This window comes from Canis lupus, chromosome 30, assembly GCF_048164855.1.
Source record: "Canis lupus baileyi chromosome 30, mCanLup2.hap1, whole genome shotgun sequence".
In the NCBI taxonomy this organism is placed as follows: domain Eukaryota; kingdom Metazoa; phylum Chordata; class Mammalia; order Carnivora; family Canidae; genus Canis; species Canis lupus.
The window spans coordinates 33,866,352-34,010,530 of NC_132867.1; the positions used below are offsets into that span (position 1 = coordinate 33,866,352).

The following is a 144,179-nucleotide window of genomic DNA, read 5'->3' on the forward strand; positions in this document are numbered from 1 at the left end:
AAGTGCCATTTGGATTTATAGTCTTCAAAATCGATAAAACCTCCCCTCCCCAAGTAAAAGGGAGAAGGATCTGGAATCACTTTATGAAATGTACCTAATAATAATATGACAACAACATGCCACGTTATCATAGCTCAAACTACGCCTGAGACAGCCTGGTCAGTACTTGGCTATCTTTGAAACAAAATCACATTCTTCAGGAAGTGGTATTGGTAACTCAATAAGCAGCAGCTGTTCCTGGGTCTTTGAAAAAAAAGTTTCATCATTTGACCAGTGTTCAGTATCCAGTGTTATGCCCCATTATAACTGAAGGCCAAAGTGGAAAAGTCTAGTTTTTATAATGATTGGAAAACCTCTGGGCAAATAAATAACATGAAAAAAATTTCTTTCTCTTAATCTGAGTATTCTATCTCAATTTAGATGTACTCTGTTCACATCAATTTCTCTGTAATGTTAATTTGCACTTATTACCCAGAAATTCCATACACATAAAATGATTGCTCCTTTCCTTCCAATCTTAATAATGAGTGCTCCATCCCTGCGCCATTTTAAAAGCTTTCTAAAGACCCTTTTAAAATGAAAGGTGATATCACTGAATGTAATGTTTATTTACAAGATATTATGATCCCAGGCTTCCAGAATGCTCAGTATAAATAACAACCCAGCAGCATGCACTGCATTTAATAGAAATTTGATCCCATCAATTTTACATGATCCTACCAAGGAAAGCGTTGAATGCTAATGATGCTAATGAGAATTTGATGTTGACAGAAGATTCATTTATAAATAAAAATGGCCAGAAAGATTATTAAATCAGATGATGGTTTGTCAATACCCATCTAACATTAGGTCTCACTATCAAGATGACCAACCACACTTTCAATAACAATAATAAATAACAATTATGATTCCTATGTTGTACTTATGTAGCACTTTTCATCAGTGGACCTAAAAAGATAGGTATTAAATTATCTTCAGGCTCCTTGACAGCCTGGACGTGAAGTATCTACTTCCAGCAGGAATCTAAATCAACATCTTGTTCATTATTGTACTGAAATGCCTTTGGTCATGCTTGTCCAACATCTGCAGATGTCATACTGTGTACACCCAGATGACCTGGACAAGAGGTCTTCTGGAAAGGAGGGAGGGTGGTGCAGTCTAGACCATGCTTCTCATTTGATTCTTTCTAATGCCTTGGTTCTCCCAAAGTGTCTATGGAACAGAGAGGTTCAGGGCTTGTACAATCCAAGCATGTTTCCTGAAATTTATGCAGTTTATTCCTTAATCAAAATCACTAGAGTTTTCTACCCATCTTTAAGGAAATGGGCAGAACAGCAAATTCTTAAAAAAAAATCTAACTTTGGCAGTAGACATACAAATGGAATGACAATTCATAAATGATTGTATATTCTTATTGATTTTGACAGATGATGACAGTCACAGACCCTATTGTTGAAATTTTGAGTCAGATGCCTCTGCCATTTACATGCCTGCTCCACCGGCATCTGATACCAGTGCCCCCTACACCAAGGATTGAAATGTTGAGTAATAGGTGAGGAAACTCACCCAGAGGGCTGCCCAGGTCTGATTTTCTTCATTCTCCCTTAAGAGACACAGACTACCTTGAACAGGCCTGTAAGACTACTAGTTATTATGGTAGGAATGAAAATGAGATGTATGAGAAATGACTGGGGGAAAAAAAGACAAAAGAAGGAAAAGGGGGCTCAAAGAAAACTTGACAAGTGCTTCCAGTATGTAGAGGGCTACATGCAGAAAAGGGTACCATCCTAAAGAGGAAGAGCCACCGGGATAAGGACATCAGCTTGGACCCATTTCAGTTCCGAGTGACCAAGCAAAAGGTCTGATAGCCAATGGAGCTGCCTGGATGGGAGTAAGAAGGGAGAGAAGCTACGGATGTCACAACTCCATATTCATTAATTCCATAAATTTTTGCTAGGCACTGACTCTACAATGGGCACTATGCAAGATGTGCCAGACGCAATGTGGAGAAACGATAGGCAAGGCATCTGCCATCTTGGATCTGGTGGAGGTGGCAGACAGGATTCTGATCAGCACACTCATGAATGGGGAACCACAGCTCCAGCAAGTCCTGTGGAGGGACAGTGTATGGACTGGACTGTGAGACTGACCTAATCTGGAGTCCAGAGAATCTTTCTTCCCTGAGCAAGAAACACTTGAGAAGACATCAGAGTAGGATGAGAAGTAAGCCAAGTGAAGAGACTAGGATGGAAAGGATCCCAGAGAATGACTAGTCAGAGCAAGAGAATGGAAGAATCAGGAAACAAATAAAGGCAGAATAGGAAAGTCTATTGGGTCATGTTCAGGAATTTGGACTTTATTAGGATCCATGGGAAATTAGAAGTGGACTGGTTTTGAGATGGACAAATGGTGATGTGGTCACATCTGAACTAGAAAGAGTCACTTGGGCTCTCGAAGGGAGAGTGGATTGCATGAGACCAGAATGTATCCAAGGAGAAAGAAAGGAGGCTGCCCAAATAGGACATCAGCTAGTAGACTCCTGCCCGATCCAGATTTTTAATGTTTTATGACCTCTGTATTTGGAGTTCGCGAACTTTGTTTCATTTATGTACTCAATTTAGTCAATATTCAATATGCTAAATGAGATTTTGGAAATAGAGATCAGATTTTATGTTGTTTTTATCAATCCTCCAACCTTCAATCACTGCTGTCACTGCCAATGAGATTTCCTTTTGACTTTTAGGAACATTATTCTGTATTCTAAGCTAGGTGAGGGTAATATAAGTGAACTCTGCAACAAATTGCCTACTCAATTATCAAAATAATCATCAGGAAAGACAGTATTTATTTATTCCTTTATTTATTTATACCAATGATTATCTTTAAAGAGCTGAATGCCAGATTTCACAAAATACAAAAAAAAAAAAAAAAAAAGAAAGAAAGAAAAGAAAAGAAAAAAAAAAAACTACCCTAAAAATGAACCATTTGGAAAACCTGTAATGCTTCTGAGGAATTTAAAATTTGTTGCCTCCACATTTACACCATTTCTCATGATGCCACGTACCTAATATGTGAATGAAGCTAGACTGCAGTAGCTTTCCCGTGGTCAGATTAAAAATAAATGCATTTATAAAGGATTTATGGACAGAGTTTGGAGAAGGAAATCAGTCTCCAGAATTCAAAGATATTCTTTCTAAGTGTCCAGAAAACACTGTCAATAATTTTCTGGGGACTGATTGTTAAATTGGTGTGAGCTAATTTTACTATTTATTGGTAGTGACATTTTTTTTTCCTGCAGAAGATATATGTACATAAAGCTATTAGTATTTATTCTTTTTTTTTTTTTTACAGTGGTTTATTTTGTGGTTTAACTCCCTCACTTACAACAAGCTAAACAATCTAAAGAGGGCTTTTTGTTTTCTATATGCACATGTGTTGATATGGACATTAAGCCTTTGGTGGGGTGGAGGGTGGGAGAAGAGAGTCAGAAACGTTAAAGGAATGAGATGAATCTCACAATCAGGAACAAGTGATAGATACTTTTAAAGAAAGACATGGTAAAACCAAACAATAAAATTCTACTCTCCTATTTTTACGGGAGCTTCCCCATGGTTTGAGTCTAGTTTGACATTTGACATTCTGACAGTCAAAAACAAAAACAAAACCAAAAAGCCAACAACAACAAAACCACATGCACACACCACTGGGATTATTCTGTTAGGAGTTAGAGCTGTCAGTTGTGCAATACGGATCGAGTCCTGAAGACCAGAGACACACAGCGCTTGGGCAAGGTTCCCACCTCCCATCCACACTGTGGGAACAGGCATCAACAAAAGCTGGGAGACTCTCCAATTGCAGGGAGAATCCTTGAAGTGAGGACACCCTCTTCCTTTGAGATCTGCTAATTATGCACTTAACATTCATTCACTCATTCATTCATCATTCAGTCAACAAATATATCTGTGCCAGCCACTGCTTGAGTAATTCCACCAAATTTCTGCGTGGAGAATGAAGCAAATGGCATTGTGCCCACGTCACGGCTACGGAGGGGACAGCGAAAGGCTGAGACACCTGTCTCATGAAGAAGCAACAAAGTCAAAACTAAGGGCAGGTTCCCAGATTTCTTTACCAACTTTTGTTTGGTTGGTTTTAGAGCAGTGGTTCTCCATCAGGGATGATTTTGGCCCCCGGAGATCAGTGGGCAATGTCTGGAGACATTTTCTGATTGCAATGACGAGGAGAAATGACTGCATCCAGCGGCGACCAGGGACTCTGCTCAGCGTCATCCAAAGCACTGGGCAGCCTACAGCAAGAATAATCAGGACCAAAATGTCAGTAGTGCTGTCGTTTAGTATTCCTTGGTTCACAGGGGTGCTTGGAAATATCACCTGATGACCCAGAATTTATTTTTGCCTCTCTGGATTACAGGAAAAATTAATACAAACAAAAGGTAGTTTCTTCTAAACCAAAGTTGTTTCTCTCATAAATGAGTCTAAATCCAACTTCTCTCTTTTTTTTTTTTTTTTTGAAAAAAAGAAGTGCTTACTTTGTAGACAGTTTTTTTTTTTTTTTTTTTTTAATTCCACAGTGTGGCTACCCACTGTCACCACAAGCAGTAGCACTTCTATCTGTCAGGGATGGCCCTTGGGTTTACAATTACAGAATGTACAGAACAGAAGGCTTTTCTCACTGTCCTGTTAGTACACTCCATCCACTTGTGGTTTCCCAAGTGAGACTGTATCCCTCCTGCCGTAGAAGTCACGCATTTAATGAAGTGCATAAATAGTATATTATTATTAAGAATCTGGTAGCTCAAGGATGCTGCATTTGGAGTAAAATCAACATCCACCTATTCAAGTAACCTCTTTCCCTTACTCAAGGAGATGTTTGTATGAAGAGCCAGCTGAAAATCGCAGTCACTGCATTGAAGATTTTAAAAGGTACAAGGAGGGACACCTCGGTGGCTCAATGGTTGGGTGTCTACCTTTGGCTCACAGCGTGATCCCAGGGTCCTGGGATCGAGTCCCCCATCGGGTCCCTACAGGGAGCCTGCTTCTCCCTCTGCCTATGTCTCTTCCTTTCTCTGTGTCTCTCATGAATAAATAAAATCTTTTAAAGAAGTATGGGGGAAATTCGTATTTACACTGCATCCTTAATTTCCAAATATTTGTATCCTAATACCCATGGGAGGTAAGTTGGGGCAAGACTTCACATCACTATTTACTAAACTGCACAGGACAAGGCAAGTGGCTTAATCTACAGATTTCTGGGCTGGGACAATATTGACTCTGTTATTTACCCCTCACTGTCAAAGGCACATTTACATCATTAGGTCATGATTGTAAGCAGCTCCCCAAGATGGATACTTACAGGTGCTATTGTTACATGATTTTAAAACTAAGTCAAATACATCCTTTTGCTCTTCAAATCTCTTTCATCATTTAAGTAAATGTCCCACTGAGGCATTGTATAAGCCTACTAAAAAATCCCATCCAAAAACAATTGTCTTATCAACCATCATGACATCACAAAATAATGTAAACAAGAATAACTTAATTTCTTTCAAATCATTCAGACTCATTTTCTCTAAATAACAGAATGGAAAAGCTTGGTCTTCAAGAACCACATAAACTTCCTTCAGGCTTTACACCAACACACTGGACTCTATTCTCTCTAGTGTCTGATTGGGTCTGGCAAATGTATTTATTTGGGGCAAAGAATGAGTGTGTTTGAATTTTTTTTGAGTGTGTTTGAATTTTTAAACATAGAGAATATGGTTCTCCCACAGAAGTGTGGATAGATGTATCTTTCCTTCCCAAAGCTAGACAGTTATATGCAATGTGCTCAAATATTCCCAGGTGCTTCAAGTACGGCGATATTATTTTATGAAACTTACAGAGGTATGTAGGGATGAGCAAGACTTTCTAAAAAAGTATGTGTGACAATGCAAGAGTGATAAAAAGTACAGCAGAAGCCACTTTGTTTGCACTGAAACAGCTCATATTTCAGTACTGTCTGTTACTCCATCATGTCTAGGTGGAATGGAACCTGGACCACATCAGGAGAACATGCAAGGCGATGTGTAGCCCAGGGATCCTGGAAGCAGGGAGTGCTAGCACCTACTGGAAAGCCCAAGGAAGGGTCTGGCTATACGTCCTTTATGACTAAAGAGCTGCTTTAGACCCTAGAAAGAAAGTAATGTGATGGGAGCATGGAAATAATATTGATATGAAATACAATTCCTTCAGCATGCATTGAGTACCTGCAAGCATTTGTAGAGCACCCAGTGTATACTAGCCCATACTAATCTTAGCAGATGGCATCTTTCCACATAGTAAGGATGCAGAGGTGAAAATGCACAGCCCTCTCCCAGGGGCTCACAGCTCACCAGGGAGACTGAGGGGTCAATAAATAAATCCACCACCATGGGAGCCACAGCAGTGGCCTGTGCACAAAGGTAGCTGCACAGCTGGGCAGCTACAAGCTCTACACAAGCAGAGTGATGTCCAATGTTCTCAGGGATGATAAAGAGCCCAGCATTTGGACAGGGAGGATGGCTTAGAGAGAGCAGAAAAAGGCACCTGAGCCAATTTCATTCTCAACGATTTATGAAGGATTCTCCAGGAAGAACTCTGTTCTGTAAGAAACAAATGAAGGGCTGTGCTGTCTGCAGGGAACCTTCCATGTCTTTCTTCAGAAGGCGTATATGTTTTTAATTCCTTGAGATTAACAGCATGTGAAATGTACACAAACTGCCTTTACTTTCAATGTATTGCCTTTAATCTTCTAGCACTCTACTAGATTTGGTTACAAATCCTGCAAAATAGGGAAGGAATCTCCTAAAAATGACAAACAATGATCCATGTGGATACATGGCCAAATGGTACGCAGAAGGGCAAGATAAAATTCAGTTAATAAGCACAGACATTGGAAAATAGCTCAATCTCACTAGAAATTTGAAATATATACTTAAAATGTAGTAACTTTCTGTTGATTTTATTACCATAGACTTGATGTCTTAACCTGGAAAGACCCTGGTGAGCCTATATGCTCACAATTGGACTATATGTCTCTCGATCCTCCATCTCCAAAGAAGGAGGGGGAACAGACTTCTACGCACAAAGATGTTCACTTCAGCATGATTTATAATAATAAAAATTATGGCTGCACGTTGAATTTCCAAAATTCATGGGAGAGTTAAGCCATGCTTCATTCTTAAGCTAGGTGACATATAACATTTGTAATTAATAATAAAATTTATAATTATGGAACCTCTGGCCACAAAGAAACACTTTCAATACAATGATTACTAAAAAGGGTTAGAAAATGTATGTTATGATTTTTAACCACATAAAATATTTATGTATATAAAGAAAAATCCAGGGGGGTCTGGGTGGTTCAGTTGGTTCAGTATCTGCCTTCAGCTCAGATCATGATTTGTGGGCCCTGGGGTTGAGCCTTGAATCAGGGCTTCTTGCTCACTGGGGAGTCTGTTTCTGCCTCTCCCTCTGCCCTCCCTCTTTTATAATCTCTCTTTCTTTCACTTTCTAGATGAAAAAAAAAAATCTTAAAAAAAAAGAAGAATCAGAAGGGAGTACATAAAAAATAACAGCTAGTATAATGTAATGGTTTTTGGTTATCTTGAGTCCTTGTGTTTTCTGTTAATTTTTTAGCAACACTTGTACACTGGTAGAATTTGGATCATTCCATAAACCTCACGGTCATGAGATGACATATACACACCACTTTAAAAAAAATCTTGGATAATTGTGGGACCACATATTAAGTTGAAAAATATACAAACATATGAAAATTTTAAAATTCTCATTTTAGCGGGGAGAGGGCAGATTCGTCCCAAATTCTGCCAACTAGATTTGTGAGTTGTCATTTCAATGACTCCTATCACTTATTAGTTTGGGCACAATGGGAGAACATGGGCATCTAAATTATCCGTTTATCTCATAACTGGAATTAAAAGCTCTTTGTTAGGGGGCTCAAAATGTCAAGAGACAGAGTCATGCTGCGGATTGATTCTGTAGATTAGAACATTTCCACCAAAGCATTTGGCCTGTGAGATGTCTAAGTAGATTAATTGAAGTAGAAATGCATTATTTATTATTTCACACTTAGTGAGAGCAATCAGTGAGCTAGGTTTAATAATGATTTCTTTTAGATACTCACCGATGATTAAGAATTAGGTAAACATAACCAAATCATTATTTGGAAGGTTTATCAAGTTTCAAAATCAGAAGTTTTTTTTTTTTTTTGAAGAGGCAGCTAGCATCACAATAGTTCCTTTGGACACTAGAAAATGTGAAGTCTGTGTTCCAAATGGAGGTTCTAAGGATCAGGCCTGTTTAGACAAGGAATGGGAGAGGGTTCTACAATGTCAAGTGAAGGCTTTTCTAGTCAATTGAGGCTTCTGATCCTAGATAAATCTAAGGAACAGATGACCATAACACATTAACTCACCTCAGAACTCCTGATGCTGGTGATTAGCGACTGCTAATTATTATAGAACTAGAGGAAGGCTTCCCCTCCTGTTATAGATGCCCAGGTTGCTGGGAAAACTAAATTCTACAAAATTGGATCCATATCCATGTAAGGGAAAACTGATCTGTCTGGGCAGTATTGCCACTTCCTGGGTACCTCCTCGTCTCTAGGCCTTTGCCTGCCCCCACACCCCTGTGAGTTGTGTCATATTTCTGACATCACTTTATTCAGTATAGACTAACCTAAGAGCCTTTTCTTTTCAGTGGGGGCAACCTTTGACTGAGGAACCACTAATCTGTGGCTTCTCGCTTTTAGAGATTGGGTAGGAGATGCACATGATGAATTTCATCTCTGTAGAGGACCTTATCATGGGCTCACTTCACAGGGAAGTCCAACACTTCCAGTTTTGTGATTTGGAGCAAAGTACTTAGCCTTTCTGGGGTTCACTTTCTTTACTGTAGATGGCATCTCTAATGGAGAGGTATTACTGGCATCTCCAGGGCTTGCTTGTACTTAATCAGCGCCCAATATATGGTGAACCCTCCATACCTCTTCTCCTTTTAAAAGTTTTATTGTGGTAAGATCACTTAACATGAGATCTACCCTCTTAACAAAGTTTCAGTGCACAATAGTTGTTACGTTGGGACTGTGCTGTACTGGGATCTCCAGAGCTTATTCACCTTGCATAAATGAAATTTTATACCATTTGAACAACTCCCATTTCCCCTCCCCCCCAAACCTTAGCAACCACCATTCTACTCTCCGCTTTTATGAGTTTCGGTATTCTAGATGCCTCATATAAATGGAATCATGTAATATCTGTTCTTCTGTGACTGGCTCATTTTGTTTAGCATAATGTCCCCAAGGTTCATCCATGTTGTTGCATGTGACAAGATTTCCTTCATTTTTAAGGCTGGATAATATTCCACTGCAAGTTAACCACTTTTTTTAATCCATTCATCCACTGATGGATATTTAGTTGTTTCCACATCTTGGCTACTGTGAATAATGCTGAACTGGACATAGAAGTACAGATGTCACTTAAATGCTTTGATTTCAGTTTTTTTGGATAAACACAGAAGTGGGATTGTTGAGTCATATAGTTGTTCTATCTTTATTTTTTCTCTTTACCCTACCATGGGCTTCTCCAACACTTGCTTCTAACTTCAAATTTCTTTACACATGGTGTAGATTTCAGCCCCCACCAACCCATTTCAATGCCACTCAGTTTCTGTATTTTTCCAACAACTTCTTTTCCGTGAATAAATATATTTTTTCTTCACTCATGGATGGAGTTAGAATTACTACGAAACTGCCAGCAGTGACTTCAATGTGAAAGATGACAGCTGAACCCTGAAAGGTTAACACCAAACTTCAGAGTGGTCGTAAAAGGAAAGTTATTTAAGAGACCGCATTTTATGAACCACAAATTTCCCAACAGAATCCCAGAACGACAAGGAGGTCAAGTTTGGGATTCCCGTGCTTTTAGTGTTTATTTATTTTATTGTTTTGGTTTATCATTATTGAATAATAAATAGAATTGAATAGTAACCATGTTCATTTTATATAGATTTCAATTTTTAATTTTATCAGAAATAAGATTTTTTTTAAATAAAAGCACAAGGTTTAGCACAATGCAACAAACTTACCTAAGTAATCCCACTGAAGGTCAGAAGGAATATTTACTTATGATTGTGATCAGTGGCTTAAACTGTAGTTGAGCTCCAAAAATATTAAATTTAAAGTATAATTCTATCATGTTGGATAGTTTGGCTCATGTGAAATTCACTCATTAATTCCTTAAAGGCCTTCTTGTGATTCTGTTTAATATGTCCTTAAAAGGGTCTCCCGCTCTGCAATGCACATCTATTATTCCTACTTTTTGATATTTTAAAAATGAATTAAACATTGATCTTGGCATTATTTACAAATGAGACGAAGCTCAGACATACAGCTCTAGAAATAGGAAACATGCAAACATTTCTGCAGAGCAAACAGTTCTGCAGAGCAAACAAAGACATGTTTGTCTTGTACATGGAACTGAAAAAGCAGCATCCCAGTTCTGGCACCTGGTCCCTTGCCCTCACCAGCCTGTTGTGTCACCTTAGCTAACAGTCCAACGCTCTGTTCCTCCTCTGAGATGCAGTGAGCAGCCCAAATGATCTCTGAGCTTCCTCTGTGTCTTTCTCATGGCCCTGGTGTCTCCTGTGATGTAAGGTGCTGCAATCATTACTACTCTGACAACTGATGCTTATAAGACACATATACAATCTTTGACAAAGAATTTCTCATTTTTATCTCACACAAAACCACTGAGTGAGGTTTGGAAATAAAGTGTTCATAAAGTATTTTGTGGTAGGCTGGTCCTGCCTTGCAGGGTGAAAACATTTGAGAGGTGTTAAGTGTGAAACACAGGGTCTGCCTAAGGAGCCATGAAAATGAAATTGAGAAGAACCTACACACTAATCATGGAGCTTCCTCTCATCACCGCCCAGTATCATACATATGAAAAGGTGATCAATTTATAGGATTCTTGCTACACATTTTCCCCATAGGCTGCTGGAACTCATGCACTTAGGACTCCAAATGCTGTGCTTTTACTCACATCCACTGAGTACAAATGTGGATGGTCTCTGCTGCCAGGTGGCCAAATATGGCTTTTGGAAGTCTTTCCTGGAAGGAAATGAAGGCAGGGCAGTGCAAGGGCTGGAGGCAGGTAAGTAAAAAGAAACAACAAAAGGCCAGAGCACTGATAGATATATAAGGTGATAACTTTTATTATTCTTTTTAAATTTAAGAAAGCTCTAGAATTTCTTCCAAAAGATCCCAGTTACTTAAAATTAGATTTTTGCTGTTGTTCAAATTGCCTTTTGTCTGCCCGAAGAATAAATGAATGAAAACACAAGAAAATCTTTGGCAGAGGGAAGCAGGGTATGAGCAGTTAAATCTCCATGAAAATTTTTGAAAGTTGCAATTGGTATAATGAAAGTCAGCTTAATTAAAGTGATATTATAGGAGCTGCTTGTCTAATATTAGCAACTGTATTATATGGCAGAGACTGAGTCCTAGGGACTCCTGGAATTTGCTCTGCAAAGAGTCCCTTACACTGTGGACACTGCTACACTGCTTTTTTTTTTTTTTTTTTTTTTTTTTTTTTTTTTGATATATTGCATGTGCTTGGGAGGGAGGGGATGAGAGAGAACAAGAGAGAGTCCATAGATGAAAAGGGATGACATCAAGTTAATTACAATGGGCAAGGAAAAACTCATCATGGAGACATAAGACCAGGGCAACACGTACCAGACACATCTATTGTCCTCGACCTTGTTTATTGTCCTTTACCGTGACCCTGAGCATAGAATGGAGTCATGCAGTAGACAAGGATCTGGGCTATCTAGCGACACACATTCCCTTACCTCTGTGGGCAGTTACCAGCCCGTCGGCACATAGTAGGACCTCTCCTTCAGGATAGGCATGACTCTTTGACTAGTACTGCAGCCCCTGGTCATTTTCCATAAGACTTTTAGGGCTCACAAAGAAGTGTTGAGAACCTGCTGAATCTTTTTAGTTGGACCCCAGTCTTTTTAATTTTTTTTTTTTTTTTTTTTATGATAGTCACAGAGAGAGAGAGAGAGGCAGAGACACAGGCAGAGGGAGAAGCAGGCTCCATGCACCGGGGGCCTGATGTGGGACTCGATCCCGGGTCTCCAGGATCGCGCCCTGGGCCAAAGGCAGGTGCCAAACCGCTGCGCCACCCAGGGATCCCCGGACCCCAGTCTTTTGATGAAAAGCCAATCCCTGATGATTCTTGTACCCAGAGGAGACCCAGGTGAAGACCACCATCTCACAGTCACTGTATGATCCCATTCCTGCTCACAAAACATCTGGTATCAGGATTAGTTCTTATAATAGGCCTGGTGGTGTGGCAGGCTACATTATGCTGTTCTGGGAGAAACCAAGACCATAAAAGCTATGGGTTAGAAAAGAGAGATCTTTCAGTAATTTAATAAGCCCTGCTTTCATTAACAAAAAAAACTTACAGTTTTGGATTGGATATTTGTTTCTTCAAAGTTTAACATAGGCTACTGGTTTGTTTTTGTAATCGACCAAAATATCCTCAATAAAACATAGAAATGAAATCACAAGCATTCTTAAAGGACTGAAAAATAGAATCTCACTATAAAGACCCACAGAAGCGTAGAAATGTTTGACTGAAAGCATAACCATTTTTCATGTGCAGAAATCAAGGATGGTTTACCCCCCAACAGTTGTCAAGTAACTAGCAAATTGTTTCCTATTCAGTTTAAGAGATATCTCTATTGATTAAACACATATACATGTGGGGTTTTTTTTAATTTAACTGATAATTGTCTTGTACATGATAAGCATGGTTCTATATCTCTTATTCTCCAGATCTTCATAAAACTCTATAATGCAGATTCTATTATTGTCTCACAACTACCCAGAAGGACACTGAGGAGGAGAGGGGGATCACATAACATCCCAAGGCCACATAACTAGTGAGCTGAGATTTCAGCAAGAATTCAAACCCTAGCAGTCTGGCTCAGAACTCACGCTCTGAACCACTAGGCAATGCCGCCTCGAATTCCATCTTCTGTAGAATTTTGGAATCAGATAAGAATTCCCTGCACATGTGAAAAAGTGTGTGATATAATCATTGTTTCTAAAACTGTTTTATAAACATCATCTCAAAAAAAAAAATAAACATCATCTCATTTGGATCTTTGGGCCAACTGAATGAGGCAGAAAAGTCAAGTATTAAGTATTATGACCATCATGTTTGTAGGTGAAGAAATTATGAGTAGGGAGGTGATGTATCACTGGCCCAACATTAATAAATTAGTAAGTACTACAGCCTCTAATCGAAACCAATTCTCTTTCCACTCCACTCGTGCTTAATATGGAAGCTAGAGCGGGACCTAGAAAAATGTGGAGAGAGATTACCTTGCTCTAATTTAAAATCTGGAATGCAGGCATGTCCTGAAGTCTGAGTATGTGGGGACAGAGGCAGGCCTCTGCTTGGTGCATTGGGATCTGGGGAAAGGAAAACCATCCTTCCGACTCTGTTTGGTGGTTGGAGGGGGGCTTGGAGGCTCTGCCAGCATGGGAGGTTTGGGTGTCGATACAGAGGAAATCCCTAATTTGGAAACTGTGATCCCACATACAATAATAAACAAAGAGCTAAGACCATGCTTCTGTCAATTGGAGGACTTTTCCTACCAAAACTCGGTTCTGTTTTTAAGGTGCTTATCATCAGTGAAAAGGATTAGAGTTGAATACACCCAATTTTAGAATGCTGGATACCTCATTTCCCAAAAGTTAGTTTTCTAAGCACCGAGTTTTATTGCTGGGAAATTACTATGGCCTGGTATTAAGTACCGAGATGATGATGGGTTTAGAACTAAAACAAAATTTAGAGAGCTTTGAAGTAGAAAAAGACATTGGTATTTACAATGTATATTTTAGAGAAATGGCAGTAATGAATGACTTTCAGAGGGAAAGTAAAATTAGGCTGTGAAAATAGCTACCTTTGTTTCACTCAAAGTGAGTCACTGTCTGCAGAACTCTCCAGAAAGGGAGTGTGGGCGGCCAGCCCCAGTCGCCGCTGTGATCTTCAGAGATGTCGGAGCAGGCAACATGCCTGCTAATGAGACCTCAGAAGTGTCTGATTATCTCCTCTAATTGCTCTAAATAATTGGAGAACTGCATGGCCTGGCCTCTCCTTCCCAAAGACGGCCAATTCAAATATGCAAATCTAAAATTATTTGAATACAGCTCTAATTGGAGTCTGGGCTACCCATTATTTGCTGAAGAACAAAACAATCTGACTTTAAAAAAATAAAAAAAAAAACCTGACCATCAAATCTATCATTTTAAGCTTCAGTGAACTCCCCAAATTACCCACAGGCAGTCCTGACAGGGAGTGCTTTACAAGGAAGTTGATGACCTCTAATTAAGACACAAGGAACTTCTAGTTATGTTAATATTTGAAATTGAAATTGGTTTGACCTATGCTATTCCATAAAATACCACCAAGTAGAGCGCAAATCCGGACACCTTATAGCTGACAAAATGCCCAGGAGCCTGGTAAACATCTTGCAAAGACACACGTGCCACCTACCGCCCCCGAATCTTCACATTATAGAATGGCAAGTCTGAGATGTTACACCTGATGCCATGGTTTTCGGTAGAAGTTTGATCCAGCAAAAGGGATTGGACAGACATCACTAGCTTTGTCTCACCAGGGGTTGAAGGCCACACTGCACACTTTTGTTTGGCTTCTTTCACCTGGAGCAGCCTCTACCTGGCTCTCTCTCCACTTACTCTTTTGAAATAAGTCTCTTTTGAAATAAGTCTCATTTTCTCTCCTCTGCTGTCCTTGTGTCCGTCCCTTGCCATGCTCGAAGACACTTGTTCCTGACTTCCCCACTAATGACTTAGGCTTTTGTTTTGATTTTGTTTTTCATATCTTTAGCTTCTCGTAACATTCATTTTACCACAACTGTCCAGATAAGGTTTTTACAAGACCCTACCTTCTCTTTTAAGGTCTTTCAACTGTCTCTTTGACCTCTATCCTGTCTTTCTTATCCTCAGAAAATAAAATTCTAAACTTCTCTCGAGCATACTCTGATCTTCTTTCTCTCCTTCTCATCCCTGCCAAATTTCTTGAAAAAGTAGTTGATACCTCCTGCTATTACTCCCTCATCACCCAAAGTGTCCTTGACCTTTACAATCTGTTCTTCAGCCCTACACACTAGAGAGGTTTTCTATGCAAATTAAATGTTAAGCAAATCCTGCTTTAGAATCAGCTACCAAGGGACAGCTGGGTGGCTCAGTGGTTGAGCATCTGGCTTTGGCTCAGGTCATGATCCTGGGGTCCTGGGATCGAGTCCCACATCAGGCTCCCCACAGGGAGATTTTAAATAAAATCTTAAAAAAAAAAAAAAGAATCAGCTACCAAGAATTGGAAACTCAGTTCTAAGGGCTAATGCAATTGAGTCTTTTTAACTCATCTATATAATGTCTCCTTCCTGAAGATCTTAACATTGAATTATAACAAATTCAACGTCTCATACCCATACAGTAATGATTACACGAAGCAAGTACTTAATGCCATCATGGTCCTGTCCCAGTGATCAGTAGTGCTGGATGTTGAGGGATGTTATTGTTGTCATCATGCTAAATGGCTGAATCTAACAAACTTTTTCAATTTTTACCTTCTTTAACTTCTCTGCACCATCTGCTTCAAAACTGCTTAAACCGCTCACATGTTCCCTTTGCTTCTAGTCTCTGGTAAACACTCATCTAATTCTGCTGTTACCTGTGATGGTTTCTCTTCTGTCTTTAGTGCGTCCAATTCTTTGCCCCGCCCAAATAAAGGTGGTCTCAGGAGTCTGCTGTCAGGTGATCCCCACGCCTCCCACACTATTTACCCTGTGATTTTCCCATAAATAGGATTCTCGTTGTCCCCGTCTTGTCTGTGGGTTATTTCCAAATGTGGAGAGCCAGGGCAGTCTGCACCATAAAGTATCCGCTGAACAGATCACAATACACAAGCATATCCCACGAGTGCATAAAATCTAACCTATTAAAAGTGAAACACATCCTTTTCCTTTCATCTTTATAAAGCCTATTCTACTCTCCCTTCTTTCTGTAAAAATCATTACCAATTCCCAGGCCCTAGGCTATGAAACTGAGCGCCATCTCCAACTCCTTCTTATTTACTCCCGAAGTTAATTTCATCTCTCAAGAAGCTGCAGAGTATGGTTATTCTGAATCCAAGCAGATGGTTGGAATAAGAAGAAAGGAAATCTTGGAAGAAAATGTTATTTTAGAGGATGTAATGGCCACAAAAGAATTAAGGAAAACAGAAGTTTCATTTGACACCTACAGTGCTCCAAAGACTATAGTAGGTGTTTTCTTTTTTTTCATATATAACAAAAGCAAAGGTATGATTTCAAGAAGGAAGGGAATCTTGCAGAAGTTCTGATGACAAACTGGAATGTCCTTTAAGAGGAAAATAAAATAACAATGTCTATGGGGATGAGAAGGACTGTCCAGGGGGTATTCCAGTGAGCTGGGGCAACTCCAACACCTGGACAGCAGAAGGAAAGAGAGACTCATAACCAGTAGCACCAGCTTGTAATGAAATTATTGGAAATTCTGAAGTCCTGAAGTCTACTAAGTCTTTTAAAAATTCCCAAGGACCAAAAGGAGGGGGAGGATTCTAGGATTGTGTTGCACTGAAAAAGAGATCAGTGTGTGTCACAGACAATGGAAAGAAATTGGAACTATCTCAGTTCCTATGAGGCATCCATCTCTTTTGTTGAGAATCTGGTTTGCCTACAAAGACTCTGTGTGATGATGAAGCTGATGCCTGAGCTAGTGATGGGGATAATTGGCTTTCTTGGAGTTCTCCCGCGTGCCATATGCATTCTCATCAACTCCTTACAGCCACTATCCAAATCTGAAAGTTTGGTTTACAGTTGAGGGAAATGACACCCTACAGGATGCTCATAGCACCCAGCTACAAAATGTCTAAGCCAAGCTTTGTACAACTGTGAGCTCTGAAACCCGCTACATTGGGCCACTTCCCAAGTCTGCTATCCCTGTACCCCCAAATCTGGGACTGGCACATTTGGCAGGCATGGTCACTGAGTTGACAATCTCTAAGGAACTATAGGGAATGGAGGAGGGGAGAATCTGAGATCGATGAAGAATACAAGTCTCAATTAAAAAGGGGAACAAGATCAGTCCTGCAAAATGACCAATTCTAACATGATTCAAGAATCAACTGTTATGTAGATAGTTTGTGAGATCTTGAATGGTGGATAGCAGTAGAAGCAACACAGGTTCTTCAAAAACAAATTAAGTCAGAATTTCTCTCTTTTCATTTCCTCTACCATACTTTGGCAAAGTAGATAATCAGATCACCATAGAAATACAGCCATTTAAGATTGGTGAGGAACTTCAGAACATTTGAGTTGACATGGAACATTCTCACCAAGGTGTTACTTTGCCTTTACTGATCATCCCTGGTGTAGGACACTCAGTGGATCATAATAATGCATCTCATTTAGGAAGGGTTGAAACTATTTTGGAAAACTTGGATGAGTTAGTATTTTCTTACTGAAAAATAAATATTTTCTTATTAAGCTAAAAGCAGCTGTCACAATGGCTTCCACCTGTTAGGGCTGCTTCAAACACTGGAAAGAACTCAGCACAAATCTGACCCTCCTTTCCACGTGAGACTGATTCATATTTGAACCACAATTAGATTCCTTGCTCACACTCCCTAGCTCTGTTTCTTCAATCAGTCTTCCTTGAAGAAGGGTTTTCCTTTACGTCAACATTCCTCAACTTGCTATGTTACCTAAGAAACACTTAGGGACCTTGTTAATATTTTTAAAGACATTTTTAAAATATGAAATTGCCCCATCATTCAGACAAGACTACAGATCATTCTGTCTGCCACTCAACTTTATCAATTCAAATCATGCTATCATATCTGCTTCAAATCTGTTTCCAAAAATCATCACAGACACATCAGATCCCCCCATTTATTGTTCCCAGGTGCCATTTACTTCTCCCCCTCACCATTATGGGTTGAATTATGTCTCCCCAAAATTCATATGTTGAAGTCCTAATCCCCAGCACCTCAGAATGTGAACTTTTTTGGAAATAGGGCCATTGTAGATATAATTAGTTAGGATGAGATCATACAGAATAGGGATTTCCAACCTCCAGAATTAGGAGACAACAAATTTCTGTTGTGTTAGCTGCTCAGTCCAGGATACTTTGTACAAAAGTCCTAACAAACTAATACACTCCCTAAAGATGACCCTTATTATGGAGTAAGTATGTATCACTCATAACATGGAGATTTCTGGGGATTTTCATGGGAGCTCCCGAACAACCAACACTATACTTTCCTCTTTCTTTCCTTGTTGCTTGCTGGCATTGTGGCATTTCTGTGGCTGTCCAAAATCCTCTACCATCAACAGTGGTGTGGCCCAGCCACTCTTCCATTCTGCTTCAAAACCCCCATATGTGCTGTGAAATCTACCCCATCTCCATCTTTATCTTTTTTCAAAGATCTATTTTTTGAGACAAGAAGAGGGAGGGGCAAAGGAGACGCAGACTCCCTGCTGAGTAGGGAGCCCAGCATGGGGCTCAATCCCAGGACCTGAGGTCATGACCTGAGCTGAAGGCACACTCTTAACTGACTGAGCCAGGTAAGGCTCAGGTACCCCTTGAAATTGTTTTTATCATGTATCCTCTGAGTCAAGACTTGAGCAGTAAAATATGAACTTCCAAGTTCACTCACATGACTGCTGGCAAGATATGATTTCTCCTGGGCTCTTGAACTGAAGGCTCAACTTCTTTTAGGTTGCTGGAGATAGGCTACCCTCAGCCCTTTGTCATACTGGCCTCTCCAATGGGCAGCTCATCAGGTGGTGGGTTGCTTCAGAGTGAGCAAGCAAGAAGAACCAGACAAAGAACAAGCAAGACAAGTCATTCTGTTACTATCTAATCTCAGAAGTGACATCCCATCACTTTCACCACATTCTATCTATTAGCAGCAAATTAATGGGTCCAGGATACACTTACAGGGAGGTGATTACACAAGGATATGAATACCAGGAAGTAAGGATCATTGAAAGCCATTTTAGAAGCTGCCTACTACAGCGTCCTTGGGCTCAATGCCTTTCAGTCTCTCTATACATATGGTTGTGTGACTTGTTTCTTTTTCCCCAGTTTCTCTTGAGTTTGCAGCTTTGGCCCTGACTCAAGAATATCTGCTAAAGTAAGTCCTGATGCTGTACTTCATGTGGAACACAGACAAACTTGAGGTCATCCAAGGGAAAACAACCATTATGGTGAAGAAACTTGACATGATGAAGAGCTGGACTAGAAGCTAGTGAAGAGAAGGTTTGCCATAAAGGGATACTAAAACTATCTTCAAATATTTAAAGAATAATCATGTGGATTTAGTTAGCACTATCCCAAAGGGCAGAACCAGGACCCATGGATGGTAATGATGCAGAAGATTTCTGGCTTACTCTAAGGAAAAACCTTCATGTTGTACAAAGATGGTGACAGATACATTGAGAAGTAGTGATATGGCCATTAAAGCATCAGACCTTGGCCCACCATTGGCCACTTTTATTCTAGGGAGATTCAGGGGCAAGGCATGGCTGGGCAGTTTGATCTACAAGGTCATTTTTAATGTAGTTCTGTGATCCAATCAATGCCAAGTCAATTCCAAATCAATTTCACTCTCACTATAACTCCAATTTTTATCCTTCTTTCTACCACCAACAAGATCAAACCAATATTCCTAGCTGTCTGAGATGTTACAAAGGTCTCCTACAAATCTTCCACATGTAAATCGATAATATTAAGTTTCTAGGGGCATGTTCTACTCACGATATTCCCTTTTAGTCAACATTTCTTGATGGTCCTCATCATCTTTGGAATAAAACTCAAACCTCATAACTATACAAAATCAAGTTCCAACCTCCATCTTTTAGCCTCTCCCTACTCTTCTCTATATGCCTATCACAATGTCTCAGTTGAGGTTACTATAACAAATTACATATGCTAGGTGGCTTAGACAACAAGTATGTATTTCTTACAGTTCCAGAAGCTGAGAAGTCTGAGATCAAGGTGCAAGCAGACTCAGTGTCTGGTGAAAGCCCACCTTCTGGTTTGCAGAAAGCCATCTTCTCATGGTATCCTCCTGTGGCAGAGAGTAAGAAGGATAAACCCTCTGATGTCTCTTCCTGTAAAGGCACTAATCCTGTTCATGAAGGCTCTACCCTCATGACCTAACTACCTCCTCAACCTTCTAAAACCATCACATTAGGGGTTACGATTTCAAGAAATGAATTTTGAGAGGATACAAACATTCAGTCCACAGCACGTGAGATTACACTAGATACCTCATCACCACCAAGTCTCTCCTCTGGGCAAAGAATACAAAGATAAAGTGAGATCCTGGCTCTGCCACTAAGGGTGGCATTTATGGAGGGATGGGGGGATGGGAGGGAGATAAGATACAAACATAGAAAACTAAAGCACAAAGTTTTAGTGTCCTGAATGTTGAAAAGATCAGAGTGACTCCTATCTCAGGAAATGAAGAAACAATTTCTTGAAGAATTTCTAGCATTTGAACAAGTGAAGATAAAGAGCCAGGATTCTATCACAGATTTTGGCTAGGAAAAAAACAAATATTTCCTCTAATAATTCTGAAGGAAAGAAGGAAAACATGAGTTCTTCGAGTCATAAGTCTTAATAAGACCTCTCAGTGTTGACAGACCTTAACCATTTCTATTCTTGAGTATTCCAATAAATGAAATATTAAAACATGGCCTCTGTATTATGGTGTATTTCTAAATTTTATGTTAAGCTAATTAGTGTTTTTAATATATACATACAGATATAATATCTCATCAATTAAAGATATTGCCAAAGTCCCAAGGTTGAGCCACCTAATGAATGTGAAGTTAATGAAAAATGTCCCTCCTCTTCCCTACCACAGACCAGGAGTATGAACCACTGAGAGGACCTGAGAATAGATATTGAGGGACATTGCTTCTAGAAAGATCTCAGATATCCTGGAGTACTATGGTATATTTTAGTAATCTGAGCTTGTACTAACATCAGAAAAGATGATGCCTTGCTATAGTAGAAAGAGTACTGTACATGGTGTTCCAGCAGGAGATCACTAGTGATATGACTAGCCAAACAACAGATGACTTGGGGCTTCAGATCCATTTTTGTGCGTGTGTGTGTGTTGAAGGGATTGGCCGAGATGTCCTTTAAGATTTCTTAAATTTAAACATTCAAAGTTGTGTCAACTTTTAAACTATATAAGTATAATGACTCCACTCAGCATAACAACTGAAAATATAGCAACTCAAGATACTTAAAAAAAAATCTTTTGAACTGCTGTTTTCTTGCCATATGTCAGAATAACCAACAGTGTATACACACACACACACACATACACACACACTTTAGCAGCATACAAATCATCTTAAAATCACTCACTACCATTGAAAGCACTCATTTAACAATCAAAGAGACAAATTTGCACACAGAGACAATTTATTTGGCATAGTAGAGTCTATGAAACATGAATTTCCATCCAGTAGGTTCACATCATTCCATAACCTCAAATCAAATTTCATTGAAATCCATTGAAAAATCTCATTTGGCACATTTTATTTGGTGAAAAGAAGGTAGATCAAAGTTAAAGTATAGATTCAATTATTCAATAGTGTGTGATTTTTTGTCAAAATTTGTCAACACTTTCTGAAGATATTGTGAATAGACAGAAAAAGGCCAAATGTCATGCCAGAGGCAACGGAGTCCTGCTTTGATCAGTCACTCAATGCTTCTTGCCTTCCTAGCTTTAACTTGTGTGCTCAAAACCCCCTATTCCTTCCACACCACATTCAGATTTCTGCCCTCCTTCCTTTCTAGCTAGAGTAGCCTTTGTAACATGGACAGGTTCACTTTTTAAAATTTAAAATATCAAATTATATTAGTCAAAAAGTGCCAAGCTTCAGGTATGCTAGTGGAATGAGTCCTCAAGATCTATCCATGGCAAAGAGCCTAGACTTCATACTATTGTATACTTAAAATTTTGCTAAGGGGTACCTGGGTGGCTCAGTGGTTGAGCATCTGCCTTTGGCTCAGGTTGTGATCCCGGGGTCCTGGGATTGAGTCCCGCATCGGGCTCCCCAAGGGAAGCCTGCTTCTCTCTCTACCTATGTCTCTGCCTCTCTTTCTGTGTCTCTCATGAATAAATAAATAAAATCTTTTTTAAAAATCGCTAAGTGGTTAGATCTTATGGTAAGTGTTCTTTGGAGGTGACCAATATGTTTATAGCAGAGAGTGTGATGACGATCTCACAGTTGTATCATTATCACCAAATTCATCAAATTGTAGACATGAAATATATACAGCTTTTTGTACATCAGCATACCCCAATAAAGTGGTAATAAGAAAGAAAGAATCTTGGGACACCAGGGTGACATAGTCGGTCAAGCTTCCGGCTCTTGATCTCAGGGTTGTGGGATGGACCCCCATGTGGGGCTCCGTGCTGGGCATAGAGCCTGCTTAAGATTCTCTTTCTGTGCCCCTCCCCACATACTCGTGTTCTTTCTCTCAGAATAAAATAAAGAGAAATCTTGTAAAAAAGAATCTTTATAGCATTTTCCAATTTACATAATTTTATAATAATTATCACATTCAAAGAATACAAGCAAATGTAAGATGATCTTACCATCTACTACAGGGAGCACAACACATAACATAAATACTTAACAAATGCAAAGAAAATTGGCCTTTTGCTCTTCTTTCCATTCCCAAACTCCCAGTTACTAGAGAAGACGCAAGTTTGATAAGGAAAATCACAGGAGTTTCCCTTGTATTTTGCACGCTGTACAGAAATTGACCATCGCAATAAAAAAAAAATATTCACTAGATTCAACTTACTTAAGATCAAAGATCTATGGTTTCTTAAGTACCCTCCAAATTATTTTCAGAATACAGACTGTGAACATACACTGGAAATACATCCAAGTATTTAAACATACAGTAATTTATGTCGATTTCTATTGCCAGCTATTACTGCTCAATGCTCAACATTACATCCTGTGTTGAGGTGGGCAAGGTAACGAAGCATTAAGTCTGGCCTGGGCTGAGAACAAGCCCGTCTCGGCTCCCTGCCCATGAATGAACATACGTCAGGGTAAAGCCAAGCCAGCAGAGTGTCTGGCATTTCTTCCTGGCTGACCTTTTTTTTTTTTTTTTTTTTTTTCCTTTAATACTATGAATGTGTGCATGTTCCAATAACTGGGCTTAAGTTCTGCCTTATAGATGCAAGACAGGTCTTTGGCTTGTCTGTGGCTGAGCTTTCCCCTCAAATTTTCTGGCATCCTTTAGAATGAATACTTAGACATAATTTGAGGCACATCTCTCATCAGAGCCTAACTGAACTATCACTTGGTTGGATATAATGAACTTCCCCCTCGATGGAGCTCAGCGGAGCTTGAGTTCGCACTAGCACATTTACTGGCCTGATGGGACATGTTTTAAATTACAGAAGACAGGGGACCTCCATGTATCAGAGAGCTTTCCTGAGGCTCTTTATGTGATTCCTAAGTACCACAAAACTTACTAAACTCACAGCTTCCTAGAGAGGTTCCAATAAGCTGGATTACTTTTCTCATGGTTGTTTCACAAACTTACTAATGCTTAAATTGGGACTTTCTCTTGTTCGGTGGGCATGCATAAGATTTTCTCAATTGGAGTATAAGATCTAGTGGACGGATAAAATCTTCAGCTTCCAGTATATTCCTGAATATCTAGATATTCACATTGCTTTGAAAAAGAAAGACATAGCAGCCTGATAGGAGGGACTAGAAAGATTCTCTTGGGAACCAAGGTAACAAGAAGGTTTCATATCTTCTTTTCTCTTCCAGACATAGCTACAGGCAAAATTGTAGAGTAAGTTAAATTAATTTCCAGTGGCTTCTGTCTCCTTCTTCTGTGCCTTTCCTCCTGCTTTGAGTCACTTTCCCTACTACCTCTTCTGTCCTCCCTTCAAGCAACCTCTGTATTGCCTTGTTTTATTTTCTTTTATCAAAACTTGATCTAAACAAAACAACAAAACACCTAATCTTGGATGAGAATGTTATATCAGTCACTCACATCTTGGTATAAACTGGAGTAAATGTCTTATCTTGATCATTGATGCATGTCATCTTCCTTCACTAAAGGGAATTTCTGGTGTCAAAGTAGAACGGATTACTTAAAACAGAGGAGAGATATCCCAGCATTACCTAACCTTGCAAACTTACTCTGCTAACACATAAGGCCATCTCTGGACTATCCCAATCATCTGCTCCTATATTTAATCTCTTGGCCAACAGTTATGATATAATCGATTCTGGGACAGTACACTTATGTTTGCTGGAGACAGTAAGTGCTAGAGGGATTTAGAGAAGGAAGACTTTCCTCCTGGTTGAAAAAAATCCTGAAGGCTTCATGGATTAGTGCTGATTCTCGAAATGTATATCCTAGGATCTCCCTGCACTTCTGCAGCTGTGCAACACTTACGGTGAAATTTCACTCGAACACTGTGCATGGAGAAATCTGGCCAAAATGCTCCATTGCTGGAGCCAGAGTTTGGAATTTGTGGAGAAGATGGACTCACGAGTCAGCCCTGGCCTTACTTTATGTCATCTCAGAGACCACCTCTAAAATACCCACCTGAGTGCAGGCTTCTCTTTGTATGGTCAGAATATCTACCAGGCAATGTTTCCTTTGCAAACTACCTCTGGAGATCTGGTCCTCTCTCATTGGTACATATCCCTAGACTAGATCCCATGGCTGATAGATAGAGAGCAGCCTGAGAAGTATGAAGAGATAAGAAAGGTAGATCATCAGGGGGGTAGATCATGGCAATCTGGAAGAACCCAGAGGAAAGAAGCTTCACTCTTGTGTTTACCCATCACATTTGTATTGAGTGCCACTTCTACGCTATGTGCTGGGACTGTAACATCCCTTACGGGTTCAGTTGTGTCTTGCCAAAATTCATCTGTTAATACCCCCAGAATGTCACAGTATGATTTTCTTTGCAAATAGGGCCTTTGCTGTGTAATTAGTTAAGGCAAAGTCCTAGGATGGGCTCCTATCTGATATGACCAGTGTCCTCATAAAAAGGGGAAATTTGGACACAGCCATGCATATAAGAAGGATATTAAGTGAAGATGAAGGCAGAGATGGGGCAAGGAATGCCAAAACTCACCAACACACCACCAGAAACTCTGGGAGGAGCATGGAGCAGCTTCTCCCTCAAAGCTCAGAAAGAACCAACCCTGCTTGATCTTGGACTTCTGGCCTCCAGGCAACACATTTCTGAGGCTTAAAGCTACTCAGTTGGTGGTACCTCACCACAGCCCCCCTAGAACATGAATCCAGCATCAAATAAGGTATGGTCCCTTCCCTTGGGCATTTACAGGCTAGAGAGATGCACCTGCAGGGCATTGGTGGGAGTGTGTGGGAGTTGAAGGAAGCCTTGAGGGCTGGAAGCTAGAGTGGGAAGAGCATTGTATGAGGAGTCAGGATTGCTGGAGCTGGGTGACCTTGGGAAGTCACCTCCTTGCTAGAACAACAGTTTTGTGAACTGGCACACGAAATGTTTGGAGGAGGCCAGCCCAAAGTCGCTCTGGCTGTCCTGTTCCCTGGCCCAGTGCCCATCCCAGGGACATTGCTAAAGCTGATGAGGCCCCAGTGAGAGTGGGAGGCTGCTCAAAAATACTCCACATCCATTTGAAAGTCTGCAGAGAGCTGGCTCTCACCATGTGTAGGATCCGACCATTTCATTATTATTCCATTGTTGCCTGTGGCGGTTCAAGAGACTGGAACCGATCACTCCTTGCAGGCGGGGCCCTGGACACCGAATCCCTTTCAACAGCACACTGCACATCATTCCGTGTAGCTGCATGTTTGATAAAGGCCTCTCTCTGTTAATGATTATTTTCAGGAGATGACTTCAGAATATCACCTGGCTGGTATTCCTAGGACTTTCTGTATTACTAAAGACCACCCTTGAAAATTACACGCCTCCTCCCACCTTGCCACCCAGCATTCCCAGGCAGCCTTACCCAGAATGGTCTTCATCCATGGCTTTAAGCATTCTCTGGCATGTTAAGGATTTTATATATGTAGGATGCTCACTTTCTGTTTCCCTATGACAATGTCAACCCCAAGAAGGCAGGAACTTTTAGCTGACCTGATCGTTGATGTATCCTCAGTGCCTGCAACAATGTCTGGTATGCACTAGGCATTAAATTAATACACACACACACACATACACAAATGACAAAGGGGATCTCCTGAAGAGATATTCAGAACTGGCAAAAGCCACAGTCCTCCCATGAACTGGCATGTGGAAGATGCTTAGTGAGTGTCTGTTGAGTGAATATGGGATTGCCCATCATATCACAGATCCATAGCCCTTTACTAAGGAGCCTTGAATGCAGGCAAGGATTAAAAAATCCAGAAAGTGAAAGGATCTGATCAAGTTCACATGAATCAGAGCTGGGGACTTATATTCCAGGCCCAGTTTCCAACCTGCACAGCCTTCAAAAGCAGAACAGCAGAAATAGTTTGAAATTAAGCACAGAAATTACTATCAACGGAGCATTTGGACCCTTGGCCCTGTTCAGATGTGGTAGAAGAATTGTATCTTGGCTCCCAAGATATCCTTCTTTGGTGTGTACATGCCCTATATAACCTGTGAATATACTGAGATATCAGGTCTGGGATTGTGTCCCACTATATGGCAAAAGGACAGGGGGATTATCTAGGGTGAGCCTGACCTCATCAGGTGAGGCCTTTAGAAGAGAAAGCTTCTCTGGATGATCCCAGAGAAGAAGTCAGGGATAGGTTCCTGTTGCCCTGGAAGAAACAGTAGCTACTAAGCTGCAAACCACTGGAAGGGCCTGATGGCAGGGGACAGCCAGCAGCTACTAGCAGCTGAGAAAGGCCCTAGGCCAACATGCATTAAGGAACTGAGGGCTTCAATCATGCATCACAAGGAAATGAGTTCCACTAGCCACAAGCTTGGAGGAGGTCCCTGAGCCACACATGAGGACATCCAGCGTCTTCACTGCAGCCTGAGACACCCCAAACAGAGAGCTCCAGCACAACACACCTGCTAAAACTGTGAAATAATACGTTTACAGTATTTAAGTCACTTCGTCTGTGATCATCTGTTAATGTCGCAATAAAAAAATGGCAGGGCATTACGGACAGCACTTAATAGAATGAGCCCTGGGTGTTACTGTATACAACTGATGAATCACTCACTAAATTTACTCTGGTAACTAATAATTCAGTACATGTTAACCAAATTGAATTTAAATAAGAATTTAAAAAAGAAAACAAATACAGGAGTGCCTGAGTGGCTCAGTAGGTTAAGCATCTGACTCCATTTTGGCTCAGGTCCTGATCTCGAGGTCGTGTGATCGAGCCCTGCATCAGGCTCTGCACTCAGCACAGAGTCTGCTTGTCCCTCTCCCTCTGCTCCTCCCCCAGCTCTCTCTCTCTCTCTCTCAAATAAGTAAATAAAGAAAATCTTTAAAAAAAAAAAAAGAAACGAAGGCATAGGTTTAGCTAGTTCAATTGGGTTCCTAATGGTTAAAAACAATGAATAAATAGAGTTAGCAGGGAGGGAGAGGACTGTGGGAGAAGCGAGAGTGGAAGTTGTATTGAGTATGATGAAAAATTTGGGGCATAGTTAGTGGTGATGGCATTGTGAATGCATTTTATACACTGAGTTATATACACTTACAAATGGCTAAAATGATAAATAGTATGTCACACAAATTTTATCACAGTTTTTAAAAAGGGAAAAAAAGATGAACCCCCCCCAAAAAAAAAATAAAAAGAATACTGAATCACTCTACCTCTTTGGTTATGGCCAAAGACATTCTTTTCAGTTCCTTAACCTCAGCCCTACTGAAAATTAATTCTAATGAATTAAAAATAATTCAAAATATCCTTCAATCTAAAAGTAACCTTTTTATTTTAAAATATTTTAAAAATTCAAAAATAAGTTCTCCATCAAATATGTATTTAGTCTTGCTGACTCATGGAGTAGAAACATCCGAGATGTCGATAGTGTGAAAAATAGCCCGAATTCTATGAATCATCTTGAGATTTAAAAGATAGGAAGGGAAGAGAGTTACATACCCTGAAAAGATGAGAGTGGGTCAAGTCAGAGAAGCAGCCCTCATAAGGAAGGCCAGAGAACCTTCCAGGATTTAACCTAAGCCCTATGGCTCTCAGGACAGACTCAAATAAGACAAACAGAACAGCATGGTCGGTGGAGGGCAGGACCCAGATAGGAGGCCAAGAACACCAGCCAAACCAAGCACAGTGGCGGGGGGGGGGGGGGGGGGGGGTGTGGCGGGGGGACAAGCAAAAGTGAGAAAGTCAGGGGCCAGTCACTCAGGCCTGACTCAGTGGCCAGAGGCTGCAGTGAAGCCCTGGGAACAGAGCTAACCTGGGGCCAGGAGGGCTGAGCTGCTGGAGACTGCATCATAAGGATCTTCCCAACTGTGCCTTTTTAGAGCAAGAGGATTTTCAAGAGTCTGACTGTATAACTTGGCTTCCCTGGGCCTCGCAGAGTATGACGAAACATGGCATCTTTGTATTGCCCCCTCCCTCCTGCCAACTGGGTTATTATCTCATCAGGCCATGGTCTGATAAGAATAAGAACTGAATTTGCTCTGGGAAGGTACATTTCATTCCCTTGGGCTGCAATCCAGGTAGAGTCCTGACCAGCTCAACCAGTTGGGCTTTGCTTAGTTTCCTAATCTTTTAGCCTGTAACCCTCCTCCTCCAACCACTTCGCCTCTTGCTTTCTTCTCCCATCCCTGTCCCTTGCATCATCATGCTCCTACATGGACCCTGCAATTTATCAATAATAATAATAGCAGTCAGTAGCAATGACAGTAACGGCACCAACACAGCCCAATATCCTTCATGGGACACCCCAGTGTGTTGACACCACGCTCAACACTTGCACACATGATCTCACAGCAGCTTTATGAGAAAGAAACTCAAAGAGCTCAGAGTGGATAATAACTTGTCCATAGTCACACAGCCAGTGAGTAGGCTACGGGGTTTGAATGCATGCTTGTCTGGCTTCAAGATTTTTGTTTTCAATTTAGGATACCCCAAGCCTCTATTAGTTATAATCCTATGAAAAAGAACAGCACAGTGGGTGCACCATACTTCCTTTACATGGCTTTTCTTTCCAGAAGACTGGAAGCATCACCCTACGTCAATGGTAGAGGGAAGGCGGGTGTCGGTGTCAGAAGGAGTAACCAGAGGTGAGCCCTTGAAAACTCATAGAAATTTGAAAAATAAATAAATAAATAAATAAATAAATAAATAAATAAATAAATATAAAAAATAATAAAAACAAAAAGCCTGAGCATTCTCATGCATAATCAGATAAAGCAAAAGTCATAAGGCCTTACAGCCAATGCAACAGACAAATTCGAAATCCTAATGCCCCACTCATTTGGTTAATGTCAGGTCTTGTCCTCACTGATAACACTCGATAAACATTTGAGAACAAAAACAACACACTAGACAGTTGTCCACAGAGCATATTCTCAAAAGAGCAGAGAACTTACTTCTCAGAGAATCTGCGAGCATTCATTCTCACCAGGTGCCGCCTTCAAACTGTAAATCCTCTTTCACTACAGTATCTCTTACTTAAAAAATAAAACAAAATAATGAAAGCTGTCTCTAGCTTACCCAACATCCAAATATTTTGAGTACTCACAGTACCAAAATATATATAAAATACATAAACACATTTGTAACCCTAGTTCTGCAAAGGTCCTTTATCTCTCAGATATTTTGCAATGGTTTCCATAACCTGGGATACTGCTTGTAAAATTTATCTTGACAAGCTAACAGATTTTCCCAAAGAGTTGCCAAGAATAATTTTAAAGAAAATATGGCTTAACCCAGTTTTCTTGTGTATTCAGGAAAAGACAGGATATACATTTACTTCCTTAAAAAGTCAGTCATCCAACTTTTTTTTTTTTTTTCCAGCATGAGTTTAAACATGTTTGGAAAAAGAAAAACAGCTCAACTAAATTATTCAATATTCAATTTTGTTTTGTTCTCATTCTCCAGAATTGCTTAATGATGGGGAAAATATAATTTTAAAAAATGCAAGCTATAAAATCATCATAAAAGTAAAAACATTCTGTTATTTCTTTCAAAAATAGCAAACTAATTGGGAATTGACATAGCAAGAAGGACATTTTCTGTCTGGAATTTTCGGAGAAAGAATTGTTATAGAACAAATAACATCTGAATACCTAAAACCCAGTTCTAAGAAGAAAGTCTCCTTTTCTTTAGAGTGTTCAATGTAAAATTAACATTTTTAAGAAAAGGAGTCTGACTCTAATCTCTTTTTCCTTTGAAGTGCTTTAACTTAGATCTTTCTAAAATCTGACCATCTTCGAAAATACCCATCCTAAATACCATTGATTGCTCTGTGGTCCCATAAACAAATTCACGGAGATGCTAACTGACCCGAGTAGGTCTTACATCACCCGTTCACAGAATGTTCCCGGAGGATGGTGCTTCTTCTAACTGATGTTTATTTGTCTCCTTATCCTGTCACGTCTAGCTGAGGACACTGGACCTCAAACTTGTATTTTTCCAATCTGTATTCACGCCTAAAAGGCTTTTCCTTCATCACTGTTTATAAGCAAAAGCATGACTGTGAAGTCAAGTGTGCGAGGGAATCTACCCTCCTCCTGCCTCGCGTGAGCTCCGTGGCAGCACTTGGTCAGATGGCCCGGAGCGTTGGCGTATGTCTGGCCCACTCTTGAGTTTCAGCTTGAAATTGCCACACTTTTGATGGGTGGGTCGGGAGGAAGAGGGAGTGGAATAGGAGAAATAAATTCGCTTTGCTCTTTAAAAGACACTTATTTCCATTCATAGAAAAAATGCTTCCTGGGCAAGCTTCAAAGCAAATTCCATAGCAAAGTGTTGAGATGGTTCATAGCTTGCTATCTTGAACAGGCTACATAACTGTTTCACAGGGTACAGTAGAGCAGTGAGTAATCCCATCAGTTGGCTTTATTAGAATAAGAAGATTTCGCTTCTATGGGAATCAGGAGTGAAAAACAGAACAAAATCTCCTGGAGGACAGGGTCCTCCTTGGGGCAAACTGTGTCTACTAGCAAGCCAGCCTGTCCCCTGTACCACCCTGCAGTAATTCAGAGGAATCTCTATGGAGACCTGGATTCAATTTGACTGTTACTTAGATATTCAGATGGGTTAAAATTGAAAATTCAAAAAAAAAAAAATTGAAAGTTCCAGTTCACAGCAATTTCTTCAATTAGAAGTCTGATTGAAGGGGGATCCCTGGGTGGCCCAGCGGTTTGGTGCCTGCCTTTGGCTCAGGGCGCGATCCTGGAGACCCGGGATCCAGTCCCTCATCGGGCTCCCTGCATGGAGCCTGCTTCTCCCTCTGCCTGTGTCTCTGCCTCTCTCGCTGTGTCTCTCATGAACAAATAAATAAAATCTTAAAAAAAAAAAAAAAAAAAGTCTGATTGAAGCAACGACGTGGTTTGGGCTCTGAAGACCCTTGGAAAGGAGACACTTTCAGGAATAGCTGAGCATCTTACCGAACAGCTGGGTTACCCAATGCACAGACTAAGGGTGTGGTTGGGCCACAAGCAAAGCAGGGGAAAGAAAAAAAGAAGAAACAAAAGAAATTTTTAAGACTGCAATGTAGATTTATTAAAAATTGAAGTGATCCCGGGAACCATCAGCAATTTGCTGGACATCCTAACTCATACTCTACAGTTCAGTGTTGTTTTCCTTTGGGATGATGGCCACGGTCCTGTTCATAAGAAGGCCTGCTAGACGTTTTTATAAATACCACGATGATGGATGATGACCAGCGACCTCAGGATTAGACAGACCAGAGTGAGATGCTAGCCCAGGACACAAAATTTAAGGGGGTACCCAAAACATGCAGGAATCAAGGTAAGTAAGCTTTGACTGCAATATTCTAAAAACGTCGAAATCAGTGCCAAAAATCATGATGAACCAAATAACCAACCTTTTAAATAAAGACAGGATTCAGTATCCTTGATGTTTCCTTTTGCCTCAGGCTGGAACAGGGCTCAAGACCACACTCTTACTGATCCTGTTATTGTTTAGACTTTTGATATTTTGCTCATCACCGGTTTTTCTGCATTAGTTTTGATTCTTAAACATATTGCGTTAAATATTATTTATCTTGCTGGTTGAGGTTTTCTGTGCCCCCTTAAATGATGTGGCAAAAACAATTCCTCACTGACCTCACCTGGAGTCCCTGCTCAGACTGGACTACAAGTAATAAATGTAATAAATGCAAAGATGAGATTCTGAAGGAAGCCGGTAGGTGCGTGTCCAACGCAGACAAAACCCCGGAGACCACTTTATATTAAAGACAGGATCATTTCCCATATAAAACAGCCACTGGGACATCTGTGACTTTTTCTAAAATCTTCCCATTTGGGTGTTCCTCAATTAGCCCTAAATACTGTCTTCTTAATGCAGGAAGGTAAAACAAACTAGCAAACAAACAAAATTAGCAAAATGCGTATGGTTGGAATAAAAATGAGGAGGATTTCTAAGGCAGTATCTTAATTTCCATTTCAAGAGCAAAAATTCAATTTTTCAAAAAAGCAAATCTTCCTGTTTCTCAGATTCCAAGATGTTGGTACGTCTATAAATTTCTTATTAGGTGCTTGACGTTTTGAAATCACATAGACAGCAGCGGGTGCCTCAGCAGTTTAGCGCCGCCTTCAGCCGAGGGGGTGATCCTGGAGACCTGGGATCGAGTCCCACGTCGGGATCCCTGCATGGGGCCTGCTTCTCCCTCTGCCTGTGTCTCTGCGTCTCTCTCTCTCTCTGTCTCTCTCACGAATAAATAAATAAAATCTTAAAAAAAAAAAAAAAGAAATCACATAGACAAACCCTCGCTAGAGATAGTCTGCTTTCTAATCCACAAAGGACATTTGTTTTAAAAGGCCTACAGTTAGCATTGTTTTCACTTTTGTTCCTGGATGCCAAAATAAAAATAAAAAATAAAAAATAAAAAATAAATGAAATATCCCATAAAATGAGAAGAAAAATTTATAGCCACAGGAAGATAAGCTTCAGGTAAACAAACTGTGCCTATAACTGTTTGGGGTTTAAAATCTTTAGCTAACTGTTCTGGGGTTTAAAATCTTAATTAAACTGGAATCATTTTGTACAACATTTGGCATTTACATATATAAAGGTACAAAGTGTGTAAAAATTCTGAAATTGTCTAGTTATGAGTGATTCGAGTGTCTTGTAATTAAAGCTCAGCAACAGAGTTCTGATAATGGTGATATCGATATACATTTTCATTCTGGCATGTAGGAAAGATTGCTCTGCCACCTATTGGCCTTCTGTGTGAAATAGATTTGATCACACCTGGGAGCAAAGTTTTACCTGCCCCCTGGACTTGGAGAAGGTATGGTCTGGGCAAACTGCAGGCCATCCTGTCTGGTTCTCTTTGGGGCCTTTGGCCAACAGTGGGCCAACAGTGGGCAGCCCACCCCAGGGCAAATGGCAGGGCTCCCCGCGATGCCACTGTAGTAGGCCCAATTTTGAGAGGTAACAGGCCACTTCCTTCAACTTCTCTAAAAGGGCCAAGTATTCACAACACAGGGACCTTAGCCCCTAAAAGGTGCTTGCAGACAGACCCCACCTTAACACAACTGAGAAGGCAGGCTGAGTGGATCTCTTGCTCTCTGTCCCCGTCCTGAGCATATCAGCAAGTGATGCCACCCCGGCTGTTTGGAGCACAGACACAGCAGAGAAACGTCACAAAGTACAGTAGCTGACCACTCGCGCTAGCCCAGGGAATTCTGCGAATGTGCAAGAGTTCACCTCGACCAAGCTTCTTGACTTAGAATTTCCTGAATTCCTCAGAACGACACTCACGTAGTTGGGATGGAAACAAATAATGATTCCTGATTCTCTCTTTTCACTTATTAAATAGCATCAACTATTCAATTTTATTTCCCCACAAGGGGATGGGTTGAGTTATCCCTACTACCAGTGTTTTTGGCACTAACGTAACCACAAGCAGCACTACGTGTAGACCGTTGACACAGTCTTATTGGATCTGTCTACCTCCTCCAGCTGCTCCCCACGCCCAATGCCACCGTGGCTTACTGCTTCTATGGCCTCTCAACCAAGTCTCTCTGATTCCAGCCTCATACCTCCACCCCAGGGCCACCCACCCATTCCCTAAACTGCTTCCGGAGTGCTTTTTCCAAGTGGCACATCTGATTCTATCACTCCGCTGTTTGACATTCTTCAGGATCCCCTACGCCCTATCAAAAGAACTTCAGATCTTTCCTATGGAATGAATATATGACCTTCTAAGATTCTAACTTCCTGGTCACTGTTCTTTTCTCCCAATCCCTGATCAACCCAATCCACCGGGAGACTGGCAGGGGCGGAGATTAGAACAAGAACCACTGATACAGCAGGAATGCTAAAAGAAAACGAATATTAAAAATTTCAAGGGAGGACAGGCTTTTAAACAATCTTTTAAAATCCATTAACAGAGTAGATAAAACAAGAGAAAAGTAAATATATGAGAAATCCATGCTGTTGGCATCGGAACAGGAGGGGCCGACCGGCATGTAATTTAGAAATTTTCAGGACCTAGTAAAATTGGTTGTTTTAGTTTAAAAAAAAAAAATTTAAATTCTAATATTGCTTCTCTAACTTTATTTAACAAACTCCTAAACATGTAAAATAAAGTGTGCAGGACCATTTTGCTATGGAAAAGTATATAGAAAGATCAAAGAATTTCCAAATGTATTACAGAGAATTATTTACGTCTTCTAAAAGATTATATCCCTGTGCAGTTTCATATGATAAGGACCTGGATTAACTTTGTTCTACAAAGAAAGAACGCCTAATGTATTATATGCTTTTCTATTGCCTCCTTAAGTGGAGTCAAAAGAACAAAGCATTTTCCAGAAGGAATGAAGTATCTGTCCTCAGTGCTGCCTTGAGATCAAAAGAATGTTTTAGCAGTTTTATTGGCAATCTTCTGAGGCCTTCAACTAATATTTTGTTTCATAAATGATGAGTGCTAGAGGCTGGAAAATCCTACTGTAAACAAGCGAGTGGTTGTCACTCATGATTTCTGAAAAATATTACTTGACGCAAATAATAAGAATATCTCTGGTGTTTCTAGTTTGTACACTTGTTTTCAGTTTGTTTAGAAGTCATCTCTCAAACCATTGCTTGCCCTACTTTAGCTAAAGGTCAAAAAAAAAAACCCCAATAATAAACTGACATTCTATTTTTTTTTAGGTGAGAAAATGTGCAAACAAAACTTCATCAGTGTGTTAAGTTTCCTGGGGCCACTGTAATTTAGTATCTTGGAGTTCTGGAAGCTGGAAGATACAAGACCAATATTTCAGCAATGGGTGTATCCTGCAGAGGGCCTGGAGGTTGAATCTGCTCCAGACTTCTCTCCTAGCTTCTGGAGCTTTGGGCAATCCTTGGCGTTCCTTGGCTTATACACACATCAACTTCGTACTCTTCAATGTCACATGGTGGCCTCCCTGTTTGCAGGTCTGTGGCCATATTTCCCTCTTTTGCATCGGGACACCAGTCATATGACATTAAGGGTCCACCTTAAGGACCTCATTAAGTACACCTGCAAGGGCCCCAGATAAGGTCACGTTCTGAGGCACCGGGGGTTAGGATAGCAACATACGAATTTCAGCAAAACACAATTCAACCATAACAATCAGAGAACATGGTTAAGGGCACGCCTAATTTAATAAAAAATAGAGAATAACCTTACAGTTGTTGGCTGTCTTGTAACCCTCACCCTCCCTCAGATCTTGGAAGCCCATTTAGCTCTGGGTCATCCATGAAATCTCAGCGCCAGGCAAGGAAGTATGCAGTGGCAGAAGGTTGAAGCTCTCAGAGCTACTTCATCCAGACGGTCCAGGAAGCAACGATCACTGTATTTTTTGGACCTGTCGCTTCCTGGGGCTCTGTTCTCGCATGTGAGGCTGCCATCATGTCCGAGCCAATCTTGCTCCATGCCAGTGTCTACCTCTTTATTTCCAGGTCTCTGTTAAAAATGGGAAAATGTCTCTGTCTTGAACCAGGTGAATGTAAACTCACATTAAATGGACAGGGGAGGGCGCCTGGGTGGCTCAGTGGTTAAGCGTCTGCCTTTGGGCTCAGGGTGTGATCTTGGGGGCCTGGGATCTAGTCTCACATCAGGCTCCCCACATCCGGCTCCCCACTGCTTCTCCCTCTGCCTATGTCTCTGCCTCTCTCTGTGTGTCTCTCATGAATAAATAAATAAAAATCTTTAAAAAAATGCACAGAGGAAAATACTTCTTCAGAGTTACTCTACAGACCATTGAAATCCCTCTAGTACGCACGTGTCCTTATTTGTCAACATGAACGTGAATCATCTGCACATCCCTTCCCCAGGTATCCCCTTAATGTGATAGGATAAACCCTACTATGTTTGCAGTTTTGAGGATGCCACTTTTCCAGTCTTCCCTGGAGAGACTTTTCTGGCCTTCTCCTGAACACAGCAGGACCTTGTAGCTCTCCAGAGTTTTCTCTTTCTAAACAATATCTTCTAGCTGCACTTCCTACTCCAACATGAGGCCACCTCAGTCTCTTTTGGTAACCATTTGATGATCCAGGAGTCACCATCTTGCTCTTTCTGTCTCTTCTCAGGCTATTTAGGGACCACCTATCTCAACCTGGCCTGCCCAGGACTCTCCTAGTTTCAGCCCTAAAAGTCTCATGTCCTGGCTACCCCTTGGTCTGGCGCAAACCTGGGAAGGTCAGTCTCCTACTACTGATTTACTCTTCATATAATATATTTTCATCCATAAATAGCTTATCTATTCTAGTCTTGAGGCTTAAAGCAGAATTTAAATGGATAATGTCCCTAAAACAAACCAACAAATGACCTCCACGGCAAATTAACTAGGTATTCCTTTCTTAAAATTTTTTCTGGAATAACAGAGAACAAAAATAACGTTGTGGTTTCATCCTACCTGGACCTCACCAGAACTTCAGTCCCGATTCTGCACTTTCCTCTGTCTTCATTTACGTCTGCCTCAAGCATGTTCGAGTCCAGACTGCTATACCTCCCCAGTTCCCCTAGATCCCCTTTCGGTGGGTGCTCACTGGCCCTCCTACTGCTCTTATGGGGGGAAAAGCCAAGAGCCATTTTCGACAGTTTCCTTTCTTCTCTCATCAGTTGCCAGCTCCCACTGATTCTTCCTTTCACACCAACAATAACGAACGCTGTGTACCACCACCTGGATTACAAAGTGCTCTTGTCCATGTTCACTGTTAGAGAGCTTCGTAGCTACCCAGGCCAGTGGGGTGGTGAAGGAGTACTGGCTTTATTTTACAGATGCAAAAGCCAACTCAGTGATGTCAAGAGACTCGTCCAGGTCACATTATTAATAAGTGGCAAATTCTGGCACTTGAACTTGGGTTGTCTTCCCCAAACCAAACCACTGCTTCCTCTGAAAAGACTCTGATATGCATTCTGAGTGTGTGTGTGTGTATGTGTGTTCCTTCACTGCTGCCTTCCTAGACTAGCCTGTCCCACTTGGCACCCGGAGTATTTGACTCCTAGCTGGTTTCCTTGCCTCTAGGCTATATCCATTCAAGGGATCCTATACACTTGAACCTCAGATTTCTCTGATCTCAGCATTCCCCTCTGTTATAGACCTCTAGGCACTCCTCCCATACATCGAAGAAGTCCAAAATCTCCTTCTGGTATCCAAACTTTTTCAAAATCTTCCCCCATCTTCTCTCTGGCCTCACCCATCTGACTCTCCAACATGAACTCTCAATCCATGCCTGCCTCAGTGGTCTTTAGAGTGCCTCCTACAGGAAGTGTTACATCCATCCCCAATGTCAAGTCTTTGCTTTCCTTTTGTCTACCCATGTCCCTCCTCCGAACGGCCCAATCCTAGTTCATTCAACAAAAGGCCCACTTCCTCACCCAACAACTAAGTTCCATTTATTTCCACCTTCAACCAAGTCCTGTAACATTTCTTTTTTTAAAGATTTATTTATTTATTTGAGAGAGAAAGAGAGTATGCACTCACAAGTGGGGCTAGGGGCAGAGGGAGAGGGAAAGGGAAAATCTCAAGCAGACTCCCTGCTGAGCATGGAACCAGGCATGGGGTTCCATCCCAGGATCCTGAGAGCGCAACCAGAGCCGAAATTAAAAGTTGGCCACTCAACCGACTGAGCTACTCTGGCACCCTCTCCCAAGTCCTGCAGATACAAATAGGCTCACTCCATACCCATTCCTTTCAGAGTACTTTTATCTGCAGAGCTAACAACCACATTCCCAACTTGCAAGCAGCTTGGGTTCTTTCTCGCAGTGAGCTATGTCTTGCCAAGCAGATGTGCTTAGGGGTGACATGTACACAAGCACTCAGGAGCATCCAAGGTGGGGACAGGAATCTTGGTGGTCAACTGTGGCAGAAGTGGTGGCGCTAATGAGATTTCTGTTAGAACCATCCCTGAGGGTGGATGGGTTTCTCCTGGCATGTGTAGAGACAGGGTTCTCTGAACTTCTTAAAATTTCCACAAACTACCAACTACCTTGTAGCTTATATTAGTAAAATTAGATGGACTGAATTCTGGTGTCCCTGAGAAATTTGGGGCATACACTATGATGCTGCCCTCCTAGTGCTGCCCCATCATACGCTACCTTACATCATGACTCTCTCACATAAGTCTTTCTTTTGGCCAAATTCCCCTCCAGTCCCCAGGGGATGGTTGTAGCTCCTTCTGCCTTCACAGCCACAAGAAGAAATGCTAGAATCATCCCATGCCAAGTATGGTATTGGATCACAGTGGTTGGGCAGAGATTTTAGAGATGGAAAGAAAGCATAAAGACCAGGGTACGAGCTTGGAGTACTCTTTCAGAAGTCCCCTTTTTACTTCCTCCTTTGGATTCCTTTCTGAATTGTCTCTCTTGCTGATCCCAGCTGGGGGATGGGAAGGATTTGGAAATGACTTCCATTTGGTAGGGGTTTCCAGAATAAGAAAGAGCCACACAGAATATGGGGCAGGCCCCCAGTGAGAGGCTGCCTGAGGAGATCATCTGACCTGCCTCTTTCAAGACAAGAGAAGTTCTCTTGGGTCATCTTTAGCCTGGTTTAATTCATCATGGATAGAACCTCCTGGGAGAGGGGCACCTGGGTGGCTCTCTGGTTGAGCATCTGCCTTTGGCTCAGGTCATGATCCCTGGGTCCTGGAATTGAGACCCGCATCAGACTCCCCACAGGGAGCCTGCTTCTCCCTCTGCCTGTGTCTGTGCCTCTCTCTCTGTGTCTCATGAATAAATAAATAAAATATTAAAAAAAAGAACCTCCTGGTAGAAATTTGCCCCCAAACTCTGGACATAATATATCCCCAGAGATTTCCCCTGCTTCTCTGCTTAGTGCATCTCTCTCTCTGGGGACCTACAGAGTTGTAAGAAGCAGAGAAAAGAGTCAAGCATTTGAATGTTCTACTCCTGGTCACCCACCACCATAAGTAACATAACTGGCCCTTGCCTCTCTAACTAGAGTACAAACCACCAAAGGGCAGGAAATATGTCCAGGCTTCACTTATATCACCTTGTACTATCCACTAATTGTCTAAATACTTGTGAATAAAAGTATGAAAGATTTTATGTTTTGACAAATTTTCCTGGAGTCAGTTTTTATTTATCATCTGCCGAGAAGACCCCTCCCAGAGTTACACACTTCAGAAATCTAAAAATTCAATGTATTCCATCTTTGCAATGTTCCATGACCTGTAAGAACTATGTCACATGATCTATTACACACAAGGTTTTGTATGTAGTGTGTGGATACACCAAGATTCCAACATAAAAAGAAAATCTAAAACTGAGATTTTTTCTTAGTTATAAAAGCAGCAATAAGAAATCCAAACCATATATAAATAATTGATGAGGAGACAAAACTTCTTTTGAATGAGTTCTATCAGAGCCAAAAATAAAATACTTGCATAAATTCTGTTATCTTACAATTTCTACTTAATTAGGATCATTTAATTACTATACATTTTATGAGTTACTATTAATTTGATTACTATACATGAAAATACTACTGCAACAAAAGCCGGTTTATCCTATTAAGCCATTAACTAATAGCTTCTGTTGAATGTTTAGGAATATACAGAACATGTTAAAAGAAAATATTAAGAACAAAGACTCCACGTTTCTGAATGTTGGATTCACTTGTAGCTCCATGTGCTGTGGCAAATCTGCTCCATGTCATAGAAAAACTACTTCTCTAAGCACTTGTGCTGCGCTAATTGATCTTTTAATTGGTTCAGTCAACACTCTAGTCTCTGCACACAACACACTCTAATTGCTACAAGCAGCTGTAGCACCGCTCAGATCGGAGAGAAGAGAGGAGCATCCAATCAAGGCTCCTTCCAAGAGTTGCTGGCAAGAAGTGGATTGGTCCACACCAGCATGCTGAAAAGCATGCATAAATGAAAACAATAGCTATCTTTTCCCATCATAGTATTTAAATAGAAGTGCATTATAATAATCATTTACCATGTATATGTACATCAAATCTTACGTGCACACTATGCCATTTTTATAAATAAATAAATAAGTACCTCAAAATGGGGCGGGGGGGGGGGAGGGTGCAGTACAGCTGAGTAGGGTATCCAGACATAGGAAGTGTTAGAAATACTTTCTGTGATACAAAAAGTCTCACCCCAGTCCTGTCTTTATCCATCCTCTTTTCCCAAGTACCTTTTAGCATTTTATTATTTTTATTTTATATTATTTTATTTTATTTTACTTTTTGTTCTGAAGATCCATTTCTAAATCTATATGGATAAGAAGAAGGAAATTACATTTATTTCACAGCAAACTTTTTGAGAGATACAAGAAATATAGACTTTTAAAAAATGCTCACATTCAGTAGATTAAGAAATTGGGATTTGAGGAATGTAAATTCCTAAATAGAGATCCCATAGTTCATCTGGGAAGGAACAGAGGTTAAAATACAAGTCTCGTGCATTCCCACCAATTGCAAAGGAGCACAAATAGTCTGCTACCTATGGTGTAGGAAAAAGGGAAAATAGGAAAACATATGGATATCAGCTTATTTTTACAAAAAAAAAAAAATACACAGGAAGGAGAAAACAAGAAACCATAAAACTGGTTCCTTACAAGGCAAGGAAGGTGGGAGCAAGGAGGCACAGATGAGGCAGTGATCTGTTAGGAGTACATCTCCTGGTATGTTTTACTTTTGAAGCCCTTTTAATGGTTTGCATACTCAAAAAATAAAAAAAATAATCCCAATATGGAAGGAAACAAAAACTAAAATTGAAAGCAAACTGAAAAAGAAATGAAGATAATTTTAAATGGATATCACACCATGATGAAGAGGGAAATAGAAGAAAGTGAGAAATTGATAAGAAAATAAAGGAAGAGGAAATGAAGGGAAGGAGAGAGGGAGGAAGTACAAGTAACATGGAAGCACGGAATCTGATTATGGAGCCTCAGTTCTGACTAAGGTGGATGGCAGCAGAATCGCAAATAAATCCTGACCACTTTTTAGGTTAGTTGCTTGTGGTGTGATCCTGCAATTCTATGAGTATTTCAGATGAATTAAAGGATTGAGCAGATGTGTCCATGTGCAGATATCGCTATCGATGGGAGCCAGGGTTCTCATGGTGGAAAAAGGAACATACAAATATGTAATGGGAGGAGGCAAGACAACTCTATGATGATAGATTAGAATCAGAGGTATTGGTATGAACTGATTATTTCTGAAATCTGTGTGACTTGTAGGTATATTTGCTTGTCTGTTTGCTTGGACATGCACATACAATGCATGTATTTCCTGTCTCGGCCCACTGGAAAGTCCAGAAACAGAAATCTCAGTAGCAATGAGCACATCCAGTACTCAGATCTTGACATCTAATACCATTCTCTGGATTCACCCCCTAAAAAGAACCAAGCATTTTCAGAGAAATGGCTAAATCCAGAGCTGGGGAAAAAAAGAGGGAAGATGACCTAGAAAATAAAGTGTCAAAACATAATGGTGACATGTTGCCAGGACTCAGGTACCTGAAGGGGTTCCCGCTGGCCAACTCTGGGACAATTTGAACACCAGTATAATGAGGTAGAGTCATGACCTACTGGTAAGTAAGAATTCATGATACATGTTGATAATAAATGGGTGAATAAGTGGGGGAGAGGAGAATGACTAGTAGATGAAGAGAGGATATCAGAGAGAAAACATTTTCAATCGTCATAGCAAAGACTCAATCAAGCAAAAATCATTGATGGATGCTAAATCTAGGGAAAACTTTTGCTGAAGAAGGAGATATTTGTATGGTCTTAAAATGTCATCTCACTGACTGTTAGTTGTGAGGGAGAAAAAAAAGAGTAATTAAATCGCAGAAATATCAAATAGACCTTTAACCAGATGACCCATATTAACATCACCAATGTAGCTCGATGGCCACTGAGGGTCCCCAGATATGGTACCCTGAGGAGGACACAACATCTCCTATGCAAAATTTCAGCACGGAATGTATGATCTGAACCTAATCACAAGGAAACCTCAGAGAAGCCCCAAAAGAGAATGTTCCAAGAATGGAAGTTTGTGGTGACCATTTTCTTCAAAATGTTCGTGTTCTAAAACACACCAAAAAAAGCCTGCAGAAATATTTCAGATTAAATAGGGAGACTAAAGGGAGGGATCTAAAGGACATTATTGGGCCAACTGACAAAACTGGAACACAGATAGTAGATTAGACAAAACACTTTATCATTGTTCAAACTACTGAAGTTGATAACTGAATGATGATTATGTAAGAGAATATCCCTGTTCTTAGGAAATAGCACTGGTGAAAAATTAAGAGGAAAAGGCCACAACGTACCTAACATATCCTCATATAGTTCAGGGGGAAAAAAAGCGCGTGTATATATGCATGCAAGTGCACACATGTGTGTGCCTGTGTCTGTGTGTGTGTGTGTGTGTGTGTGTAGGAGGAGGAGAGAGCACAAGTAATAAACCAAATGGGATAAAATGGTGTGTAGGAAAGGGTGTGTATGTGCCCTTTGTATTATTTTTATTTTCCCAACTTGCCTTCTAGTCTGAAATTATTGTCGAGTAGCTTGGAAATGATTCTTGTGCGAAATGAGCGTATCTATAAATGGTCACAATAAAACAGCACAGGAAGCGTCTCTGAGCACCCTGATGGTCACATCTATGTATACCCACACATCATTTCTGATGTTTTAGGACACATTTCAGTACTCCACCAGAGCTTTGATTTTCAACCTTGCCTTCTAATGGGCTGTATCAGAATCCCCGGGATGCTTGTAAATAATGCAACTTCCAGGGACCCAGTCCCCAAAATCTGATACAGAGGGTCTGAGATGGGCCCTGGAAAGAGAAATATCTCTGCCTGCCTGTACTGTTGGGCAATCTTTTCTTTAAATTGTAACCTCTTCTTTGTGTCTGTGAAGTCGCATCTCAGTGGAGTCAACCTCTCACACTCACGCTCCACGCTTGCTCTTTACCGAGAAGGTGCCCTCACCTGCAGCCCCAACCGGGCGTCCAGCACATCTTCCCGCCAGCATCTCCACCAGTCCCCCGCCCCAACTCTGACTGTCCTACCGATTGCCACATGGATCACTTCCATTCCACCTTGGCTCCTAATTACACCGGGATCCAACCTTGAGCTGTGTAATCACAGCCTCCGAGCTCCACCGAGTAAATAAACTAGCCTCACCGGGATCTCCTGTCATCCTTCCAGGCAGGCGTCTCTGTGATTCTGAGGGTGTCAGGTCACCTTTCCTGTTTGTCCTTTCTTTTTTATCAAACCATCTTTATGTGTTGAGGAGCGATGCTACCTCGGTTTCATCTTGCCAACTTCTTCACCTCATCACATCTATCTGAAATATCTGTCAAGTGTGAGGTAAAGACAGTTTCGCAAAGGGGAGTGAATGCCACCTAACCTTGCAATCCTCCCTCTAACTGCCTCCTGGGCTTGCTTGATAAACCATACTGTTCTACAATGCAAAATAACGTGGACGTGTTTTCCCTCCCCACCAAATAGCTCTTAGCCATTCTCAAAAAAAAAAAAAAAAAGTTATTTCCATTATTTGAAGTTTTCATTCATTGGTTAAATCCTAGGCTTGTAAAAAAAAAAAAAATCCTAGGCTTGTGTGATTTCAGTTTCAATATCTTTACATTTAATTCTGAAAGGAACAAAAGAGCATCCGAGGAAAGCAGCCACTCAAATGGCATCACTGAGTCATACTGATACCTGGGAGCCTGTTCCTCGCAGATGTGTCCTGCTGTTCCACCTCCTGGTGACCACATTTTTGGTCTTGATAGTGAGCAAGTTTTTAGCTAACAATAATCAGTGAAAAGTCAACAGGCAGGTCTAGAAGAGAAGCAAAATGAAATTTCCTGATTCGTGCATACACTTGTTATCTAAATACTTGTTTAAAAAAAAAAAAAGACTTCACTTCTTATCTGAGATCTCAGAGTCCCTCAGAATTGGTAAAAATTCGACATGCCCATGTTTTGGCATGAACACCCAACCACTCTTCACCCAGGCTGGAACAAAAATTTATCTGGAAAGGGCAGCTCTGCAAATAGCCATGGTTCTCCAAGGAAGGCCCCTGAGCCAACAGCACCCAACAGCATCTTCATCTCCTGGAGCATATGAGAAGTGCAAGTCCTCAGGCCCCACCCCAGACCTACTGACTCAGGAATCCTGGGCTCAGGGTCCACCCATCTGGGCTTTGACAACCCTCTAGAGAATTCTGCTGCCCCGAAAGTGTGAGAACCATGGGGTACCACATTCCACTGTCCACCTGCTGGAAATTGAACCATTGGTTATTTGCTTCAGCCCTCCTTTGATCGATATGAATTCCAATAGGAAAAGAGAGTTTGTATTAATTTTCTAAAGCTTCCTAAGTCAAAAAAATGCAACTGAAGTTGAGAATTCCATCATTGTTCCCCCTTTCAAAATAGATGATTATGGACAATATTTGCTACATTTTTTATTGGCTGGAAGCAGTTATAGAATTAGTCACTTCTGGGATCTCTGGGTGGCTCAGTGGTTGAGTGCCTGCCTTTGGGCCAGGGTGTGATCCTGGCGTCCCGGGATCAAGTCCCACATTGGGCTTCCTGCATGGAGCCTGTTTTTCCTTCTGTCTATGTCTCTCTCTTCCTCTCTCTCTGTATCTCTCATGAATAAATAAAAAAAAGAATTAGTCATTTCTTGTTAGCTTCCAAACCAGGCATTGGTGACAGTGTCCAAAGTATTACAGGCATTAACCCATTTGCTCTTAGAATAACACCTTTTTAAAAAGATTCTGTTTATTTATTAGACATAGAGAAAGAACACAAGCAGGTGGAGCAGCAGGCAGAGGGAGAGGGAGAAGCAGACTCCCTTCTGAGCAGGGAGCCTAACACGGGGCTCAATCCCAGGACACCAAGATCATGACCTGAGCCAAAGGCAGATTCTTAAACCACTAAGCCACTCTGGTGTCTCAGAATAACACCTTTAGTTTAGTACAGTGTTTTCCCCATTTTGAAGATAAGGGAATTGAGGTACAGGTAAACTGACCTTGTTCAAACAGCTGATAAATGGAGAATCCAGAATTGACAACTAGATACTTTGTGCCAGGGCTCCTGTCGGGCTGTCCATGCACATCTGAAGGAAGGGTTCGGTGGCTAAAAATATGTGAAAACAACTATGCTAAAAGGGGCCAGAGACTAGAAGCCCACTGTAAGGCTAGGAATTTGAGGAAAATCCCCAAGGCAAGATGCTGTGCACATGCCACACACAGGTGCGCACACATGCATACACTTGCCTATAGACGCACGTGTACATGAGCACACACACTCTCCCCACTGGGACGGCCAGGGCATCAAGAGCCCTCCATTAGAGATTCACATCCAGTCCTCACTGCCTTTCCTTCATCTAAAGTGCAGATACCCACCCTGCCCCCCTTGTAGGATTACAGCACTCATCAGCAAATTTGGTTCCTATGAAGAAGATGATCAGATCAACGTAGTTGTCCATTCTGTCAAGAAGGAGGAGCATGAAGCTACAGAAAACACAGAATTACTTTGACACCATAAGACCCGGTGCTGCTGTAGAGACACCAGCATGCCACATGGTCCCGGACTGAGGGTCCCACAGTACAAGTACTGAAGTCCTGGTGCCTAAAGGACTTAGCTGTGCCCAGGGAAAGTGGTAGGCATGTTGTTGATAGCAGAGGGCAAGCAGCATGTGATGGGTATATCTAAGACCAGAGCTCACCTGGAAATACCTGGGGGTGGGATATTAGCAGGGAACTAAGGTCCAGAGCATGAGGAAATCTCACCCATGGTAGGAGGCAGGGTGATGGCAAGATACAGATTTTTATTATTATCATGGGTTGACTCATGTTCCCCCCAAATCCATACGTTGAAGTCCTAACCCCTCAGGACCTCAGAAGGTGACCTTATTTGGAAATAGGGTCATTGCAGATGTAGCTAAGATGGGGTCATACTAGAATAGGGTGGACTCTAATCTAATGGAGCTGATGTCCTCATGAAATGGGAAAATCTGGACACAAACACAGATAAGGGGAGAAGAGGAGACACTGAAAGGACATGTCTACAAACCAAAGGAATGCCGGGATTGCCAGCAAATCACCAGAATCTAGGGGAGAGGCCTGCAACAGACTCAGAAGGAATCAACCCCACCAACATCCTGATCTTGGATTTCCCTCCCACCCAGAACTGTGGGACAATAAATTGCAGTTACTCGAGCTGCCCAGTTTGTGGGACTGTGTTAACAGCAGTGCTAGGAACCCAGTCCAAGCAGAGTACAGCCTCCTGTGTGTCCCCAGGTGGATGTGACCTGGGTCAACTGGCATCTGCCATAAAAAATCCTCTTTGAAAATCTAAGGTCCCTAAACTCTTCACCTGATCATGATACAGTTGAGGAGTCAACCAAGTAATTCCTGCCAGGAACAGGACAGAGCTTTTGGTTTTCACCAAAGCAAGAGAGCTCTGCTCTTCCTTTAGGAGAGGTGCTATAATCCAGTTTTGAAGAGGTGGGTTTTGTTTATGTTTTTGTTTTTGTTTTTGTTTCTGTTGAGTTGGGTCTTTCCTCCGGAGACATACACTTTATTCTTCACTTACTTGGGAAACAATCAGAGCTTCTTTGCTTGTCCTCTTCCTACTTAGATCATAAACTTCTTGGTCACAGCTTTATCCCGATTTATACACTCATTATACGGTAGACACCCAAAAACTGTACTGTACTGATGATGTTGATGAGTTGCTGCAAGTAGCCTTGTCTTAAGGCATTGACACGTTCCCGTAGGAGCTGGAATGGGTACTGACATCTTCCTTTGGAGGGTGCTCCTGTCTCCCCACCCAACTACTAAACTCATCTCTAAAATATATACTCAGAGCTCAGTACGATATTTGTTAAAACAAGACACTTAAAATACCTGGTATCAACTAACATTAGTAAAACCTTTCATTTAGTCACCAGAAGACTTGCTGGTCTTAGAATATCAGTATGAGCTACTTTGGGATGTGTGAGAAAATTGTACGATCCCATCTCTTACAATGTAACTTCCACTAGCATATTAGGGAATGTTTTTCCAATTTCCAAAAATTATGTAACCAAGAATTTATTTGGTGTCTTTTGCATGCCAAGCCATGTGTAATGGAGAATAAAGAAACTCAATACACGGTTTCCGCTCTAAAGGACCTTTTTTGGTAAGCAGGGCGAGATCTCAGACAAGAAGCAATAATGGCTGAATACGGTGAGGTGTGGAATGTTGTAAGACTCAGAACTCAAAGGAAGCATGTGATCCTTGGAGACAGAGAACCCAAAGTGACCTCACAAAAACCAGTCTTGTTTTGGCTGGAGATTCAGTTTGGCTCAAACCAGTCCTTTCGCCTTTGGGTTTCTAGTTCAGTAAAGGGAAAATGTCATCGATACTCCAAAGTGCACTCATGAGAAATGTACAAATATATCTTTAAAACATGTGCATTTATTTGGTGGTCAGTAAATGTTAGGTAAATGGTGACAAAATTTTTCCTGAGCAAGTGGACCTCTGTTGGCTTTGGTCCTCACCACCTGACTCCGTTTGCTCAGGCTGCCTTACAAGCACCAGGCTGGCAGGCTTAGGCAACATTTCTTTCTCACAGCTCTGAAGCCTGCAAAGTCCATCAAGGTGCTAGCGGATTCAGTGTCTGGTGGGGGCTCTCTTCTTCCTTTGCAGATGGCCACCTTTTTTCTTTGTCCTTGCATGGTGGGGAGAGAGATTATCTCCCTTGTGTCTCTTCTTATAGGGTTACAAGCCCCATTTATGAGGGCTCCATTCTCATGACCTAACCACCTACCAAAGGCTCCCACCTCCTAATGCCATCACACTGGAGATTAGGGCCTCAACACACAAATTGTAGAGGGAGACAAACTTTCAATCCATAGCAGCACTCTTTAACCTGTTGCTGTTACAGTGCACCTGGTTTCCTTTGGAAACCACCTTTTGCCCACTCTCAGACCAAGCAGGTTGGCTGAGATTAACTCCACTCACCCTGGTTCTCGTGTGGGCCTTGACAGCAGCCTCACAGAGTATTCCATGCCTTAGTGATACCCATGGGGTTTAAGAACTAGCAGAGCTCTGTCTACATGCAGCCAAGACTTTTATGGGGGGAGATGCAATGCTGTATAGCAGGTATTCACGTGTCCTTTTTGTCCACCTGTCAATTTATAATAAAGTATCAACCAATGAAGTATAATAATATTTTAATATTATTTTATTTAATATTTATTTATTTAATAAAATATGTTTTATTTAATATTATTTTATTTATTTAATATTTTAATAAGATTAAAAATGAAATTAATATGGTAATATTCAAAAATATTACATTGACGACTTGGAAGAGTTTAATAAAGCACTTCAGAAATACTTTAGGAAACAAAACAAAAAAGCAAAGGAAAAAGAGAGAGAGAGAGAAAGCCAAGAAACAGACTTTTAACTGTAGAGAACAAACTGATGGTCACCAGAGGGAAGGAGGATGGAGGGAGGGAAAACAAGGGATAAGGATTAAGGAGTGCACCTGCGTGATGAGCACCAGGTGCTGTATGGAATTGTTGAATCACTGTATTGTACACCTGAAACGAACATAACACTGTGTGTTAACTATCCTGGAATTAAAATAAAACTCTAATTAAAAAAAAATTATAGGGAGATTTGTAAAGATTTTAGCTCTAGTACATTCTCTGAAGCACCTTGTAAATCACGAGGCTCTTTCAGCTCTTTCAGAAGATGGCTGAAAAGTTTGAATAAATATAATGGTCAATAGTTGTGTGCATCTCCTACCTATTGAATGCACGGAAGCTCTTTCATTACCAACTGCCAAATCATTGAAATATTTTGAAAAATGTTCCAAGCTTCATTTTGTTTCATAAAATGCTATCTTTAAACGTAATAAAAATAAAAGGGCAAAACTACAATAAAGGCTACAAGTGTCCGTATGTCAGCAAAAAATGTTTTTTCTCAAAACCCAGGAATCCATCCATCTCAATTTCTTTTCCTTGGGCTAGAAGATCTGCTTCCTATGTGTAAAGGAGTGCACGTAACATTAACAATATTTCCATGATTGCTCCATCACTATGCAACTACAAAGTACCAGCCATCTTTCTACCCTCCTAGCCTCATTAAGATGAAATTTTAGAAGTTAAAGAAATCAGATGGAGAAAAAGAAAACTGCTCTTTTTGGATTATGTATTTTTAAATCAGGACTCAAATATTGCCTTATAAATATGAATAATTCTGCTATATTGAAAGCATTGCTATTTGCTGACAATGAAAGGCAAAGCTACTGTTATGTCCGGTTTAGGAAAAAAGAAAAAGAAAAGAAAAGAAAAGGAAAGAAAAGATTCTGATTCTGATGGCTGCCAACTGAAAATAAATAATCCCAAGTAGGCACACAATTGAGGCGTGTGCGCTGCCAGACTTCCCCTCTACGAAGCCCTCGGGACTGGGACCATTTTTAAAGGCTCTGGAGTGACCAGAACATTAGCTAATTTCAGAGAGCACGAAAGGAAACACTATGAATTCCAATAAGTATTGTCTCAGAAGATGACTTCTCAGAACTACCGAAGTCTATATAGAGATTTTAGCTGGGATGATGGTGCTTGTAAGTAATCTGCCCCAAAGCAGTTCATTTTCAAGAATACACTTACATCACTAATTGTTCTCACTTAGAGAGCTATTGAGTGCTCCCTGGTCCCCCGGCCCCCCTCCCCGGCCCTCCCTCCCTGTGTCCATCCAGTCTTCTAATAGGGAGGCTCCATTCAGACAGGGAGCCGTAAAAGGCAGCCCTGCCCTCCCATCTCCTGAATGGGGATAGGGAGCTGCAGATGGTGCTTTGGGCTCTTTCTTAGTGAAAAATGAGACCAACTAAGACTTTGTGGTAAATCTCCAGGAGTGGAGTCAGAGCATCTTCCAAAATAACTTTATACAGACATGAATGGCAGCAAGTTACCTGGCTCTAAAGCAGAATCACGAACCACTATCTTTAAGAAAAAAAAAAAAAAAAGTTGTAAAAGGAAAAAGTGAATTCTCTGAACAGATTTTCTAGCAAAAAAAAAAAAAAAATTCAAGTTTAAACCAAATGAAATTTTTCCTCCCCAAAGAAAGGACAGCCATCTATATTAGAGTTTTCATATTCAGTGTAAGATCTTAGAGATCTTGGAGGTTAAAAATTCCCAAAGAGGATTGATTTAGACCACCTCGGTTTGGGCGAGAAAGGAAGAACCCTTTCTTTACTGCTTGGGGCATCCGAGTGAATGCATGTGTGGGAAGTATTCCCTGGCAACAAGATCTCTTGAAAGACTGTCTTAGGTAATTAACAGACTTTAAAAACTTTAAGCTCCTTCTTAGCCTTTGAAAAAAATAAAAAATAAATTGTGTGTAGACTGAAAGCAAGGATTTTGGAGAAGGTTTCTTCCATTGTGAGAGTTATGTGATTCAAGGTGTCATGCTTAGGCATCATGAAAAGGCATCCAACTGGCAAAAATTGAGAGCTCGCTCCCTTCCTGACCCTTTATGCTGCATATCAAGGAGTCAATCACCCTCTCTGTGGTGCAGAACTGGGCTTTGTGCAAATTATTTTGAAAACACTGTATTCTGGATGCAGGATTGTGTAGGTTGTAGCAGTGAGCCTCCTCCACAAGGAGCCATGTGAATTAATGGTGCTCTGAAATGGACGGTGCTGACCTGCAGAGCACACACACACACACACACACACACACACGTGAACTAAGATAATTCTGTTGGCCGTATGTTGCCCAAAGATTTTCCCTTTCCATAAGCAAATCGCAACCAAAAGAAAGATTGGTTGAACATCACCAAAAAAAAAAAAAAAAAAAAGGGGGATTGATTGCTTTCTTTGTGCTCAGTCCTGTGCTTCTCAGGATTAGCCCCTATCCTGTGAGTCTTACCAATCAAGAGAAGAACAGTGACACAAAGCCTTAGGGATGTCCTCACTGGACAGCCAGACTTAGTGTTAACTGCGAAGACGGGAAGCATGCATGCCCTTGCCCTGGGATTCAAGGGAGGAGACAGTACCAGGGACTGGCCTGGGGAGCATTCACCATTCTCACAAGATCATTAAAATTTTTCATTTTTGAAATATTTTGAAACTTACATTAAAAATTACAAAACTCCTTTGTACCTTCACCAGATTTCCCAACCATCTAACATTTTATCATTTTTGCTTTGTCATTTTCTATCTTATGAATCATTTGGACTACACTGCGGACAAGATGGTTCTTTACTAAATACTTCAGTGTGTCTTTTCTAAGGAGAAGGATATTCTCTTACACAAGTTCTGTACAATAGGCAAAACCAGGAAACGAGCACTGATGTAATACTATTATCTAACTCTGGAGATTATTTTTTTTAACTGCCTCTTCTGCATATCTCACTTTCTTGTGTCCCAAAAGAACGTAAGAGAAGACCCCCCCCCCTTTCTTAGCCAGGCCCTTGGAAGATTCCAAAAGGAGACCATGCAACCATCAAAATCTCCAGTCTAAATAAAGGGTCTCTAATGAGATGGCATTCGCCTCACTCAAAAGAAACTCATTTTCAACTCATCCTTTAGCTGACTCCATCTCTTCAAATTCCCTCTGACAGCAAAAGCTTAAACTTAACTGCTTCACCCAAAAAAATTATCTAGCGGGTTTTTCCCCACCCCTCTACCCCTCCCAGCCAGTTCCCCCACCCCCACCCCCAGTCTGCCCCGTGTCTGACACAGAAGCCACATCAGACACACAGCCTGTCAACACATCTTTTGCCGCCTGACTCTCTGCATACTGGTTGTGGGGTCAGGAGCAGACACGAAGCTTCCAGCATGGAGATGATTTAATCCACCTTGCTTGCATCTAGTGAAGGCACAGAGCACGCTGCGTGTCGGGCACGGGATGGGAATGAGGTGTGAGCACTGGTGAGCATCATAAGCGCTCTCCTGATTGACAAGCACCGCCTCTCTTTAATTTGGGTTTTTGCCATCCTAAGGCTCAAAATACCCGGCAACCAAACTCTTCAGCTGTTAATCTGGGATTTTCATTTTAAAAGGACTTTTGAGCCTGTATATGCAGATGTTGAAATCATTTCAACATGCTCTTCCCTGACAGAGCTCAGTGTTATAAAAAACATCACTTCAAGGGGTGGAGTTGGGGGGGTGTTTCATCCTTAGTAACCGACACATTTGGGGACTTGGCTCCCAGGATGACCTGTGAACCAAATGCAATCATGTGATTTTTCTAATGACATTTCTGGTTCTTCCAGAAATATGAACGGATGGACAATCCAATGACGAATTGCTGGAACATGTGCTTTTCCAGAACTTTCTCACAACCTAATAAATTTTTCTTTCATTAACAAAACGCATAACATTACCCATTTTCTGACTTAAAAAAATACAATAAAGAATCCGTACACACACACACACACACACACACACACACACACAAATGGAAGATGTAAGTGTTTAAAAAAAAAAACTCCCCTTAATGATAGTTTTACTTTTGTTTTGTTGAAATTGAGAACTCGGGTTTAGACGCTTTCCTCAAAGTGAGTCCTAAGATCAGCAACATTGGTGTCCCCTGGGAGTTGTTAAAATGCACAGTCTCGGGCCCCACCCCATTCTTGCTGAATCAGAATTTGGATTTTAACAAGACACCTGTGTGATTTGCAGCTATACCTACCACCATTTGAGAAGCAGCGTCATACACAGGTGTGCTGCCCAGACAAGAATGGTTAGCAGGCTAAAAGAAGTTACTGCAGAGTGATCAAATCACGAAACCAGGGTTAATGGAAGAGAAGGGAACACAATAAATTAAAAGAGGCAGAGAAGAGAGAGGGGGGACGGGCAAAATGGGTTGGGAGGAACAGGCTTTCAGATAGAGTGAATAAGTTGTGGAAATAAGAGGCACAACATAAGGAATGACAGCCAGTGACATAGTAAGTGCTGTATGGTGACAGGTGTTGGTACCTACACTTGCCGTGAGCATAGCATAATGTAGAGAGTTGTCGAATCACTGTTACATGCCTGAAATTAATATGAATTTGTGTGTCAGCTATACCCAAGTAAAAAAAAAAATTCTAAAAACTGAGCAAGTGCTCCCAGAGGACTAAATAATTAAAATCCCACTTCACTTTTCCAGAATAAAGTTGCCACATTTAGCAACAGGGCACTCAGTTAAATTTAAATGGTAACCCAACAATGGGTAATCTCTTAGTACACCCCGTGCGACATTTAGACATACTTACACTAAAAAATTACTTGTTGTTTATCAGAATTCCAAATTTAACTGGGCATCCCATATTTTATCTGGTAACATTTTTGCAGAACCTCTAGATTTAAAAAAAAAAAAAATTTGCATAATGCCTCCATCAGGCTTATTTGTAGACTGAGCCAAAGATTAAGATGCACAAGATGATACTGTCAGTGTCTGCTGGCAGTTTCCAAAATCCTCAAGAGGATGTTTAGTTATATAAACACACTCAAAAATTTTTTAAGTGACAACAGCCTTTAATTCTAATCACCGATTCTAATAGTGTTAATTATGAATTAATCATTGTCGTCAGACCCAAAGATGATAATCTAATTCAACCTTTTTTTTCCCAATGTCTGACACTGTCAATTTCTCATTTTAGTTTCGGTGAGGGCCACCAGGTCTGCCCCAAGACTACCATCTTTTCCTTACCCAACATAGTTTATAGTTTGCTTGCTGGTTAGAGAGTGCAGGGTCCGTCTCTGGGAAATATTACAGTTTATGGTTCTGTGGCCTCAAAATTGTGCAAGAGGATAAACCATCCCTTACACCTGTCTCATCTACTTCTCAAGTTCTGCTTATCAGAAACAAGGTCTACACTGAGTTGTCTCCAGTTTCTCCTTCTGCCTCCTTATCAGAGCCAACTCTTTTACTTCAACCGAAAATAAAAAGAAGAAATATCTCAACCCCAAAAGCCACTTGAAGTCAGTAGTTGCTTCCGTTGTATCTATTTCCTGGAAAATAATTTTTAAAGACAAAAATGGCCCTTCTGAATGGCACTTTTCCTAATAGGCTCTGACGAATCTCACTAGTGAAACAATAACCTTTTCTTCCCCTAGTGATTTGCATTTAGGAGGGTTTTTTTTTTTTCTCATTTTCTTTCTTTTTCGTGTTTCTTTCCTTTCTCTTTTCCTTCCTTTCTGTCCATCTTTCTCTTTTTCTTTATTGTCTTTCCTTCCATTTGTTTTATTGTGCCTGAAACTCATCTTACTCTTCAGAGTGCCTGAGACCAGAACTGATCTGTTTTATCTTCCAAGATCCGAGGCAGTTCAGTGCTAAATCAGAACACTTCTATTTCTCGAGACATGGAGGCTTCACACAACTAGATGAAAGGATTGTGATGTACCGTGAGAGCGTACTGTCTGATAAATTTGTAGCTCCACCCATCCCCAGTGAGTTAACTATTACCTCTTCCCTCTGTTGAAGACAAGGGCAGTGAATCAGGGATCTCTCAGGGAGTGCTCCCCATCCTCACCTTTGTCCTTACTCCAGGTTGCTCATTGACGAAGCCAAATGGCTTATAAAATATATGCAACCGAGGTCACATGGATGGCTTCATCAGTTAAGTGCCTGACTCCTGGTTTCAGCTCAGATCATGATCTCAGGTCATGAGATCAAGCCCCACGTGGGGCTCTGCGCTCAGCAAGGAATCTGCTTGAAGATTCGCTCCCTCTATCCCTGCTCCTACTTGCTCATTCTCTCTCTCTTTCTCTCTCTCTCTCTCAAAATAAATAAATAAATGCTTTTTAAAATAATAATATAATTCATTCAACCTGGCATTCTAATAACCTGGCAGCTTTGATTATAATTTTTCCCAAGAAAGAAGACAACTCTTCTGTTTGTTTGCTTTATGTCTTAAATACAGAGCAATTAAGGTCTATGAATGATGAGGCATTCCATTTCTGAAATATAATATTTAATTTCAATTTGTGCAGCAAACACTTAGATAACACTCATCATGTTCCAGGCACAGGCAGAGGCTCAATTGTTGACTCATTTAATATCAGAATGACCCAGTCAGGTGAGTGTTATTGTCCCATTTGACTGATGAGGAAGCAGATGCAGAGAGGTGAAGCAGCTTGTCTGGGGTCAGGCACCTAACAAGCTGCAGAAGTGACATAAGGAACCCTGGTTCCATGATGCTCTGCTCTTTCTACCCAGATCTCAGTAGACCAAACATTTCACCCAGCCACTCAAGTAATTCCAGGATTCTCTCATTCCTAATCATTTTGAATTCTCTGAAATAAATCTCCACCCTGTAGTGTATGGTTGCAGCCAATGATGAGACTTTTTCAAACATCTTTCCACAGCACATACCATTGTGTGAGCACATCCGTAATAAGATAGACTCTCCCCATTACCTATCACTGCACGATCTAAGATGACAATACCCAAGTAGCTATCTTCCAGTATTCTAAAGAACTCAATTATTAATAATATTTTCAAGTAAGAAAGAAAATTAAGTGTAGACAGCCCTATGCAGTTCAAAAATGAACTTTTACCTGCTAAGAACGAAATGAAAACCATCAAAAACTGCAACACCCAGTGATTTCACTGAAATGGGAAAGACAGATGATACAGCTAAGGCCAATGACTGTAGTGCAAGGCACAGAACATTCGTAGAAAAGGAAAGAATTCAAGCATGTGCTCAGAGGGCAATAAAATAAAATTGAGAAAAAAAATGTAAACGAATATGAAGTCACAAAAATGTCTTTCTTCTGATGTTTATTTTTGTATTAAGTAGCACAATGATAATGCCATCAATTGACCGTGATCTTCAAAACAGAAGGATATTCTACTGTAAAAAAATAAAAATCTTGAAAGACCTAACCTCTTCCATGCAGACGGTTCCCATGAAACATTCTGAAATCATTGAAACAAGTGGACGGCTAATTTTCTTCTCTGTTACAACAACAGAAACAAAGTCTGGCAGAGAACAAAATGGTTACCATACCCACAACCAACATCTACTCATCTTTTTTTCCCAGCTGTGATTCAGATCAAGTTTAAGAAACCACCTTTTAAGTCTCCTAGAAGTCTCTGAAAAATAAAAATAGGCAGAAAAAGGATGATTATTGAGGACTGTGGGTGGGAAAACCATGTACCAAATTTGTTCCCAAAGCTTTGAGAGAAAGCAAGATGATTATACTAGCAGATTTGCACTGATTCATCTGAAAGGAGCATGCCTGGCTCCAAGCTTAGAGTAGCTGAGCTGGTGGTGATAGCTGGAGGTGCATTCTTGCAGCCAGATGTTCTGGGGCCAGTGTCAGCTCCCATCTTCCTGTTGGGATGATGGCTTAGATTTTTTTTTGCAAAGTGGCAGAGAAAGGGGAAAGGTGCATGGAGCAGCACTGAAAACTCAATGTTATTTTATTCTTTTAAGATTTTTTAAAATTTATTTATTCATGAGAGACACACACAGAGAGAAGCAGAGACACAGGCAGAGGGAGAAGCAGGCTCCATGCAGGGAGCCCAACGTGGGACTCGATCCCGATCCCGGGACTCCAGGATCACGCCCTGGGCCGAAGGCAGGTGCCAAACCGCTGAGCCACCCAGGGATCCCTCAGTGCTGTCTTAGTTTGGTCAATAGTGCCATCAAAGGAATTGAGTATTTCGGAAAAAAAGACAGAGTTTGTTCACAATACTAAGAAGACCCTGTCTATTTCTTGACACCAAGTGAGCAACACGAGGTCATAAAATATGGTCAGGTTTAATTTATTTTAAGATTCAATAAGAGTGGTCTTATGTAAACCACAGTAAGCCCTGGAATGCTTCCTTCTCCGTGGCCTAGATGCAGCTCTGAACCACCTGCAAAAGTGTCGGGGAATTAGCAACGTAGCAGAGGAAGCAAAGTCAGACAACCTCTGTGATTGCTGCATTCCCAGAAACCAGAGGCGCGTCTTAGGACGTCCGCACCTCTGACTTGGCTGACTTGTCAGAGTTGCAGGAGTTGATGCAATGGGTGAGCATTCCAGCCCCAAACCTACCGCCTCCTCTTGCTCCCTGTAATTTCCATAATAGAAGACAACAACGGTTCATTTCACAATCAGTGATAGCAATCACAAAACTAATATCCGTGAGAAAGGTTACACTACCATTAACACAATCCCACACGCAGGTGCATAGATCCATTATTTCATCGAGGGCAGCAAAGTGGTGATAGGCTAACTCCTAATTCTTTATTTATGAACTGGAATTCTACTAAGAAAGAAGAAATTTACTTCCTCAACTATCTAGTTATCCCAAGGTACAACTCTATCCAGAAGGGGAAGTTAAATGCTTGATTATATTCCCTTACGTGCTCATTTCCAGAATAAGGGGTTGGGTCCCTAGCATCTTACAAAGGGAGCACATCAACTTTGTAAATATTATTATGAATGCATGGATTTTTAGCAGATCCTATGTGTTTCAATACATTGCAGACATTATTCTTTTTCTCTCCATCCTTGGATATGGCTTTTCCATCTTTGGCTGGCAGGAACCTTTGCATTTTGGCTGCTGTGTTTTGCCACAGCCCAACGGCCTTCGGTAACTTCCTTGCTTCTAGTGTGACAATACATTAGAAACTCTTCTCGAACATTTCCTGCCCCAATCTGAAATCAAGCAACTTTTCTGAGGCCCCCTGGTTTCAGTGAGAAATGTAGTTGGAGACTGGGGTATGGGTGCTAAGGAACTCTTTGCTTCTGTAAGGGTTATTGGTTCTAAGCCTTCCCAGTGTAAAGTCAGAAAATATTTGCAAGAAAAATACATCAGGAGTTTGTACTAATGTCTCCAATTCAAGCTTAGGATTACAGGTTTTTATTTAATTTCTTTTTTTTTTTTTTCTGTTTGATTCTCTTTTTTTCTCTGGTCAACTAATTTGGTTCTTAACGACATTAATATAATATTATGTGCTTTATCTTAATTTACAATAAACAGTTTCAGAATAACCCTAGCAACATATTATGAACAATATGATTACTCAAAGCAACTTAAGATTCCTTCACGGTTCTATTTGTCCTTAGGATATATCCCACTGCAGTTATACAGCCAGATAAACGAAGCCAAGTAAAGATCATTTGAAACAATTTCTTCTTGTGGCATTAATACTCAGGTTGATTTATTTAATTTGATTCTGTTTTTGAATGAAGGAATTGCTGTCTTTACCTGCTGTTTTATGATTTGGTAAAGAATTTTTGCGTGTGCTTCTATATGCATAAAACAAGTTGCATCTTTAATAATCTAGCTTCCAAACCTATTGCTTCCACTCTGTTTCCTACTTATTTTATAATTAACCATTTTTAGTAACTTTCATTTTTGTCCTATTTTTAATGTATTAAATATCAAATAAATACTCCCATTTCTTAGATAAAGGCTGTCATTCACACATTCTGATCTTCACCTCGCATTTTGCACTTAACAATATATCCCAGAGATTTCCCCATAACAGTATAAAAGTCTTTTATCTCTTTTAGCAGCTACGTAATAAATACTCCATTATGTGGATGTAGCATAGTTTATTCAACCCCTCGTGATGAACATTTGGGTTTTTGCCAGTCTTTTTCTACTGTAATTAATGCCACATGAATAGGCTGTTGTGTTCATATTTTGCTGGCTTCCCCTTATCCTAGAAGTGGAATCATTCAGCTACAAGGTATGGATACATAATATTACTGAATTCTCTCCATAGAGGCTGTGCCTTTATGCACTTCCACCAACAATCAGTAAGAAGGCCTATTTCCCCACACCTCTATAATAGCACACTTTCAAGCTTCCAAACCGATTAGGGTACCTGCTAAGAAAGGTCTTTATTAAGGAGCCAAAATTAAAGCCAGCAGTATTCAAGCCTCAACCAATATTGTTAAAGTCTTGGATAGAAACTTCTCAGGCTTATAGATCTGAGAATTGACTTGGAAATCATAGAGAAGTAGAAGAGCTGAAAAGACAGAAGTAGAAGAAGAGAGAGTCTGCTTAGCTTATTGAACACCAGAACCCACAATTACAATAGCTATGCCTGTTACTCATTTTGCTCTAACCTCAACAGTCTGTGGACGAGTATTGTCTCCACTGGATGTTAGGCCACAAACACCAGGATAAACAGTGGCTTGCTCCAGGCAGGGCCATCTAGCTCCTTGCACTCAGTAGAACGTCCTTTCTTTATACTTCCAGATGGCCAAATGGAAGAGTAGAGATAGGTAGAGAGCCATTGGCTTGAAGAGTTGAATAAATGGTCCTTATCTCAGTCCCACAGCTGAGCAGGTATGGAATCCACAGCGTGTCACTCGCCTTTCTGGGTATCAGTTCCCTGTGCTGCAAAATCAGGGGATTGAGAAAGAGATTTATCAGTTGCCTTCCAGGGCTCTGATCTACACTCATGAGACTAAAGAATTCTGCACTGGAGCTATGGCACTAGGATCAGAAAGGCTGAGGGAAGCCCTGCTTCCACATTAGGCCAAACTCAAATCAGAAGAACCCAAGACACTCCCATGGTGGATATTATTTCCAAAGGCATCAAAACTCGGGGGACCTGGTACCCAGGTTAGTTAGAAGGGAGGAGTAGGCAAAGGGAGTATGTATTTAGTATTCAATATATTTAAAAAAACAATTAGCCAAGGTCCTATGTATGCTGGGCATTTAGTAGGGGATTTCCATTTATCACGGTGCCTTATCATCACTGAAAACCTGGTTTTCAAAGGAAGAAAAAGGGTCTCAGAGAGGTTAAGTGACTTGTCCCAGATCACACAGCCAGAGCAGGGCTGGGCTTATAGTCTAACTATTTATTCTGTGTGTCTATGGGTTCTATATAGCTGGAGAAAATAACGTGTCGTAGAAGACAGAGAACCTCTATGACATGGGTCAAACACTATTGAGCTAAATCTTGCACAAAGCAAGAATTATGCGCTTGCTAGAGAATTTCCAGTTTTCTTTGAATTATCTCCTAGGAAAGCTGTATCTGACAAGGAATTCAAAAGCCATAACAACAATCTCATCAATCTATTCCCTAAAGCTAGAAGACGTTCATTTGTTATCAAGCTCCTGGTCAAGCAAAAGAGGTCCCGAAAAGAGAAATTGACACTGAACTGGCCAAGAATAGTGCTGTGAGCATGACACTAGGGGATTTACAGATACTACTTAATCTTCATAACAACCCTGTAAGATAAGATTAGTCTTCCCATTCTACAGGGAAAGCACCTGAGACTCAGAGATACAGATCAATTTCCCAAGTTCCCACATTTAGTAGTGGTAGGACCACAATTTTACCAAGGTTCTCTTATTGCAATGCCCACTCTCAATTCCCGAAGTTGTAGTAAGCCAGTGCTCCAGGACCAAAGGAACCCTGAGTAGGCACAGATGTTCCATCTTAAAGAAAAGATGACACCATCAACCCTGCAACTAGCACAGAGCGGCCAATTTCCTGCCCCCTGACTTCCAGTCTTCCTCTACGTTCAAGTTGGGAGTGACTGCCAAGATCTCAACACCAGGATAAAGAAGAGAAACACACCCAGCACGATAATAAAGCGAAAGCTCAAAGCAAATGGGGACATGGATATATGGCAGTGATGCTCACACTTGAGCTGCATCAGAATCCCCTAGAGGGCTTGTGATACCCCAGGTTGTTAGCCCACCCCCAGAACCTCTGATTTCGAGCAAGTTCTCTGGCTACGCTGATGCTGCGGGTGCAGGGACCACACTTGAGGACCAGTGGCCCGTGCCATCTGGCCCGAATGTTTCCAACCCCTGCCTGTGGTACATGGGACACATCTACACTCATCTGCACCTGGCACATATGTACCATACCTGCACACCATATACCTGCATCACGCACATGAACTTCACACAGGCACCACGTGTGCACGCACACTCACACACACCCCAGGAACATATGAAACACCTGCACTATTCATAAGTAATACACACTGGCATCAGGTATGCAAACATCACATGTCCACACCACACGCTCAGCACGCACACATCCTCATGCAAACACAAGCCGCACCACAACGTGCACCACACAGCCGCACCATGAATCTCTAACCCATGAAACCCTTATAACTAACCATATGCAGAAAGCCACTCACCTACACACCATGCACCTGCACTGTCCATCCGCAACACACACACTTTGCACCTCTGCTACACATACATCACAGCTGCACCGCACACATTCATGCATGCACACACACATCCCACGTGCATGAATGCACTGTCCATTTGTACCACACCCACCGTTTTGCAGATTCCAAACTGCCTGCAGCTACCACCTTGCTCTTGAGACACCTCTCCTACCTCCTCCTCTTTTCCCATGCCTTGTGTCCTCATCCCACTTTCCTTCACGGCTCATTCAAATCCCAATCCCAAAGCGTCCATCCAAAAGGTCCCCAATGTCATAGATATCTCTCGATTTTCTTCCCCATCTCCCATCTGACTTACCTACCCTTCATGAAACAAGTTTTTATGAATCCTACTTTGAATTCGGGTGCAAATATTTTCCACTCAACCTAAATAAATGAAGCAAGCAGTTCCAGATCACTTCCTATGCAAAGCATTGGGATGAGCATGTTGGGAGGAAAAGTGATGCTGAAGAGAACCTTGGCCTTCATTCATTCATTCATTTATTTAGTACATAATGCTGTGTGTTCGGCGGGAAACATGTGCAAGACAGACATGCCCCTGGAGTCTCACACTTTATAATCCAGTGATGTTGACCCTTCCTCAGGCCCCTGACAGGGAGTAAAGCAGGGCATCCTGTGCTAACCTAAAGGATGATGGAAAGGATTCTAGTGCCAGAAGCCAGTCTGGGCAGGACGTATTTAGAACTTCCTAACACGGGATCCCTGGGTGGTGCAGTGGTTTGGCGCCTGCCTTTGGCTCAGGGCGCGATCCTAGAGACCCGGGATCGAATCCCACGTCGGGCTCCCGGTGCATGGAGCCTGCTTCTCCCTCTGCCTGTGTCTCTGCCTCTCTCTCTCTCTCTCTCTCTCTGTGTGTGTGTGTGACTATCATAAATAAATAAAAAAGAAAAAAGAACTTCCTAACACTCTCCAAATGCCCCAAAGTGGGCAGCAGACTCCTCCTGCCTCCTCTAAGGTGAATTCTGGACCCCACTAAATCCAGATTGTTGTCCACAGATAGGGGAACCATCTAGACTAGCAGGTGAAAATTTAAATTATTGTGGTATTAGCAATAATAATAACAGAAAAAGTAAAAAAATAGTCCTCTTTTCATGAGGACCTATTAAATACTATACTTTTTTTAATTTTTAAAATTTTTTTTAAATTTTTTTATTGGTGGCGGCGGTGGGGGGGCGGGGAGGTGACCGAGGCAGAAAGAGAGAGAGAATCCCAAGCAGGCTCCATGCCCAGGTGGCACAGTCTCGGGACCCTGATATCATGACCGGAGCTGAAACCAAGGGTCAGATGCTTAACCAACTGAGTCACCCAGGTGCCCCTCTATACAATACATCCTAACTGCTAATTCTTACCCCAGGTTTTATCACCCCCAAAACATTAGCCTTGGGGTCTTGGAAATAAGAAGCAGAGTTTGCATCCTGGTGGCTGACTATAGCAGCTGCTTCTTTTGCACTCGCCCTGACGGTGGGATCTTTGGACAGCATTGATGCCAGTCTCGGAGATGGCAACCGTCGCTGTCCCCTCCCTGCTCTGGGTCCACCATCCGCACACCGCGAGCAGAATCATCCGGACAAAGGCCTTCAGGCAGACACATCTGAGAGGAGCAGATGAAATGACTGTTATTTTCTTTTTTTAATTTGAAACGAAACCATAACTTCGAGAAAACAAGTGTTGAAAAAGATGGACCTGATAAACCATGAATCACATGGTGATTTGTTTTGAACTTCCTGTTTTCACTGAGCCACACACATTGGTGAGGCTGGTTCTTCGGTGGGTAGCAAGGCTGTCAGGCCCGATTTAATGTCTCGGTGATGCACACTTGCCCGGACATGTGTCCTCGAGCTGAATTTGAGGGCAGGGAGGGCAAGTAGTCCCTGGGCCAGAAGCTGCTCCCCAGGTCACCCCCCACTTGCCCCGTCTGCTGACCTCCGAGGAAATTCAGCCCCGCAGCCAGCATCTGCGGTCTCATCAGCCAGGCTGCAGTAAGAGGTACTTAACGCGCACAGCTCGGTTTGCAAGGTTAGAAGGAATCAATAGGAGATGTGTTTAATGCGGTATCACTATCAGTCTCATCGTACTTTTAAAACTGGCATATCCACAGTGGTATAGAATCGTCATCTGGGTGCAGAGAATGGGCTTGGCGTGGCCTCAGATAGATATCACGGCCCCCGACAGACACACAAAACCTGCCGAGTGGCCTCTGGAGGTCTGCTCCTGCTATCAGCGTGTTTTTCTCTTTCTCCTTTTCTCCCTTTCACTCTCTTCTATTCTTTCTCTTCCTCGCTCCCCCCTTCCTTCCCTCACTTCCCCTCCCCTTGTTCCTTCTTGCATCCTCAACTTTTAGTTTCAGGTGTTTGATTGGCAGGACTTCAGCAAACTACCAAAGAAAGCCCGGGAGATGTCCCCTGTGGTCCCCCAGCACATATATCGACTGTGAAATCCAGGCCTGGAAAATCTTTTGTGGGGGGGCATTGCTGGTTGGAATCCACCCACTCACCGCAAAGCAGGCTTTTCCATAAGATTCAGGGAAATTATTTTGAAAGAGAAACCTGTCTGGACAGAGCATAATTAAACACAGCACATTGTTCTTTTGTCAAGAAGACCACAAAGTAAAATTTTTGTCATACGTAATATACCATACTGTGGAAAAATTAGAGGTAGTAAAGTCAAAATGTGTGTCATGTGTTTATGGGGCCCTCGGGGCCCTGCTGGTTTCCATAATGAGGCATGTAGGGGGAAGTATAGTCTGTAAAGAACAAAGTGTCAGGAGAGAAGAAAGAAATCAGAACTCAGTTAACCGCGCTCTACGGTTGCCCGTAGCAGTTGCCCAAGCAACCTGAGGGAGAGTCACCTCTACAAGAACTTCCCAATAAAATTCTTCTTATTTTGGTTCACGAGTAACTCAGCTGTGCGATGTGGCCCTATCCCCCTGGTGCAGCCGGTGAGACAAGAGATCAGTGACTCCATTGGTTGGGGTGAAACTGGACTGAGAATTAACCATAGTTACAGTGTTCAAACCAAATGGATGAACTGGACAAGAAATGGCTGTATTAGTGCCTTGGAGATGCTGTAACAAGTACCCAAAACTAGAGAGCTTAACGGGCCGAAATGTACTGTCTCACAGCATTGGAGGCTGGAGGTCTAAGACCAGAGAGACAACAGGGTTGGGTCCTTCTGAGCAATGCAGGGAAGAACCTGTTTCAGGCCCCTCTCCCAGCTTCCGGTAGTCTCCAATGTTTCTTGACTCATAGATGGTGTTCTCCCTGTGTTTTTACATCATCTTCCCTTCATGTTTTCTGTCTCTGTGTCCAAATATCCTCCTTTTTTTATTTTTCTTTATAAGGATAGTAATCACAGTGGATTAGACCCACCCTAATGACCTAACTGGATCATCTGCAAGGACTCCACTGCCAAGTAAGGCCACAGTCACAGACACTGAGGACTAGGGCTTCAACGTTGTGAGGACACAATTCAATCCAGGACAAGAGCCATTTGTCTTCATACCCACATGCTCACCACCTGTTAGCCCACACTGAGATGGAAACGCATACTATGTGTCCATTTAGACATTCAAACCAAATTCACACCATAATTCATTCAATTCTTTTTTTAAATAAAGATTTTATTTATTTATTAATTTGAAAGAGAGAGAGAGCACAAAGGCAGAAGCAGAGTGAGAAGCAGACTCCCTGCTGAGCAGGGAGCCTGATGTGGGGTTGGATCCCACGACCTTGAGATCATGACCTGAGCTGAAGACTGAGCCACCCACGCACTCCCATTCAATTCTCTTTAGTAGTGCCCTAATTACCTCTGAATTGAGAGACTTATGGGCCGAAATGAAAAACAAAATTTCCCATATTTGACCACCTCGAGAGTGAGCTTTTCCAAGGACACAGGACAAAAATGCGACCCAGGTCATTTGGAAAAGACTGAGGTCCTGACATGTTCAAAACAGCAGCATCATTTAACATTTTCTGGAGTCAACTGCTTTTCCAATGGTCATTATAAATCTGTAAAAAACATAAAACAGCATGATCTTTGTGTCTGGTGGAGCAGATGCTCTCACTATAATCGTGCACAGAATGAAAGAGTCCCGACTTCCTCTCCAGAAGCTCAATATACAGATATTGTTATGTCTGCTAGTTCTAAGTCACCAGGTGTTTCATATACAATGTTGAGGTCCTTTTGGAGAAAGCTCACATCCATGACCTGATGTCTCCAGGAATGAGTGCTCTCGTGTTCCTCAGGAAAGGTTTACTGTTTGCTCACCATGTTGGTGCCTCTCCTGGGAACTCAGTATTCCTCTTTCTCTCAGACCCAGTGGGCCCCCAGCCTTCTCAATCCCGGGAGCCAACAGTCCCATTGGTTCTGCCAAAGTGACTCCAAGTCTGAGGAGCAAAGGAGGACTGTGGGTGCCAGAACCAACATCAAGCACCTCCACACACAATGTCTAAACTGAAAACCAACCTCCTAAGTGGGGTGCTATCCCCATTCTCAAACAGGGTTGGTGAAGCTGAGCAACAGTGAGCAGCCACTGAGTCATCTGGCCTAGTGGATGCTCCGTGAATTCTGAAACCAACTTGCTCCATGTTGTAAGATTCCTCACTGTGCTTCTCTTTGATGTGGCTTGCACGAATGAAAGGGCCTCAGTGTTATCTCATTCTTGAGTACAATATTAGAGATAATCTTACCAATGTCATCTGACTTTCATGACAAAGTTCTAGGGCACTCTTCCTTTGATACACACACAAAATAATTGTTGCTGGGAATTGATGCATGATGGCAAAATGACGTTAAACTTAATCAGAAATTGAGATACCAAGCATTTGACTTTATTTAAATAGGATTTGAAAGACCCTTCGAGTGAATGTCCCACTCATTAAGTGGGTCTTTAAAAAAATTATATATTCAATTCTTTTAGAGAGAAAGAAAACACGCAAGTAGCGGGAAGCACAGAGGGAGAAAACCTCCAGCAGACTCTGCCCTGAGCATGGAGCTCAACACAGGGCTCAATCCCATGCCCTATAAGATCATGACCTGAGCCAAAACCAAGAATTAGATGCTCAAATGACTCAGCCACCCAGGTGCCCCTCATTAAATGGATCTTTTACTGAGCAACTATTGCATGCCAAGAAAGATACTGAACTCCAGGAACCCACCAGCAACCTGAAAGACCTTCTAACCTAATGGAGGATGGAAAGAGGAAAATGAGATTCTTTATGCTGGGCAAGAAGGGCTATATTTGGAAGGCATGAGTGACACCAGGCAAGGAGAGTGCATGAGTGAGGAAGCAAGTTAAAGCGTGGATGGGGAACTAATTAGATCTGTATTCCTGAGAGATCACTCTGGCTGCCATGTCAAAGACCCATGTCAGAGGCCAGTAGGCAGTGGTCATAGTTACTCTGGCCTGAGATGAGGGTGTCCTGAGCCTGAGAAGCAGAAGAGAGTGAAGACATCCCCAACTTAACTATTCCCTTCCAGTATCTGACACCAATGAATGGTCCTTATGTGAATGGCTAATAATGATGAGCTAATCTCATGCCTAAGGACCACCAGGGCATACACTCTGGATTAAGTATGCTGGAAAATAGAACTTTACAAGGAATCTATGAGGGCATGTTCTTACTAAATCCTTACCCCCAAAGAATTTCCTAGAAAATAATGTAGAAACACTGCAGTGGATTTTAAATTGGTTAATTCTGTGGTTAAATCCTGAGTAAATCCTGCTTTATTGGGAAATCTTTCAAAACTTTCCGATCCACCACTTTTACATCTGTAAAATGAGGCAACACCATCTACAGCAAAGGGTTGTGAGGATCACAGAAGTAATGCATGCATATTTGTTTCTGATGGCTGCTTACAAAATTTCCGTGCATTTAGTGGCTTAAAACAATGTAAATTTATTCTCTTATAATTCTGAAGGGTAGAAGTCTGTGGTGTCTTTAGGCCAAACCAGGGTTTGGCAGGGTGGTGTTCCTTTCTAAGAAGAGAATGTGTCCCCATGATTTTTCATCTTTCAGAAGCTTCCTTGGCTCATGGCCCCTTCCGCTGTCTTTAAAGCCAGTAATGGTAGGTCTAGTGCTTCTCCAGTGCATCGCTCTGGCCTCCTCTTCTGTCTCTTTCTCTCACTTTTAAGGAAACTTTTGATCACATTTTGACCCACAAGGGATAATCCAGAATAACCTCCCTGTCAAAGTCAGCTGATTAATTCCAACAGCAACCTTTATTCACCTTTGTCATGTAAGGTGATATATGCAACAGGTTCTGGTGATTAGGATGCGGGACATTTTGGGGAAGCCATAATTCCACCCACTACAATATATAAACACCTTCTTAGTTCTATCTAGTATTTTCCCACCATAAAGATTTTTTTTTTTCCCTTGGCTGAAAACATAAACAGGTTCATTTTTTAAAAAGTGATTCTAATGCTAATACAGCAAATGAATTTACCTCTTTATGTTGAATGTCTTCACTAATTCTGAGGATTGGAAGAGAAACTTCTCAAAAAAAAAAAAAAAAAAAGAAACTTCTCTGATACCCGTGTCACAGATGAGCACCTGGGACCTCACATGGCATTTACTGACAAACCCAAAATTGGAATGTGATATCTCACTCTCAGTGAAGTGGTCTCTCCATCACATTCTAGCTTCATGAAGGACCTTGTAATTATTGCTGCAAAAAGTGTTGACTCTCCCTCAGTTCTATGGATTAGACTGACCTGCTACATAACACAAGCTGGCTGAAAAAAAAAAAAAAATGTGGGTTCCAGGCAAAGTCAGTGGAAGAGAGAGACACTTTGCTGTTGTTGTTAATTTCAAAGATAGAAAAAAGAATTTGATCAGCATTCAGAATATTAAAAAAAATTCTGATGGGCGCTTGGGTAGCTCAGTGGGTTAAGTATCCAACTCTTGATTTTGTCTCAGAACATGATCTCAGGGTCATGAGATCCAGCCCCGAGAGTTAGGCTCTGGACTCTCTGTGGATTCTGCTTAAGGTTTCTCCCTCCTTCTCTGCCCTCCCCCCTGCTGTCTCTCTCAAATAAATAAATCTTTCTAAAAAATTCTGAAGCATATACAATAGTACTTCAAATTGTATCATCAAAGTTTTAAAACAATATCCATCAAGTTTTGAAGGGAAGAGATGTTAACCAAGAATCCAATGGCCCCAAAAGTTGTCATTGATTTATTTATTTATTAAATATTTTATATATTCATTCATGAGAAACAGAGAAAGAGAGGTAGAGACACAGGCAAAGGAAGAAGCAGGCTCCCTGCAGGGAGCCCGATGTAGGACTCGATCCCAGGACCCCGGGATCACAACCTGAGCCAAAGGCAGACGCTCAACCACTGAGCTACTCAGGTGCCCCAAAAGTTGTCATTTATATATGAGATAACTTAAATATGTTTCCAAAAAGCACACAACCATCTCTGAATATATTTGTTAAAGATGTACTTCAACTTACTGAGAAACACTGTAACACATTAATAAAATTTATTAAAAATAACACCACTCTAAAGTTATAAATGAAACCAAGGGAAATTGGGAAGTGGCAATGAATATAACATGCAACAAAAGACTATTTATGTTCTCATTTTACATAGAAGCTCATAATAAACAGTACTTGATTTTTTATGTTGACAGTTTTCATAAATATTGATATGAGCATTTTAACAACTTAAGCATTTTAACAACTTAAATATTGATATGAGCATTTTAACAACCTAAGGTAAATTATGAGTAGAATTTAAAACAAAATCACTAGAGACAAAAAGCAAAGAAAACATAATCTATTAAAAAAAAAAAACTTGCTAGGGAAAAGAAAAGATTCTTTACATAAGAATGAAACAAGGCAAGGGAATAAGCACAATTACATCAGGAATAATATATCCTTCTCACCAAAACTACCACAGTGAGAGATACCTTCCCTTAGATAGTGAAATAATCAAATTATACCAAATATCATTGAAAATTGGGAATAGAAAAGAAACATGCACAGAGTCAGGCAATTAACAGACTGAGTCACCCAGGTGCCCCTAAATTTTCTGATTCTTAAAGAAAATATGAAATGTAGAAAAGTTGAATGAAGACACAAGTAGGAGAGAATTTTTTTAGCTTCTTTTTTCTTTTTTAATTTAAATTCAATTAGCTGAGGTGCCTGGGTGGCCCAATAGGTTAAGCATCTGACTTCAGCTCAGGTCATGATCTCAGGGTCTTGGGATCAAGTCCTGCATCAAGCTTCTTGTTCAGTGAGGAGTCTGCTTCTCCCTCTCCCTCTGCTGCTCCCCCCGCTCTCTCTCTCTCTCACTCTTTCTCTCTGAAATAAAAAAAATCTTTTAAAAAATAAACTCAATTAGCCAACATATAGTACATCATTCATCTCAGATTTAGTGTTCAACCATTTATCAGGTGCATATAGCACCCAGTGTTCATTACATCAGATGCCTTCCTTAATGCCCATCACCCAGTGACCCCATCCTCCACCTCTCACCCCTCCAGCAACCCTCAGTGTTTCCTAGAGCTGAGAGTCTCTCATGGTTTCTCTCCCTCTCTGATGACTTTCCATTCAGTTTTCCTTCCCTTCCCCTATGATCCTCTGCACTTTTATATTTCACATATGAGTGAAACCATGTGATAATTGTCTTTCTCTGATGGGCTTATTTCAGCATAATACCCTCCAGTTCCATCAACTTCAATGCAAATATAAGTATTCATCCTCTCTGATGGCTAAGTAGCATTCCATAGTATATATATACCACACCTTCTTTATCCATTTATCTGTCGATGGACATTTTGGTTCTTTCCAAGTTCTTTTTTAATTGAGGTATAATTAACATATAACACTATATTTGTTTCAGATGTACAACATAACGATTTAATATTTGTGTAGAAGATTTTGTAATTGTCTAACATTTCTTGCCAAGAAAGATGGAAGCCTTTTCATTTGTTTATGCCAGCCCTCACATAAAAATAAAAATACAGACCCATCTGCCTTATGATTCTAGACAAAAAGTTCTCAGTAAAATATTGGCAATGTCACTTGGAAATGTATTCCACAAACATTGCCCTGTAACCAGGAAGAATTTGTTGTAAGAATGGAAGGATACCGTGCTACAGAAATCCCAAACCACTTCACTGCATTGTTCAGAAGAAAAGGGTCACAGGGCTATGAGCACATTAGAGGACAAGATGTATTTGACAATTGTCAATATCTAATATTGACTTTTTCAGGGTCTTCCAATCAACTAGGAGTAGACATCAATATTCCTTAAGATGATGAAGACCATGATCACCCACTTTCAGCTGCCCAGCTTCAATGCTGAGACACTCGTGATATTCATATTGATGTCAAAAAAGACATGAGACCTCCTGTAGCCACTGTTTTCAAACACAGTTCTGAAAGTCCCAGCAATGCAAACATTTTTTACAAAGACAAATGACAATGTGTACGTATTGCAAAGAAAGAAACAAGTGATTGGAAATAGCAGAGATAAGAACAAAATTTAACCTGAGGATGGATAAGAAGACCTGAATCAAGTAAGAAAAAAATCATATTCTGGGATGAAAGTATAAAAAGGAAAATTCTCCCCCCAAATAATTAATAGGCATAATTAATATTTTTAATTCTAGTGAGATCTTTGAAAACATGGCAGTGAAAAGCCCAAGGACATATCAAAAAATTAAATACTAATTGACCATCTGTTTTAAAAACTAAGAGACATACATGTTGTTTTTAAAAAGTATATCTATTTCAGGGGCATCTGGATGGCTCTTGGTTTCAGATTAGGTCATGGTCTCAGCGTCCTGGGATGAGCCCCATGGCAGGCTCCACGCTCAGTGGGGAGTCTGAGGATTCTCTCGTTCTCCCTCTGCCCCTCCCTCGGCTTGCTCTGTCTCTCTAAATAAATAAATAAATCTTTAAATACAATTTCATGAATATATGCTATCTATAGTTATATGTAAAAGCATGTATATTATAATATGATAAAAATGACAGAAATGCAAACCATCTGAAAGTACAAGAATATTAAGTACAGAAATTATGGGAAAGCACATAGAGATTTCAAGGCAGGCATCAAACATCATGTAGAAAAATATTATACCACTAGGTCGTGTTCAAATAGTTAGAATGATCCCAAACTTCAAATGTATATGCATATTTTATATATAAATATTTGTGCTGCCACAAAAACTTTTTTTTTACTTTTCAATTTATTGGGAAAAAAAAAACCTGAAAGGTAATATCAGACAAAATTTTATTATGAATATAGATTTTTTTCTAAATAGTATGTTTTCAGATGACTATTACTTTCTATATTTCCCACATTTTTAAAAAGAATACACTATCAAAATAGATGTGTTTTCATAACAGTATTTTGCATGATGTTTTGTGGCAGTAATTCTCATTCTTTTTTAATCACAGAAATCTCTGAAAATCTTTTAAAACTTCAGAATTTTCCCTGAGAAAAGTGCATTATATGCAAAGAAGGACTGAATTTTGCATAAAGTTGAAGGTTTTGTAGACCCGTAGAGGTCCATTCAAGGACTCTAGGCAAAGAGCGAACTCTTCAAATCTCAAAGCGATTCCTCATGCATTATCTCAATAGATCCTTACCAGAGTTTTATAATAGAAGAGCTATTACTTTTGTCACTTTAAAGGTGAGTACATTAAGTGTCTGGAGTTTAAGAACACATAACTAGCAGGGACAGAAGTGACCAGGCGAGTAGCCATGTCTTCTTGCCTTAGCACTGAGCATTTTGTTACAGCAAGCTTCACTTATTAAAATCTGCAGCAGGATGTCAAGTAAACAAACCAGAGCTTGAGTCTTAATTCACCCCTGAAAGTTTGGAAAACATCCTGACTTCACCATGTTCTGGTTTCTTCATCACTAAAGCAGAGATAACAATACTTCCTCAGCATATCCCCCAGAGTTGTTGGGGAGAAGAAATGTAGAGGAAAGCACTTGCAAACATAATTTATCTTTATTATTATTAATACATAAATGTTTCTATTACGAATCTATTAAAACTCACACCAGCACTGGGGTAAGTGCTGATGGGATCTAGGTGGGAGAGATAAAAAAGGCAAAGCATCTCACTAAAAGGCAATTAAAATGTGCCGTTCTTGTTCAAAAAGTATGTCTCCACGAGTAATTAGCAATCTATTGTGCATTGAGCAATGGTTTGCTGGCCAAGTTCTATTACGTCAGTTGTGTGCGGCTATCCTGTGGAGTGAAGCAACATAATCCAGAGCTCCTTGCTTTCAAAAAAGATGTTTGCTTCCCCAGGTATCTGTCAAAGCTATTGCAGTGACTTAATTTTAATAGTGAAAATTTCATATTAATTTCAAAGTCTTTCCAGTGCACCCATCCCAGACTTGCTGAAGACCAAAGAGCAATTGAGACACAGAAAGGGGTCGCGAAGCTGCCACGCGCCAGTTGACTGTTAAATGTCATTTGCTTGTCTTGACACCCTTGATACTGCACTTGCCATGGGGACAGTCCTCCATAAATGCGACTAGGTTGAAGTGTTGAATGAGAAGCTGTCTGAGAGGCTCTGATGGTAAACATCTGGGCATCCTTTCACCTCAACAAGACTCAGTTTCCTAATCTGGATGTCAGGAAGCGTGTTTTAACGTGGAAAATCCCTGAACACTACTAGGCTGGATGAACCAGGAAAACTCACAGAAACATTCTTTATTGAGTTTGAAACTTTCCTGAGCCTGTTCCTCGTGATATCTTTATCATGGATATTCTGTGACATCACCTAATGTACTAACAGTCTGTCCCTAAAACTGAACTCACACCCATTATCGACGCTCCTATTTGATTTTCACTGCTGATTCTTACCTATTTAGTTACCCCTTGTTCACTATTCACCAGGGGATGGGCCATATGGATTGATTATCTATTTTATTTCTTATGTACTCAACAGAAGTGTCATTAAAGCTCACAACTTTATGGGATGATTCTTCCATCCTTAGTCATAACCCTGCTACGACGGCTCCGGAGTGATGGTTATAGAGCCCCTAAGTGTGAGATCACTCCAAGCTGCTCTTCTAACCTCTAAGTGGAGTCAGTCCTCAGGGATGGATAGAATTTCACTGCATTTTCCCATTTCATTTGTATAATGAAATCATTGTTTGGCTTTCATTCTGTACTTTTGCCCTTTTTGGTGTTAAGGTAGACTGTTCAGTAGCCCCCTCCAATTTCTCTAGGAAAACTAAGAACTGTAAATGAACTCTCACCAAATCTCAAGAAATTGGTTTTTTTCCTAAAAAACAATATATCAAATAAATCCCCCCCACAGCATTATGCATGGTATTTGCCTGCATGTATTTATATACATAAAGCAGCAAACTGATGTACAAATCCATAATATGTGATCTTGACTAAATTTAAACAATCACCTGGAAAGGAATCAATTGTCATTATTATTTGGGCCATATTATCCTATTATAGGGTTGTGATCAGATTCAGTCCCAAAGAGTGGTGTGCAACAGAATATCAGTCTTCAAGGCAATCATCTTGGGTACTTGATAAAATAGAGATTACCAAAATGCGCCCTCACACTACCTACTCAGACCCTGAAGGTGAGGCTCAGAATTAAGCATTCTTAGAAAACTTTGAGAAAGCATTGCCATGGAGAATTAGTTTGGCCTCGCTTCTGAATTTCACCTGTATTTTCAACCTTTTAGGGAGAAGTTTATGTTGATTTCAGAGAGTACCTAAAGAGGATGCACTCTCACCTAGACCTCCCCAAGCTAGTTCTAGATGGCAGCTCTGGACCCAGCCTCAGAAATGGAATCTTAAAGGACCAGACCAATGGGAGTCTTCTCTGTGATGGGTCAAAATGGGGATTTTAAGGCAGCTCTATTTAAGATCTACTTTGTGTCCTCCTTTCCACCACCACCCCCAACCCCCCCACCCCCCGCAACACACACAAAGGAATGTTTCCCTTATTCAAGCACTACCGTATTTTATTTCACTGGAAGGAGTTTGGCCAACATCATCTCCCATAAAATTTAAGGAGATTCTCCACTTTGAGTTATCGTTGACTATCATAGAAATTACGGTCTGGTATTATAAAAGTATTGGCTGTGGAGACCAGGAAGTTCCCACATAGAGTCTATGAGTATCTTCTGGATCCCCACATTCCATTGCTCCCCATCTAGCAACTCATTGGAAAGAGAATATAGCATACAAGGAAGGGGATGACTTTTTTTCTGAGTTTAGCAAGAATGTTGATGCTCACCTAAGGCAGAAACAAAGGGGGAGACCAGTCATTTTTTCAATCTATAACCAGTCACCTGACCAGTCATTCTTTATTCTTTATTCTTCTCTTTTTTTAAATTCTGTAACAAGAAATAATTTAAACAGCCATATGTGGTGGTGTTTGCTGGAGTCTACTGAGTCTATGCTGATTCATAATGATTATCTCATGCGCATAAGACTTGTTATTAGGATGGTGACATTTATCTTACCCATCTCTTCTTTTTTCACCAGTGACTTGTCATATGACCTTGGGTGAGTAATTTTGACTATCTGTGGTCAATAGCTCCAATTCATTCAGTATAAGAAGAATAATGAGCTATAGCCAGTGGAGACTTTGGCATCATAAGAGGAATTCTCTTTTTGTTTAAGTAACAGCCCCCTATAAAAGTGTTAACCAGTGTGTTTTAAAATAAATTTGAAAAACTACTTAATACCTAGAGAGGAATAGGCAGATGTGTCCATTCCTAAGCAGTGAAATAAACTGATGTCCAGAAAAAAGGAATTTGTTTCTGCTTTGGAACTTATTTCAGTGTCCATGGAAAGGAATAACTAGTAACACTCTTCTCTTTTTCAATATAAATCAATAGAATCTCTTGTATGACAAATAAAAGTTAGAACAGACCTAGGGAAGCATATAGATGTTAGTGTTTTTCTCTAGGGAATGTATACACACAAATTCTCTCTCTCTCTCTCTCTCTCCTACACACACCTACACATACTTAGAAGTTTGGCACTGTGATGGCTCAGGTTTTCTGACTCATTCACAAAAAAATATAACTGATTTTAGTGCAAGCACGTTCTTAAGAAAATGAAGTCATGTAGCCAGCTATTTTCAAGCAGCAATTGGAACTGAGTATAGTATTTCTCTTTAAGTTTTAGATGTCCTAGTTCAATGGTAAAATGTAAAGACTCAGCAGATTTTTCTTTCACATTTCATGACAGATACCTGGTCGTTGATGAATTTTGGTCAGCCTTTCCTTACCAGCTCACTCAAAGATCTAAATGTTGTTTGGGAACATGTTCATGGGAACAGGTTCTCTTGTGATGTAAAAGGTAGAATGCTGGGTGCTTGAAACATCCATTAGCAGATATAAAATGGTGACTGGGTAAGGGCAGGCTGAAAGAAGAGCGCTCACAAATGGTTGTTTATGGAATAAACAGATGTGAAGATTTGGTGATCAATCTGTTGATTTGTAACCGAAGTTCCTACAATGTTAAATGGAGGGCAATAAGAAGGAAGGTCATTGAGTAATTACAGAATGTTCATTTAATATAAATACTACCATGATAAGCAAGAAGTTGAATTAACAAACAGAAAAATGCAGAAATATCATATTAAGTAGAAACGTCAATATGTAAATCAATGGATCAAAGGACAAAAGTCAGACATAAATCAACATATTTATGAAAACTTAGTTTTGGGCAAAGATGGTCATTCAAATTAATGGGGAAATACATATTATCCAATAAATAGTGTTAGGGCAGCTAAGTAGCTCCCTAAAAAAGTATATTCCTCTCCCATACTTACAACCAATATAAAGTCCAGAAGGATGAATGAAAATTAAATCATAAAAGCATTAGGAGAAAGCATAGAAAAATATTATAGTCTCAAAATGGAAAGTCTTTCTAACTAGGATATAAAACCTAAAAGACAATAAAATATTGGTCAATCCAGTGATGGAAAAGCATCTTTTTATATAGCATGTTTTTATATACCCTTCTCCCCCATTTGAACATCACAAACAAAATCAAAATACAAGGAACACACAGGGAAAATATTTACAAATCTTAATGTAAAGAACTAATTAATATGTGAAGAGTTTTTAAAATCAGTATTAAGAACTTCATTGAGAATTTGTAGATGCTGGTAGAAATTTATAGAAAATAAAACAGAATAACTTTTAATCATGTACAAAGTTTCTCTACTTCCCTCATACTAAGAGGCAAGTCAAGACTTCAAGAAAATATTGTATTTCACCCATCAGGTTAGCAAAGATCAAACCTTGATGACACACTGTGTTGTGGGAAAATGAACACTGCCACTCATTGCTGATTGGAGTGTAAATTGGTAAACCTCCATGAAAGTCAGCCAAAATGTAGGATGCACAGACTGTTTGACCCAGCAATTCCATTCCATGCATTTCTCACACACAGAGAATTTAAAGCTCCTGTACTCCAAAGTCAAGAAAGAAAAACAATGACTGTTCAGTGACCATAGCCCCAAGGCACAAACAAGTGGCCACTCCAAACTTTTTCAAAGCCATCGCAAGGGATCAGTGAAAATCAGATTTCATAACCCCACTTCTTGGAGCCATAGCAACAGGCTTACCCAACCTGCCAGCCTTCCACAGCTAGGGGTCATCTAATCCCTCAGCACTTCCACCTCAGCATCCACCAGTCCCTGGATTTGGTGCTTCCGCACTCTATATCAAATCAGCTGTGCTTTTTGTTTTGATAGAAGGTGCCCTCCATTTACTCTTCCCCCCTGTGTAATACGTGATCGAGTCAGGTTGTTTTACTTTAGATATTCAATAGTAGCCTTTTACTATCAATCCAAATACTCACCCAAATGAGAAACAACACATGCATAAGGAGACTCAACAAATCACTGCTTAATATAGAAACAGATCATAAACAATGCAAATAATTTAAAGGGTCTGGTAAATTAGAAAACCAGAAACACCAGATGTCTCCTTGGAAGGGAAATAGTTGTCATGGGCCAATGGACAGAGGAAGAGATACATACATTTCATTTAATCGCTTTGAGTGCTTTTTCAAGTTTGCATGTCTTACACTGTTACAGGATAAGTTATTTAAAGTCAGAATTTTAGATTGGATGTGTAATATGAAAAGAAAGTATATTAAATTGATAGCAAACCAATAACAACTGTTATTTGGAAATAATTGGAGGAAAGTTTTTCAAATGCCCTATTCTCTAAATATTCCATGATTTTGTGATATAATTTATAATTTTCAATCAAAACTATTTGTAAATGGTATGCTAGGGATCACACAAAAATACAACAAACACAATCATTGCATTGTCACTTGGCACAGAACAGAAAAAAATGGGGGTGACATAAATAGAACCACACTAATTAGGAGAAAACAGGAATTAGAGAAGTCTAAGTACACCACAGGAGTAAAACTGACAGAACAAAATCTTCCTGTGAGAGCAAGTCTTCAAGGAAAAGCCCAAAGACTTAGCACAGACTCCCAGCTCCAGATCCAATACTCCTTGATACATTATAGCTGAGAAGCACAACCCAAAACTTAAAGTTTTCAACCTACATGCATTAGTTGTCTATTTTTTTAAGTAAGCTTAACAAAGAGAAGAGACGCATTTTGATTAATGTTAAAGGGTACTAGTCTCCCTTCTGCATACACTACAAATAATGAGAAGGATCCAGCAGCGTCCACCTAGGGAAGACGGTATCCACCTGCAGAACCACTACCCATCAGAAAGAACATCCTCCGACATCAGACTCAATGAGACCATCAAGTATTTTAAAAGAAACATCTGAATTTCCTTACCACTAGACAATGAGATCTCAGAATTCAGAAGCCACCTTTAGCTTTTTTTCTTTCACCAGATAAGTCTGTAAAGGGGAGAAAAGTGAGACAAATGAAAAACCATGTTGCTTAAAGCCTTTCCTGACCTGTGGACTAGGGAATAAAGGAGCATATGAAAACATCCAAACTATCAGAGAACTATTTTCATCAATCATTGAATATTGATTAAATATTACATATTACTCAGACAGGGATGATTGATTAGTGAGGCTACTTGAGGAGTTTCAGGTAACCGTTAATGCTAAGGAAACTCATAGGTATGTTTTATTATTCTATTTCTTAAGACAATTTTTCCTAGTCTCCCTCTGCCGTTTTCATTTCTGGCCTTGAAATATTTAACTTGGGTTACATTGGTTGCAGAAAAAAGTAACACTCCAGACCTATAAGCTTTCTTTCACGGTTATTTTAATTCATGTCTTCACTCAAAAATCTTGACAAGCAGGACATTTGAATGATCCAATAATTGAAGTGAAAAAAGAATTAAACTTCCTCCTGAAAAAAAATAGTTGTAACTTTTAACACAAGGAAGAGGTAGATTTTTCTAATTTGCTCATATTTCTTTTCATGCTATGAAAAAATCTCTTAAATAATTACTTTTATCTGGACTTGTTCATCGAGTTTTAGAATAATATCAGTCTCTTACCATTTATCGTTCTTAAAGTTTTCTTCAAGTGCCATCATCAGGCAATCTGGCAATATCTATTACAATTAAAAATGCATGTGCCACAATTCCATTTCTGGGAATTTGTAAAAGTGCAAAGGTGCTCATTGCGGTGCTGCTTTTAGGAACCAAGAACTGGGAAACACGTTCATATCCATGGATAAAAGAGTGGTGGATAAATAAAAATTTAAAAAAAAAAAAAAAAGGGGGATCCCTGGGTGGCACAGCGGTTTGGCGCCTGCCTTTGGCCCGGGGCGCGATCCTGGAGACCCGGGATCGAATCCCACGTCGGGCTCCCGGTGCATGGAGCCTGCTTCTCCCTCTGCCTGTGTCTCTGCCTCTCTCTCTCTGTGACTATCATAAATAAATAAAAATTTAAAAAAAAAAAAAAAAAAAAAAGAGTGGTGGAGTAGGGTTATGGGACAGTCTACCCCACAGAATGTTAAGCACTCCTTAGAAGTAATCCAAGAGCATTATACCAGATGATTTGAAAGAAATGTCTCAGTGACTTCTGATTAGGAACAGCAAGATGAAGAAAAGTGTGCAAAATGATTCCTTGTGTGGAAAAAAAAAAAGTTGGAAAACTAAGCCTTTGTATCAGTGGTTTCCAATCAGGACTGATTTCTGCAATGGGACATACGACAACGTCTGGAGAAACTTTTTGGTTGTCAACACTGAGGAAAGGATGCTGCTGGCATCTAGTGGGTGTAGGCCAGGGAGCTGCTCAATACCCTTCAGCGTATCAGACAGCTACACCGCAAAGGTGCACCCTCCTGTGTGTGCAGATTCTACCATTTCATATTTGCATTATTTAAGTATAGAAAACATAGGCAAACATACATACTACGTGGTCAGGGTAGCTCATTTCAGGAGAGCTGGGACCAGGGACCAGGGTGAGGTGCCAATGAGGGTGCAGGGGAACCACAAGTGTCCTTGATAAGACCTGGATCACAAGAGTGTCTCTTTTCTTATGCTTCTACCAAAAGAAGAGAAGGTGCCACCTCCAAGTCATCTCTGCCATGTTGATTACTGTTCCTTGATGCGACTGAATAAAGGTATCACTTCAAAACATCACTGAAACTACACTCTTCACAGATGAAAGAAAAATAAACCCAGCTGATTAGAAAATCCCAACTTAAAGGTCATTGAGACTGGGCAAATGATAAATTTGTCAGCAGGGCCTCTGACAAATCACTGTGCCATATCACTTGGATTTCCATGAATAATCTCATCAGTCCCGATTAATTTGAATTAACCACATCCTCTTCATATCAATAGTTTGGTTTTTTTTTTAATTACACTATGGGGAATTCATTTAAAATAGAGCAGGAACACCAAAGACAAGTGACAAGTGACTCATTCCCTTTGTATCGATGTGAGTTTGGTGGTGTTGGCTGTTCTTTCCCTGTGGTTAACATCTTAACTTCTATCCTGTTAGCAAATACACAGCAAACAAGGTATGCTGTACAATGCCACAGGTGAATCACACTGTGTCAATGCCTCTCTGAATTAAGAAGCAGTACTTCTTGTCATTTCTCCTAAACTCTTCAAGTATTTCAAAATTTGCAGATTTTTGCAAGTGCATAAAGCCGTGGTGCACTTTGGGTAAGCCTTTGTCTGATGAAAGCCCTTCTGCCGTCCATGTGGGGGCCGCTGTGTCACTATGTGTCATGAAAGGGCCCAGAGCACACCATGACGTCAAGGCTGCTGCAGCAGATACAGCAAAGACCCGAGAAAATACCCATTTCTGCCACATGTCACGTGCCAGGTCCCTGCACACGCAGAAAGCACCAGGGAGGTGAGTGGGCCATGTGAGGGGAGGCAAACTGGCCCTTGCTGCAAGAGTTCCCCTGATCTTCCAGGCATTTTTTAAAAGCATTTATGTATTTATTCATGAGAGAGAGAGAGGGAGAGAGAGAGAGAAAGGCAGAGACACAGGCAGAAGGAGAAGCCCGATGTGGGGCTCGATCTCAGAACCCTGGGATCATGACCAGAGCCAAAGGCAGATGCTCAACCCCTGAGGCACCCAGGCATCCCATCCTCCAGGCATTTCTTCCAAGACCCCCAGTGGGTGCCTGAAACTTCAGATAGTACCAAACCATAAGCATGTTATGATTTTTTTCCTATAGGTACCTGTGATAAAGTTTAATTTACAAATTAGGCACAGAAAAGATGAGCAACAATCAGTAATAATAAAATAGGACAATTACGACAATATCCTATGATAAAAGTTACGTGGGTATGGTCACTCTCCCAATATCTCACTGCACTGTCCTCACCCTGCCTGTGCTGATGATAAAGGACCTACGTGATGAGATGAAGGAGGTGGCTGAGGTAGGCTCTGTGACCCAGCTCAGGCTACCACTGACTTTCCAAGACATGTCCGAAGGAGGGTCATCTGCTTCCAGATGGGTTGACCTTGAGTAACCGAAACCAGGGAAAGCCAAGCCAGGAGAAGAGAGGGACTATTGTATTCATCTGAAAAAAAAAAAAAACATCTTTTTGCATTCCTGTTTCTAATTCTTCCCAGACTCTTGAGCCTTGATTCCATTTCATACTGCTCCTCCCTTGGCGTCTGTGCAGCCAGACCCCATCCCTCCTGCTCCTTCCTTGGTTGTGCGGTGCTGCTCCTTCTACCTTCTGCACCTGTCCTGCCTTCTCTCTCATATCCAGGCCCATTTCTGTGCACTATTTGTTCTCTAATGTCCCCTGAAAATGGTCACTCCTCTGACTAGATTATTCAACTGTTGTCCCTGCCCTGCCTTACATCTACCCCACATGGCGTCTACCTTACATGGCCCTGCATGGTGTGCAGAGTGTCTGCCCTACGTGGCCCTGCATGGCATGCAGAGTGCCTCCTGTCCCAAAGATCTGTGAATAGAACAAGCTGAGCCTCTTCTATAGATTTTTTGTTCCTGAGTTGTATTTTCCTGGGCCTCTCCTCTGTCTCCTCATGAGGCCACACCTCATCCAACATCCCATTAGAAAGTACCACACACACACACACACACACACACACACACACTGCATCTCTGATACACATAAAATGTGGAGAAGTCCAAAGGTATTTGTGAGCTGAAGATAAGGACCTAATAGAGGCATCTTCTTGTGGCTTTCACATTTCCTAAGGAAATTCAAATTCCTCCCTGCCTCTACTTCCTTCCGTAGCATTCTGTTCAGATAACTCTCTAAGGGGTCACCTGTGACATGATTCTTGCTCACTCTTCTGAATGGTTCCTTCACTTTATGCAAATTGCCCCCTAAATGTCACCACCTCTGAGAAGCCTCCCATGATATGCCTGGCCCTGTTTCCTGGCTGTCCAGCTCCCATCATACTTTCTTCTAGTACACGACATTGTTTTCTTCATAGTACGTGGACCATCTGATAAACACTATTAATGTGTACTGGGTTATGTGATCCCTGTCTCCCTCCCCATCCTCCCATGGACAGGCGTGGGGCACAGGACAAGGCATAGGGAAATGCCAAGTATAGTTTATGGAATTCTTGAGTTAGTCCATTTTCTGTAAAGATGGGAAAGAAAGGCCCAGAGCTATGGGCATGGTCCACCCAAAGCTACTCAGAGAATTGTAATCATAGAACATTTTGTATGAGTCCAGAAATCCCTGCCTTTAAGTATGACTTCAGATTGTTTTGTTTTGTTTTTCAGAAAAAAAAAAAATTAAAGTAAATGATGGAGACTGTCTTTCCCCAAGGGACGCCCAGAAAAGCAACTGTATATCCTACAAAGAACATAAATATTGCTTAGTTATGAACCAGAGTTTCAAGTAATTCTCAGGATTACTGAGCCTTGACCTTCGTCTTCCCATGGTGAATGAAGAGCCACAGGGGCTGTTGCCTACACCACTTCCACAAGGGCCCTGCGTGTTCCCCCTGAAAGCCACCAGTGCTTCTCCTGCTCTGCTTCATTGCCTGGGCTTCCGACAGAACTCATACATAAAAATTAGGCTCAGGTTTACCACCTCACTCCAGCTCCCTGGGACAATTAACCTCCACACCTTCTTCTATGTTTTTTTTTTTTTCTTTTTCTATTCTTTCTTTGGTTCTTTCTTCCTCACCTCATCCCAACAAACTTAGGCAGTCAATGTTGGTTTCCCAATTTTAACGATTAGGAAAACTGAGTCTCAGGGAGATTTAGTAACTTGCCCACTGACAATACAGCTCACTGAGACAGCACAACCCCAAAGTCCAGTGTATCTCTTCATCTCATAGCAAATCCTTACGATCCTTTTTTGATTGACATGAGATACACAATGGGGAGGGGATGTAGGGAGAATAGAAGAGGGTAGGACAGCAGGGAAGAGGTAAGAGCATGGGCTTAGTAGGTGTTCTCTGTGAATCAGTACAAACTTTGGGCATATTACTCATCCATACTAAGCCTTAATTTCTCATTCAAAAAATTGAGAGAAAATGATATTGTCCTCATAAGACTGATGTAGGATTAAATGAGACAATGTAGGAAAAGTGTATTAGCCATGCGTCTAATCAATAACGTGGTAAGTAAATACATTATCCAAGAAACTGCGCAGAGATATGTGAGTGTGTACACCTGCTGGTGTGTGTAAGGAAGGATACACAGGCCTGGGGTCCACCATGAGCCTCTGTGGGCAAAAGCTTTTATGGCGTAGAGAGGCAGGAACCCTGAGTTGACTTGACCCTAGAGAAACAGACTCACTAACCAGTGCTGTAATCCTGGGTTTTTTCCAAAGGGCCAATCCCCAACCACTGACAAGCTGGAAAACCTGAAAAAGCCATGCTCCCAAGAACAGCTGGGAAGGGGGATGGGCAGCAGCCTGTGATAGCAGGGGCTGGCAACCCAGAGCCCTTCTGTAAGCAGGAAGGTGATGTGGGTAATCACAGTGAGACATGAGCATCTTCTACTGCTTTTCTTAAAATGTTATTTCCTTTTTCCAGTGAGTAGAGTTGACCCATTTAGCAAATAAAAAAAAAAGAATATGAAGTATGGCCAGTTAAAATTTAACTTTAGGTCAACAATGGGTATATTTGTACCGTAAGTACATCATATGACGCATTTGGTGATTCTTGCTTTGAGCAACGGTGGTTTCTACATACCCTTTCTCTAGTGTAACCATCACAGATGTGACTATGTTTGACACTCTTGGTGCCTATGTCAGGAGAATGACTGATCAGAGATTGCCCTTAAAACACTGAATCAGGGGCACCTGAGTGGCTCAGTCCCTTAAGCATCCGACTCTTGATTTTGGCTCAGGTCATGATCTCAGGGTCATGAGATTGAGTCTCTGCAGTGGGTGTGGAGCTTGTTTAAGATTCTCCCCTTCTCCCTCTGCTCTTCTCCCAGATTCTCTAAAAAAATTTAAAAAACAAAATAAAACAAAACAAAAAACATCAAATCAAAGAAAGGAAAAAAAAAAAAAAGAAAAAAAGAAAGAAAGGTTCAGGATCCCTACTGGGAAACCAAAACTTTGCTACTACCATTCTCCAATTACCCTTCAGTGTCAATGAAAATCTCTCATTTTGTGACTATCTCCAAAAAAACATATTGTAAAATTTGTTTTGGGGTACCTGGGTGGCTCAGTGGTTGAGTGTCTGCCTTCCACTCAGGTTGTGATCTTGGGGTCCTGGGATTGAGTCCCATATCAGGCTCCCTTCTCCCTCTGTCTATATCTCTGCCTCTCTCTGTGTCTCTCATGAGTAAATAAATAAAATCTTTTAAAAATAAATAAATAACTAAATAAAATTTGTTTTAATTCTCAAAATACCTATTCCTTTCATTAAAATACCAGCCATTAGGAAGGCTATGTTTCTTTCTTCCAAATAAATAAAATAAACAACACTTCAATTTATGTTTTTAATCACTCCATCCCCAAATGAGATAACTACTATCAACCCTGGTGGAAATTTTCCACAAAGTCAGTGCTGCTTTAGTTCAAGCTATCAAAAGTTGCCATATTGTCTACAAGGAATTACAAATATTTAAGCTTTTATAAACACAACGATTTCTTTAAAAGTTTGGAAACCTCAGATTTTCATTAAAGACTATTTCAAAAGGTTTCACATAAGTGTTTATGAATCAGATTCTCTGTAAAAGAGCAAAAGGACAACTTAAACTTATCTGATGAGGGAAAAACTATTTCAAGACTCCAAGAATCTTGAGGTACAGCAGGAGGACAATGAGAGACTCTGTCCTATTTTTGAGTCATGTCCATCTCTTTATTTTACACATGTATGAATTTCATATGATCGGCTTGCACTCTACTCAGGGCAGGAGCAGATGGTTATCAATGCATATGACCCCGGTACTGACCCTGCCACAGACCTTTCCTTGAACAGAAACACATTTAATAATTGTTACCCAAGAAGTCTGTGCTTATGATCCAGCAAACTTGTAAAAAGATGGCTTACAAGGTGACTTGTGTAAAGAATCCTTTGAGGTGTTTTAGAATCAATGCTCCAAGAGCCTCTTCTGCTGTGCTGATTCCATGGGCAAGGAAAGGCCTGGGAGCCTGCATTGCAACTGTCTGACCCCATCTGACTTGAGTGCCTGGTGTTTCTCTGAACACATTTCACACATCCTGAAAACTGCATTGTAAGCTCTATAAAGCCCCAGATCTATAAAGATTCAAGCAAGGCTATAGGGATAGCATCAGGGATGGCCTACAGATTTCTGATGTCAACAGGACTCCCCTTCAGGGCACAGAGAAGAGGTAAAAAACAAAACAAAACAAAACAAAACAAAAACAAAACAAAAAACAAAAACAAAACAAAAAAAAAAAAAAACAAGCAAACAGACTTCAAGATGCCCAGGGTACACTGAGCTGCCAAGTTCTTTCTCATCCTTCCCTATTTCCTAGGTGTGGTAGTAAATTCAGAAAAACCAAGCTTGAGGGGTGTCTGCCTAGCACCTGTTGGTTAAGAGTCTAACTCTTGATTTCAGCTCAGGTCATGATCTCAGGGTCATTAGACTGATCTTCACATCAGGTTCGGTGCTGAGTGCACAGAGTCTGCCTGAGATTCTCTCTCCCTCTCCCTCTGCTCCTCCCCTACTCACAGGGACACTCTCTAAATAAATAAATAAATAATCTTAAAAAACAAAGACAAAACAAAGCCAAGCCTGAGAAGCCAAGCTTCAAAAATACTGCCTCTGCCACAGGGCCCAGAGGAATGTGCACGGGAGAAAGACCTGCATGTGGCCTGGCCAGCTTCTGACCTGGCCCTTTGGCAGCCAGTGCTGGCACTACCCTTGGGGAGGAGAGACAGCGTTAATGTCGCAAAACCCCCCTTTGCTTTTGAACACCGTCTTTTTATCTCAAACACCTCCCACAATAGCAGTTTTTGTGCCACTCCTCTCTTGTAGCTTAGAGAAGTGACCTAAAATAGGAAATAAAATTTTCCATTCGTTACTTACTAAAGATGTGAGCTGCCTCTGTCTTTAAATGGCCACAACATCTTGACAGGGTTACCTGGAGTCCCCTCAGTACAACTTCCTCTAGGACACAAACCATGTTACAATGCAAATCATAAACGGTCACCAAGGACAATAAAAGTCCCCTCTTCCTACAATTAGCAAAATTGAGATAAGACATCAGAGCTCAGGACAGCATAGCTTGGTGACAGGAACTCAGCCTGGGAGGCTGAGGGCTTGAGTTTGAATCCTGGTTCAGCCCCTCCCACCCTGCCCCAAACTTGCCCCTCCACTCCCAGCTGACTATTGTCAGGCTTCTGTTTCTTTATCATTAAATCAAAGAAAATTCCACTACAGGAACTGGGGAGGGAGGACAGGGAAAGTGCTAGGGATGCTATGAGGTTTAAATGACTCAACTGATATCAAGTGCTTAGTAGTATCAGGTATGTAACAAATGCTCAACAAATATTAATCACCATCACCAGAAAAAGAGAATGTTCATAAAGTATCAATTCCACGGGCAATCATAATAGTCTTTTTGCACATCATTAAGTAAGAAACAGCTCTTGCCAACGATTACGGTCCTGTCCAATCACCGGAGTGCCGTCCATCTCCCTGTCTTCCCTAGAGCGTGAGCACATATGCAGTGTCTGAACTGAGACTCTGTTCTCCCTGCACTTTTTATTTTTTTATTTTTTTTAAAGATTTTATTTATTTATGAGAGACATAGAGAGGCAGAGACACAGGCAGAGGGAGAAGCAGGCTCCATGCAGGGAGCCCGACGTGGGACTCGATCCTGGGTCTCCAGGATCACACCCTGGCCCGAAGGCAGGCTCTAAACCTCTGAGCCACCCAGGGATCCCCTCCCTACACTTTTTAAACTTGAGTCCATTGGGCCACCTGGGTGGCTCAGTCTGTGAAGTGCCTGCCTTCAGCTCAGGTTGTCATCCCAGGGTCCTGGGATCGAGTCCTGCGTCAGGCTCCCTGCTCAGTGAGGAGTCTGTTTCTCCCTCTCCCTCTGCACCTCCCCCTGCTCTTGCACACGCTCTCTCTCTCTCTCACTCTCCCTCTCAAATAAACAAAATAAAATCTTTAAAAAAATCACCTGAATCTGTTAATTAACCAGTCTTTGCTACAAATTTAAGAGCAATTTCTTCCCCTGCAATGAAACAAGGATTCATTCGTTTGTCCCTTTGCCTGTCTGTCTTCTTCTCTGCATCTCCTACCCTCTCTCCTCCATTCTTTGGCTCTCTCCATCTCTGTGTGTGTGTGTGTATGTGTGTGTGTGTGTGTGTGTGTTTGTGCATCTCTCTCACACACCCATATGCAGACACACATACACGCTCACACACCATCTTAAGACAGAAGTACAACATCATGGAAAAAAATACCCAACTGGCCAATTTTCTCATATAAACATTCTTGCCTTATTTCCTATGTGTCCTCCCCCCACCATGTGAACAGAATTGAGAAACTATACAACCCCTATCAAGTAAATGACTCAAAACATGCTAACCTCAGCCCATCCCTAAAATTCTCTCATTCCTTCCTTCTCCCATCTCCCCACTCAGCTATGTAGCAGACACACATAAGGCTGAATGTTCCAGAAAATAAACGAGCAAATAGATTTACCTAGAGAGGCAATGTTTTCCGAGCATCCCAACTGTTATTAAGTACTTCGGGGTCAACATTCAGTAAGACAATAATCACCACTTACATGGCTCTTTCAGTTCATTGCCCTCACGGACAAAGAAGGAAAGTCGGAAAGCCCCAAATCCTTTCAGTGGGGCCGTACTTGGAAGCTTTAAACCTCCAGATGGAACCTCAAAGGCCCATGTGATGGAATAAAGAGAAATACTGCAAGAGAAATCTTTTATATTTTTCCCACCTTTAGTGCAATGTTATTGGCATAGAGCACATGTGACAATGTGATGCATGTATATAACGTGAAACCAAAATAAGGCTGGTTAACACCTCCATCCCCTCACACGATTATCGGTTTTGCTGTGTGATGGCAACACATGAGCTCCACTCTCTGAACAGCTTTCAAGTATGTAAATCAGAGTCATTTAAAGATCCTAAGAGCAGAGAGGTTTAGCTTAGGCCCCGTGTGGAATTTTTTAGGGGGAGAAGGCAGCTGGGAAAGAGAAAGTAGAAGAGAGACTGAGATCATGCAGTCTTCTTCTGATGAGTCAAAAACATTTCCTAGAAACCAGGATGGGAAGTCAGTGTTCACAGGCTCTTGCATTTCACAACTTTTGAAGCTGTGCAGGTGGTTAAAACGGACTTTTTACTTCTTTTTTTTTTTTTTAAGATTTATTTACATATTTTAGAGAGAAAGAGTATGTGAGTAGGGGGAGGGGCAAAGAGAGAAGGGGAGAGAGAGAGGGAGAGAAAGAGAGAGATAGAATCTCAAGCAGACTCCCCGCTGAGGGTAGAGCCAGACTCAGGGCTCTATCTTATGACCCTGAGATCCTGATGTCAGTCGAAATCAAGAGCCAGATGCTTAGCTGACTGAGCCAACTGGTGCCCCCGGACTTTTTACTTTTTTTTTTTTTTAAGAGTTTATTTATTCATGAGAGACACACAGGAGAGAGACAGAGAGAGAGGCAGAGACACAGGCAGAGGGAGAAGCAGGCTCCATGCAGGGAGCCCGACGTGGGACTCGATCCCCGGGCTCCAGGATCAGGCCCTGGTCTGAAGGTGGCGCTAAACCACTGAGCCACCCATTTTGCCCTAGACTTTTTACTTCTTAAACAAATCTAGCTGGCCTCTAGATTTGCAAGAGGACAGAGGCCTCTTCTCTGGGTCAGGGTAGCTGTCTCCCCAAAAGTTCATGGCTTTGTCTCCTATAAGAGCTGCAAGATGACCAGGCTCCTTGGGAATGTAAAGGATCTCAGAATGCAGGATAATCTCTGTTTAATCAAATTCTCCTTAAGCACTGCTGTTTTAGCATGGTAATTCCTAAAATTTCAGAGGAGGAAAAAAAAACTGAAATTTTTAATTTCATGCAGAAGAAATTAACCACAGAAGTTTCTACTTTCCAATATTCTATTTCACTACTCTGATGCAAGAATTCCAGCGGACATCATTTTTTTTTTTTTACTTTTCTACTTCGAAGCTTTCAAAAAGAAACAACCCGAATAAAACAGTTTGCCTAGTAAATCAGAGCCATATTCATATCTATAAATTCAAGCCTGCAATCCAGTGCAAATTAAGACTGTCCTGAAGTGTTTATTAAAAAGAATGGTGTGTGATGGAAGCTTCACACAATGTATTTATTCTAGCAAGAATCTGAATTAAAAATGAAGAACATGACTGAAAGGAATAAAATGCAACATAAGGAGAGATTTATTTCTACACTGCGTCCCGAAAGTGATTTCCTTTTGGAAACTTCCAGAAATGTAATAGCTTTATTAATGAATGGATTAACCTAATAGTTTATTAATCTCTATTGCAGGATTCACTGCACAGAAAATACTAAAGTGGAACCAGATCTCTGCTTCACTTAGTTGCCCTAACTGAATAGCTGGTGATCAAAAGCCTTCTTGTGTGTTCACAGCTCAGAAACCTTCCCTGCTTACTGCAAAGCCCTAAAACCAGCTACAGGTGCCAGTGGGTCAATAGGAATGCCAAGGATTAGCTTTTCCTATCCAGGCAGGGCTTGTCTTCAGTTGTTTTTATTTCTGAAAAGAAGAGCATTTCCCAAGCTCTTTGAGGAAGCTGGGCCGCTCAGTGATTTAAGTGACATGTGACGAGTAGCTGTGTTCTCGATCTTAGTCACCATATTAGCATCGGGGATGTGACAATAGCTGTACTGTCCTAAATGCATACTTCCCAAAGCACTGGTCTTGTCTGCTGCTTTCTGAAGGGGAAGTGCCCCATGCAGACCTTTCTTGGTTAGGACGTGGGCAGGGGCGCCCCTCTTGTCCTGCTGTGTGTCATTACAGTAAACATCCCCCTTTGGCCTGATTTCTCCCTCTCCTTGTACGATTCCTCATGCTTTTCAGGCTCTTAAAAATAAAATCTCAATTCATTACTTTCTTGTTTTCTTCTATTTACTACTTTAAACAGGAAATCAATGTTACTTGAATAAGCAGAACTTTCGTATAAACAAAACTGGTAACCGTACCCCCCTCCAAAACAAAATTACAAAATTACCCAACCTAATTAGTCAAGAATGAAAGCCAAGATTGCCTTGTGATGTGTGGACGGTTTATCACCCCATAAAAACCAACAGGAATTGGTGCTCTGAAAAGAAGACTTTAGACAAATACATCAATTTTAAGAGTAAACGGATTGTTTTCCCCCCAACAAAATGAGAAAGGGTTGGTAAAACAGAGCAAGAAAATGTTGGACAGATAACAGATGGGGTGGGGTTATTCTGTTTCAGACTTTACCCAAGAGAAAGAGACGGGAGAGTTGCCTAATCCTGGTATCACATTTCCGGCTATGACAGGAAGAGATAGATCATAACAGATAAAAATGGAAAATGTTGTGAAAAAAAAAAATCAAATACTTCTAAGAAAGACACAGTGCAAGATCCAGCTGCGGTAAATTTTAAAGGAAACGAGCGTTGCAACCGGCTGAAGCTCAAGTTGCCTGGTTAAATACTTTTTGATGACAGAGCCATGGGGACACGCAGGAGTGGCCTCATGCCACCTGAGAACCCCAGAGCTCAGGACACCACTCCTCCACCTCACAACGCTCTCCCCACAATCCAGCACGCCTCTCTGCAGCGTGATACCCAACACCCCCTGGAGGAGGTCTAAAATTTTCAGTTTCTAGATACTCTTTCTGAAACAGAAATTCAGTTCTTTCTTACCTGACCCTGAGGAGAAAGGTGCAAGTTTCTGCCATGTTCATTTCTCTTCTCCAGACTTAAAAATAGCTGGGCTTACTTACTCTACTTCCCATGAAATAGCTACAGCCCTTTAGAACTCTACCCATACAATAACCTTCCAAACAGTACAGGATCCTCCCAGGAGATGATAAGGCCTCCAGCAAATATTTCCCAGTGTTCTCCATTTCTTCCCATGGAGTTGTGTCAACCAAAAGTGCAAGTGTCCCCTAGTAAAGGAATAAATGATAAAGTGATTATCTACCTCATGACCCCCTTTCCACTGGACTATTTGTGGAGAGCCCCTGCCTGTCTCGTTCACAGCTGACCTGTGGTTAAAAGTTGAATGTGCAAGGGCATCTGGGTGGCTTAGTGGTAGAGTGTCTGCCTTCAGCTCAGGTAGTGATCCCAGGGTCCTGGGATGGAGTCCAGCATCGGGGTCCCTGCATGGAGCCTGCTTCTCCCTCTGCCTGTGTCTCTGCCTTTCTCTGTGTGTCTCTCATGAATAAATAGATAAAATCTTAAAAAAAAAAAAAAAAAGCTGAATGTGCATTCTTGGAAGACCAGATCACTGAGTGAATGAATGAACTGAATGAATGAATGAATGAATGAATGGAAAAACACTACTCAAGGCAAGAATTCATCTTTCCTCACAACCCCAGACTTTCCCATCTATTTTTGTTAACATGGAACATAACACTTCCCAGCAAAGTAGACATTTGGTCCTGAGGACTGGGGGACCCTGGGGGAGGGAGTCTGGTGTTCTTGGAAAAACATGATAGTGGTAAGAGGAAAAGGAAGTGCATCTGCACCGAGGGAACTAAGCCTAAGTGAAACATGTCTGACTGCTCACATGGACTCCAAAAACAAATACAGAAATATTTATTGCCCAAGTTGTTCGGCAGATTTAGGACAAGCAGACTTGTTTGGGCCCCCTTTTATAAATAGAGTTAAGTACAATATGCTTCTTTAAAAATATTTTTTTAATCATAAAGAATCTTGAGATCGTCTGGCAGGGGGGAAGATAATAAAAATATGTGACATTCCCTGGAAGTTAGCCTTTCCATTGACAAAAGATTCGCATCAAAACATTCTGGAATAAAATATTAGTATTTACTTTAAAAGTATAAGCAGCAAGTCTAGACTAGAGCTGGATTTAAGCTGAAGGAAGCTCTCAGTTCTGGTCCTTGGACTGAGGCAAGGATGTTCTTTCTCTGTCACTGACACCCTGGACCACTCAGAGCACCTGAGAGTCAGCAGCCACTCCACACCTGTAATTCAGACACCAGGCCACGCTGTGCCCTGCCAGGATCATGGCCTCCCTCAGACTCACATCACAAGTGAAAAGAAAACAAAACCGTGTGCCATTGACAGTAATAGCGGCTTACATGTTGCAAAGCACTTTACAGTGTAAACAACCTTCCATATATATTATTTGACTTAGTAACGCTGAAAATCCTATGAGGTAGATGTGCCTAATATTAGTAACCCTTGTTTAAAAGATGAAGAAAATGAATCTAAGCTTCTGCCCAATGACATGTGGCAGCCAAAAGGCTAGAAGCTGGGACATTTGAACCTCAGAAGACTGAGTTTTAGATGATAGCTTCCGCCTTGCTCTTTACTCAAGAGAGATGCCAAAATGCCTTAGGTTCAAAGTCTGAAAGTCAGCATTTACCTTGTCCACAATTTATTTACATGGTGAAAAGCCAATTGAAACAAAGCAGTAGACAGGGAGGTGGTACTTGGTGTCTAGGCAACTCAGTCTTCTTACCCATAAAATGGGGCTAACTCTAGAACCCACGTGAGGTTTACACAGCTGTAGAGTGCTGGCTGCTGCACCCAGAAGGCAGTCAGCACTCAGTAGATGTTAGCTGTCGTTAAAAATGAGGTGACCCCCCCAAATTACAATGGGAAACATTTATTTTGCTTCTCTTTCTACATAGGATAGCTGACCTGAGATAAATCCCAAATCAAAAAGATGAATTGGTTATGTCAAGAAGTCACCTTATTGATGTAGATCATGGGAGTGTTTCCCCTAAATTACAAAATAATTAAATTAAATTAAAATTAAAGAGATAGTCCCTGCTGAATGGAAAGTCACATGCTTGGAACAAAACCATAAAGGCTTCCCCCGACATCGTAATATCTGCTGCTTTCTGGGGTTGGATTCAGAGATACTCTGACCTGGTTTTCATCCCATGTCACCATCCACTGCTGATGTTCCTTTCTACTTCCTTTTATATTCAGGAGTGATATTAAAGGCAGCTGCTTCTTTCTTCTTTTCTGAGAAATACCGCAGTACAGAAACATGTTTAAATTGGTTTAACCCGTAATTTCCCAAACTCCTATAAACATAAACTCTTTTTCTGTGTGTATTAGTATCCTGCAAACACATTCCAGGAAATATTCTCCTAGAGCACAGAATGCAGTGGAAGTCAGGACTCTCTTGGACACCATACAAAGTTAACACCATTAGAGGAGGTTTTATCACCTGTGAGTTGAACCCAGAGAATAACCTTTTTGCAGGCTGAGTGAACCCTAAGACCGTGGGAAAGTTCTAATCCCAACCTTCAACCAGAATTTACTCAATACTTCTGGACATGGCTAGTTCTGGCAATGGAGCAGACAAAGCTATCATAGAAATCCTAACGCTATAAAGCAAAAACTCTGGATAAAATAATAATAAGTTAAATATAAAATGGAATATGCAAGAAAGAAAAAAAAAGTTTCCAGAAATGAAGAAGGAACTGAAAGCAGTGTCTGTAAGCACTGGAACTGAAACCATAACTGGCCTGGTGACAGAATGTGAGAAAAAGGTTTTGGAGGAGGGAGATTCTAATGACTTGGAAATTGCACCTACCAGGACTTAGAAACCAGATTTGTGGCCCACTCAAGGTGGGATGTTGACACTGAAATATTTGCATATGTCAGAATTTTCAAATAACCCTACCTGGTTAGTCTAGATTACAATGAAGATTTTTCTATAGTCAGAGATTTTCTGGGAGCTAGAGGGTGGGTACAGGGGGAGAGATCCCCATGTAAAACAAACTGTAATGCAGCATGATTGGGGCACCTGGGTGGCTCAGTGGTTGAGCATCTGCGTTTGGCTCAGGTGTGATCCCAAGGATCACGTCCCACATCAGGCTCCCTGTGAGAAGCCTGCTTCTCCCTCTGCCTATGTCTCTGCCTCTCTCTCTTTGTGTCTCATGAATAAATAAACAAAATCTTTAAAAAATAATAAAGCAACATGATTCAGAGAATTCATTGTTCTGCCTCTGTGATACACAGATCTTCAGAATGAGAATTACATAAAGTTTGCCTTAGCCTAGTGGATTGCTGGAATACCCAGCAGAAGCAAATGCAAAATTACTTCAGAGGGACCTTCCTTAACCCAGACCACAAGGGATATAAATCTCACTGAAAATCAGGGCACAGTAAAGAATTTTAAAATATACCAACAAGTGCTCCATTCTAGACAAAGCAGAAAACTCAAAAGCAGGAATGTTGGATACCTAGAGACATCAGAAAAAAAATCTTAGAGGAAGGGTAAATATATGATATCAAAATAGATATGAAAGACAGAATAAAACTCAATGGTTAAAAACAAGATTCTATGCATCAAAGAAAAATTTTAAATTTTCATAATAACCAAATAGGGGGCACCTGGGTGGCTCAGTTGGTTAACCATCTGACTCTTGATTTTGGCTCAGGTCATGATCTCACATAAGTGAGTTTGAGCCTCACATCAGGCTGTCTGCCTGCAAAGACCCTGCTTGAGATTTTCTCTCTCCCTCTCCCTCCACCCACCCCCACTTATGCTTTTTCTCACTCTAAAAATAAATAAATAAATAAATAAATAAATAAATAAATAAATAAATAAATAAAAATAGAATAACCAAATAGAAGTTCTGGAAATAATACAATAAGACATAAATTAAAATCCAATAGATGGGTTAATCAATGAATTTGACAAAGCTGAATAAAGAATTAGTGAACTGAAAGTCAATGCTGAGGAGATTATATAACAAGAAACACAAATATATAAGGGATAGAGAAAAAGTAAGCTAGAGATATGGTAGGTATATTAAGAACAGTGAGAATCTAGTAGGAATTCCAGAAAGATCAAATAGAATAAGGTAGATGTCATATCTGAGGAGACAATGGTGAAGAATTTTTCAGAATTGATGAGAGATAGGTGTCCTTAGATTAAATAAACCCAGTCCAAATGAAAAGGTTATCCACATTTAGACTAATCAAAATGAAACTGGAAAACATCAAGAACAAAGAGAGTATATTTAAATAAACAGACAATACCTCTACAAACTAATAGCAGTTAGATTGTGAAGAACTTCTGATCAGCAACAATAAAGGCAAGAAGAGAATGGAATAATGTCTTTAAGTGGCTGAGAGATATTTTCAGACAAACAAAAAGAAACTTTGAGGGAATTTATACTTCTAAATCTTTACTCAAAGAACCATTAAAACATACCTCGTATAGAGAAGGAAATTGAGTTCAGAAGGATGGGAGAGTATAATAAAACAATAGTGAATGAAGACATTTGCAAACATACAGATATCTCTAATAAACAATGGCTATAAGTAAAATAGCAACACTGACTGGTTTTTATTTATTTAAAAGCAAGAAAAAGTAGAATATTGTACCACAACATCAGAGACTATTGGGGGTCATTGCAGTTAAAACCTTCTAAGGCCCCTATATTTGGGGAAAGAAGTGTAGAGATGCAAATAAATGTAGACTTCTTTATGTCAAGTTTAGTTGTTAAAAAATATGTGTGACTCCTAAAAATGGAAATAAAACACATGCTTTCCAAAGCAGGAAATGAAGTAATTGGAGGGAGGAGAAGAGGGGTGTCAGGAAATTTTTTTTAAAAAGTCAATCAGGAACGCCTGGGTGGCTGAGTGGTTTGACGCCTGCCTTCAGCCTGGTGCAGGATCCTTGAGACCCATGATCGAGTCCCACGTGGGGCTCCCTGCATGGAGCCTGCTTCTTTCTCTGCCTGTGTCTCTGCCTCTTTCTGCACCTTTCATGAATAAATAAATAAAATCTTTAAAAATAAAATTTTTTAAAAAGTTCGCTAGAAATAAAGCAAGCATAATTTTAAAAATAATGATAAGGAAAAGTATAATATATGCCACAAATTTCAACATTTGTCCATATGAAAAAAGAGTAAATTGGACCCCTACCTTATTCTATAGATAGAAATATGTCTTCTATAAATCAAAGTTTTAAATATAAGAAGAATATATATATAATGTCATATAGGGCACATGACTAACATTGTAGGATAGAATAACAATGTCTTAGAAAAGCAACAAGAGAACATAAACCAAAAGGGAAAAGATTGATAAAGTTGACTCTATCATAATTAAAACTACTATGTATCAAAAACACTATTAAAGATTGTAGACAACAGGCAAAGACTTGGGAGGGAGTATTACTGCTCTCTATGCCTGAAGGGCTTTTCCAAAGACAGCTGCCATGAAATATCCTATCCCAAATGCCCTATATACAATGATGTTGACTATTGTCCCAGAGTGGCAGAGTTTGCAACCCCTCCTCCTATTTTATTTAAAGATTTAATTTATTTATTCATGAGAGACACACAGAGAGAAGCAGAGACACAGGCAGAGGGAGAAGCAGGCTCCCTGTGGGGAGCCCAATGTGGAACTCGATCCTGGAACTTCAGGATCACGCCCTGAGTCAAAGGCATATGCTCAACCACTGAGTCATCAAGGTATCCCGCAACCCCTCACCTTAAACTTGGGTGAGACTTTGTGTCTGCCTTGACCAATAGAGTACACTGGAAATGAGGCTAAATCAACTCTGAGGCAAGGTCATTAAAAAAAAAAAAAAAAATCAAGCACTTCCACTCTGAACTCCTCTGAAGCTTGCACTTGGAACCTCATTGCTGTGTGTCCAGGAAGCCCAGGCCACATGAGGAGGCTCTGGATAGATGTCCCCATGAACATTCCAGCTGAGATCCCAATGAACAACCAGCAGTATCCACTATATATGAGTGAATGACCTTTAGTTGACTCCAGCCCCAGCCACCATCTGAACTACAACCACATGAAAGACACCAGGTGGACATCACCAGCCCAGTCAGTCTACAAAACCATGAGAGATAATAATAAAGTTCCTGATGGTGCTGTAAGTTACTAAGTTTCGGGCAATTTGTTATGTGGCAACACGTAACTGACACACTATCCAAAATCAAAAAGAAACAGACAACCAAAAAGGAAAATGGAAAAATATTATGAACAAGCAATGGATATAAGAGGAAACCTGGATAGACAGCAAACACACAAGAAAGATGCTCACTCATCATCATATATATACCAGAAATCAGGTGTATACAAATTAAAATAGTGTAAAAACATTTTATGCCCATCTTTTTGTCAAAGATGTAAAATTCTTTCAATACCAAATGTGGAGAGAAAAAACTCATAGGAATGCAGGCTCAGGGGGTAGACTGTTAAGTATCTGATTCTACACACATTGTATGGCCCTGGACAAATAATATAAAACTTATGTGCCTCATTCTTCTCATCTGCAAAATGGGTTTTTGCCTAGGATTTTTGTGAGAGTTGGATGAGTTGATACATGTAATTTGAAAAACAATGCCTCCTAGGGGAAGCAGTGAATCAATGTTTATGATGATGGCAATGAGAGGAAACCAGAAATCTTGGGTAGTTCTAGTTAAATCTGTAGTGCCATGATTTAGAGAGCCATTTGTTAATTCTCCTGTTAACTTGCAAATGGCAATACTATTCAACTGATGTATTCCGCTTGCAGGTACATGACATACAGAAGTGCCAGTGCATGTGCATTAGAAGACAAATGCACATATTTTTATTATGGCCTCATTTTCTAATTGCAAAAAGTGGACACCACCTGGGAGTGCGCAGAGTGATTCAGAAGAGTATAGTACTAGGAACCGGTCCAGCACCTAAGCCATGGAACTTCCAACTTTGAGGATAACACTCTATTACCAGGACAGAAAATTCAGTCTGATCCATAAGAGGATATGGGCTGAAACAGAATGAAACATGTATGATGCTCATTCTGCCAGAAATATCATCTATTGTCAGAAGGAAGAGTATGGGGTATGATGGCAGCAGAGCCCTCAAGACCAAGTATAGGAAACAGAGCTAACAGAAGAGGCTGACACAAGGTTGTTGGTGATAGGACAGTTGGCCCTATCCTACACTGCTTTTGCATCCACCCTGCCCTGGCCTTGGACACACATACATTTGTACAAATGTACAGTGTACATACATTTTTACAGAAAGACAGACAAACCATGCATATAAATCATCATGGAGTCGCACTTAGAAGCTCTAGCTTTATACATATCCTCTACTCCAGAGCACAAGGGGAAGGAGCCCTAGCCAGGGTGATGGGTCCAGAGTTAGTTCTGATTTCATCGGTAACTAGCAGTGCCATTCCTTAGTCTCTCTGAGTCTCAGTTTCCTTATTGTAAAAAAAAAAAAAAAAGGAAAATAAAGGTGGAAAATTGAGCAAGATCTTAATGCATTGAGGGCATAGCAGCAAAAGAATTGGATGTGAAGTAAAAAGTCTGGAGTCAAAATCCAAGCCACACCACTTAAGTAGTTGAGCTTCCTTGGACAGAATTACAGGAAGCAGAATCTTATTGAACCAGCATCTATGTCTATAAATTGGGACTCATCATATCTCCTTTTAAGGCATGTCATGAAACTCAAATGACACAAGTACTGTTACCTTACAAACTCTAAGCTCAGAAGCAAAATTTACTATTCTACTTGTGAAAGAATCCTTGGATCTCCATGATCTAGTAATTCTGTATAGTATAGCCTGGATATCAGAAAAATCAACAGATCTAGAGATGATTTAACACGACCCTAGAGGGATCCCTGGGTGGCGCAGCGGTTTGGCGCCTGCCTTTGGCCCAGGGCGCGATCCTGGAGATCCGGGATCGAATCCCACGTCGGGCTCCCAGTGCATGGAGCCTGCTTCTCCCTCTGCCTGTGTCTCTGCCTCTCTCTCTCTCTCTGTGTGTGACTATCATAAATAATAAATAGAAAAATTTAAAAAAAAAAAAAAAAAAATAACACGACCCTAGATCTCCCATTACAAAATTTACATAGCCCATTTTTTTGTTGTTTGCATAATAAATCCCGGTATTAGTCATTGGTCTTTGAAGACAAGCTATTAAAGCAATAGAATTCTTAATTAATTTAGTGCAGAGTTTATCAGTTCTGTGTACCCAGCTTACTCAGAGCCCACTACATCACTCGAGTGTGGGGTTGGATAAAGTCAGCTCCCATGGAATAAACCTTATCTCATGCTTTGCAGTTTCCAGAAGCAATTCCTCCTAAGTTGGAGATTTGTTATCTGCTGGCTCCTTCGTAATGCATTTCCTGGAATAGGTCATGAGTAGTTGAGTCAAAAGCTTCTACAGAATTAGCTCAGTTCTGATACAAAAGGGTCACTACGCTACCATGAGACTCACAAGTATCTTAGTACATATGTCAGTTAAATCTCAAATATCCAAAAAGAGCAAACATTATAATAAAAAGAACACTTTTAAAGCATTCTCTACGTTTAAAACAACTATAGAGCCAAAGGCATGATATATGGTTGGTAATATCGAAAAGAAAACTATTATTCCCATGCGATTGTTTTGCATTGTGCATGTTTCCTTCCAGTCTCCATCCATATGCAAATCTAGCCTTACATTGTAGATTTAGAATGTAAAATACCTAAGAGCTTTTGCAGATCCACACACTCCGTTTTACAAAGAAAAAATGATATCCCACCACTTTCTTATTACAAGGAATTTGAAGCGGGGGAAGACCCTCAATCCATTGTAAACACTTGCACAACCTCCCCATGTGTGAAAATGCCTGTGCCCCCATCTATTACTCTGTCCCCTTTCCTCCGTCTTCTTTGACGCTTCACAGCAGGAAAAGTCTGTAATGAAAAAGTTAACCTAGGATTCTTAGGGGAGAGTATTTCCCATTTCTAGTTTGGCCAGGAATCAATAAAAGGCAGAAAAAAAAAAAGAAATTAAAAAAAATAATAAAAGGCAGAGTATGATATGTTCCTCACTGTGTCTGCCCAACATCACCCAGCCCAGGCCTTCCTCCACCCTCTCTCTGGCCTCCATGCTTCCCAGAGGAACATATCTCCCTCTCTCCCAAAACCCAGAGGGCATCAGGACAATTCCCTCATTTGCTTTTCCCTCCACCTCCACACTGCTCTTAATGACCTCTCCTCCTCCAGAACACATACCATGTTAGTAGATAACCTCTTCACCTGGGCCCTTTCTCTTACCTCTTTCATCTCCTTTGGGCCTTTCCCCAGAAGTTAGTCCCTCTTGCCTGTATCTCTACTCTCTGTCTGATGCTGCTACTGGCTCCTTATCTTCAGCTGATAAGCACAGTTGCTCTTCTTCACATTCTACATGTATTTTTACATGTATGACATATGCATGTGTATGTGTATGTGTATCTTCACCCCCTTGAGCTATCTTCTTTTCTTCTCCTTGCTTCCACATTTTTCAACAATAACCAGATCCCCTTCCCTCGTGTTTTACCGAGGTGACCCTCTAAGGGACCACCAATAACGTGACTCTAGCCAAATCTCAAGATCTATTTTCAGTCATCGTTTGCCTAAATTGCAAAACCATTGCTTCCTGCTCTTGCAAATCTCTTCTTCTTTGGTTTCTTAAACTCAAAACACTCTAACCCATCCTCTAACTGATCATCACTTTCTTTGGCTCATTTCTCTCCTCATTTCCATTTTTAAAGTTTTCAAGAGCCTTTCCTGGTCTCCTCTTTTCTCTATTCTTTTCCTTTGAAAGTACTATTCAAGTTCATGGCTTCTGCTATGGCTTTCCTACACATAATGCTTATATTTATTTCCAAAGTCTTGAACCCTCTCCCAAGGTCAAGGGCAGATATTCAACTGGTGTCTCCACTATTCACTAGCATTGCAGGTTTAACCAGTTCCAAACTTGATTCCTTTTCCCTAACCAACCCCTGCTTTTAATGCCCATCGTCCTTTCAGTAATAACATCTTGGCCTCCTGGTCACCCAGGGCTAAAACCTTAGAGAAATCTTGTATACTTTCCCTTTTGGCCGCTATACCCAAAAACAAATGTCAAATCTGGATTCTACCAAAAGATTATGCATTTTCTTCCTGACACTTAAAGTAACTTGCCATTCCTAGTCTGTTCTGCTCTAATCACATTTCAAATGACTCTCAGACTAACATTGGGCACACAAATCATGTTTCTTTACTAAAAATGGTCAGTGACACTCCCAGCTATCTACAGGATCAAATCCAATCTCCTTAATTCAGCAAAGACTTCCATGACTTTCCTTTCAACTACATCGTCTCATCATATTTCCCATAACCCCCTTCATTACCATCAAGCTCTTCTTCCTTGTGGCCTTGGATGTTCCTCCATTACCATGATTCCAACAGAGTCCTTCTGCTGGAGAGGCGCATGCTCCATTTCCACATGTATAAATCCCTCATCTTTAAAGGTCAGCTCAAATAATTCCTGTCCCTTCAAAGTGTTTCCCAGTCCTCTGAGCTGGTTGTAACCCCCTTCCTTCCCATCCTACATCATTCTTCCACTGCCATTACTACATAACTTGACCCCACTGTATTTTATATTCATGAATGCATCTGTGTTTTCCCTGGGCAGAATTAAAGGTTGTATAAACAAAGATTACACTTGGTTTATGTATAGGGGCCCCTTGCAGTGCCCCAGCACTGTGCCTGGCACTTAGTAGGTGCTCTGTAATTGTGCACATATTTGTATCAGTCTATGCAGTGGTGGCTAAGAGTCAGGCTTCCAAGTCAAAACCAGAGTCATGGGATTCTGGTCAAATTCACTCATGCTCTATAAGCTTCATCCTATACATCTGTAAAATGCAAATAATAGCATTTTATCTATCTTGGGGCTGGTATGAGAATTAAATGGGGGAAAAATGCATATAAAAACCCTTAATTCCACACTTGGCACATGGTATATCATACTATTCATGTTTATCATAAAACTATGGAAATAGTCACTCCACTTATTTGAATATAAATTGGTATTGCCTTTTCTAGACAACTAAATTGCAGGTATTAACAGCTTCAAAGAATGTACATAACATGTGACCCTGCCATTGCATTTCTGGGAATTTATGTTAAAGAAATCATGAAGTTTAATGCAAAGATAATCATGAGATAGAAACGTGCATAATGCCTAAAACAGTTTAATTTCTAACAGGAGGACATTGGTAAAGCAAATTATGACCCATTCATAAGACAAGACACAAGAAAGCTGTTACATTTGCCTCAGGAGAAAATGTTCACAATATATTGCAAAAAGCAAAGCATGGGGCAAAGACATTTGTATTATAAAACCCTCTTCTTTGGTAAAAAAGAACACACGTAACTAGGATTTGTGTGAGTGTGCAAATATGTGTGGATATAGAAGAACACAAAAATTTCAAAAGAGAAACTGTCTCATGTCAAGTGATTTTTTTTTCCTATGTTTTATTTTTTCTTTTGTTTTTTTTGAAGATTTATTCATTTATTCATGAGAGACACACAGAGAGAAGCAGAGACAATTGGTAGAGGGAGAAGCAGGCTCTCTGGGGGAATCCCAATGTGTGACTCCATTATAGGACCCCACAATCATAGACTGAGCCAAAGGCAAATGCTCAACCACTGAGCTACCCAGATGCCCCCTTTTTCTCCTTTTCAAACTTTCTGTTTTATACTTTGAACATATATATTTTTGGCAGCCAGATACAAATTTTATTAACTACTCATATCCTCTTGCCCTTCAAGTCCTGCTTGGGAATTAATACTAAACATTCTTTTGAATGGCTCATCTCTCTGGGCCTTGCTTAATTTGGATTGAGGGCAAAACAAAATTTAGGATGATTAATCCAAACCAATGGGAACTAAGCAAACATCATGGGATGAAGCACTTGACAGCACTCTTTGAAGCTCAAATTTAGGAAGTTAGGACATTTTGTGTCCATGCCAGGATTCTAGAGTGTGTTGAAGGCAGGCATTTCCTCTTGGTTGTTCTATTGGATGCTGGTTGTCCTAGGTGGTTCCAAACAACAACAACAACAACAACAACACAGCAACACTTTTGATGCAAAGCACCCCAGGCAACTCAATGGAAAGAGATCTGGACTCCACCATACTGAGAACATTCCAAGTCATGTCCAAAAGTGGAGACTTCTTTGAACTTTCCACAATTTCAAGAGGTCAGCGTAAGAGGAGAATGGAGAGAGAGGACGGCAAGTTGACACTTTTATAAAACATGTATTACTATTGGTTATCAAATCAAATTGATTAGCAGGACTTCAATTAAAACATAAGAAGATCCTGAAACTAATTAGTTACTTGAATTACTTGTTATATATGTACAGGTCACACTACTTTTGAAATATGAAATATTTTAAAACCCTGAAATGAGAAGCAATGTGTATCTGGGCACACAATGTGTGTCAGTTATCATCTTTTTTTTTTAAGATTTATTTATTTATTCATGAGAGACACAGAGAGAGAGGCAGAGACATAGGCAGAGAGAGAAACAAATTCCATGCAGGGAGCCTGATGTAAGACTTGATCCCCAGATCCTGGGATCAAGCCCTGAGCAGACACTCAACCGTTGAGCCACCCAGGTGTCCCGCAGTTATCATCTTGAATGTGAAAATAAGTTAGCCAACAAGTGGCCTGGAAGATGGTGACATTTCGTGCTCGCTCCCCACCACTATGCAACAGATAGAAATGTTCCTCCTCTTGCAGGATCTCTGCAGGAAGGAAAACTGAACCCAAAGCAACAAGTTGAATAAGCAGCTATGAAAACGCAAGCACAACTATTAGGCTAAATGCAATTCAGGGACCTGGACAGTAATGGATAATCACTGCATCCTGTATCCTGTCTCTAGCGATGGTTAATGCATGAGAAGTATGAGGGGAAAAACCCAAACCATACCACTTGCGATAATGTAATTCTGATGTGAGAACTGATATGCTTTCCTGACCTCAGTGATGAACGTATGTCATTTGTCAAGCATTAGATTTAATTCCTCTCATTTATTTACGGATCCAGGCTTCCTGGCTGAGATGGTCCCTTCTCAACACATAGCAAAAGCAAGCAGATGACCAGCTTTTAGAAAAAAGCAACTTCAAAACCCAGGTTGGAGATGTCTCCCATTTGGCACCATCACCAATGGCTGATGCCCTGATGTTGCCATAGTGACATGTGGCAGGGTAGCCTTGCTTTTAAAAAGCATCCCTCTGCTTGGCTTCCTCTGTGGAGGTCAGGGAAAAGGAAGTAGTTGGGACCACAGTGGACAGGTAGGCACCTGGGGTCTTATCAAAGACTTGAAGAACAGACACCTACTGCCCAAGACCCTCAAAGGCAAAGGGAAGCGAGGCCGCAAGCAGGGAGCACTGACATCATGTTCTGTGCATGCATTTCTCGTTCCTCTTGAGCATTGGAAAATGAGAAAGGGGCATGTGGATTGAACCCCTGAAAGATCGACTTTTAAGTGCTTTTTCCCCTGGAGGACATAAGATGGAGAGGAAGAGAGATGTGCTCTTGCGTTGGGGGCAGGGGCCGGGTAGTTAGCCTCGAGGAGGCATTTAAAAGATGATTACTCGTCCCTGAGATCTGAGTGATGTTAGGAAAACAGGACGGCCCAAGGGCCAGGGGAACACAGGACCCCAAACCAGATCTACATGTGGGACCATCCCAGATGTCAGAGGAAGGCGTCAGGGACACTTAGTTAAAAAATCAAACCAGGATTCTCAAATTGTTTTTCCACTTAAACTTTATCCTCTGTTTCAACTGTAAAATGCATGCATTTTAATTACACTAAAACTAATAGGGAACATTTCTACAGCTAAAAGCTTAAATTCTTTTGTCTTAGTTATTTTAGCTCCAGATACAACTAAAATAACTTCAGTTTTAAGTGACTTTGAAAAGATGTACTCATGATTGATCTTAAGGTTGGCCTTTTATTTGGGGAAACATCAATATCTCTATTTTGAATGAACTTTACAGCTGCCCCACACAATGTAACTAACATACAGTAGGCATTGGGTGCTTGTTTCTAGAAGGAATCAATGGATGATCATGAAAGACGATGGTTATCAAGGACAAAGTCTGTAAATTTGAGCTCTTCTGCAGACACAAAACAGACGACCTATATATGTAAGTCATTCCTCATGAACAATTTCCCAGGGAATGCTGTGTTTCTTTGACATAGTAAAATCAGCTGTCCTGGTACTTTAAATTCTTTCCATGGGAAAGGAGAAGAGGAAAAGAAGAAAACCAAAGAGCAGATATTACCAGAAGTGAAACTGCATTGTCCATGAAGTTTAGCTGATTGGGGAAGGATGTCTTTAATCTCGTAATAAATTGTTATGTTGTACTGTTGATGAAGACATGGTATTTATGCCTTGCACCTGCTGAATTTTCGACATCATTGGTTTCCTAAGAGGACATCACATCCTGGGAAGGTAGAGGGGCTGATGAGAGCACACACCATTAGAGGCAGCACCCGGTAGCACTGGCCCTCCCAGCAGCTGGCGTCATTATGGGATGAAATGGCCCCTAATTGTGCTATTGATTTTTTCCCCTCTTTAATGGATTATTCTCCCAACACACTTCCAGTTGAGCCACTACCACATCCCACATACCACAGACATGTTGCCAGGGATGTGAGTCAAACAGTGCATTAGAAGCACATGGATGCTCTTCTCTGTGAGTTACTTAGCAGGTAGAGAAGCCCAGGAGAAGGGATCCCTGTGGCCTTGAAGTAAACATGCACATTCCAAATATGAGCACTGAGTTATAACCCAGCAGCCTAAGAGATGAAAGAGGTCAGCGTAGCCCCTCTGCTGCATGGCACTCTGATAGTGACTGTGGGTTTTATCACAGTGGACTGTAAATACCCCTGCCTCTCTCTGGACTGATTCCCATGGCCTCTGGCTGGGAGCAGGCTGCTTTCCCACCTGTGCATCCCAGTCAACCTGCCCTGGACCTCAGAGCAGAAGTCAATATCAGATTTCATGGGAGAACTCTCTGGCCATGGGGGTCAACTTTCTTCCTTTGTTCTTCTCATATTTGGAGTTAAATTTCCAACTGGAATGTGAACTTCCATGTACATGAGCTCATCTTTCTCTCCTGAACTCCCTCATGGTTCCTAAAGGAAGAATTAATTCCAGTCTTAGGTTCCTCAGAAATGGGAGTACTTAGTGAAGAATGTGGCTTCTGTGATGTGAATCAGACTGGACCATGTTCAGCTCCAGACCCCACCACTGGCAAACTATGACTCTAGTCTAGATGCTCAATCTCCCTTTACTTCAATCTCTTTATCTTAAAAAATGGAATTAATCATTATATCTATTTTTCAAGATTGATGTGAAGAATCAATGAACTGATTCACGTAAAGTCCTTAAAACCGTGCCTGTGAAATCACGGAGGCCCAATAGATAGAGCTATTGTCATTATTGTCTCATCTGGGACATGGGAGGAAAGGGGTATCAAATGGAGATGGAAGGATTCTTTGGAACTTGGGAAGCAATAGTTGAGTGATTTTGAAGGATAGTGTAACACAATAGTTGAGTGAGAAATAACTCAATCCTTTTGGAGACTATCTGAAGCACATTCCAGAATGTTCATGACTTGTCCTTCTGAAGGACAAGAGACTGGGGGCATTTATCATCTGATTCTCAATCCCTAGCTGTTGAAGTGAACCTAGAAGGTATATCTCTCCCACATTTCTAGGCAGTTCTGTGAGGCATAATGGCACTCCTGGCTTCAGAGAAAGCCCTGAAGGAGGAAAGCCCAGAGATATGAAAGGTTGCCTTTAAGGTGGAACCCTGTCAGTGTGCCCGGGAGCTGTCCATCCCAGCTGCAGCTGAAGTCAAATGGGGACCAATGATGCATGTCACAGGACACCAGAAGCACTTGTTACATCATCGGATCTGTTGATGAGCCACATTACCCCTGTCAGTGCAACAGTTTTCACTGTTACTGCCTCCCTCAAAACCCATCAGCTACTCTAATGTGTCCTGAGTAAAGCCCAAATTCCTCAGCCAGAATATCAAGGGCCTCAACATTCCAGAAGAATTCTTACCCTAACAGCCTTAGCTTTCTTATTCACACACATGAACTCTGCTCTAAACAGGACAATCTCACAGCTCTACAGACACTTTCTTCATATCTTGCTCCAACTCATCTCAACTGAAAAAACCTTTTACATCTTACCCAACCTTTCAGAACTGGCACCAAGCCTTCACCCAACATCATCTACCCAGATCTCTCTACTTCATGAGATCTTAACCATGCTTTCATGTGTATTTTTCCCAGTAATATTCATAGTCTTTCAAGAGATTGAATTTTGTCACTTATGACTTTTTTATTCCTTACAGTATCTGTGATTGTGCATTAAATATTGTTGAAATGAATATTTGAATAACCAGAAAGATGCATTTCTCAGTAGTTGTGTTTTTCTGGTTAACTTCTGGCTTAATTTTGGAGAGTGAGTGTGTCAGTTTCCCAAAGTGGGTTATTATAAAGATGGGAAAGTGATCTCACCCAGAGAGAGAAGCCAAAAATACAGCTGGTCCATGCAACTGGGAAACTCTCAGAAAGAGTCTCCAATTCTCAGCAGCCCCATGGTCTTCTTTCTCTACTTCTGTTTATCATTTTTTTCCCTCTCTGCCTGTGTTGTCTCTTCATTGAGCTCAATGTAGTCACCAGTTCTGAGTCTGTTAGTTGCAACAGCCATCACCAGTTGGAGAAAATCTCTATGTCTCTGTTGAAATTTTTGTGAGAGAAGCTGATTTCTCCAAAGCCTGCTGATGGACTGCAAGCTGATTGGTTGACATTGGGTCAGTGTTCAGTTCTGCTCCAATCATCTATGGCAAACATGGTGGTATAATAGAACCTAACATGGCCTCCTGCACCTACCCCTTTAGCAGGGTGATGGGAAGAAGTTCTTAGAAAATAGACCTGTGAGTAGAGAAGACAATGAAACATGTCTCCAGATATAAAGATGAATTTGTCAGCACATTGGATAAGGTATAAACAGAATAGAACTCACAAAATATATACAAGAGGCATAATTAGACAATATAGTTGCTTGGATTTGGAAAATACTGGTCCTGGAAGAGCAGAAGGTTTAGGAACATTTATAAACACACCATGCTCTACCATTCCTGTCCTTCTGTAACTGTGGGATGCCTTTCATATATCACCTGCCATCCTACTCAATTCTTTCATCAAAGACTAGAACCAACTGGAAACAGTGCTGATCCCCTAGGCAAAAATGGTGGATCCCACAGCAACATGCATTCATTTGTTCCTCATTCATTTACTCATTCACTTAATCCTTTCTGGAGTTCCTTGTTTGTGTCAAGCCTTGTTGTATGTGCTGAGGATCCAGCCATGAATAAAAGCAAAGCTCTTGTTCACATACAGTTTCCATTCCGTCTGGGGAAGACCATCAGGAAATGCTAATCACATAGATGTCTGGTCAACCAGGGAGTGCGTATTAAGACAAGTAAAACAGGATAAGAAAACAGAGACAAGAAGTGGCTATTTAGACAGAGTAGTCAGGAAAAATCTTTCTGAAGAAGTGATAGTTGAGCAGAGATTTATGGTGCAAAAATATAAGCCAGGTGATGATCCAGGAGAATGCGTGCCAGGCAGAGAAAACAGCAAGAATGAAAAGTTTAGGTTGCCATGCTTTATACCTAAAAAGTGTAGAAAGAAAGTCAGTTTATATAGGACCTCGTTTATATACACACTTCCCCAGTGCCATCTTCTATATCAGTATCTGGCTCACATTATGATTAAGGCCAGCTTCATGGATTTCCAACCTGTGCACAGGGCCCTGCATTCAGAATAGTGCCCCACTTGGATGAATGCTATATGGTCACCATTTTGAAACACTTAATTTCTGGCACCTGGGGTAGCTCAGTGGTGAAGCATCTGCCTTGATCTCAGGTCATGATCCCAGAGTTCTGGGATCAAGCCTCACATCAGGCTATCTACTCAGTGGGGAGCCTGCTTCTCCTTTTCCCTCTGCTTGACATTCTCCCTGCTTGTGCCTTTTGTCTGTCTCTATCTCTCTGTCAAATAAATAAATAAAATCTTTTTAAAAAGAAGGAAATAAAAAAAAAAAAAAGAAGGAAATACTTAATTTCTGAAAAAAGAGCCCCACATTTTCATTTTGTCCTGGGGCCTACAAATTGTGTAGCTCATTGCTATGATCTGAATGTTTGCATCCTCACAAATTTCATATGTTGAAATGCTAATGCCCAATGTGATGGTATTTGGAAGTGAGACTTTGGGAGGTACTTAGCTCATGAGGATAGAGCCTTCATGAAAGACAAGTGCTCTTATAAACGAGATCCCAGAGAGCTCCCTAGCTGCTTCCCCCATATGAGGATACATGAAGTCTTCTACACAACAGGTATCCTTTACCTGACCATGCTGACACCTCTTCTTGGGCTTCCAGCCCATAGAACTGTGAGAAATAAATTTCTGTTGTTTATAAACTACCTGGTCTATCATATTTTGCTATATCTACATGAATGGTATAAGATACCAATTTTGATTATAATTATTTATAAAGATGTCAGGCTATTTTTTTTTTCAGTTTAAGTTCCTGAAAACAGGGAATGTGTCTCATTTATATTTATAAATTTTCATTTGTAATTATTAATTTCAACTACTCAGAAAATCAAGTACAATTCATTGCCTAAAAGCAGTGAACTGAAGGGAACAAAACTTGTTCAAACATTTAGAACAAATAACTCTTTAAAGAGAAAAGTCACCTTATATTCCACATGAGTGCAATAGTGTTTGAAAGATGAACATGGAGCCTCCATTAATATTTTTTATAAAGCTAAGAAATTCAGAACAGAGGCCAACCTTTAGAATAATGAAGAATAAATAACAGGCCTAATCATGAATACAGATAGAACAAAAAGCGGAAGTGACTTTTTTAGTTCAAATATTTTTTTTAGTTCAAATATAATTTTTAGTCATTTTTTAAGTTCAAATGTACTCTTTCCTCAAAGTTCACCACCACTACTCCCTAATCCTATTGTGCCCACTGTAGAAAATGCTGAAAGTTCTCCTTTAGAATTAATTTCACAATAAATTCAAGTAAAGCTGATCTCCACAGGTCATTGAGCTGGACAATCAGGAGGAAAAAAAGAGGGAAGAATCATTTACACTTGTGTTTTTGAGTCAGACCATTCTCTGGATTTGTCCCCCTCACATTTTGACCCTCAGGCTTCCAATGTTTCTAGAAATCGTCCCTACACTATTCCACAGCTACCCCCAAAACACATGGAATCCATCAGTCTCAAATGTTGATCAGTACAAATGAGTTTTTCTCCATTGAAACTTCCTATTTTAAAAAATGTATAAAGGAAAACTCTCTGTCTCTGTCTCTCTCTTTCTCTGTCTCTCTATCACTCTCTCTCTCTTTTTGCCTCTCTCTCTGTCATGGTCTTTCTCTCTCTCTCTCTCTCGCTCTCTCACTTTCTCTCATGTACACTATTTGACTTGCTCCCATTGAGCTAAACAGGAAACTAAGTCTCACCAGGATTATTAATTCTCCTTAACATCAAATGAAAGGGACACCTGAGTGGCTCAGTGCTTGAGCATCTGCCTTCGTCTCGGGGCATGATCCTGAGGTGTTGGGATTGAGTCCTGCATGGGGCCCCCAATAGGGAACCTGCTTCTCCCTCTGCTAATGTCTCTGTGTCTCTCATAAATAAATAAATAAAATATTTTTAAAAAAATTAAATGAAAGCAGTAGTGAGTAAATTCAGGATGGAACTAGACCCTCCATTTTTAGTGACTGCAGTGATTCTTTCATTTTTAAAAAAAGATTTTATTTACTTATTCATAAAAGACACAGAGACAGAGGCAGAGACATTGGTAGAGGAAGAATCAGGCTCCCTGCAGTGATCCTGATGCCAGACTCAATCCCAGGATCTGGGGATCATGCCATGAACCAAAGGCAGACACTCAACCACTAAGGCACCCAAGTGCCCCTACAGTGATTCTTAAGGAAATATTTCAACAGTCTTATTAAGCTGCTGAGATTTTCATGGTTTATAGCTTTCTGACTCCAACTTCTCCTATGAGTTTGGATCTTCTAGCTTTGGTTCAGGTAACATGATGTGCTTAACTTCTACCACTTTCACTTCACTTCTCCCTTCAAAATGAAAACCAAGAAATAGTAAACCAATAACAAGATATAATGTTCCTTTCTCTCACAACAAACTATCTTACAATCACTGCTTCCTGCTTAAGTTCTATATCCACATGCCCAATTTTTGTTGAATCTGTCTTTGTAGAATAACTTATGGCACCTGAGAAGAACTACATGCATGCACTCACCCTACTCTCCAGGCACATTCTCTAAACACATGCCCACTCTCTACCTCTGTCTCTGTCTTTGAAACCTGGCCGAGAATTTCCTAGCAAGGTGCCACACAACTCATGGGCTGCCCATGAGTTCCCAGCTTCTTCTCCTATAACCTACATGAGATTTAAATTTCCCAAATGGTGCTGTTATTGCAATGAATCCTAGACCTTCCAGCTCTTTCCTGTCTCTGAAGAGATTTTGAATGACAGTAGTGTAAGCCTCTGAATTACTACTATTTGAAGACAGGATCTAAAGCATGGAATAGCAGACTCCTTGAGCATTCACATTTCTCGGAGCATGGATTGGATCAGGCCAGGTCTTCTTCTTTTTTTTTTTTTTTAAGATTTATTTATTTATTCATGAGAGACACACAGAGAGAGAGACAGAGATAGAGACAGAGACACAGTCAGAGGGCAAAGCAGGCTCCATGCAGGGAGCCCAACGTGGGACTTGATCCCAGGTCTCCAGGATCATGCCCCGGGCTGAAAGCAACCCTAAACTGCTGAGCCACCTAGGCTGCTGCCCTGGCCAGGTCTTCTGTGTGATAATGGGCTTCTACTGCACTGACTTCCTTAGGCTATGCTTGTCCCTCATGAGGTAATAGGCATGTGACAGGCCTTGTTTCATGTGGTTTACCCTGTCTTTATGAAGTGAGAACAGGCATGTGTGAGCAGGGGGCCCATGCCCCAGGAAGAAAACCAAGACTTACAAATGAGAGCTGGGGTCACAAGGAGTCTGTGTCGGCACAGTGCAAGCAAGGTGATGACTGACCTGAGTGATCAACACAGACATGGTCTCCAGGGGAGGCAGAGTGGTTGCCCCAGACTGAGGCTTATTACTTGGCCAATATAATAGCTCAATCTCCCTGTGGCCAAGCATGTGCAAGTCCTCATCCTATTCAGTAAATAACTGGAGTCATATGTGAAAAAGGCATCAAAAGAGAGAGAGAGAGAGAGAGAGAGGCATTCAAATTTCTAAGCCCACCCACCATTAGGCCCTAGTGGGCAAGATGCATTTGTACTAGGTGCCAACAGGAAACTAGATTGTTGAACTCTGGTTGAAAAGCGAATTTTTGGGGGCAGCCCTTCCCTTTCTCGTAACTCCTACCACAGTGTCATCCAGTAGAAACAGGATGCAAGCTGTGAATGCAAGCCATATTTGCAATTTTAAAACTTTTAGTAGACATGTGTTATGGGATGAATTTTATCTTCCCAAAATTTATAAGCCCTAAGCTCCCTACTTCAGGATATGTCTATATTTGGAGATAGAGCCTTTTAAGAGGTAATTATGTAAAAATGAGGCTGTTAGCTGCCTGGTGTTCTTATAAAAAGGGAGAATCTGAGCATGCTAAGAGACACTAGGGATGCTCAAGCACCAAGAAAAGACCATATGAGAACACAAGGAGAAGGCGACTATCTGCAAGCTAATGAAGGAGGCCTCAGGAGAAACCAGACACACTGGCATCTTCATCTTGTGAGAAAATAAATTTCTGTTGCTTAAGCCACCCAGTCTGTGGCATTTTGTTACAGTGGCCCCTGGTATGCTAATATAGATTTTGGTAGCAGGAAGTAGGGTGTTTCTGTGACAAACACATGAACAGGAGGAAGTGGCTTTGGACCTGGCTAATGGGTCGAGGCTGCAAGAGTTTTGAAATATAGGTTGCCTTGAAGAAACTGTTGGTGGAAATATGGATCTTAAAGATACTTCTGGTGAGACTCAGATGTAAATGTGAAACCCGTTCTTGGGTGCTGGAGGAAAGATCATCCTTGTTATAAAGTGGCAAAGAACGTGGCTGGACTGTGTTCCAGTGTTTTGTGGAAGGTGGAATTTGCAAATGATGAACTTGGATATTTAGTTGAGATTCCTAAGTAAAGTGTTGAAGGTGTGTCCTGGATTCTTCTCACTACTTATGATAAAGTACAAAAAAAGAGGGATATATTGAAGAGAGAATTATTAAGAAAAACCAGGACTAGGAGGATTAGAAAATTCTCAGCTTATCCATATCACAAAAAAATGAGTTTGTGTGTTCTGGAGAATGCTGAGGATGTGGCTGGGCAAGCATTTGATAAAGAGATTATAGCTATGACTCAGGCACGCAATCAGCCATCTCAGCAGGAGAGGGATCAGAGATGGGATTATACCAGAAGAAACATTACCCACTTGGCCAAAAGGGGATAGAGATGGGACAAAATGAAGGAAGGTGGGAGGACTTCTGTGATTCTAGGGACAGAACAATAGAGCTATCTAGCTATGAACATGTGTTATCATTTAAGAAAAGGCAGGAATGACCCTGAAGATGATCCAGAAAGAGATTGGCAGGTTGTTCCTATCACTGTGGACCTCAACATTACAGGACCCCAGGGGTGAGGCTATGTCCTCAGTTTCAGAGAGCCATATGCCCCCCTGCCACCAGGCCTCATGGGTGAGTCTGCCCACCCCTTAATCCCAGGCTTCTAGCCTCCAGAACTGTAAGAAAATAAATTTATGTTGTTGGCATTTTGTTTGTTTGTGGCGTTTTGTTAGGTCAGCCTTAGCAAATGAATATATCACAGTAAAAAAGGGAAAAAAGAAATAGTTGAAATTAATTTTAACAATACATCCTTGACCCCCTATACCCAGACTTATTATCATTTTAACATTGTCATCAATATGAAAATTATCAATCAGATATTTTCCATTCTTTTTTTTTTCCTTTGGTACAAAGTCTTTGAAATCCTTAACAACATACCTCAGTTTGAACTTGTCCCATTTCAAGAGTCCAGTAGTTGCTGTGGCCACACAACTAGCACAGCCAGAGGCCTCAAAATGATCCATCACTAATTGTCCCATTTGCACTTATTTTTGGCAATAAATTTTATAAATGATTGATGAGTATAAGTAGACACCAGGGTTTCTTTCTAGATTTCTGCCTCACCTGTGGACAGCAAGAACAGTTACCGTAAAGAACTTCTATCCAAATATGGAAATTGGAAGGAAGTCAGGAAAGCTGGTAAAACTGATGATCCAGCCAAATTCTGCATCTTAAAGAATGTGTTCGACTTGTGTGCAAGACCAACAGAAGCAGTTCAGTCAAAATTGCCCTTCATGGGTACCTCAAGAATCCATACTGCTTCATGCCCATTTCTGCTGTTTCCCCCCAAACTGGAATAATGTTTTCTTCTGTTTACTGTCAAATCTATCCACTCCCAGCTCAGATCCAGTGTCCCCTGTCCTTCATCACCCTCACCACTCCCCGACCTGCTCCTCTCAGCACATAGTCTGGGTGTGCCACTGCCCTGCTTTTGACTCTCAGGATAAAACTGAAAATTCTCCTATGCCCTCCAGGCTCTTACCTGTTGCTCATAGAGTTGAGAGTCTTTCAGTCTCAAAAGAAAAAAAGAAAAAATCTTTCATTCTCATGACATCCTGCATCTTTCTTACCCAACCCACCTGCCCAGAACTGCAAGTCTCAGCTAAAATGGTGCTTCCTTCAAGAAGCCTTCTTGGTCACCTCCACACTGGACTAATTTCTCCCACTAGGCAATCCCCACATCTGCTTCTTCTCCCACTTTGAGCCTCTCAGCCCACTTCTTGTGTCAACAGAACCAAACTGGACTTTCTTTTCCCTTTCCATAGCCTGCCCAGGATGGGGTTACATCTAGAAAAGAAAATAAACCTATTGCCCAAATAGGCTTGAAAACAGAAGTTGCAGTAAGTGGTACAATTCAAGATTTCTTTTCTCTGCTTTTTATTCCCAGCCCTTCCTCCTATAGCTGGGGCACAAAAGTACAAGAGCCTCCATTGCTAGGGGTCCCAAATACACCAGGTTCAGCCACTCATTGCTGACAAAATCCTAAAAGCAAAGAGAGAAGTAGTGGTGAAACAAGGAAGGAATTTATTTTGAGACCAACATTAGGAAGACAGCTTAAAGGTTTAAAGGTGATCTCCAAAGTGCTGAAAATACTTCCAGGTTTATATAAGGAAAATGTGGGACAAGGGTTAGTGGGTGTGTGCATGTGGGCCGTGAAGGTCAAGTTGATCATTGTCATGATCACTGTCATAGGTCGAGTCTTGCTGGCTCAAGGCAATCGTTATTGCCTGGGGTGAAGGGATGGTTCTGGTTCCCTTCAGGAAATGCTTTACCTACAGGGTCTTTTGCCTGAGTTAAAAGAAAAGCTGGAAAGAAGAATTTAACCAATTAGAACATTTGGGATCCAAATGGAGGTCATGGAAGTCCTCTTTCACTTCCAGCTTGGAAAAAAGATTCATCACCCTCTGCCAGAATTCTCTAAAGAACTCTGCTGCTAACTCGAGTCCTGTTGGTCTTTGGAAAGTTCTCCATTCCTTTCCCATCGCTGCCCTTCCCTTCCAGAGACATTCAGCCTGGCCTCTCTGTTTCTTCCAGTTCTGTTTTGTCCCAGGCAGGCCCATAAAAGTATAAGCTGGGAGTGGAGTGGAGACAGCGATCAACTACTTGTGTGTCATTACCTGTAATGTAATGGCTATCTTTTTTTTTTTTTTTTTTTTTAATGGCTATCTTTTTAGAAAGTATAAGCTCTGCAAGGCCAAGGACCAAGTGTGATGATTTTACCAAAGGAGGCACTGATACATATTTCTTGATGTAAAATCTACTGTCTTAGAAAACTAAAGTATACACTACAGTTTTATTAACTAGTCACCATGTGGTACACTAAATCACCAGAATTTATTCATCTTACAGCTAAAAGTCTATACCCTTTCACCAACATCTCCCCATTTCCTCCACTCACCAGCACCTGATAACTACTCTTCTACTCTCTATTTCTATAAGTTCAACTTTTTTAGATTCCACATAGAGGTGAGATTATGCAGTATTTGCCTTTCTGTGTCTGGCTTATTTTACTCCGCATAATATTCTCCAGGTTCATCCACATTGTTGCAAATGGCAGGGCTTCCTTCTTTTATAAGACTGAATGAAGACTGTGTATATACCCTATTCCACATTTACTTTGTCCAGTGATTTATCTACAGACACTTAGGTTGTTTCCCTGCCTTGGCTATTGTGAGTAATGCTGCAATGAACATGGGAGTGCAGATATCTCCTTGAGATAGCGATTTTATTTCCGTTGGATATATACCCAGAAATGGGATCGCTGATCGTATGGTAGTTCTCTTCATGTGTTAGTTTCTCATCTCTCCATTAGAGTTTAAAAATCCAGGAGTAAGAATCTCAGGTTAAACTTCTCTGTCTCTCTCCCAGCACCTAAAATAATTCAATACTTTAGATGCTGAAAAGTATCAGAATATGCCACCCCAAAATATGCCACTTTGGCATAAGAATTATTTTGAGCTGAAGGCAATTAAGAAGCAGATAGAAGAAAAGTTCTCTGCCTTTCCCCTGGCTGCTTAAAAGCAAATAGGCAAATTTAAATTTATAAAGATGTCTCTACCCACCCACCAGGAAAAATAGAAATTAATTGATCACTGGAGACAACTCTGGACCCATATCAGCCCAGAGATGTCAGGAGTAGAGTCTACACAGCAAATCTTATAAAAACTAACCCTCACCTGCCATTAGTTTCCCCAAATATTTACCTCCTCACAATTTGCCAGCCCTAAATACTCAGAATCCTTTTCCTTTGTCCTGTCACTTGTCTGAAGGTTGAATGTTCTTTTGGTTAAGATGCTTTATAAGCCCGAATTTTAACCACCCCTTTGAGTTACTCCTCACTGGGTACTCCTGTGTGTGTGCACTGCACGTGCTAATAAACTTCTGTTTCTTTTTCTTCTAGTCATCTGTCTTTTGTTAGTCTAATATACAGGGCTCTGGCCAATGAGCCTAAGATAGGTAGAGAAAAAAGACTTTCTTCCTCTTCCACATACTCAATAGACTATAAATAAGCAAAATTATAAAGATATTGATCATGATGATTTTTCTATTTTCTCATTCATTATATATATATAATGAATTATATATATATATATATATATATATATATATGCAGAGAGACAAAGGGGAGGCAGAGGAAGAGGGCAAGGGAGAATCTTGAGGGGGCTCTACACCCAGCATGGAGCCCAATGCAGGGCTTGGTGCCATGACCTCAAGATCATGACCTGAGCTGGAATCAAGAGTTGGATGCTTCCCCAACTGAGCCACCCAGTTCCTCCTCCCATCTTGATTCCACAACAAGATATAAGCAAAAAAGAAGGGAAAGGAAAGAACTAGGGCTCACAAATGAAATGGTGGCTACTTGATTTGAATTTCTTCAATACATTAAAGTGACACTTTAACCAAAATCAAAGCATATCAAAGGTGACTGCAGAGAAATCCAGATTATGTGAGGTTTGTGCAATGCCTACTACTCACAACCTAAAGCCCCAGAACACTGCCCCCAGCATATCCATCAAAAGACCAATGTACTGGCCATCTCCCACCTACCATTTTTTTTAAACTAGTAGACTTTATTTTCTAAAGCAATATTAGGTTTATGGAAAAATTGAACATAAAATATAAACAATTCCCACGGAATCACTCCCACACTTCAAATTTCCCCTGTGGCATCTTGGATTCAGAGTTACATTTGTTATGATTAAACAATATTGATACACTTTTATTAACTAATATAAATTATGAAGTTTATAATTTATATTAGGGCTGACTCCTCATGTTGTACATTCTATGGGTTTTGACAAATGCATGAAATCATTTGTGTCACCATGACAGTATCCAATCACTCCTTTCCCCAACCACCAATCCCTCTCAATAACTGCTCTCTTTGCTATCCCCATAGTTTTGCCTCTTCTAGGATGTCATAGAGTTGGAATCACACAGTACTTTTAGCCTTTTGAGACTGGCTTCCATATTTCCTTGGCAATATGCATTCAACGTCTCCCCTCCTGTCTTTTTCTAGCTTGATAATTCATTTCTTTGTATTGTTGAATACTATTCTGTTATATGGATATAATGGAATTTGTTTATCCATTCACCTATTGAAAGACAAGTTTCCTAGTTTTGGTAACTATGCATAAAGCTTCCATAAATATTTGTGTGCAGGTTTTTATGCAGACGTAGGTTCCCAGCTCATTTGGATAAATACCACGGAGCACCAACAGCAGAATCACCTGGTAAAACTATATTTAGCTTCATATGAAATGCCAAATGGCAACAAAACATTTTTCTGATTGCCATGATCACTTTACATCCTCTTTTTGGAGCAATGATGTTTGAGAGTTAATCTGCCCCACATCAGTCTTGGTATAGCCACAAAAACAAAGGGGAAGGGGAAAAGGAGGAGCACCTGAACAAGAAAGAAGTGCATATAAAAGTGTGAGTTTCTTGCTTAGCCAGCTTAGAGGGAGAGCTTCCTGTTTTCTCCCCTGTTACAGACCACACATTGCTGCTCTCATGCCACAGACAAATGGCAGCAGCTGCCAGCGGTGCTGGGCAGTCCTAAGCGTGGCCTGGGGCTTCTGAGTTAGTGACACGTTAGGTAAAATCGACTGCTCCAGGGCCAGCCAGAGGGGTACAGGTACTGCGCAGCCCTCTGGTCACAACATGAGCAAAGCAAGAAGAATCCTTCCTCTTCGTCTTAGTTGACATACATGTAACAGGCGAGTCTGAGCACATGTCTATAAATCACCACAGCACAGGGAGCCAGGTGTCATGGTCAATGCCAAAACCCTGAAATCTCACCAAAGCAGCAGATTCTGAAAGCTCCTTCCCTACAGGGTCTCCAGCCCACCCCACGCAGAGCATGTGTCTTTCCTGAGCGAGGGGGACTGAGCTGCACCTGGATTTGGGGCCACTTGCCACGTAATCTTAGAAACTTTGCTGGCTTCTCTGTCTCCCCTTGCCTCCCACCTCCACCATCTGCAGCCAACCTTAAACGGGAATAACATCGAAAACCATGTGAGCCACTCAGACAAAACACAATTTATAATCTCTTAATCACTACCGGGCTAGACAAGCTTCTTCCAACACAAAGTTCCCACACATCCTCCATTCCTTTTATTTAACTCCCACGAAGCCACAAAGTCCCTCCATGGAGACATTGCAAAACCTCTGTAGCAAGGGGATGGAGCTTCCAGCCATTTGCATGTCTTCATGGGAGTTTTGGTACAAAAATACAGTTTAAAATTGTTGGGAAGGCTCCTTCCAAAAGGACTGGGTGACACTGCCCATGTAAGGTCTCAGTCCAAGACCAGTTTGCAGGTGGCACCTCTGCACAGGGTATGTTCATTCTAGAAACCTGGGAACCTGGACCAAGGACCTGCAGCTGGCTCCAGCTACAGCAAAATGCATGTCAATTCAGAGACAAAATGCAAGAACTGTGCATTCCAGTTTTCTTTTCTCTTGCAAAGGAATTGCCCTAGGGTTCCCCTTAAGCTTATGATAAACTAAAAAGTTAGTTTTGTATTTTAAGTCCAAAGAAGCCTATCCTTTATATCGGTTAGAATTAAAATACACTCCTCCTCCCTTTTTTCACCTGGAAGAGTTCCCCTGAATTTAAAAACAGGACTTCACTTTTTTAGAAGTCACAACAGGGCTTTTTGATGGCAAGCCACTGTCTCCTGCTCTCCAGATAGAATCTTTGCAACAAGCCTGGCAGGCACGCACATCCACACCAACTGCCCCGCAGTTTTTTTTTTTTTTTTCTTTTTCTTTCTTTCTTTCTTTTTTTTTTTTCATTTTTTATTTTATTTTATTTTATTTTTGCCTAGAGCAAGTATTGAAGTATAGAGCCTTCAGATGTACTCTGGATTCCATTACAAAGAAAATCATGAATAATGCATCAGCGCCTCCAGCTTTTATTTAATCTCAATTGGTGGGAGAAAGAAGTGCAGTTACTGTGTCCAGCTGTCCTCCCCGCCCTGGAGGCTGGGAACCCGGGACTGAGGGACCCAAGAGACCCACAGGCACAGTGTGCCTGACTGAACCTTTCAGTGCAGCAACCCCGTGCAATGCTCTGGACCCTGGATCCAACTCCCCGTGGACTCCCCTCCACTTAGGGAGGCTGCAAAACCCAATTGGGAGCTGGCACAGCACATGTGCCCAAGAGTTGTAACCTCCTTCCTCTGTTTTTATAAAACCATGCCTATTCTAATAAAATGAACAACCTATCCCACAAAATAAAAGAAAATTATAATAAAAGTCCACCTAGTCTGTTAAAATGAATGGATTCTGTGTCTCATAGGCAAAGTCATTTTGTACTTCTGCACACTAAGCATGACATATAGGCAAATTGTCATCACCGTCCACCAAGGGTAAATCGTAATGATGGATAGCTTTTAAATATAAGACACTGCAATGCTTTTTCATTTCTGGCAGCCTAGCTGGTACATTTATGCTATGAATGTTATGTTAAATAACATGTATATGTTGGTACACGAGAGTAAAATTGCCATATAAAGAAGTTTTCATGCATGAATACACCCATACAACTTCACAGTTTAATGTAAGTACAAAGTGTAGAAAGTCTACATACGCTTAGTAAATAAATATGGAATCAGAAGTAAATATGGAACCAGAAGCTTTAGGTAAGAAAAGATTTTGCAAATAATCAGGAATGTAAATTTAGCTGCACTTCGGGGGCACATTGCTTCTTTTCCATGGTGCCGATTTTTCATGTTCCGTGGCACGAAATGCTGGATGCACATGCACGCACACGCCTGCAATTATTTTCAACCCTATTAGAGTCTGGTTCTTTGTATTTTGATCACTAACTGAAGCACTTGAGTTTCTTTGCGGACCAAAACAAAGGCTTAGCACTTTGAGAGTTGTTTTATTTTTACAACCTTGGCAAAGCAAGTGTCATTGATTAAATGTCTGAATTCCAGGAGAGATAAACTTGGCAGATTCTGGCTTCCCGAGGATGCTGGACTGGCCCCAGCTAAAGTAGAGATTCCAAGGGATGCTTTTTATTTTAATGCATGCTAATAGATGTCCTGTGGCTTGTCACTGGGTCTGGGGGTGGCAGGGGGGGCACGCGTACATATGCGGATGTGGCAAAGCAGCAGGGACAGGGCCTCTTGAAGGCAGGAATCTGAGCGCTGTCCCATTCATTATCATCTCTCGTGGCAAGCCACATTTGCCCACATCAGGACTTAATAACTGTTGTCCTAGCCTGTCCCAAAGTTACGATTCACTTCCTTCGTTAGCTTTGTTTAAAAATAATGGACCCGATTTCCATTTCAGCCCAAGATCACTTTGGGATGCTTTTACTGTTTTGACATCGGTATGAACAGCTGGATCCAAGGAGATACAGGCCCTCTATGGTTTCAACTGCAGTCCGCACTTGGTTCTGATTAATTTATTAACCCACAAAATCCCTTGGGAAGAGGGGCTAGCGTGGGGAAACACCTGAATTCTTTTGTTTTAACATTTCAGCATTGCTCTTCATAAAAACTGCTGAGCCTTCAATCTCCCTATCTCCCTTGCCAGCAAAGGAAAGTATGTTTTTAAGTGTTTGGAAATAAGGGAGAGTAAATGTGTTTTAAATGTATTTCAGGCAAACACACACGCACATGTGCACACACACTTGCCCGTTATTGTTCTCTGCTTGTGTCCAGAGGCTAGACATTCAGCTTGCTCTCTGAGGGAGTAACTCATCGCCAGTGGAACCCCCCCTTTGAGGCAAGATACCTATAGCTGGGGGAAGGGGGTCTCCTCTTGCTCTTTGAGAACCCCCACACCCCTGCCCCTGCATCTCTGGGGAGAAAGTGTTCGTGTCAGTTTTATGAGATGTTGAAACCTTCCCAGTACAAATTCTGCCCGCATTTTTTTTTGTTTATTGGGGTTTTTTTCGGGAAGGCTTTTGTAATCGTTTAATAATAAAAGTGAAGTGGGTGCAACCCTTAGTTAATAAAGACCGTGTCTTGTGGCAAAAGTGAAGCCTTGAGCTTCAACCAGAGCTCTCTATTCACCCGAGGCCTCTCCACCCAACATCAAAGTGCCCGAGTGCTTGGTTTAATCTCCCATTCCACTAAAAAACTCAAGCGGGCAGAGAGAGCCCCGTTCGCCCCAGCCACCGAAGGACCAAATTACTATATTTCTAGCAACAACCACCTTCCTTGGGAATCCATAATTTTCAGCTTATGGTAAATCTTCAATAATTTAGATTTCCCGGGGGCAAGTCAATATGAAATTAGAAGGTAATTATATAGCGTTTCACATAAAGGCCACATTATTATTGTTACAGAAGTGCATTTTTTTTTTTTGGAGAAATGTTAACCATATGTGTCCCAACTCAGTTCCCAACAAAGGTCCTTCCGCAAAAAAGATGAGGTACTCTTACGGCAGCCATATGATATAAATAGATTCTTTTAAGAGGTGGAGAAACTAAGGAAGCTGACCATTTCCTGGAAGTGTGCTTGATTTTGTTTTCCTAGCTTTCATCTTTGCTCAGGTGACACAAACTATGCATTAGTCACTTTCGGAAAGAACAGTATTTTTATTGTAAAGTGGAAAATGGGACAGAAAGCAGCATTTCCCATTTGGTTCTTTTTCTCTTTTTTCAGTATCCCCCCTAATTCTTAAAAATAAATAAAATGATGTTTTTATGACTAGTAGCCCCCCATATCTTAAAAATAAATAAAATGATGTTTTTATGACTAGTAGCCCCCCTATATCTTAAAAATAAATAAAATGATGTTTTTATGACTAGTAGCCCCCTTATATCTTAAAAATAAATAAAATCATGTTTTATGACTAATGATTGTACAAAACTGATACATAAAGATGTTTAAAAAAAACACAGTCATATTTTCAGCCAGAATGGATTCTTCAAGAAAAAATTCAAATAGAAAACCACACTCCCATCTCCTTTCCGTTCAACAATATTTGGTCTAACAACGGATGATGGGTTGCCTTCAGGGTAAAAACCTAACCTGCATGTTTGAGCTTGAAGGACATTAAGTTTCACAGTGTGTAAATAATAAGGGGTGTCTGGGTCTCGTGACACAGGCAGTCTGGCTCAGGAAGGGACTTTGAAAGCTGCTTGATGCCAACGGAACTCCTCTGCGGAGTAGATCTCCATATGAAGGTGGACACTGAAGTCAAGAGTCGGAATGAAACACAAAAGTCGGGATGCCTATGTGGCTCAGTGGTTGAGTATCTGCTTTCAGCTCAGGTCATGATCCTGGGGTCCTGGGATCGAGTCCCACATCAGACTCCCTTCGGGGAGCCTGCTTCTCCCTCTGCCTGTCTCTGCCTCTCTCTGTGTGTCTCTCATGAATAGATAAAATAAATCTTAAAAAAAAGAAAAAAAGAAAAAAAAAGAAACACGAAGGTCATGATGGAGAACCAGGGCCATGGCATGGCATGCCAGCCACCTGCCAGTCTCTGCCATCAGAGTCCAGATGAATGGTGCCCCCCGGAGCTGTGCGGTGTGTAGTCTGTACAGCTGGGAAGGTCAGTCCTGAGGCCAGCTGACTCATTTTACAAGTTAAGCATGAGACAGATTTCAACTCAATATAAGGAAAATGTTTTGGAAAGAGTCACCTGTCAAAGGTGAAACTGGTGCTCAGGAGGGAGTGGGAGTTTATTTAAAAGGATGTTCAAGCAGAACCTCCTCTAGCACCTGGCATGGACTTTCAGAAGTTTAAAACTGGCTTCCTCCATGGTATATGCCTTTATGGCTCTTAAAGTTTTTCCCAGCCTGAGAGTCAGGAACCCATCATTCAAACAAAAGTCTTGAGGCTTCTGAACTTGGAATCAAAGCATGGGGACCTTGTACAGTAATGGAAATCCACATAGATATTATAAGAGACCTCTTACTTAAATACAGGGGGGAAAAAGTTGGTGACTCCTCTCTCAACTGCAACAAAAAATAAATAATTGTCACACATGCAATTTTCTCCCTTTTCCCTCTGTGCTTGCGTCATACCCAACTTCCTGTTCACGCCAGTATTTCAGAAATCATTAGTGACTAAGTCACATCCTCCCTTCTAAGAGCAGTTCAAGAGGTCTCAATCAAGACCTAACAGGAGGCAGGAATGGTCTGTGATGTGTGTGTGTGTGTGTGTGTGTGTGTGTGTGTGTATAGATGTGCCAAAATGCATGTGTTTTCTCAAACCTGCTTGGCAAAATCAGAAAGAACTCCTAATATCCAGGCATATTAATCTAGTCCCTCATGGGGGGAGCTGCTGCACACCTCCCAAAGTAGCCGTGCAGGGGTGGATCTGCAATAGCTGGCCACATGATGGTCCCCATCTACATTTTCACCAGAGGTCAAGAACTAGAAAAATTTGAGATCCCAAAGAAGTATTTCACAAGATAGAGAACCCAAAGATGCTTTTATCTCAGCTATGGAACTCAAAAGGCAGTGGGTAGCAACTTTGAAAGACCATGGTTTTTGGACTTCGTCCTTCTTAAGTTCAAAGCCAGGTCTGCCACCCTGCAGCTGTGGAACTTTGGCCAAGTCCAGTCAGTGTGAATGAACACCGGCTTCCTCAGCTGCAGACCAAAGACAGCAGCTCCCACGCATGGTGTCGATGTGAGAATGAACAAATTAACCCATAAGAAAGTTCAGCATCTGGCCCCTAGAGGCACATTGATTCAGGTGGTTCTATTTCAAAACAGAAATAGATGTTTTTTCCAAACCCTCCCTCTGGATGTCAGAGCAAACATGGACAAAGGGGCATGTACTTGAGGAGAGAGTATACACTTCCTTGACAAGCCCAGCTGCCTACCAGTGGCTGCTAGCAGACTTCCAGAAACCTGCTAACATTCACAGAATTTGTCCTTGAACCAGCCTCTTGAATTAGGGCTTTTCCATGTTTTGGACAAAGCAGTCAACTTAGCTCTAATGATAATTACGATGTCTGTACTTTCTTGCCAACATCAAGCTGTGGAGTTCATCTGAGACACTCTCTATATGCAAACTTAGGAAATAAACCATTTCTTAGGTAATTCAAGCACAAACTGAATGGAAACCTCGAAGTACCTCTCTTCTCAGTTATCTGATAATTTCAGGCAAAGGGTACACTTCAGCATTAATCGCATCAAATATAACTCTTGCTTCACCTTGCATGTGTACAGGGGTTCATGGCACCCTATGCTATCTAAGGAAAGTCAGAAATGCAAGAGGAAGAAAAGCATAACCCCAAAGAAGCATTTCCTTGTTAACACAACACTGAACTCAAAAGTCAAATGGAGCAGCATTCCTAAGCTCTCCAGGACACAAGATTTCTATAATGTTCTTTCAAGTACCAAATGAGCTCCATTCTCCAGAAGAACAAAGGATGCCAGTAGGGTCTGCAGAATGTGGTGGCCAGCAGTCCTGCCCAAGGGGCACTGGGAGGCTGCCCACAATGGGGCTGACAGACGAAGTCTGCATCCTTCCAGGAAACAGGGCTTTAGGGAATGATGTCCTAATGCTCTAAATATCAACCGGGCCACGTGACCTCTTCCCTCCCAAACCATTCTGTCCTTCTCTCGCATCCCAGCATGTGGAGAGCAGAAGAGCCAGTTGGGGGAGAAGCAAGGATGTTTGAAGGCAAGGAGGAGAAAACCCACACCCCAATTGATTTTATGAGGCCACGTGGCAAAAATAAAATCGAACCCCTTGAGAATGTTTGAATATGCATGGTAGGCTCCATTCATTCTCCAGGGTAGGAAAAATGCTGGTCCCTAGGGTGCGCAGAAGTGCTGGTTCTGAACTGAACTATGGGGAAACTTCCTGCAAGTGCCCAGCAAGCACTATTTCTCCCTGGACTCCGTATGCCCAACGGTGGTCTCTTCGCCTCCCCCAGGAGGCCAGGAGGTGAACGAAGAGCAATGTCTCTGCTCTGCTGTGTACCAGGTGTGTGGCCGCAGGAACCTTGTAGCATCTACCTAAGTCTTGCTTTTCACATGTGCAAAGTGGGACAATAAAACCCACTTCAGGGGCGCTGCTACCTGCTAATGTGGGTGGGCTTGGCCTCCAAAAGATGTTATGTAGAAGCCAATTTTCATTTAGAGGAGGGTTTTTTTTTTTTCCAAGATCAACTTTATAATTCTCTTTGCTGTTGTTACCCCGACCACCCCATTCTTCAAATAATAGGCTTCCTTGTTCTGCCTCATGATAGAAACTTGAGCATACAGGAAATGTATGAAGAAGAAAACAAAAATCTGTCCTCCTGTAATCCACAAGGAAACATGGGTACAGTTTTCTTCCAGGCCTTTTTCTTAACCATTTTTAACATTTAGGATCACATCATTTATGGAATGTTTATGTTAACTTCTTTGCATGTTATTAAGACAATTTTTCTTGTCACTAATTTTTTATTCTTAATATTTGTGCATTTTGCGTATGTGTGATTATAAAAATAATACACGTAGCCTAGAATCTAGCCAATAACCTCCTTTTTGTTTTATGAGAAGGAAAAGGAATACTTACAATACCCAAACCAACCCATGACTGAGAGGAAGGGCCACTCCCCGGGGAGGGGGAACAATTATCATACTGGAATGGTGGGGAACTTTCTTGATCAAGCCATATGGCAGGTGTATTAAGGGTTACATAAACGGCTACTAGAGGAGATCCAGGGTCTGAAAGTCTTTCTTGCCTGTGCTCTGGATGGTGTGTAAATCTGGACTCAGGAGTCACCGAGCCACACCTGCAAAATGAAGGGGAATTTTTGAAGAGCCATGCAGCCTGCCAGGAAGTTGGACTGCTTGGATGAAGCTCACGTGAAGTGCTCCTACCATATCCACTATAGATACACTTCTGTTACCCATTTATTGAAAGGTATACTTGTGTTTAAGAAAAAAAAAGAAAAAAAGAAGGAAAGGAAAGAACATGATTTGACAGGGATTAGATACCTCAAATAGAGACTTTATAAACAGCCCATGGGAGAAAAATGCTCAGAATTTAAAAAATAATCAAATTATTGATTATAATCAAATTATTGTTAAATGGCTACTGGGGAAAAATGGATGGACTTTTCATTGTATTGTTCTATACACATTTTAATAAGATTTTAATCATACACGCACATTTTAGTAAAATTTGAATCACAAAACTTATACAAATCTAGCTTCTGCTTTCTATTTCACTGTATAACAAGCATTTTGTTGTATGATTAAAAATTTCTTGCAAACCCCACTACAATGACAGCAAAATATTCCATCATAGATTTGTACCAGAATTTACGTCATTGTGTTCACGGTTGTTGGATGGCTTGCCAAATATTGCACAATTATAAATATCTCAGTTATGAATAAGTGCCGAAAACTTGCTTCAAGCTTCTTGCTACTTCCAAAGAAGAGACACCTCGTGGGGAATTCTGAGGAAAGGGTGTGAGTTTTGTTTTAAGACTCTTGTTACGAACACAGTAGAAGTTTCAGAAAGATCCTTCCACTTATAATACTTGTACAATGGCTCAATGTGTCCACATCCTCACACCCCTGGCTAAAATGGCTTAACCGTAATGGGTCTTTGCTAATTTGATATGTGAAATGTCATTATGATTTCCATTTGCATTTCTTTGATTTTATTTCCTTGATTTTGATTTACAAGTACTTGGGAAACACTGTTTTCACTTCTTTATTTGTATTTCTACTGTGAATTGTCTTCATACCTTTTGCCTATCTGGCCATGGGGGCTTTCATATCTTTCTTATTGAGTGGTGTGAGTTTCTTAAATAGGATGATTGTTAACCAAGAGTTGACTTGTCTACTATATTTGATGCAAATATTGTTTCTAGGTTGTCTGCCTAACAATGTTGTTTATGGTATTTGTTACGCTCAAATATCTTTGATTTTCTAATTGTTGTCTATTTTTTTATGCTTAGAAAAGTCTTTTCTAATCTGTCAGATATTCGAGTCTGTTTTCTTATACCATTCTTGAAAAGTTTTTTTAAGATTTTATTTATTGACTCATGAGAGACACACAGAGAGAGAGAGGCAGAGACATAGGCAGAGGAAGAAACAGCCTCCCCATGGGGAGCCTGATGCAGGACTTGATCCCAGGACCCCAAGACCATGACCTGGGCTAAAGGCAGATGCTCAATCACTGAGCCACCCAGGTGCCCCTGAAATGGTTTTATAGAGCATTTAGAGAAATACAAGAGTTCAGGAATTGTCAGAAGTTCAGAAACTAGAATTTGGGCAATCAGTTGTCCATTAGCTATGGAAGCAGTGTTGGTAAACTGTGGCTGTTGCTAATTGAATTTTGTTGCTAATTGAATCACTACCTTCAGAAGGCGAACTCATACAATACATTAGTGACTTAAAACCAGTTCTGCTGATTACACCATCTTGCAAACAAAGAATTGCCAGTCCTTTCCTCTTTGGAATTTGGATTATAGAAAATTTTTGTTCTCGATATCTATCCATCTCCTTCCCTTCCACATTTGTTTCTCTCTCTTTTCTCTTTCTTATATCACTATTCATCCCTCTTTTGTGTTCACGTATATATTTCTGTCTTCCATACCCACGCATCTATCCAACTTTCTTGTCAGTCTTCTATTAATGGATCTTTCTCCATCTTCCATTGATATCTGTCTCTTCGATATATACCTGTCTTCTATATCTATCTATCCATTCATCTACATCTATTCATTATTTTATCTCCTTACATTTCCCTAATAATCTATAAAAGGTGTCTGGAATTTTGTATCATCAATTCAGTTTTGTACAGTTGATTCCATTTCTTACTATTTCTAGCATGGGTTTTAATTGACCTTTGCCGTTTTCAGCATTCTTGCAAATCTAACTTATGTTCTCCTTTCAGGTCTGCATCTCAACCTTGAATCCTGTCCCTGTTCTCAGAACTAAACACAAAGCCTAAATTGATGTCCTTGTCCCTACCCCACAGACTTGAGTCCAGGGGTCCCTTTGTCTCTTCTGGCTATCCTTCATTGAGAGCTTTCTTTACCTACTCAAGGATCTGATCATCTGAAAATGCTGATGTTCCTGAATATTTTGGATCAATTTGTTGTCATTCCCTTTCTGACATCATACGTGAGAATCCCAACTTCTGAATAGGCAGTTTCCAAGATGTTTTCTGTTCCAGGCCCTTTCTATTGCTAGTCACACATCAGGTGCTACACACACCACCTTCCAGATCCACTCCAAGCCTGATTACATTACCAGCAACTGCAGTCTCAGAACACTTAAAATTTAGAGACGATGAGAAGAGCGCATTTCTAAAAGGGATATGCCTGTCCAGGACATCTCAAAAATCAGTTCTTAATTAGAACAAGCTGGCTTAAAAAAAAAAAAAAAAAAAAAAAAAAAGAACAAGCTGGCTTTTCCATTTCTGTCTTGTAAAGGTCCTGTAGGGGCTGTTGGCCATGACCATGGGAGGGGCTCTGACCTTCATGATGTGATAATATTCCATACAGACTTATTAGATCTGGCAGTCACACACAGTCCTGGTTCCAGACCTTGTCGAAATCTTTTTTTGCATGTCTTTTCATGTGTTAATACATATTTGAATATGCCCTGAGAAAGATGTTTTGGGCACTGCTTTCAATCCCCAAAGGAAAATGTGAAAGCTAGATATTCCATCATATAGATGTACCCTGTGATTTTTAATCCATTTCCTTATTGCTAGACTCTTGGTTTCTTTGTGTATTTTCTCTACAAAGGACATCCTTATGGATAAATCCTTGCTTAAAATGTCCATTATGTCCTAAGAACAGAGTTCTAAAGTTCTTTTTTCAAATTTCTAATTTTCTAATCAGTGAGACAAAGAAATGGACATTTTAAGATTCTTAAAATATATTGGCAAGCCACTTTTGAGAAGTTCTTTGCAATTAAAGGTCTTACCAAGAGTTTTTCAGAGTACCTATTACACTTAATTTCTGATAATATTGTTGTTTTCTGATAATATAGAGCTGAAAAACAAGAGGTAACCAACACATTTCAAGAGACAAGGGGAGCCTGGGTAGCTCAGTCATTTGACCACCTTACTCTTGATTTCAGCCCAGGTCATGATCTCAGGGTCATGGGATTGAGCCCTGTACTCTGTGCTCAGCATGGAGTTTTCTTGTCCCACTGCTTCTCTCCCTGGCATATGTCTCACTGTCTCTCGGAAATAAATACAATCTCTTTAAAAATTAAAAAATAGATGAAATTATGGGATGGGCAGAAGAGTAAACTGTGCAAGCTGGGTGTTTTCAAGAAACTTAGGGGATTAGGGTGAGGGGATGAGGTAGCAGGTTGATGGGCATTAAGGAGGGCACATGATGAAATGAGCACTGGGTGTTATATGAGACTGATGAATCACTGATCTCTACCTCTGAAAACAATAATACATTATATTTCAATGAATGGAATTTAAATAAAATTTTAAAAATAAAATAAAATATATTTTCAATGAAAAAAAAAAAAAAAAAGCTTACAGTCCAGTGGAACGCCTTGGTGCTTTGGTGCCTTGTAGAAGATGAAGTTAAAGGCAGAAGTCCTGAGGTGGCTGGGGCGGTCCTCGCTGGGACGGTGGCATCTGAGCTAAGGCTGGCAGGGGGAGCAGTCTTATCTAAAGGCAAAGCTTCTTAGGCAGAAGAAAGAAGGCCACACTCCCATGCACAAATTGCAAACTTGAGAAACAGAGAGCTTGAGATGAAGAGTGCCCATGAGACCAAGGGCAGGGGCAGAGTCACATAGAGACTTGTAGAGAATTTAGATTTTGATAATGGTTAGCTACTTCTAGAGAATTCTGTGAAGCAGAGTAAGCACAGTCTAGTGGATTTTCATATATTTTCCTCTGGCACCTGGTCTAGATTAAGGGAGATTACATTTACAAAAATGACTCTACTTGCTAAGGAGAAAGCAGACCATGAGGGGCATAAATGAGGGCAGGGGAGATCCATTGGGGGTTATCACAGGGCTCAGGAAAGTAAATGGTGAGAAAATCCACCATATTTGATATACAAATCAACAATGAATGATTTCTTAGCGTAAGTATTTCCCGTGCAATATTTGGGACATACTTATGCTTAACATTTTTGTTGTTTATCTGAAATCAAAAGTTAACTGGGTGTCCTGTACTTTTACTTGCAGTATCTGAGACCCTGACATGAGACATTTTAATAATTTTGGTGGAAAGGATTCTTTTAAGAAGACGGAGACAGAGCATTTGGTGTGATAGGAAGAAAAGCAGGTGTGATGCTTAATTTTGTATCAGTTGGCTGCACTATGGTACCCAGATATTGATCAAACATTATTCTAGATGTTTCTATGAGGGTTGTTTTGGATGAGATTAACATTGACATTGATGGACTCTGAATAAAGCAAATTGTTCTCCATAATGTGGGTGGGCCTCATTAGTAGAATAAAGACTGACTTCCTCCCAGCAAGAAAGAATTCTGCAGCAGAGGATCTTTGGATGCTTCTCTAGACTTCTAGCCTGCTAGACTCTAGACCTGCAGATTCTAGACTTGCCCTTTCCATAATCACATGAACCAATTCCTTAAAGTAACCATTCACATTCCTCTCTCTCCTCCCTCTCTCTCCCTTTCTCCCTTTTTCTCTTTCTGTCTATCTATCTATCATCTATCTATCTATCTATCTATCTATCTATCCATCTATCTATCCTTCTAGATATTTTATTGGTTTTTCTCTGATATACCAGTGATATATGGTGGCCCAGGAACACAGAGGAGAAAGGTTGGAAGCAACAAAAATGGACTTGGCAAATGTAGCTTATTGGTAACTTTGGCTTAAGTCATGATATAAGAGAACACGGTATATTAATCAGTTTATTCATGTTTATCTGATCACGTGAGATTCCCATTTTTTCATAATTATAAGCCATTTCTAAGTTCTTTAGAACTGCAACTTTGCAGGTATGTGGCAGGGCCTTTCTTTTCTGTCCCAAATATCTGTGATCCAATTTTGGGAGAGGCTTTTGGTGCCCCATTTGGCAAATACACATAATGCCAGGTAGCAGTCAATGCTATGATGAAAAGCAAGATTAGAAAAAGAAAGGGGACAGGCAGGGGCTGCTATTGTAGAAACGGTGGCCTCTGGGGAGACAACATCTGAGCAGAGATCTAAATAAAGTGGATGAAAGAGAGAAGGACAATATCTGTGGGAAGCTCACTGAAGTCAGAGAGCAGCCGTGCAAGGGCCCTGAGGCAGGAGCGTGCAGTCTTCTTGCCGGAGACAGGTAGTGAATTGCAATGAAAAGAGCTTAGGAGTCAGCATCGTGGTGAGTTCTTGTCCCAACCCTGCCATTAACCAGCTGCTTCAAGTGGAACAGTTCCCTTCTCATCTTTCAGTATCAGTTTCTTAATCTGAAGAACAATGGAGGTGGATAAGTGATTCTTTCAGGTCCTGGCCAGCTCTTACACCTTATAATTCTAAAGGTGGAGGAATGCTGTCATTGTCATTTTTCCCTCAGCAAGGTTTTATTTTTCATGATTGCAGCTTTCCTCATCAGCCTCTACATGCCAACTACACTTTTACCTTCAAACAGGTATAGAAATATTTTTTTCTAGAGGTCGAACATTGGAAAACAACATTGTGTGATGTAAGACACTTGGTCTGGGGTAAGTGGAAAAGCCTGCTGTCCTCCCAACATGCTGGAGTCTGGCACAAGTTTGTACACATTCTGTGAAGGGCAAGACCCAGCAGGACACTGTTTTTCCCAGAGAAATGATTAGACTACAAGAAAAAACTGGAGCCACATAATTTATGGCTCTGTGTTAACAGTGAACGGAGTCAACACGCAAAGCCATCTCTGCCCGATAAGAAGTTGCTTTGGAGACGGACCTTGCAGGAGGCATAGACATAACAGCACAGAGATGGAGACCACATTCCCCGTTGTCATTAGACAATTAAGAGCTCCTGGAGGAAAAACAAATGTCTGAGTCCTTTTTAATGACTGCTATGCAAAAATAAAAAAGCACTTTTGCTTTATTCTGTCGGAGAATTTGCCAAAATACTGAGCTTTTTCATTTCGCCCTGCCTGCAAAATAAAGAAAATTGGCATCAAATGAAGTCTTCCCACAAACTTTTTTTTTTATTTTCAGGACAAAGAAGAAATCTGAGCTCGAAGAACAATTTGCAAATAGTTAATGAGTGAAAAAGATCCTTCTGCATTATGGCCTCGGGCAGGGTGGACCAAAGCCTTTATGGGAGCATTCCCCTACTTCCTCTGAGCTAAAAGACTGGGGAAACCCTGAAATTATCTTGCACGAAAACCTGGATATTCTGGCCAGGGGGAAGGAAATGACCTTTCCAGGCTTCCTCCAGTCTGTTTACGGTCCTAAGGTCAAGACTGGAAGGACTGATGGATTCTCAGCATCTCCCCCAAAGCTGTGGGAAGGTGATCAAAGGATTGAAATTTGCATGCAAAGCAATAGATATTCAAACCCACGCCACCCCCCTCCATGTAACAGAGAAGATAAAAGCTGTTTCCTTTCAAAGCTTCAGGTTAAAGATGGAAGAATCAGCCAACATGTAATCGTATAGCGGGGCACTCAGAAAGGCCAGAGAGGAGAGAAGTCAATGATATCCAAATATCAATCTGCACTTAGAAAAAAAAAAAAAAATTAACCCCTAAATAAACGACATTGAAAAACCCAGGGAATGTCTCTGTCTAAGGTTCTCAAAGGAGGGGGTGGTTTTGACTCCATCCCAGGGAACATTTGACAAAGGAGACATTTTGGGTTGTCACAGCTGGGCCCAGGAGGGGTGCTGCTGGTCTCAGCAGGTAGAGGGTACCAGAGATGCTGCTGAACATCCCACAGTGTCCCCCAAAACAAGGAAGATCCAGCTCCAACGGTCAAGAGCGCCAGGTTGAGAATTCCCAGTCTAAGGATTTCACGCTGGTACTTTTACAGGTTATCCAGGCAGGATGCTTCAGGAACATTCCCAGGGAACTCCTACCCCCAACCTCAAAGTAAAGCCCCAGGGCTTTTCATGGTTCAGTCTAGTGCTGGTAACTGCTTGGCCCAGTCTGTTAATTACGAAAGCCTTCACCAAAGAAGGCCCATCCAAGAGAATAATCCCCGTCCAGGGCTAATTGATTCCCCCAAGAAGCTCGTCTCTCCTGTCTTTGCGGTCAAGGAGAGCCGATTTATGAGGTAGTTAAAACCTATCTGTGTGCTTCTTTGTAAATAAATTGTTTAGAGTTCTCAGATTTCTATCTAAATAGTTACAAACTTTATCAGGCCCTGCTGTAGTGTTGTTCAAAATAGGATCCTGCAATTATCACTCAATTGCCGCCTTGGAAATGAGACAGTCAGGCGCCACTGGCATGGCCCCAGGACAGCATTCTGCTCAGAGATACCTATCAGGGAGAGTCTTCAACTTGATGCTTCCAACAGGGCACAGGACATTCTTTTTAATACACTTCTGTGTGTCCTGGAAGGGTTGACGAGATGAACTGACTGCTTTCTGCTTGCAACAGCCTCCAGAAAAGGATGGAGTTAGAGGCTTGCAGGCTTGGTCTGTGAGCTGCAGACCCCAGAGGGCACCTGCCTTGCTGTCCCCAGTCCTTTGAGACCATGCAGGGCACCAGAGATCGACACGCTACCGTTTGCTCAGCCTGGGACACCTGGCCCAAGGGAGTCTTTTATAAAAAATTATTTACTTGGTCTTCCAACTACTTGGGTCTGTTTAAGAGGGGGTGCCGGTGGAAACATAGCTATACTTTAATTTACCAACAATATTCCTAAAAGTGTTAGGCTATGCAGGGCCAGTGTTTCTCTTTCTTTTTTTCCCCATTATCATTATCCACCCTATTGAGAATGCGTGGACTACACTAAATCTCCATATCTGATTTATTTGTCATTAACAGTAGCCACTATTTAAAAAAAAATTAAACAGCTTGAAAATGTGGCTTCGGTTATTATGTTTTTTAAGTTTTATGGTTCTTTGTAGGATTAGGAAGAAAATTAAAATGATCTGCTGAGGGACGCCTGGGTGGCTCAGCGGTTGAGCATCTGCCTTTGGCTCAGGGCATGATCCCACGGTCCTGGGATCGAGTCCCACATCAGGATCCCTGGATGGAGCCTGCTTCTCCCTTGCCTGTGTCTCTGCCTGCCTCTCTCTCTGTGTTTCTCATGAATAAATAAATAAATTCTTAAAAAAAAAATGATCTGCTGAGAGAGATGAATCACTTAATATTTCCATATACCTTTCCAGCCTTTTCTATGAATGTATTTATTTATAAATTTGATTTATACAACATATATTTTATTGCTATTTTTAATTATACTAAAAAAATTTTCATATGACTTCATAACTTTTTATGACATCCTTTTCTGAATGCATAACATTCCATTGTAAGTATGTAGGTCATCAAATTTATTGGAACTGTTTTGTTCACTGTATAGGCTACTTTTAGGGTATCTCTGTTGGAAAATGCTACAGGGCTCAAAATGAATTAAAGATCTAAACGTGAGACCTGAAACCATAAAAATCCTCAAAGAGAGCACAGGCCATAATATCCTGACATCAGCCATGGCAACATTTTCCTACATATGTCTCCTGAGGCAAGAGAAACAAAAGCGAAAAGAAACTATTGGGACTATATCAAAATAAAAAGCTTCTGCAAAATGAAAAAAAAATAAACAAAACAATCCACAAAACTAAAAGACAACTTACTGAGTGGGAAAAGATATTTGCAGATGACATATCTGAGAAAGGGTTAGTATCCCAAATATATAAAGAACTTATACAACTCAACACCAAAAAACAAGCCAATTAAAAATGGGCAGAAGACATGAACAGACATTTCTCCAAAGAAGATGTACAGATGGCCAACAGACACATGAAAAGATGCTCAGCATCACTCATCATCAGGAACCACCAATCAAAACCACCACAATGTGGTATCAACTCTCACCTGTCAGAATGGTTAAAATAATAATAATAATAATAATAATAATAATAATAATAATAATAAACAACACACACAAGAAAAGAAAATGCTGCAGATTACATATGCAGCTAATGTTCCAATTTTTGGGATGCATTCATACTGTGAAACTTTAGGACTTTTGCCTTTTTTGTCAAAACACACCAGCACACTGATAAACAATCATTTATCAAGTGAAAAATTACTCTGTAGATTAAATAAAGCAAATAACAGATTCTTTTTTTTTTTTTTTTACAATGTAGATTTTATTACTTAACTCAAAACAATGTGTTCCTAAATGCTACTCTGAGAACTTGAGATAATAACCTTCCCTCCCACCAAACAGAAGAACTTCCCAAAGGGAGGGTCCTTCTATAGGATCTCTATGTCTTGTTTAGCTGCAACTCCCTGAGTGTACCAGAATTGCCACAGGGTGTGCCCATCCTAGTCACTAGAGGGACCACATAAAGTACTGTTGCTGGTGTGTTCGAATTGGTTCAGTGAATTTATTCCTCTTGGAGTCTTTGTTCCCTAAGATGCCCCGGGTTTTATGTTGTTTGCACATATCCACATTCAATGCTTCCCCCAAACCTATAAGCTGATGCTGGCTTTCCAAATGGGAATCTCTCCAGGAAGCCACCGTTCCTTCCTGAGCTCTCTTTCCTCAGCTGTCCTGCCACCTTGTTCAGGCAAACAACTCTTAAAGGTTTGCCCTAAGAGGAACCAAGTCAAAAACTCCCAGGACACCAAACCCCAGACTGTTTTGAAAATTACTTGGAAAAGTACAACTGCCCTTGTACATGTGCTTTATTATTGCTGAGGATTCCTTTTAATTTCTAGATATTCATGAAATTCCATTCAAACATGACTTTTAGTAACATTACAACTAGATGGCTACAATTTTCCAACTGATCACAAAGCCCATCTGGATGATGGTCATACATGCTATGATTAAGTTGTTTTGCTATCATTGTGTTAATTGTGTGCCACAGTGAAATATACTTAGCTGTCTATTAAATACGCCTAGATATTACCAGTGATCCTGGCAGCACAAGTCAAAAATAATTTTGGATTTTAATCCCATTGGGTGTAATTGTTAATATGATAGTCTATCTTGGCATTCTCAGTCCTATCCTCTGAAAACCTGTGATTTGTCAGTAGAAACATTTGTTTTCCTGGTGTATCAGTTACATAGAAGAGGAAATACTGCATTGAGCTTATTCACTGAGTTTAGAAGTGGCACAGAACATTTAAAGGTGGCCAAACACCTTCACAAGTGTTTGTATCCAGGTCTCTGTACTCCATATTGGGTACTCACAGAGTACCTTGCCTCTCACCCCAAGAAACCAGAAGCACCACATAGGTAGGGAAGCAGCTAGTGCTTAGATAGGATTGTTGGCAGGGATATGATTGTTATTGATCATTGTATATTGATTATGTTATCCTTTATGCCATCTTCCCTGGAGGGGAGAGGGGTCAACAGATAAGAAGAGCCCATTACAGTAGTCAATTTTGATCTCTGTGTTCATTCTGTGAGTTTGGGTTTTTTGTTTTTTTTTTTTTAACCTATAAAAAGCATATCAGTGAGAGAAGGGAACCAAAGTGATGGGGATCCTGGTTCAGCAATGACACCTTAATTATCCATCACCAGCAGACTGACTGACCATCCTGCTAACACTTTTTAAGTGCTGGGGGTTTGAGGATCAAAGATCTGTAAGCACAAATCTTACCTTTGAGTTAAGAGGTTGAGCCCACTGCATAAATAATCAATAATCAATGTGTAGCTGATCATTATGGAATAGAAAGAAAGGATGCCCTACACAGAAATGTGTACATATTAGGGGTGCGGGGTGGGGGGAGGGCTTCAGAACAGATGCTGGGATCCCTGGGTGGCACAGCGGTTTGGCACCTGCCTTTGGCCCAGGGCACGATCCTGGAGACCCGGGATCGAATCCCACGTCGGGCTCCCGGTGCATGGAGCCTGCTTCTCCCTCTGCCTATGTCTCTGCCTCTCTCTCTCTCTCTCTCTCTCTCTGTGACTATCATAAATAAATTAAAAAAAAAAAAAAGAACAGATGCTGAAGTGAGGATGAGCCAGCCATGAATCTAAATGCAAAAGGAATAAAACCACAGAACCACCCCCAAATGATTTCATCTCCTTCTTTTGTACAGTTACATCTGTCTCACTCTGCAGAGTACAGAGCAAGTAGAACCTTACTATAGGTGATAGCAATTTTAACAGATTTAAAATTTAACATATTTCATTCAGACAGTATTATTTTAAGTATATAAAGTTAAGGGTTGCAAAAGAATTGTGCAAGTGGCCTGGGAATTGCAAGGAACCAGGTCCTGATATTAATATAATTGTGTCCTCAATACATAAATACCTTTTAGAGAAAGAATATCCAAGAAAAAGAGCTTCCAAAATATTTTCCCAATCCTGTTCCTATTTTAAGGAAAATCTAAATTGGGGGCCAATTCTTAGAAGATAAGCTTGTTTCTACAAAAATATAAATATTTGATCTTAGGTGGTTCTACATGCTGAATTGTGTCCCTTGGCATCCATATGTTGGAGTCCAACCCCCCAATAACTCAGAATGTCACTGTATTTGGAGATGAGGCTTTTCTTTTCTTTTTTCTTTTTATTTATTTATTTTTTTGAGATGGGGATTTTAAGGAGGGATTAAGTTAAAATGAGGTCATAGGGTGGGCTCTAATTCAACATGACTGATGTCCAAAGAAGAATTAGGACACAGGCAAATGCAAAGGGATGACCCCAGGAAGACATAGCCAGAGGGCGACCATCTACATGCCATGGAGAGAAGCCTCAGAAGGAATCAGCCCTGATGATACCTTGATCTTGGATGTCTAGCCTCCAAGACTGTGAGACCAGTAATCTCTGTTGTTTGAGCTCCCCAGTCTGTGATCCTTTGTTAGGGCAAGGAACAAATACAAAGAGTTTTTCAGGAAGAGATAAGGGGACATGTCCAGCACAAAGACTTTCAATCTAGAGAGAAAAAAAAATTCACAAACCCTGAAGTTTGGATCCAAAAAGGGGTGTCTGTACTATTGGTGTAGGGAGGGGACACAACCATCCTTTCTGGGCAATTGCATTGATGCTTATATTAAAGAGAGTGGTCCTGTGTTCTAAAAGCTGAAGACAGACAAGGGCAAGGTTAACAAGAAGGTGGTAAAGAACAAAGTGTCGAGGTCTGAGGGTACAATATGCTCAATGCATTGCATCCCAGACTTAGAGTCCCAAAACACGGATTCTGAATCCTAAAACTGACACTCACAGTGTATGAGATATGAGAGCAAAAATGGGGATCTTTGAGAGCAGCACGTAGGGACATCTGCTGGGTTGCTGAGCCAGGAGGCTGAAGGGATAGCAGATTTGTCCAGGTGTCACTGAGCATCAAACAAAGGGCCTTTCCACCCCACAAACCAAAAGGGCCAAATAATGATCAGGCCTGGAAACAAAAGAGAAGGGGCTGTCTGTGGGAAACTGAGAGGTACAATGAACTTTTAAGTGCTTTGAATTGGAGTTGAGACAAGATTCTCCATGACCCCCTTGGTGGGGTCTATGTTATTCATCTTAGACCTGTTGACCAACAGAAACAACTGTGTGTATATTCCAAAAGATATATTTTTTAGAAGTTTCTTTTAAAATGGTGTTGCTAACCATATTGTTACCCATAAGAGACTCCTAATACTAGGAAAAAGCTGAAGGTTGCTGAAAGGGAAAGGGTGGGGGTGGGGTAACTGGGTGATGGGTATGAAGGAGGGCATGTGATGTAATGAGCACTGGGTGTTATATGTAACTGAGGAATCACTAAATTCTAACCCAGAAACTAATAATACACCATATGCTAATTAAGTGAATAAAAAAATAAAACTAAAAAAAATGATAAAATGACATTGCTGGCACTGAAAAAATAAGAAAGTGGAGGGTGGGGGTCCTGGTCTTCAGAGACATCTTCTTTCTTGTCCTTGGACAGAGGTGTCAGAGAACTAAACAGGTCTTCCAGCAGCATTGGCATGGTGACATCATAAGCCAGGCCCACTTATAGCACTCTGGGGATGCATGGAAACATGAGGGAACAAAAAACCTCCAAGAGCAGGCATCTAGTGAGTGTTACATGCACTAGAGGAGGAGAAGGCCTCGTGTTTCTATAGAACCTTCCTCGAGTCCCTAACTCTCCCACCTAGTATCCAATAGCAGAATCCAGCATAACACGACAGATCTTCAGAGCAGCATTTGGTCAGCAAGGAAAATGTCACACTACTACTGTGATGTTGGGAAAGACAGTGGGCTTTGGGTCAAGGACAGGGGAGAGCTCACAGGAAGCAGTCTCTGGGGACATCATATTCTTCCCTAATATCAAAATATCCTACCTTTGTTTTTGAAGGATAATAAAAATGCAGCCAAGGGCTCAAGGAAAACATGCCTCTCTTACTCTTAAAATCCAAGAAATGCTCATTTCTGAGGGTTGGGGAGACAGTCCTATCACCCTCTCCACATTTCCTTTGATAACAGATTTGATGTGATGAAAGAAAAGCTCAATATTCTCTCTTTTGAGTCACAGACCTATACATAGGCATGGCAGGCCAGAGCACAGGAGTCTGTGTCCCAGTTTGCTCAAAGCACCAAACCTTTTTTTATGCTAATTCTGGACCCAAAGCATGAGCTTTCCCATTTACTCCAGAATGTTCATTCCTTATAGCTTCACAACTTCCCTCTCTGTGAATGCTGATGTCCAAAATGCCACTACCTTCTTAAGTGCTTCTTTTTTTTTTTTTAAGATTTTATTTATTTATTCATGAGAGACCCAGAGAGAGAGAGAGAGAGGTAGAGACACAGGCAGAGGGAGAAACAGGCCCCATGCAGGGAGCCCAACGTGGGACTCGATCCCGATCCCAGGACTCCAGGATCAGCCCTGGGCCAAAGGCAGGTGCTAAACCACTGAGCCACCCAGGGATCCCCTTCTTAAGTGCTTCTGCACAGAGGAGCAGTTAGAAAGATAAGATACTAACCAGATGAAGACAGGAAAAAGAAATATTTGTATATATATAGAGAGAAACAGAATGAAATGAGAGACAAAGAGAGAGATGGGAAAGAGAGAAAGGGAGGGAGGGAGGGAGAGAATCAGAGAGAGGTCTGGAGCCAATGCTCAAGCACTAATTTGAGGCAGGGGCAGCGATGGCGCCTGCCGCTCTGGTTCTCTGGTTCTCTGGTTCGGGTTGAGCGCCTCCTGTCAGGATGTGAAGGCTGCTCTCCCCCTTGAGGGCAGCGAGCTCTGCTCAGGACTCAGTAGTCATCTCATCCTCCCACTTGGGCTCATTTACCGAGAGCATCTCGAAAAATCAGTCATGGGGAAAGGGGAAATGCAGAGTGACAACCCCAACACACAGAAAGTTCTCGGCTGCCTCCAGCTTGTCAACTTCACAAACAAAGATTTAAAAAAAAAAAAAAAAAAGGACACTTTTTCCTACAGTTATAATAAGTGTCAGTGGGCCAGGAGGTGGGCTGCAGGCTTGTACTGCCAAGCAGGGCTGTCCTGTAGGTGAGGGGGGTGGTGGGTGGAGGGTGGAGGTCAGGTGGGTCTCTAGCGATCGCATACTCCCAACAAAGGCCAGACCACAATAATCAGCGGGTAGTTATTTACCATAACCATATACAAAACCACAAGCATCAGGGTTCCCTCAAATACATCCAAGACCCTGTATATCTCTTTATTAAAGCCCGTCAGGGTGTGTACTGCACAGCTGCCCTTGAATCCCAGCTAAGCCAGGCTGCTTGAGTGAAGAACCCAACTGGCCTCGCTCGCAGAACACCCAGAAACCAAACCCAGAGCCAGGAGACAGCATTTTCCCCTCCTGGCCACCTCTCCTTTCCCTCTTACTGAAAATTGATTTTTTAACTACACTTGAGTATTCGAGCGTAAAGTGATAGATGGCTGCAAAATATTTTAATCATTCATAAATGGAGGATTCGTGGTGTGTGACTTATCCAGTCTCCTTCACGTTAATGAACACAGCACCCATCGTGGTGATCCATCACTATTAATCACAGCAATGGAGGAACTTAAGAGATTCATGTCATCCTTTCTAGGCCTTTGGACTAAGACCATGATCCATGGCTGTTCTTATGGGTTTACTTATTTTTATTTTGCCTCGTTCGCCAACGTTCTGTGTTTTCAAAGCGATTATATAATTTATCACACGGTTGTCATTTCAAGGTCTAAAGCCCATTGGCCCAGAAAACAACTCAATATGTGGGATTTTAAGCTTGTGAACAGATATTTGCTACAAGTCAGATAAATAATTTAGCAGTGACCAAGGTGGTGGTGATGGGTACGATCACCCGTAGGAAGGGGTCTTGCTTCCTATTCTAAATAATTGTCCAACTTGAGATTTGATTATAAGCCAACCACCTTTTCCAGGTTTGTACAGGATTTTCATGGTTTTAGTACTGACAGTCTCATTTACCAGAACACCCTCAGTCTTGGGTAAGCCAGCAAGGCTGCTCACCCTACTCTGCCAGATTCAGTCTTTGGCTTAATTACATGCTTTTAAGGTACCAAGAGTAAGACATATGAAGACAACCAACCATGAACTGTGGGATGAATTAGATAGAGTGGCTCCCCACTGACGGAAGACCAGAGAGCCTGTGCCAAGGGCAAACTATACTGACTGGACATCTCCTATGTGTCACCCTACATCTGAGTCTGGAGTAGCTGGAAGCCAGCTCTGCAGCTGCTACTAAAGCTATAGGAATCTGTTCATCATGGCCACCATCGTCAGGGCTTTACCTCCCCAGGAGTGCTCACAGGCTGGCCCAAGAACAGGACCCTACTTCTAAAAAAACTGGCAAGATAAAAGCAGCCAAGCTACACTAGACAAAGGTGCACAAGACTCTCTGGAGAAGCAGATAGACTCTTTTCTGTTGCCACCTGCCCTGCTGGGCCCCTGAGCTCCCCCTCTGAGGATCAGGACGGGGGGCGAGGGGGTGTCCTCTGTAAAACCTAGATTATACAGCTCATGCACACAGCCTCCCAGACAGCACAACCTCTGATGCTCTTTGGCCAGTGCCACCACCACTAGGATCATGATTCTTTTGTCCTGTGTGTCAGGAAAGCACAATGCATATGCTACAAACACTTTTCCATTCACTTCTTTAACATCTTTCAGAAAAAAGTAAAAAAAAAAAAAAACTAAAGATATGAGA

At 41.0% G+C, this 144,179-nt stretch overlaps 3 long non-coding RNA genes across 3 annotated transcripts; all 3 read right to left on the bottom strand.

The window, feature by feature from the left end:
* Window positions 1-2,902: 2,902 nt before the first annotated feature.
* On the bottom strand, window positions 2,903-20,258 carry LOC140621335 (uncharacterized). The gene is made up of 3 exons (XR_012021046.1): window positions 20,154-20,258; window positions 18,842-18,979; window positions 2,903-4,303 (listed from the first exon to the last, which is right to left on the bottom strand). It is a non-coding gene; the product is annotated as an uncharacterized lncRNA (long non-coding RNA).
* A 37,052-nt stretch (window positions 20,259-57,310) lies between these two features.
* On the bottom strand, window positions 57,311-91,863 carry LOC140621628 (uncharacterized). The gene is made up of 3 exons (XR_012021382.1): window positions 91,689-91,863; window positions 78,761-78,825; window positions 57,311-60,135 (listed from the first exon to the last, which is right to left on the bottom strand). It is a non-coding gene; the product is annotated as an uncharacterized lncRNA (long non-coding RNA).
* Window positions 74,911-76,260, bottom strand: LOC140621336 (uncharacterized). Its single transcript, XR_012021047.1, has 2 exons — window positions 76,173-76,260; window positions 74,911-75,206 (listed from the first exon to the last, which is right to left on the bottom strand). It is a non-coding gene; the product is annotated as an uncharacterized lncRNA (long non-coding RNA).
* Window positions 91,864-144,179: the final 52,316 nt, after the last annotated feature.